General features: G+C 39.6%; 1 protein-coding gene across 1 annotated transcript; it reads left to right on the forward strand.

Annotated features, from left to right (window-relative positions):
* Positions 1 to 105,515: 105,515 nt before the first annotated feature.
* On the forward strand, positions 105,516 to 108,434 carry LOC145167906 (cytochrome b5-like). The gene is made up of 4 exons (XM_079087173.1): positions 105,516 to 105,652; positions 105,793 to 105,899; positions 107,742 to 107,808; positions 107,907 to 108,434. Exons 2-4 carry the CDS (start codon positions 105,813 to 105,815, stop codon positions 108,164 to 108,166), a joined length of 414 nt encoding a protein of 137 aa, XP_078943299.1. The 5' UTR covers positions 105,516 to 105,652; positions 105,793 to 105,812; the 3' UTR covers positions 108,167 to 108,434.
* Positions 108,435 to 144,179: the final 35,745 nt, after the last annotated feature.

The raw sequence follows: 144,179 nt of genomic DNA on the forward strand, positions 1-144,179 counted from the left end.
ATTAGTTTTAGTAGTTAGATAATCTTGAAATTTATAAAATGTAATTGACATTTGATGATAAATAAAAGCTGTTATTTATGAGTAAAGTGTTGCTATCTCTTGTCAATCGTTTACTATTATTTCTTTTTGCATGTTTTGACTTCCAGAATAATTATGTTATGGTTTATATCATATTATTCAAACTCTCCACAGTCGGTCATATGTTGGAAGTAGATATGAATCAAGACTGTCATGGGTTGGCTTGTAGAGGTCTAAGATGTTAGACAAAGCGGGGCTACAGCACTCATGAGTGCTCATAAGTTCTGAGTATTGGATTCAACCCACGCTCACTTGTATCACTTCATGGAATTTATCTCGAGTGATCGTGAGACGGTAATATCATATAAGTCTTCAAACCTATAGATACGATTTGTTGCCTATGAGTTGGTTATGCATTGATTGCACGAAAACGCATTGGTAACTCGATGTTATAAACCGTGCTTTTGTGTGTAATTCAACAAGTAGTAGAGCAAACATATGAGTCGAAGTTTATCTGTTCCTTCTAGAATTAGAAGCGATATCTGGGCCCCTCGATGATTTTGTTTTGACCTATGTACCGGGCCCGGTCAGAACTAAATTGATGTGTTCAGTTAAGTTCTATGTCAAACAAATCGGAAATCGGGAAACAAATGCTGGACAATAAGCAAGACCATGTTCCATGTATTTGTCCGGCTGATATCTACAACAGAGGATTATATGATCACTTATCTAAAATGGCGCTTCATAGTTCAACAGAGTTTTAAGAGCTACGATTGCTGATCGGTTCCTGAAGTCATACTTGCAACTATAGTTATTAAACTTATCCAAGTGGGAGACTGTTGGAGATAGTGTCTAAGTCCATAACTATATTTGGTATGTACTTGACCCGACCCGACATGGTCCATTTGGGTTGCACTTCACCCGAACAATTTACGGATAATCTTTTGAGAATAGTATAAGTTATGATTTATTAATATATTATAAGTTCTAATATATTAATATAAAATCATATTATTTAATTAGTGTTGATCTATAATTAATTTAGAATTAATTTAGAGATCAAAAGTATGACTAATTAAATATGGGCTCTTGTATTTATATAGTGTGGGCTAATGCTTATTTGGAATGGGCTAGGCTTGCATGGAAAGTCCATGGATACTCCATGGAGCTTTAACCCATGGATCTCATGGAAATGAAAAGACATGGGTATTAGGGTTTACATGGATGTAACCCTAATCCACCACACTATATAAAGGAGGCTTTGGTTCTTGAAATAACACTAGTTGATGTGTGTAAACTAAGAGGGCCGATTTCAAGAAGTTTGTGACTATTCTCTCAAGTTTCCAAGTTTGTGGTGATTTGTGACTTCCATTTGAGGCATCCACATTATTGGTGCTAGGCTCTCAAACTCCAAGCAATCAACTACTACTACAAGGTAAGTAATTCTACTAGTTTTATTTGATTCAAGTACCCCATGCCATGCTAGTTAGGATAAGAACCTTGGAAAAATAATTATTTGCATGTATCTTAGTCAAACATAGATCCAAGGTTTCTAGGGTTGCATGTACACCATAGGAGTGTTAGAATGCTCAAAACCCATCACTCTAACCATCATATTCCAATCAAATCGTTCTATCCTCTAATCAGGAATCTGTACATGAAATTCAAAGGCTAATACAATCAGGCATAACCTAAACAGGCTATCCTATCACTGACTGATCAGTACTAGCATGCAAGTCTACAAGCACATACAATAGGCATATAAGGCATCCTTCCTAGATCCTTAGCCCTAATCTAGCATGTAGTTCTCATAATCATATCGTAACATAACATATCATAACATGTATGGGTATCTTGGGGAAAACTTACTTGAGCTCGGCCGATTGCACGCATCACACACTTTGTTCTTTTCAAAGTTCTGGTCTCTTGAGTTCAGACACACCCGAGAGTGTGCCCGAATCCCTCAAGCCAAGGCTCTGATACCAACTTGTAACGTCCCAAAACTCAAGGCCAAAAATTTCATTTTTAAATAAGTTATTACATAAAACCATCAGTATAAAAACATTCATAATAATATCTCGTGTCAAACCAAAGTGTCAGTAATCAAAACATATTATCATAAAACCATATCAGAGTGTAATCCCAAAGATCTCATGTGCGGAAAACATAGTGTGATGCGCTGCTATCAAGCCGGCTCCTTTACTTTGAAAACGAGTACCTGAAACCAAAACTGAAAATTGTAAGCACGAAGCTTAGTAAGTTCCCCCATCATACCACATACCATACAATCATATAACATACATATACTATCAGGCATATATGGGTGCCCGACCTACCCATTCGGTCCTCTCGAACGGATACTGCCTAGCATATCTGGGTGCTGGCCTCCCCTTCGATCCTCTCGACCGGATACTGCCTAGCATATCTGGGTGCTGGCCTCCCCTTCGATCCTCTCGACCGGATACTAGGGACTATTTCACCCCCTACCACTACCACATAAAACCCTAGCATATAAACATAAATCACATACTGCCTAGCATATCTGGGTGCTGGCCTACCCCTTCGGTCCTGTCGACCAGATACTGCCTAGCATATCTGGGTTCTAGCCTCCCCTTCGGTCCTCTCGACCGGATACTGGGGACTATTTCAACCCTCTACTACTACCACGTAACATGTACACATAATCATATTCTATCTAGCATGACTGGGTATGACTACCCCCTTCGGCCCTATCGACCGGAAATCCTGGGGACTATATCCCCTACTGCTACTAGCATATAACATCATATCATACTAGCACATAACATATCAGGTAGTAGCAAACCTAGATGATATCACAAAGACAATAATCCAACATACAACTCCTACTGGTGGGCCGGCATTGTGGCCGTAGACCCACCGCTACTGGAAGGTAACGCACCTCACACTGCTGAAGTCCCGTAGACACAATCCCACACTTCTGAAGTCCCGCAGACTCAACCCCAGCTGCTGGCTGACAGATTCCCAAACTGTCAACACCAAAATAACACCCAATTAATAATTGGGTCCCACTACATAACCATAAGTACATTCTTTGGGTAATTACTACATTACCCCTAGCTTGGCTTATTCAAGCCCAAGGCCCAATCCATAGGCCCAAAGTCAATTAGGAATCAAAGCCCAACACATGGCCCAATTTTCCAAATTGGGCCTAGGCCTATACATGGTCTCATTCTAAGGCCCAACATCATATAATCATTAAGGCCCAAACTATGGCCCATCTATGGCCCAATTTTCCAAATTGGGCCTAAACCCCTTACATGGGCCTTACCCTAGGCCCATTAAATTATTCTAGTTCAATTGCTTGCTCTTGGATGGTCCATTATTATCTCAATCATTTAGGCCCAATATAAAGGCCCAATAATATACCCAAGTGAAATTAGGGTTTCACATAAAATGATGATTAGGGTTAAGTTTCCTACTTAACCCATTAAGGACATAATCCTTTAAGGACTTAATCCATTAAGTCCAATATTGCTTAGATTAATCTTGCCAATGATTATTATTTAATATTTCAAGTTATTAAATAATTTCCCGTGTGTCCCGATTAACTCCCCAAAATTAGGGTTTTGATGGCATTAAGGTTTCCAACCCAAATACTAGCCTATTTATTAATTTGTTGGGATTTTAGGTCAATTAGGGCTTTATTGGGCCTATTAAGCCCACTAGAATATTATTAAGCCCATAAGGGTTTTATTGGGTCCAATAGGGTTTACAAGGCCCATTAGGGTTTCAAGCACCCTAAACGTATCAAATTTGGCGAGGCAAGCACACCGCCACCCGACTCGGCGGCCGGTGGCGGCAGCCACCACCCTACGGTGGTGGTTTGATTTTCCTTTCATTATTCCAATTTTTACAATTACAATGAACTCACGCAATAACACACACACACACACACACTATACTAAAATAAACGCACACACACACACACCGGCGGCACATGGCGGCAGCCACCACCCCACGGTGGTGGCTGTGGTGGCTTTTCTCATAAACTCTGGCCATATAATGAGCAAACGACTTCAGAAACACCCTCATCTACGGATCCAATCCCACATCCACCACCTCACGGCGACTTATGGTGGCAGAAAACGGTTTTAGGGCTACAACCACCATGGTCAGCCGCCATGGTGGGTTTTTCTCTCGATATCCGGCTAGGCTAACACGCACATACAAAACATGAACAGCAACATCGCACGATACATTGAACGAACGCACCCCCCCCCCCATCTGCCGGCGTGCGGCGGTCGGAGGTCGGCAACATAAAAGAATAGTTGCTGGGGCGGCGGAGGCGCGAGATAGTGGGCAGCGGAGGAAGTTTGCGATGGCAGCGGCGGCTCGGTGGTGTTGCTATGATGGCGAAATATCGGTGACAGATGCAGTTTCCATGGTGGCGACGACCGGATGCGATGGGAGGCATAAGGGGAGTGCGGCGCCGGAGAGGCAAGGGTGAAGATGGCGGCTGATGTTCTACTTTAGGGTTAGGGTTCGCATGGTGGAATAAGGTGACGGGTTTAATACCCGTATCCCATCAAACCTTGCGTCCAAATAACGCCTTTGGTCCCTCCTTCCTGTTTTCTTTTCAAGATTAGGCTACGACTTACCATTTAAACCCTGCTCCTTGAAATCCTTTGCAAAATAAGTCCGGATTTTACTAAACAACCCCCAACTTCTAAAATCTTTACAAAACTAATCCAAAATTTACCTTTTAAACCCCCAACTTTCAATTATGACATATTCAGCCTTTCCATCGCATTTCCTTTTAAATTAAATCCAAATAATTACCACGGAGCACCTGACTTCATTAATATTTATAAATTGAGTTCCAAACTCACGCTTTAGCCACCGTCTTCTAAAAATGTTGCAATTAACTCCTCGAACCCAACACCCTGCATATATAATTATTTATTTTAGGCTACCATTCTTTCATTACTTTATTTATTTAACTTAATAAATAAACGCGTGTTACACTTTATGATTCGGTTTGTGCCAGTGTGAGCGAACGGACCTACAGTGATCGCTTCCCAGATTAAATACCCATTGTCTTCAGAACCGATCACATAATCTTCAAAGTGATGTGTCCATACTTTGTAATCCTGAGTATATAGAATGGGAATTCTAGTTGTGGATCCAATGTTGTTGGAGATATTGATAGGGTTTGCGTTGGAATCGTTGAGTGACATGATGATACTGCGAAAAACCTGTTCAAGATCAGACTTCTAAACAGATTCAGGGTAAAATCAAAATCCAAGAATAACGTCAACAATAAGATGACGACTTCTAACAGAGATCAATATTAGCGGAAAACCCTGAAACCTTCTTCGACAGAAGACATGCGTATAGATTACACAGTCTCCTGCTCTGATACCAATTGATGAGTTAAAAACTCTTTAGATCGATAGATCTTTAACAGGTAAATAAGCAAGAACAATAGATAGTGGAACACACAATGAATCAATCCGTATGTCGAATGATTAAAACGTAGTCACACCTCAGCAGAGCTCGATTAAGAACTTCCACTGTAGAGGTGCGCTGGGGTTTACAGTACACTTAATAAAATAATAATGAAAGCGTTAATGATAAGAATGCATGCATGCATCTTATATACTAAACCCTAGAAAGATAATCACGGTTGAACAGGCCCAAACCGAGAATACAAAATGGACCGAACTACAAAGGCCCAATGGCTCAACCCTTTAAACCCAACAATATTAATGAAGTACCCTGCTGCAAAAGGTTTCATTACTTTAACTGTTGTGATCTTCTTGCTACTCCAAGTCAGGTACTATGGTTGAGAGAACTCATGATAGTACTCGAGCAAGTCTTGATCAACCCTCGGGTCAGGAGAAGGAATCGCCACTGTAGACTCAAAGCAATGAAAGATGAAAGCCTTACGAGTGATTGGCATATCGAATTGAGAATCTTTAGAATTCTCAACATCGAATGAAAGAACAGGCTCTAGCCAATGTGAGCTTGGAGCTTCAATAACCTCCTTTCGAAGCCTTTCCAACGACCACAGAGGAAACTTCAATTTCCTTTGTTTAAGCAGATTCGCTTCTCTCGTTTCATTCACCTGATTAATCGCTTTGTTAACTTTTTCTTTAATCTCTTGAACGGTGGGCTTGGCTTTGGGAGGACTTGATTTAGGAGTCGTTTCTTCCATAACATCAACATCGTCCTCATCATCAACATCAATGTCTTTTCCTTTATCTCGTATACCAGAACCCGAAGCTTCTTTCCCCTTCGGTTTAGTAACCACCTTCGGTTGTTGTGGTTTCGGTTGTTCAGGTTTCGGTGGTTGAGATGAAGGCTTCATGACTTCTCCCCCTTGTTTCGGAAGGATAACGGACTCCGGAACACCCTCAATTCGACTTAGAATTTCAAGAGCAGGCCTCAACTTGTAACACCCAAAAAATTTCAACCAATTTAAACTTTTAAAACATTTCAAACAATTAAAAATCATTACAACTTTGTTTTCAAAATGTATAATATCAGAGTTTTCCCAGAAACATAGACAAAACATGAGGAGCTAGACGATCACACCTTCGCCTTGCCGCGATCCCCTGATGTACCTGAAACAATAAACTGAAACTGTAAGCCCGAGAGCTTAGTGAGTTCCCCCAAAATACCCATACCCGCAACAATACACATAGAATCATAACAGCATACTATAGGTCCAATCAACCATCGGGTTGGAATACCCCAGTCCCACAACCAACACGTTGGATTGCCAACACACTATGGGTCTAATCAACCATCAGGTTGGAATACCCCAGGCCCACAACCAACAGGTTGGAATGCCCACATACTTTGAGTCCAATCATCCTCGGGATGGAATACTCACGGCCCACAACCTACAGGTTGGAATGCCCAGGTCTATTGGCAATCGCACCAAGCAGCTAAGCCTCAACCGCCAAACAAACATGTGCACATATAATAGATAATCACATAACAGTCTATAGACAATACTTGATCTAACGGATCTTACCACATAGCACATAACACCATCCTATCTACCAGGATGCCAATCTAACAGATCATACCACATATCATATAATATTATCCTACCCTCTAGGATACCGATCTAACAGATCATACTAGCATAGCATAACCATATAATAATCCAAAGGGACGACCTTGGTGCCTTAGACCCTTGAGTATAGTGAGGAAAACTCACCTCGCAACTGTCGTCTGAAACCAGAAGCTCAACTCCCGGATCACCAACACGAACTCCACCACCTATTGTTACCATAAAACCCTTTTTCGTAAATCTCCAAATTACCATAATACTCTCAGAAGTCAACTGGTCAACTCTTGGTCAAAGTCAAAGTCCCCAGTCATAGTCAACAGTCCATGTTGACTCGAATCGTCGAGTGCAGACCATCGAATCGTCGAGTCCATCCTGAACTCGAGAAGTCGTGAAATCCTTGATTAGCTCATCGAGTTCCCCTTTAGCTCGCCGAGTTCATACGTGTCCAAGAATTGGGAGAAACCCTAGCCGACTCGCCGAGTTCAAGGCAATCTTCAACGGACTCGCCGAGTTTGTTCATCAACTCGACGAGTTCATGACCATTTTCATATGACTCGCCGAGTTGACTATGCAACTCGCCGAGTCCTTGCAAACCTTCATCCATGCAGACACTTTTTAAGCCATGCCAAGGTTCCAGATTACAGATCCAAGCTTCTAAGGCATGTTTATCATGTAAAGTTGCAAACTTTACACACATGCAAGGCCCTAAAGGCTCTAAATGACCAATCTAAGCTTCTAATGGAGCTTTACACCTTGGGAGAGTCTCATCCTTGCAAGAGCTGGAAACTTTATGGACTTAGGACTCAAAAGAGGTTCAGATCTGAAGTTTCAACTTCAGATCTAGCTCCCATACCAAAATCCCTTCATGAATAACTAAAGAAAGCCCTAGTTTTCACATATGAATGATTCTTAGAAGAAAAAGAGGTTAAGGTAACAGTTGGTTACCTCCAAAACGTGCCCAAACTGAAGTAGACTCTGGATCCACACGGAAATCTTGATGCTAGCCTCTTGATCTAGAAATTTCCTTCACAAAAGTCACTCCCCAAAGCTCAAAAACACTCTCCAAGCTCTCACTCACGGCAATTAGGGTTTCTGGGTCTCAAGAGGGTGATAGAGGATAGTGGGAGGCGCTAATGGTCCAATATATAGGGTGCAAAACCCTGAAAATTAGGGTTTCCACTGCCAGGTCCTACTCGTCGAGTCCCCCATGCCGACTCGATGAGTCACTCATTAATTGACGTGTCCTGGCCCGCTGCTACTCGACGAGTCATAGCGCCAACTCGTCGAGTAGACCTTAAACATGAAGTCTAAAAGGAAAAATTAATAATACCTGATAGTTGGATGTTATAATTCTCCCCCACTTGACTTAGACTTCGTCCTCGAAGTAAGCTGTAGCGAATAACTCCGGGTAATGCTCCCGCATCTCAGCCTCCGACTCCCATGTCCACTCGGATCCCCTCCGATGCTCCCATTGTATCTTTACCAACGGAACCTCCTTGTTGCACAGGACTTTCAATTTGCTTTCCAAAATGGCAATCGGCCTCTCAATATAATTCAGGCGCTCATCAACCTGAATGTCATCCAGTGGCACCACTGCCTCCGGGTCCACAATACACTTTCGCAACTGCGAAACGTGGAAAGTACTGTGGATCCGACTAAGCTCCTCCGACAGATCTAGTCTTCAAGCCACCTTGCCAACCCTAGCAATGATCCTGAACGGCCCAATATATCGGGGACCCAATTTTCCCCTATTCCTGAAGCGGATCACACCCTTCCAGGGCGATACCTTCAGGAGTACCATGTCACCGACCTGAAACTCTAATTCGGATCGATGTCGGTCATCGTAACTCTTCTGCCGACTCTGAGCGGTCTGCAACCGCTGTCTAACCTGCTGAATCTTCTCGGTAGTCTGCAAGACCACCTCCGTCCGACCCATCAACCTGTGACCAACCTCACCCCAACAAACCGGGGTGCGGCATCTCCGCCCATACAATAGCTCGAATGGCGGGGCGCCAATGCTAGAATGATAGCTGTTGTTGTAGGCGAACTCTGCAAGCGGTAGGTGGGAATCCTAGCTCCCACCGAAATCGATGACACACGCCCTCAACATATCCTCGAGGGTCGGAATGGTCCACTCGCTCTGACCATCAGTCTGCGGATGGAATGATGTGCTGAAGTGCAACCGTGTGCCCAGCTCCTCGTGAAACTTCTGCCAGAAGTGGGAGGTAAACCTGACATCCCGATCAGAGACAATGAAAATGGGAACCCCATGACGAGACACGATCTCGCGAACGTACACGTCGGCCAATTTCTCGTCCGATGAGCTCTCCCGTATGGCCAATAAATGGGCACTCTTGGTCAATCGATCCACGATGACCCATATAGCATCAAACCCCTTCGCCGTCCTCGGCAACTTGGTAATAAAATCCATCGTGATCTATTCCCATTTCCACATGGGGATCTCTAGGGGCTGCAGCTTGCCATGCGGCCTCTGATGCTCGGCCTTGACCATCCTACAAGTCAAGCACTTCTCGACGTACCAAGCGATTTCTCGCTTCATGTACGGCCACCAATAGCTCAAACTCAAATCCCGGAACATCTTGGTGGTCCCCGGGTGAATAGAGAAATGAGACTTATGAGCCTCCTCCATAACCGTCTGCCTAACCCCGCCAGACATCGGAAACCAAACCCGACCGCATCGGGTCAATAATCCCTGACTATCATGCTCAAACCGGGTATTCTCACCCTTGATCCTCTCCAGCTTCCAATTCTCCGGTCGCATGCCCTCAACCTGGGCATCTCTGATCAGACTCACAAGCGGAGAGTCCACTGCTATCCTCATACATACCGCTGGGGTGGAAGACCCAACTGACTTGTGGCTCAAAGCATCCACAACCACGTTCGCTTTACCAGGGTGGTAAAGGATCTTGCAATCGTAGTCCTTGACTACATCCAGCCACCTGCGCTGCCTCATGTTCAGGTTTGGCTGATCCATGATATGTCTCAAGCTCTTGTGATCCGTGTAAATGGTACAACGGACCCCATAAAGGTAATGTCTCCATATCTTGAGGGCGAATACCACCGCCCCCAACTCCAAGTCATGCGTAGGGTATCTTGTCTCATGCGGCTTCAATTGCCACGACGCATAAGCTATCACTCGTCCTTTCTGCATGAGGATCGCCCCTAACCCTGTGATGGATGCATCACAGAACACCACAAAATCCTCAACTCCCTCCGGGAGTGTCAAGACTGGGGCCTCGCACAACCGCTGTCGGAGGGTCTCAAACGCCCTCTGCTACTCAGGGCCCCACTGGAAATCCACCCCCTTCCTCGTCAGACGAGTGAGGGGTATCGCAATCTTGGAAAAGTTCTGTATGAATCTCCGGTAGTACCCTGCCAATACCAAAAAGCTTCTGATGTCTGAGGGAGATTTCGGAACCTCCCACTGCATAACCGCATCGATTTTGGCCGGATCGACCAAAATCCCCTCTTGGTTAACGAGATGTCCGAGGAACTGGACCTCTCGTAGCCAAAACTCACACTTCGAGAACTTGGCGTACAGCCGGTCTCGTCTCAGAACTCCCAACAACTCCCGCAGATGCTCCTCATGCTGCTCTCGGGTCTTGGAATACACCAAGATATCATCTATAAATACTATGACCGAGCAATCGAGCATCGGTCTACAGACCCGATTCATCAGGTCCATGAACACCGCTGGCGCGTTGGTGAGCCCAAACGGCATCACCACGAACTCGTAATATACGTAAGGAGTTCGGAACGCGGTCTTCTCCACATCCTCCTCTCTGACCCTGACCTGATGATACCCAGACCTCAAGTCTATCTTGGAAAACCAAGATGAACCCTGCAACTGATCGAAGAGATCGTCTATCCTCGGGAGTGCGTAACGGTTCTTCACCGTTAATTTATTCAACTCCCTGTAGTTAATGCACATCCGGTGCGAACCGTCCTTCTTCCGGACAAAAAGAATCGGTGCTCCCCATGGAGAACTGCTCGGATGAATGAACTGCTTGCCTAGCATTTCCTGTAGCTGTGACGACAGCTCCTGCATCTCTGGCGGTGCCAATCGGTACGGCGCCTTAGCGATAGGGGCCGCACCTGGCACCAGGTCGATCCTGAACTCGACCTGCCTCTCCGGAGGTATCCCCGGCAACTCCTCCGGAAACACATCTGCAAACTCCCTGACCACCGGTACATCGGAAACCGAAATCTGATCCCTGACCCGCGTATCTACCACATATGCTAGATAACCCGCACACCCGTGCTGAATGTACTATCGAGCCCTGGCAGCTGAACAAAACCCTGATCCCACTCTGGTGCCCTCACCATATACAGTCAGTTCTCCCCCACTTGGGGTTCGAACTACCACTCGTTGGCCCTCGCAATCAATCATAGCACCGAACCGACTGATCCAATCCATGCCTACAATCACGCACACCTCCCCCATGGGAATCGGAATCAAATCTATCAGAAAGGACACCCCGAAAATCTCCAAATCACACCCTCGATAAACCAAAGAAGCAGAAACTCCGTGTTCGTTGGCGATAGACACTCGCAACGGACACTCTAACTCGCCCACTGGCACACTGAACTCCTTACTAAATGACTGAGATACGAAAGACCGACTCGCCCCCGAGTCAAATAAAACCAAAGCAGGCAAAGAATTCACCAAAAACGTACCTAATCACAGGTACAACAGATAAGCATAACACAATTATAATAAATGAGATAGAGGGGAGAAACATACCGGCAACCACATCTGGCGTTGCCCTGGCCTCCTCTGCGGTCAACTGGAAAGCACGACCCTGAGCCTTCGGAGGCTCTGCCCTGACTGGTCTCTCATCCGTGATCCTCAAGGTAGTCGGCGCTGGAACCAGCGCCGGCTTGGCGGCAAGTAGAGGACATTGGGCCTTCATATGGCCCACCTACTCACAATGATAGCAAAGCCTTACTCCGGAAGTCGGAGTCGGCTGCCTGCAATCCCTGGCCAAATGGCCCTGCTTGCCATATCGGTGGCACCCACTCCCTGTCCGGCACATCCCTGAATGAGCCTTCCCGCACTTCCCATAAGTGCGGCCTGGCTGTCCCCCAGTCCTCGTATCAGCGGTCTTGGACCGCTTTGGCGCCGGCAGTGACTGTGTCGGGGCTGCCGCTGCTCCCTCAACTACAGCTCAATCTCTAACTCACGCCGTCTAGCGGCCTCCTGCAACTCCAGAAGTGTATCACATCGCTGGGTAGACACAAACTGACGGATGTCAGTCTTGAGCATGCTCAGATAACGGGTCATCTGAGGCTGCTCGGAAGCAAACTCCGGGCAAAACATCGCCCTCTCAGTGAACATACGGGTGATCTCCGTCACTGACTCCCCATCCTGTCTCAAACTCAGAATCTCCTGTGCTAAACGCTCTCGCTCGACCCGCAGAATGTAACGGGCGCGGAACATGTCTCTGTACTGCTCCCAAGTAATAGCAGCTCTCTGGTCATCAGTGTACGACCCAGTCGCAAGTCTCCACCAGTCCTTGGCCCCGGACCTTAGCAGGTTCAGAGCACACCTTACCTTCTGGTCAGTAGGACACGAGCAGGTGAAGAAACACCCCTCCACATCCGAGATCCACCTCATAACCTTGATGGGATCCTGCGTCCCATCAAAAGTAGGGGGCTTCGTGTTATCGAAGTCCCTGTACTGAAAAACTCGCCCCGCTCCCCCTCCCGCCGCTGTTACAGCTGCGGTGGCTACAGCGGCAGCTGTCTCAGCGAGGGCTGCATATCTGTCGTCGAAATACTCCATAATAGCGGACTTAATAGTCCCGAACAACTCCGGAATCTGACCCCGGACAATCTCGACCACCTCCTCGCAGATGATCTCCCTGACCCGATCCTCTGTCAACATTGGCCCCTCCTGGCCGATAACCTCAGGTGCCACTGGGGCCTCCTGATCACCCTGTCCTGATCCTGATCCGGACCCCGACATGAAACGCCTCGTAACTGCCATTCTGAAACATAACAGGAAGATAACAGACAATCCGCATAAGTAACTGGGAACCAACTCCCGACTAATCCCTAGGGGTTGTGACTTCCTTGCTACGCGTATGGGTCCTGTGCTTTCAGTAGTACGGGCCCATACTACCTTCCACACCTACCCATATTTGTCTCAAGTATCAACACAACACCCTAACTGTTGGGTTTTGAGCATTCTAACACTCCTATGGTGTACATGCAACCCTATAAACCTTGGATCTATGTTTTCTCTATTATACATGCAAATATTAACTATTCCAAGGTTTCATCCTAACTAGCATATTATGAAGCACCTATACTACAAAGTTCTAGTTAGATGACATACCTTTTGATGTAGCTTGATGTTTTCAAGCTTTAAGAGCTTAGCCCCAATAGTGTGGAAGCCTCAAATGGAATCACAAATCACCAAAACACCTTAGAAGAACTTGAGAGAATATGTATGCACACTAAAATCGGCCCACTCTTATTTTCACACACTTGTGTCAATTTTGTAAGCCAAGGACCCCTTTATATATTATGGAGGATTAGGGTTACATCCATGTAAACCCTAATACCCATGACCTTTCATTTACATAGGATCCATGGGTTAAAAGCTCCATGGACCATCCATGAAAGCTTAGCCCAACCTAAATGAACTTGGCCCATTCCATATATATAAGAGTCCATATTTAATTAGTTCTTTTTGATCACTTAATTAATTCTAAATTAATTCTTGATCAATACTAGTTAAATAATATGATTCCATATTAATATATTAGAACTTATAATATATTAATATAAATCATAAATATACTATTCTCAAAAGACTATCCATATAAATTGTACCGGTGAAGTGCAACCCAAATGGACCATGCCGGGTAGGGTCAAGTACATACCAAATATAGTTATGGACTTAGACATTAATCCAACACTAACAACATACATATCATAGAGAACACTCAATCCTCACTCCTAGAGGAAGGCTAACCGTCTCACAACTGACCTACCGGTCCCCTACAACTCACCCATCCATGAAACTTACACTAACCCCTGCAGCCCTAGTGTATGCTAGTCATACATAACACTAGACCCTATAGACTTTCGAATATCCAATCATACCCTAAGCTTCCAATCAAACAAGAACAGAACATAAGACTAAATCAAACATTCTTAGGCTATAAGATCTTAATTATGTACGGCTGTGATGCATACACTAAGCAACTACAGTAATGATGTCAATTTCATATAAGGGAAACCCTAGGCTATCAGGCATCATACAATCAAGCAATTCTATCATGCAATTCCTCAAGACGCCTAGCCTAGCACTAGCATGCTGTTCTAACATATCACATAATCAAATAACTGTATGGTATTTTGGGGCTACTTACTGGCTCCGGCTGATCGTACATCCTGTATCCTCATTTACTTATTTTGAAAACCATTTTAGAAATCATTTTGAAAACCTTTCCTTGATGTGAGACTGGATTCACACGCATGTTCCTCCAATTCACTCAAACCAAGGCTCTGATACCAACTTGTAACACCCAAAAATTTTCAACCAATTTAAACTTTTAAAACATTTCAAACCATTAAAAATCATTACAACTTTGTTTTCAAAATGTATAATATCAGAGTTTTCCCAGAAACATAGACAAAACATGAGGAGCTGTACGATCACGCCTTCGCCTTGTCGCGATCCCCTGATGTACCTGAAACAATAAACTGAAACTGTAAGCCCGAGAGCTTAGTGAGTTCCCCCAAAATACCCATACCCGCAACAATACACATAGAATCATAAAAGCATACTATGGGTCCAATCAACCATCGGGTTGGAATACCCCAGGCCCACAACCAACAGGTTGGATTGCCAACATACTATGGGTCCAATCAACCATCAGGTTGGAATACCCCAGGCCCACAACCAACAAGTTGGAATGCCCACATACTCTAAGTCCAATCATCCTCGGGATGGAATACTCACGGCCCACAACCTACAGGTTGGAATGCCCAGGTCTATTGGCCTTCGCACCAAGCAAATAAGCCTCAACCGCCAAACAAACATGTGCACATATAATAGATAATCACATAATAGTCTATAGACAATACTTGATCTAACGGATCTTACCACGTAGCACATAACACCATCCTATCTACAAGGATGCCAATCTAACAGATCATACCACATATCATATAATATTATCCTACCCTCTAGGATACCGATCTAACAGACCATACTAGCATAACATAACCATATAATAATCCAAAGGGCCGGCCTTGGTGCCTTAGACCCTTGAGTATAGTTAGGAAAACTCACCTCGCAACTATCGTCTGAAACCAGAAGCTCAACTCCCGGATCACCAACACGAACTCCACCACCTATCGTTACCATAAAACCCTTTTTCGTAAATCTCCAAATTACCATAATACTCTCAGAAGTCAACTGGTCAACTCTTGGTCAAAGTCAAAGTCCCCAGTCATAGTCAACAGTCCATGTTGACTCGACTCGTCGAGTGCAGACCATCGAATCGTCGAGTCCATCCTGAACTCGAGAAGTCGTGAAATCCTTGATTAGCTCATCGAGTTCCCCTTTAGCTCGCCGAGTTCATACGTGTCCAAGAATTGGGAGAAACCCTAGCCGACTCGCCGAGTTCAAGGCAATCTTCAACGGACTCGCCGAGTTTGTTCATCAACTCGACAAGTTCATGACCGTTTTCATATGACTCGCCGAGTTTACTATGCAACTCGCCGAGTCCTTGCAAACCTTCATCCATGCAGACACTTTTTAAGCCATGCCAAGGTTCCAGATTACAGATCTAAGCTTCTAAGGCATGTTTATCATGTAAAGTTGCAAACTTTACACACATGCAAGGCCCTAAAGGCTCTAAATGACCAATCTAAGCTTCTAATGGAGCTTTACACCTTGGGAGAGTCTCATCCTTGCAAGAGCTGGAAACTTTATGGACTTAGGACTCAAAAGAGGTTCAGATCTGAAGTTTCAACTTCAGATCTAGCTCCCATACCAAAATCCCTTCATGAATAACTAAAGAAAGCCCTAGTTTTCACATATGAATGATTCTTAGAAGAAAAAGAGGTTAAGGTAACAGTTGGTTACCTCCAAAACGTGCCAAACTGAAGTAGACTCTGGATCCACACGGAAATCTTGATGCTAGCCTCTTGATCTAGAAATTTCCTTCACAAAAGTCACTCCCCAAAGCTCAAAAACACTCTCCAAGCTCTCACTCACGGCAATTAGGGTTTCTGGGTCTCAAGAGGGTGATAGAGGACAGTGGGAGGCGCTAATGGTCCAATATATAGGGTGCAAAACCCTGAAAATTAGGGTTTCCACTTCCAGCTCCTACTCGTCGAGTCCCCCATGCCGACTCGACGAGTCATTCATTAATTGACGTGTCCTGGCCCGCTGCTACTCGACGAGTCATCGCGCCAACTCGTCGAGTAGACCTTAAACATGAAGTCTAAAAGGAAAAATTAATAATACCTGACGGTTGGGATGTTACACAACTTCTCAGCCAAATGACGTCTAACCCAGATCGTAAGAACGGAATCGTGGGCTTCAAGAAGATGAAGAAGAATCGAGTGTACATCACGAACTGAGCTTTTTACCACAGACCGCTCCGAACGCAGTGCTTCAAGTTCCTTGTCCGCTTGATTGAGCGTCAGAGTCTGGGTTTTGAGTTGAGTGGTTATTAGAGCAAGTTCATCCATCACTCTGCTTTCCAAGGCAAGATCTGCCTGAAGTTTATCCAAACGCTCAGAGACAGATACTTGATGCTTGATGTGATCAGAGGCTAGGTTCTTTCGTAACGCCTCAAAGTGCTCTTTCTCTTGTTGAAGAGATTGAGTTAGAGTCTGAACCGAGGCATTGACTTTGTTGGCATTTTTCTCTACAGCACCCTGTAAAGACTCAAGAAAAAGATTAGCATTAGAAATTAGTTTATCGACTTTTTCGGTCGCTTCGGTGCATACTTTAGTTAAAGCATCAATAGATGAAGTAGCTTTTGTGATTGAAGCTTCGTGTTCCTTAAACCAGGTGGCCATCATGCCTTGAATGGCAGACTCAGAAAGAGAATCCTGAGTAGATGAGGTGGCCATAATCTTGTCTAGCTTTTCATTCAGCTCCTTGAGATGCCGCTTGGTGACAGGGGCATCATCATCATCATCATTGTTTTGCACCCTGTAGGGACTATAATAGAAACAGTCAAATTCGACTTCTTCACCCCCCAAGAAATGTGGCGGTTTCTGTTGATGGTGTAGGAGAGAGAGGTTTTAAGAGAACAAGGGTTTCAGCCACTGAGGTACGAACCCCCGTATCAGATACGTTGGCACGAACCTCAGGTTCGGTAGTGTGGGTAGCAGTGACGGTGGTTGCTTCAGAGAATATTGGAGTAGGAATGGGAATAGTTGTAGTGGGTTGGGAGGTGATAACAGGTGGGATTGGATTTATGGATATTGGGATGGAGATCGGTGGAGGTGAAGGTAGGTGGGAGCGAACTGGTACCTCATACGTAGGCGAAATTGGAGGTGTGCCGCCACGAACTGAACCTTCATCGTTAGAGTCAGAACTTTCGCTTTCGCTTGTTGGAATGTTTAGTTGATGATCTGAGGGAGTGTAGTCTGAATCACTGGAAGAAACACGTCGTGGATTCCTGGCCACTTTCTTAACCTTTTTCTTCTTTGGTTGTAAGGGAGCTGCCTTCTCAGACTTTCGCTTCTTTGGAGTAGTCACCTTGGACACTTGACCCTCATTCTCCTTCTTTTTTCAAATCAGGCCTTTTGCCCCTTTTTGCTGGTTTATCTGCTTCCTCTATGGACTTGATCATCTCCGATGTTAACTCCCTTGGCCCGTTCAATGGAAGTTTCTTGTATTCTTGGAACAGTTTTCTTGCATCAGGCACACAAGCATACATAGAGGCTGGAATAGATCCGTTGAAGGAAAACTTGAGAGGATCGGTGACTATGATCCTAGTCGTGTGAAAAGTAGCAATCAGAGAAAGTAATGAGTCTGCCATAATAGGGACGTGAAACCTTTCCATAGCCCAGTGAGTAACGAGAGTCCAAAACCTTCCACATGAGATTTCAGAATGACGCGAAGCAGAGGAGAGATTGTGCACCAACTGAATCCAAAGAACAGACCCATAATCCAGGTTGATTCCAGTGTAGAGACCATAGATAAGGGTCATGAAAACCTTGCTAGCCCCATCTAAACCGGCAACTCTCTCAGACAGGCCTTTGAACAGCAGAGTGAAGAGGCCATTCCATTGAGGAGGAAGGAAGACTTCTTGACTTTAGTCACAGTCGTGAGAAGCTCTGAATACCCCATATTGTAGAACATTGAAAAGAGATGAGTAATAGTGACGGAGTCAGGGTTGACCATGGATGCGTCATAAGGAAGCCTTAGCAGTGAGCAAAACCGATTCTTGGAAATCGACGTATTTTGATCGAGAATGTCAAAGAAAACCCTCTATTTTGTCTTATCGTATGTTGCAGTAGAGTACACCTGAGAGAGAAAAGACATTGGGACAGATTCAACCTTCGTCAATGTGATAACGAGTGGGGAGTACTTGAGGCATTCCACCATATTAAGCATATATGGATCATACGCAAAAGGTGTGAGATCAATCAGAAGGTTCTGATTCTCCTTGATAGAGAGAAGAGGCGATCGAGCAGAAGTTTCTTGGACTGAAGATGATTCTGCCATTGTTGAAGCACGATGAAGAAGATGATGAACAGTGGAGGAAGAATCGCCGGTATTCGTCTTTGAAAAGAATGAGAGCAGTAAAAGGGTAAAGGTAATTTGAGAAAACCCTTTATACTGTCAATCAGGAGAGAGAAACAAATTGCAATCATATCACAGGCGAGAAAATCTCAAGCAACCCCAGAAGTTCGTGATTGGACAACTATTACACCGAAAACGGTGATGACAGGTGTGACATCAGCGATCGTTTCAAATTCACGACCCTTTCCATGTTTATCTCAACCTTATCGTTCCAGATTCCAGATCCTTCAAATTCATGCTGACTCATCCTTTTGCTTGTAAAAGACTCCATTCCATCATAATGAACCGAAGCTATATTTCTGAAATTAGCTTATTAGAAACCGAACCGGACTTTGGAAAATCAAAGATTTTCGTGCAAGATAGTGTCAAAGATAAAGAAATAAAGCAAATAATTTGTGAGATATATGTGATGTCTAGGAAGACATAAAAACAGTGGATCCTGGGCACGAATCTCTACCTTCAAAGTCAAGAGAGACTTCAAAGTGCTTGTTTGGTTTCCCGTTGAATTACGATCAAATGCCTGTAAAGAGACATTGAAAGGCATCTTTTTATGTAAAGCTATTAGGGTGGCTTTCGCTTCAATCCACACATGGGTACTTGACATAAGACCAAAAATGGAAGAAGTACTTGTGAGACCGGTGTAGCCTGTTAAACAAGTAGGTTTGGATCTATTTCAGTGACTGGGTGTTAAGATGAAATCTCAAAAACAAAAATGAAACTGAATCTTATGGGAAGAAGCGTCTTGGTGTTAGACAATTTCATAAAGATCACGCAAAAATAAAAAGAGATTTCTTGAGATAACAAGTAATAGCTTCAATGTGTACACGATCACCGTCAATTCTTTTAAGGTGTTGGATTTTGGGTTTTACTTAGCACGTGGTAAACGTATCTAAGATCATCAACACAGATGTTGTGGAACCATAAACCTCAGTAGTAATTGCTGAGAGTCTCAAGGGTTACAATTGTGGAGTGAAACGAGATGGAGAAATAAGATAAGGTGGTTAAGGAATTGTAAGTGCCTCTGCTATTTGAGAATGACAAAGCAGAAAACTCTTAACTCAAAATGAGAAGAGTAAGGTAGCTCATGACTTGAGTGAATTTAGCAGCCTAATTGGGAAGAAACGATTGGTGTAGAGCAACCACCAGGTTTTGTGAATGAGAAGTATCCAGATCACTGCTACATTCTGGACAAGGCGGTTTATGGTCTGAAGCAAGCACCAAGAGCATGGTATGAAACATTAACTCGATTTCTAAAAATGTCAAATTTTAAACAAGGTTCGGTTGACCCAACCTTCTTTCGTAAGAAAGAGGGTGGCCACCTTATGATTGTTCAAATTTATGTCGATATATCATCTTCGGCTCCACGAATCCTGGCTTAACAGCAGAATTCAGGAAGTTGATGGAGACTAAATTTGAAATGAGCTCAATGGGTCCAATTAACTTTTTCCTTGGCTTAAATATTAGACAGGGACCCGAAGGCATTTTTATTAATCAAGAGGCTTACACGAAGACCTTGCTTGCCAAGTTTGGAATGATGGGAGACTCAAAAGTGAAGGTTCCTATGGTGTTTGGCACGAAGTTAACACCTTCTCTGGACAAACCGGCTGCTGACATGACCCTCTATCGTCAAATGATAGGGTCCTTGATGTATCTAACAGCAAGTCGACCAGACATAATGTTCTCTGTTTGTTATTGTGCTAGGTTACAAGCTAATCCGCGCGAACCTCACCTGTTGGCTGTGAAGAATATCTTTCGATATTTGAAGCGAACCTCTTCTCTCGGTCTATGGTACCCAGCAAAATCAGGGTTCTTTGTTCAGGCATTCTCTGATGCTGATCGAGGAGGATGTGGACTGGACTGAAAGAGCACTACTGGAGGATGGCAGTTCCTTGATGGCAAACTTGTCAGCTGGCAATCGAAGAAACAAACTTGTGTGTCTCTTTCTACAGCCGAAGCGGAGTATATAGTTGCAGCATCATGTACTTCACAGGTCATTTGGATACAAAGTCAACTTCAAGACTATGGCCTGAATATGAAGAAAAATCCATTATATTGTGACTCTGAAAGTGCAATAAGGATATGTCACAACCCAGTGCAACACTCCAAAACGAAACACATAGCACTGAGGTATCATTTTATTAAGGATCACGTGGAAGACGGTAATGTCGAAATACATTTTGTAAGAACCACTGATCAATTAGCTGACATCTTTACAAAAACCCTTGCCTGAAGCAAGTTTTAATAAAATCTTACAAGGCTTAGGAATGATGGAAACTGAATATGTACCGAAATTACTTTCGTCTCATTAAAAGTTGGAAGTGAAATAGAGCGAACGCTCGGTCTATTTCGGGTCCTGATTTTTCAGGAACCGAAATGAACCGAACGCTCGGTCCGTTTCGCCTCATATACAATGGTGACATTTCGGTTGTATCTTTTGTACACTTTATTTTATCTTAATTTATTTTATGTTTTTCTCTTACTTTTCATAAAATTCAAAAATATTTTATTTTCTGTTTTTATTATGTTTCAGAAAATTTCACAAACTCCAAAAATATTTTATTTTTTTTTATTCTTTTTCAGAAAATTCCAAAACTTCAAAAATATTTTCTTTTTGCGTTTCGTTTTTGTTTCTTTTCTCCTTTAGGTTTGACGGTCACAGAAGCTATATCAATTGGAGCTAGGGTAGGTATGATATTTCTATCTTTGTACTAGTTAAGTGTCCCTAGAAGCATGCTGATGTATGTAGACCGAAGCCTCCAAGACTATGAGTGAAGCCTTAATGATTCGATCGACACCAATCGTTTCTTCCAAAACCGCCTTGTCCAGAATGTAGCAGTGATCTGGATACTTCTAGTTCACAAAACCTGGTGGTTTCTCTACATACACCGTTTCTTCTAATTCTCCATTTAGAAATGCACACTTGACGTCCATTTGATATACTTCAAAGTTCTTGTGAGCAGCATAGGCCAGAAAGATTCTTACTGATTCTAACCTGGCTACTAGAGCAAAGGTCTCTTCGTAGTCTATCCCTTCTTCTTGACAATATCCCTTCACAACCAGCCTTGCTTTGTTACGAATTACATTCCCTTCTTTGTCCATTTTGTTTTCAAATACCCATTTCAGTCCAACTACAGATACATCCTTTGGTGTAGGAATCAGTCTCCATACCTTATTTCGCTCAAACTCGTTGAGTTCGTCTTGCATTGCCTGTACCCAATCTGAGTGATCGAGTGCAGTGTTGACATTCTTCGGTTCAATTTTGGAGACAAACGAATTAAACATGCAAAATTCCACTTGAGAGAATAATGCAGTTTGCTTCGCTTTCAGTTGAGAACGAGTAAGAACTCTTTATGATGAATCACCAATGATTTGGGTTTTTGGATGAGCTTTTTTCCATTTGGTTAGAGGTGGGTAATTTAGATCATAGGAGGGATCCAACTCAGCATTTACTTCTTCTTCGAATTCTGACTAAGTATCATCATCATTTGTATTTGCATTCTCCCTATCAAATGATTAGACAGTTTCGCCTTCAGGCATTGAATTCTCCCCCTCAACTGGACGTTCGGTTGATATGGTAGTTGATGGATTCTCCCCCTGGAATGATAATTCAGGGTTATCGGATGAAGATGAACCCTCCCCCTGAAATGTAGAATTTTCTTTTGGAGGTTCGCTTGGACTAGGCTGTTCGGTAGTTCCCAGTTGTTCTTTTTCCATATCCTTCGCTGCATCATCAATGATTTGCTTCAAGGAATCAATTTTATTGTCAGCAGCCTTTGCTTCAGAGTGAATGGCTTTCTCTGGTTCATCGAACAATGACATATATTGGTCAAATAAATTTTAAATGGAAACAGTTGCTTGACCAGACGTTGGAAAGATTTCCTCCATTGAAGCTTCGGTTGTTCGAAGCTTTTTGACGTAGTTGTCATCGAAGGTGACATAATATGTTTCTTCGATTTTCTTGGAACGTTTGTTCAAAACCCTATATGCCTTGGAGTTTAAGGAGTAGCCAAGAAAAATCCCTTCGTCAGCTTTGACATCAAACTTGTTTCGGTGCTCCTTTGAATTGAAAATAAAGCATCTGGAACCGAACACATGGAAGAACTTGACATTTGGCTTACAATTGTTCAAGATCTCATATAGAGTAATAGAAAAACGCTTGTTGAGAAGAGATCTATTATGTGTGTAGCAGGCAGAAGCAATAGCATCAGCCCAGAAATATAAAGGCAATGAGGCGAAACTAAGCATGGTTCGGGCTGCTTCACACAACGAGCGGTTTTGCCTTTCAACGACACCATTTTGTTGTGGAGTGTAGGGAGCAGAAAACTTGTGAGATACTCCCTTTTCAGCAAGAAAGTCTTCAAATTCATTGTTTTTGAACTCCAGCCCATTGTCACTTTGAATATTTCTTACCAGCTTTCTCAGTTGAAGCTCTATTTGCTTGACAAAAACCTTGAGCTTTGGTGTAGCCTCTGATTTCTGTTTAAGAAAAAATACCCAGGTGAAACGAGAAAAGTCATCTACTATTACTAGTATATATTTGTTACCACCAATGCTTTCAATAGCCGAAGGTCCACATAAATCTATATGCAGAAGCTCAAATGGTTCGATGATTTTCGTGTTGACACGTGTTGGATGACTTTTCCTGCTTTGCTTTCCCATTTCACATGCAGCACACAGATGTTCTTTATCAAACTTGAGTATTGGAAGTCCTTGCACATGATCACCAAGAACTAGCTTCTTGATGTCTTTGAAGTTGAGGTGCGAGAGCCTTCGGTGCCATAACCAACTTTCGTCTGAATGTGCTTTCGTTAGCAGACACACAGCTGGCTTCCCTCGAATGGGATTGAGATTCAGTGGGTATATTTCGCCTTTTCTTTTGGATTTTAATAGAACTGATTTGGTCTTCATCTCTACTATTTCAGATCCTTCATCATCGAACGAAACCTTCAGTCCAGTTTCCACCACCAGTTGTGAAACACTGATGAGATTGTGTTATAAGCCCTCTACGTATGCTACTTTTCTGATCGAGAATTCGCCATTTGTGATCATTCCATAGCCTTTTATTGTGCCAAATGAGTTGTTGCCATATTTGACACATCCACCATCCTTAATAGCTCGAAACTCCAGAAGCTCTTCCTTTCTCCCTGTCATGTGACGTGAGCAGCCACTATCAATGTACCATTCGTCGTCGAACTGCTCGTCACGCATAACCTGCAAAAATCAAGCAGATTTAGGAACCCAAAGTTTCTTGGGTCCATGTGAGCCTTTTACAGAACATGATATAACAATAGAAGAATCAACCAAGTAAGTTCGTTTTATTAGGGTTGTTTCATCTTTTCTTTTGATTGTAAAAACTTTGATTTTATTATCTTTTGACGCTTCAACCTTAGGTCTAGGAATTGAATCTTTATTGTTTTCTAACTTTTGGTTTTGTTTCCTTAGGTTAGTATTCATCTTCTTTTCATCTCCTGAGACGATCTTCCCTTTTCCCTTCACATCTTCTTTAGGATTGTGCTTTGAGTGAGAGGAATCTGTTTTAGAAGCGAAACCTTGCTTTCGGGTCCTTTCGCTTGTGGATGAGGAACCGAAACTGCCCCTTCGGTTTTTGAGTTGAGAGCCAAAACCACTCTTTCGGTTTCTTTTGCTTCTATTTTGGGGACCGAAACTTCCCTTTCGGTTTGCTTGGTTACATGAATCGCATTGAGTACAGGATGTAGCTTGATTCTTTAACACTTCTTTATCCTTAGCGGTTGAACTCTTGTCTGATCGAACGTAATTTGGGTTTTGGGACTGCCAAAACTATTTCCTTTCAGTGAGATTTTTCTTGTATCTCCTGTTACGTTGATGTTTCTTTTCAGACACCTGTTTGGGAGTTTTATGGATGTTGGCCTTCGACTTCGATCTTTTAACGGGAGTTTCGCTCTTTAACGAGGAGGTTTCGCTTGTCACCTTAACTGATTCACTTGGAATCTTTTTGGTATCACTGGTTGATGGCATATCAAAATGTGTAGGCTTGTTAAGTGGTTCTGCCACATATCTGCCTTTAACCCTCCATGATGTTTTCTCATATACACCAATCGTTTCATCAGCATTGTCTATTGGTGTCGACCAGAAAAATTCATCACATCCATCAACATTATCTTCGTTCACTAATGCTGTGAGTTCGGCTGTTTGCTTCTGTATGGCGTCGGTAACTACATAAACTTGATTTGTCGTGGTTTGGACCTTCTGATACACCACAACCTTTTCTTTCATAACTTTGGACTTATTCTGGGACAAACGAGCGAATTCAACCGAGTTTTCAGAAATGAGATTTTTAGTGGGTTCGGGTTCGCTCTTGACAAATTCAGAACAGTCTACCACATCTTCTACAGATATTTCACTCATATCATCATCCTCATCAAATTCAGAAGTATTTTCAGCATTAAAAATGTTTCTGAACTCAACTTGGCATTCAACGAATCAAATTTCTACATAGTTTCAGTTTTAATTTTCAATTTATCATTTTCATCCAATAAATTCTTAAGCATGTCTTTGTGGTCTTTGGACTGGATAAAAGATTCAATTTTGTCAAGACCAATTTTATATCTAGGAGAAACTTCATCAGACGAGACTACAACTTCATAATCATAAACATCAGCATCAATTACGTCCTCCTTTAATTCAAGGAAAGGAAGAAACATATAGTGAATTTTCCTGCCTATTTCACAATCCAGATGCAATTGAGTGATATTAGAATATAAACGTTTAGCAATTAAACAAAAAACATTTCTCTGTTTTAAAAGCTTCAAATTATCCCTTTGCAAATAAATTGTCTCATCCTTAATTTTAATTAACTCTTTCTCCTTTTGCTCAATCCACATTCGCCTATCCTCACTCTTCAAAGACACCCTGTTGAGTTGATCAGTGAGGTTAGAATTTGTGAGGCGATTTTGGGTTAAACTACCACTTAAACTAGAAAATTTAGATTTTAATCCGTTCAATTCCTTTTCATAGTTTGTGACAGGGATTTTTAATGATTCGAGAATAGATTGTACCTTTTTGATCAACTGGTCGCACTCATTGATTTGCTCGCCGACAGGCTTGGCAGTGAAGCACCTGCCTTCTCGTTCCTTTGATTTATTTTCTCCCCCATCAGTGGTGTAACCCCTCATCTGTGACACTCTGGCTATCACCATCAAACACTTTCCTTCAGCAGCATACTCATCTTCCTTTGTCACGAAAGCTCTACCATGTGTAGGCTTTCTCACTTCTTCATCCTCTGAGTCAGTAGACCAGACTTCAACACCACCAAATTCATCATCTGCAACATTTTCCTGCACAATAGGAATATTCATAGTGTTATTTGCAGCAGCTTTCTTCTTCTTAATCTCTTCTAGCTTTCGCAGGTGGTATACTTCATCGTCTTCACTCTTATTCTTCTCAGTCATCTTCCTCAACATACAGTCCTTGGCAAATTGGTTTTTGCCTCCATAAAAATGACAATTAAATCCTGAGTCGCTTGACATCTTGCTCTCCTTCTTCGGTTCTTCTTGCTGGGGAGTGATCTTCGGTTCCTCCTTTGCCTTTTCTGAACTGTAGTTTCCTTGCCAGTTTCGGTTCTTATTGGTGGAAAACCTTTTGCGAATGAACTTCTTTGGGTTTGAAACCATCAAAGCATATTCTTCATTGGTCAGATCAAATTCAGAGAGATCTAAATCTTCTTCTTCTTCAACTGCATTCTTTCCTTTGGAAATTAGGGCAAGAGACCCCATGCTAGAAACCACATTCGTTTCTTTAGTCACTGCACCTTCATGTGGCTTTAGTATACCCTCTAGCTTCGCCAAAGAGTAAGACTTGAATTTTTCATGGGCCTTTACAGTAGACACTACAGCCATCCATTCGGATCTTAGGCCATTCATGAATGTGACCTTCTGCTCAATAACTTTCCTCTCTATGCCATGCTTTATCATTTTGCTAAGAAGATGATTAAAGCGATCAAAGGCTTGGATAAGCTTCTCTTCAGGTTTCTGATTGAAGTCACCAAACTCTGAAAGCAATAGAGTCTGGATCGAATGCTCAAGATCCTTATCGGTAGAATACAGCTCTTTCAACCTGTCCCAAACCTCTTTTGCCGTTGTGCATGAGCTAACCAACCGAAAGGTGTCAGACTGTAGGTCAAATCTGATCATTCTTAGCGCTTTAATATTGCATACAAACTTCTCCTTTTCATCTTGAGGAACATCTTTAACATCAACCACAAGTTGGTTGTACTCCTTTAGAGTCTTTATGATTCGGTTTGTGCCAGTGTGAGCGAACGGACTTACAGTGATCGCTTCCCAGATTAAATACCCACTGTCTTCTGAACCGATCACATAATCTTCAAAGTGATGCGTCCATACTTCGTAATCCTGAGTATATAGAATTGGAATCCTAGTTGTGGATCCAATGATGTTGGAGATATTGATAGGGTTTGCGTTGGAATCGTCGAGTGACATGATGATATTGCGAAAAACTTGTTCAAGATCAGACTTGTAAACAAAGTCAGGGTAAAATCAAAATCCAAGAACTACGTCAACAACAAGATGACGGCTTCTAACAGAGATCAAGATTAGAAGAAAACCCTGAAACCTTCTTCGACAGAAGAGATGCGTATAGATTACACAGTCTCCTGCTCTATTACCAATTGATGAGTTAAAAACTCTTTAGATCGATAGATCTTTAACAGGTAAATAAGCAAGAACAATAAATACTAGAACACACAATGAATCAATCCGTATGTCGAATGATTAAAAATGTAGTCACACCTCAGCAGAGCTTGATTAAGAACTTCCACTGTAGAGGTGCGCTAGGGTTTACAGTACACTTGCTAAAATAATAATGAAAGCGTTGATGATAAGATTGCATGCATGCAACTTATATACTAAACCCTAAAACAAACACACGGCTGGACAGGCCCAAACCGGTGACTAAACTGGACTAACAACCGATCCCAAGACGCAACACAATAGGCTCAACAAGGGTCCTTGATTAATCTTGCGATTGATCCCCGCGGAACCGATTAATCCCTAATCGCTAGTCCACCGATTAGCCGCAGATTAGCGATTTTTGCAACCGTGGTATTTTGTAATCATAAGTGATTATTTTTACTAACTCTATGTGTAACGTCCCCAAAACTCAAAACCAAAAATTATTGCTTTTATATTAAATAAACCATCAACCAAACATGTTAATCAAACCATAAGAAAATCAGAGTGTATCAATAATCATTCAAAAGTACATCAAAGTCGATAGAGCGAAAAATCATGGTTTGTGCAATGTGATCATCCCGAGCTCTTCCCCTTCGAATCGGAAGTACCTGAAACATAAACTGAAAACCATTAGCACAAGCTTAGTGAGTTCCCCAAAATACCCAACAGCATACATGCAATGGGCCATGTCTTCCATCCATTGGGCCCCGCCCGACATCGAGCCCCACCTGATACAGACTTGTCAGTAACATGCAATGGGCCCCACCCGACATACATAAAACACATACAACACATGCAAGGGTCACATAGGCAGCAAGCATACAAATAACAATAATCTATGGGTCGACATTGGTGCCTTCGACCCGCCAAAAATTGCGAGGAGACTCACCTCAATCTGTTTTCAATCAAATAGATGCTCGAACTGCTGATTTGGAAAACCCCCACATTATAAGATCAAATAATACCCTAATTAATAATTAGGTTATAAACTATAACCAAGACTTTAGTTCACTAATCTCGACTCCTAGGGTAAAAGACCATTTTACCTTTCCCTTAAGTGGCCCAGTTAACCGTGGCCCAAACTCAATGGCACTCAAAGCCCAATAATGGCCCAAATCCAAGAGACACTCAAGGATCAAAACCCTAGAGTCAAAAAGTGGCCCAAAATCAAAAGAAGTCCACAAAACAGCATACTGTTACGGACCAAGTTTCTGGAAAATTCCACGATCGTCTAGAGAACTCCGGCATGATCAAGTATACTCGAGAAGTCTCCGGAGATATCAAGAATGCTCTATGAAACCCTGTGTAACATCCCGACTCTCAGGTATATTATTTAATTATATTATATTCATTTTGTCAGGGCAACTCGACGAGTTGGAGGCCCCAACTCACCGAGTAGAGATTGAGATGGCCGCATGATTTTTAGAGTCTACTCGACGAGTTGGGGGGGGACCCGACTCGACGAGTAGGAGCTGAGTGTGAAAACCCTAATTTTCAGGGTTTGCACCCTATTTAAAGGACCTTAAGTCCTTTACCCCGCCTCCCTCACCACCTTAACACGCTGAGAGAAAGCCTAATCGAGCAATTATCATCTGTGAGAGAGAGAGAGAGAAAGAAAGAGTGAGAGAGAGAGAGAGAGAGGCTAAAAGTGTGTGTTTTAGTGCATTCTTGGAAGTAGTTTGAGGAGCAAAAGGCTAGGAACGAGAAGGATCCCTTGGATCCAATATTCTTTCAGTGTTAGCTGCCATTTGGAGGTAAAAAGCTATCACCTTAACCATTTGTTTGTTAGATCTCTTCACTAGGGAGTTTATGGCTATTTCCATCTTCTCTTTGAGTCCTTTAGTTGTTTGAGCATGCCTTGAAGATGAGACTTCAGATCTGGACAGTATGAGGTCCCTTAGGCCAAAAGATTCAAGCTTTGGCCAACTTTCATGCCTTAAACCCTCTATTGAGCTTTGGGTTGGCAAACTTAGCCCTAGATGCCATGCATGAACATAAAGCTTGCAGCTTTACGTGGTATTTCAGCCTTAGAAGGCTAGATCTAGAGTATGGGGCCTTAGTTCTGCTTAAAAACGTCTGAATGAGAGAATGGACTGAAGGGACTCAACGAGTTGGTGAGCCAACTCGACGAGTTGGTTAGGGTTTTCCCCGATATTCTGGACGCGTTATGAACTTGGCGAGTTGGTGAGACAACTCGGCGAGTTGAGTTGGATTTCCCGATTTTTCAGAGAAACGAAGGAACTCGACGAGTCGCATAGATGCACTCGACGAGTTGGGTTAACATGGACTGTTGACTCGAGTGTTGACTTCCGTTGACTTTTAGGGTTTGGTCAAGTTATGGATTATGGAGATCATGGAGGGGTAAAATGGTCTTTCACCCTTTCCGAGAGTTAGAAAAGGGGTTAGCTTAACATCTTTAGAGTTGTTGCTATAAAGTGTTAATTAGAGATGATTATGATATGTAGGCAGAGTCTAGACCGATCGTTGAGTACGAGACCTACTTGCTTACGTACGAGGTGAGTCTTCTCCCTATACTTACCTGAGTGGTAATACTGTATGACCGGAGGGTCTTATTTGAGTTATTGACCGGAAGGTCTTATTTGAGTTACTGGCCGGAGGGTCTTATGTGCATATTCTGAGTTATTTGATATCATGCATTTTATCTTTGTGATTTATGTTGTATATTATTTTGTGGTTTATTGAGTTAGGACCGGAGGGTCCAAACCGAATTGTGAGACCGGAGGATCTTCACTGAGATACCGGACTAGAGGGTCCGATCCGAGCTGTGAGACCGGAGGGTCCTTATTGAGATATAGCCATGAGAGGCTAATTATTTGTGTGTGGTATTTTGGGGAACTCACTAAGCTTCGTGCTTACAATGTTGAGTGAAATGTGTTTCAGGTACCTGTCAGGATCGCGGGAAGGCGCCGACTTGATTGTACACACCAGCTTGAGATTATGTTTTGAGGATTCTGGGATATTGTCAAACATTTTGTTGTCTTGTGTTTTGAACAACTTATACATTTGGGTTTTAGGAAAATAAGATTGTGTTTTATGAGGTTTTAAAAATGAAAATTTTGTTTGAAAATTTAGAGTGTTACAAGTTGGTATCAGAGCCTTGGTTTGAGGGATTCGGATGTACCCTCGGGTATGTCTGGACTCAAACTGAGGATTTGAGAAAATTTTCTAAAAATAAATGATTTTTTTAAAACGAGTAAGAGCTTTTAAGAGAAAACGAGATGAAGCAGTGTGTACAATCAGCCAAAGCCCCAACGGTGATTTCCCAAAATACCATTACTTGTTTATATTATGAGATACTTATGAGATATAAGAGCTGCATGCTAGAGGATAGGCTAGGTATTTCAGGAAATTAGAGCTAGAGTTGCCTGATTCATGATGCCTTAGCCTAGGGGATAGTATTGATTAATATTATCTATTATTTGCTTTGTGTATGTGTTGAGTAAGAGTACCTAGCAGGAATCTTTTAGATAGAGCTTTAAGTCGAGGAGTAATCTAGGAGAGATACCTAGATGTGATGTAACACTTGTTCCAGGTATTATTTAATTTCTCTAATTTTTAGAGTTTTGTGCATGGACTCGGTGAGTTAAGAAGCTCCAACTCGTCGAGTAGAAGTTATTATGAGGACGCGGGACTTCAGATCTACTCGACGAGTCGGAAGGCCCCGACTCGACGAGTAGGCGCTGTAAAGGAAAACCCTAATTTTTAGGGTTTGCACCCTATATAATGGACTTAATCCGCCTCTTGTGGCCTCCTTTACCACTTCGTTACCCAGAGAAGAAACCTTAGCCGTTCTTTGTTGTTTCCTTGAGATTGAGAGGCTAAGAGAGAGTTTTTTGTGCACTTAGTTGATGGAGTTTGAAGATTGAGAAGCTTGGAGCGGGAAGGAGACTGTAGATCCAGCATCTACAACGTTTGGACACCCATTTGAAGGTAACAAGTTGTTACCTTGATCATTCTAGCATTAGATCCCTTTTTCTTGGGTTTTGGGCCATTTCTAGTAAGATTGTGAAGCTTTTCAGGGATTAGGTAAGATCTGGAGTTGCAACTTCAGATCTGGACTCCTCTAAGTCCTTAGAGTTATAAAGTTACAGAAAGCATCAAGCTTTGGCCCTTCTCTTTGGTTTAAACCCCGCCCTTAGCTTGGTATTGGCATTAAGAGATTGCATGCACGTAAAGTTTGCAACTTTACGTGGAAACCATGTCTTAGGAGGCTAGATCTGCAATCTGGAGCTTTGGAGTAGCTCAAAAACGTCTGAACTAAAAAAGGACTGGATGAACTCATCGAGTCCCTTAGTCGACTCGACGAGTTGGGTAGGGTTTACCCGTTTTTAAGATTCTGAATGAGTGTAGTGAAGGATTAGAGTTTTGGTCTGAATGAACTCTTGGTTTTCTGGACATTTGATGAACTTGACGAGTCACTTAGGTGACTCGGCGAGTTGACTTGGGATTCAGTGGAATGGACTCGAGAGGAATTCGAGAAGTTGCTGGATGCACTCGACCATTTGAGGTCAACATGGACTGTTGACCTTAACTTTGACCAGGGTTGAATTTGAGGGTATTTATGGTATTTCGGGCTTGTGACAAGTTAATCACATGATGATTATAGGCAGTTGAGTTGGAATAGTGTGTGGGAATTATCTGATCTTAGCTTGCCAGATCAGTATTCGAGATGTGAGTCTCCTCACCATACCAATGGGTTTAAGGCACCAAGGCCGACCCATTTTGTGATATGTGGTACGTTAGCTGAAGTAGAGATATATGGTATGATAGTTAGCTATATGCTAAGTGGAATGCTAGTGATTATATGATATTTGCAGGGAAGACCATGAGGGAGCCCATGGCACTTGGATATAAGACCATGTGGGGGAGCCCATGGCTTGTTAGTTAAAGACCATGGGGGAGCCCATGGCAGTCGGATGAAAGACCATGTGAGGGAGCCCATGGCTTTTCAGTTAAAGACCATGGGGGGAGCCCATGGAACTTTAGTATAAGACCATATGGGGAGCCCATGGCATCCTTATATGTTTGTATGCATGGCTTATGTGATATATGTAGCTTTTATAGCTAATATGATATGTGTTATGTGGATTGTGTGTGGGGTATGCTCTGGGGAACTCACTAAGCATTAGCTTATAGTTCGTGGATTTGTTTCAGGTACATCTGAGCCCAAGGGTAAGGGGCAAGGATTGATGGTCTGCCGTACACTCTCTCTCAAGCGTTTTGATGGGACACTCTGATGTTTTGAAATAAAATTGTTATTGTTACGAATGTGAAAAGAATTGTATTGAGATTTTAGGGTTTATGGAAAAGTGTTTTGGCTAATTAAAAATGGAAAATTTCTTTTGAAAATTGGGTCGTTACAAGTTGGTATCAGAGCCTTGGTTTGAGGGATTCAGGCACACTCTCGGGTGTGTGAGGACTCAAACTAAGGAAATGGTAAAAATTGTTTTCAAAAAATAAAAGTTAAAAACTTTTTATGAATGGAAAAGAGGAGAGTGCAATGCGCGTGATCGGTCGAGCCAAGTAAGTAGTTCCCTAATATTTTAGCCATGTTATACTGATATTTGAGTTATGATAATCGTATGGATCTTGCTATGTGTATGCTTTTAAAATTGTAGACGGTTAGGAGCTTATAGCCTTAGAATGATTGATTTTGCCTTATTTCCTGTTCCTTGTCTGGTTGTGGTCCTAGGGTAGAATCTCTTATTCGAAAGTCTATTTAATCCTTTTCTGTGTATAATTTGCATGCATAAATACAACATGTTATGATTGGTCTGATTAATGTGGGTAGAGCAAATCTTAGGATAGCCTAGGATTCGAGCTATGTGTTAGCCTAAGATATCCTTTTCTGTGTATAATGCCTGCTTCTTGGGAATACCCCTTAACAACTAGTCACGCCTTGTTTCTTATCACATTTCCCTCTTTGTCTAGCTTGTTACGAAACACCAATTTTAGACCAACAACAGAAGCATCCTTTGGAGTGGGAATAAGTCTCCAAACCTTGTTTCGTTCGAATTCATTGAGCTCCTCCTGCATTGCTTGCACCCACTCAGAGTGATCAAGAGCAATTTAAACATTTTTAGGTTTAATTTTGGAGATAAACGAGTTGAACATGCAATATTCCACTTTAGAGAATAATGTAGTCCGTTTCGCTTTTTGTTGTGCTCTCGGAAGAACTCCTGAAGACGAATCTCCTATTACTTGATTTTGTGGATGATCTCTGGTCGATCAATGGAGGGTAATTTGGATCATATGTTAGATCCAGTTCAACATTTATATCTTCAAACTCCGACTCCACATCCAAATCATCATTCACATTTTCATTCTCCCCCTCGAATGATGTATGTTCTACTTCTTCATTCGGAGTGGAACCCTCCCCCTGGAGTGGTGGTTTGTTGTTGATTTCAGGGATTTCGTTCTCCCCCTGAACAGGTGTATGAGATGAAGAGGTTGAAGTATCTCCCCCTATGGTTTAGCATTCACACCTTTTGATTGATACGGAATTGCAGAGTTTTTCGGAGTGGGGTGCTCGTGTTCCATATCTTTCGCAATATCATCAATGATCTTTTTTAGTTCGTCTTCTTTGTTGTCTGCTGCCTTAGATTCTGAAGAGATCACCTTGTCAGGTTCGTCCAATAGATTCATGAATTCCTTATAAAGGTTGGGCAGAGGAATTGTCATTGGATTTTTCACGGGAAAGATTTCCTCTGATCGGGAGTCGACCTTTTGATACTTCTTAAGATAAGTGTCATCAAATGTGACATAATAGGTCTCTTCGATTCTTTTTGATCTTTTGTTTAGAATTCTATATGCCTTCAACGTTAAAGAATACCCCAAGAAAATTCCTTCGTCAGCTTTCGCATCGAATTTGTTCATTTGTTCCTTAGAGTTAAAGATGAAGCACCTAGAACCAAAGACATGGAAAAACTTGACATTAGGTTTTCTATAACTCAATATATCATAGGGAGTGACAGAGAAAGGCTTATTGAGGATTGATCGATTTTGGGTAAAGCAGGTTGTCCCAATAGCATCCACCCAGAAGTAAAGTGGCAGATTCGCGAATGATAGCATGGTTCTCGCAGCTTCGCACAAAGATCGGTTTCATCTTTCAACGACCCTGTTCTGTTGAGGAAAATAAGGAGCCGAAAAGTTGTGAGTTACTCCTTTTGCAGTCAGAAATTATTCAAATGCTTGGTTTTTGAATTCCAAACCGTTGTCACTACGAATGTTACGAACTAGCTTTCACAGTTGTATTTCAATCTGCTTTATGAAATCCTTGAGCTTAGGAGTGGATTCTGAATTCTTCTTAAGAAAATGCACCCAGGTAAATCTAGAAAAACCATCAACAATTACAAGTATATATTTTTTACCACCAATGCTTTCAATCGCAGAAGGACCACAAAGGTCTATATGCAAGAGTTCGAGTGATTTTATGATTTTCATATTCTCAATTATTGGATGACTCTTCCTGCTCTGCTTCCGCATTTCGTAGGCTGCACAAAGATGTTATTTATCAAACTTCAAGAGAGGAAGCCCTCGCACATGATCACCAAGAACAAGTTTATTGAATTCTTTGAAATTGAGGTGTAGGAGTCTTCGGTGCCACAGCCAACTATTATCTGTAGAAGCTTTCGTAAGTAGGAAGATGGCAGGATTCCCTTTGATGGGGTTCATATTAAGTGGATACATCTCACATTTGCACTTTGACTTTCAGAACACTTTTTTGGTCTCCTTTTCGATAATCTCAGATCCCTCATCATCAAACGAAACTTTCAATCCGGTACCAACAACCAACTGCGAAACACTTATGAGGTTGAGTTGTAATCCTTCCACATATGCGACCTTGCGAATAGAAAATTCTCCATTTGTGATCATCACATAACCCTTTATTTCTCCAAGTGAATTATTTCCAAATTTCACTTTTCCACCATCTTTTAATACCTTGAACTCTCGCAGTTCTTCCTTCCTTCCTGTCATGTGATGCGAGCAGCCACTATCAATATACCATTCATAGTCAAACTGCTCGTCACGAATCACCTACAAAAATCAAAGAGATTTAGGAACCCTAAGTTGTTTGGGTCCATGTGAGGCTTTCACAAAAACAGGAAAAGTAATAGCAACATCAACTAAATAAGATCTTTTAACCAAGGTGGTGCTATCTTTCTTTGTAATTTGAAAACAGTGATCCTATTATCTTTTAAGTTCTTATCCTTTGTGGATATTTTCCTTTGTTTATTTTGGATCTGTTGCTTGACAACTTTCTTCTCAACTTACTTTTCGAACATCTTAAATGGAATTTTAGGCACCGAAATTATTTTTCCTTTGCCTTTAACATCTTTCGATGTCTTGGCTGAATGTGAAGCATTCGTGTTAGGAGAGAAGTGAGACTTTGTCTTCTCCATAGGTTTCACATGATTTGAAAAAGATGGTTTTTGAAAAACTTTTTGTTTGAAACCTGTGGAGACTGAGACTTAGTTCGTGAAAAACTCCTAGGATGCGCATGTGAAGAGACTTTCGCATTTGGATTGGATTTGGATGATTTTTCTTGATAAACGAAGTTCGGATTTTTGGATCTCCATAAATGTTTTCTTTCCTTCAGATTTTTGTTATATCTCGCATTTCTTTTACGTTTTTGAGCTGCAAACTGCTCATAAGATTTCTGAACATTTGCCCTAGATTTTGGCTTCCTAAGAGGAGTTTCGGTCTGTACTGATGATGTATCACTTGGAACATCCTTGGTTCCACTTGGAATCCCTTTTGCGTAGCTTGAGTTGACTTTGTTCACCGATTCTGCTACATATTTGCTCTTCGTCTTCCAAGAGGACATTTCAGAGAGACATTTGGTTTCATTCTGCATTGTCGATAGGAGCTGACCAGAAAAATTCATCACATCCATCTTTATTGTCTTCTTCGACCAGGGACGTTAGTTCTACAGTCTGATTTTTATTCAGTACCTTGGTTGCGAAAACCTGATTATGAATAGTTTGAACCTTTGGAAAAACAGTTGCTTTTTCTTTTAAAACTTTTGATTTAACTTCTGAAAAACGTGCAAACTCAACTGAATTTTCAGAAATTAAGACTTTCGCAGGTTCAGGTTCGCTTTTAACAAATTTTGAGCAATTAACCTCATCCTCCATAGAGATTTCACTCATATCACTATCATCATCGAATTCAGATGTATTTTCAACATCAAGTTTATTTTCTGAACTCAACTTAGTATTTAATGAGTTAAACTTCAGCACAGTATCATATTGAATTTTCTCTTTGTCATTTCATCCAAAAGTTGTTTCAACATATTTTTGTGATCTTTGGACTGTATGTAAGATTCAATTTTGTCCAGTCCTATTCTGTAAGCATCCGAGACTTCGTCAGATAAGACGATGGATGCGCACCTGTAACAATCTGCGTCGATTTCGTCCTCTTTCAATTCAAGAAAGGGCAAAATCATTTTTAAGAATTTTCTTTCCAATTTCACAATCAAGATGTAACTGGGTAATATTAAAATAAAGTCTTTTAGCAATTAAACAAAAATGTTTCGCTGTTTTAAAATCCCCAAATTATCTCTTTGCAAATAAATCAACTCATCCCTAGACCTAGACAAATCCGACTCCAACTTTTCAATCCATGTGCGCCTCTCTTCACTTTTGTTCGAAACCCTGCCGAGTTGATTGGTTAAGTTAGAATTATTCAAACGGGTTCTTTTTAAAGTTCCACTAAAACTAGAGACTTTGTATTTTAGATCATCTAATTCAGTTTCATATTGAGACACATGAATATTTCGAGATTTAAGAATAGTGTGTACCTTCTTTATCAACTTCTCACACTCACTGATCTGCTCAAGGACGGGTTTCGCAGCGAAACAACTGTCGGAGACACGGCTGCCTTCAATAGCATATCCTCTAAGCTCCAAAACTTCATTTGTCACCATCAAGCACCTTGCATTTGACTGTGAAACATCATCTTTCGCCATGAAGGTTCTCCCGTGAGTTAGCCTACGAACTTCTTCGTCTTTAGAGTCAGTCGACCACACTTCGACTCTACCAAAATCATCATCCTGTTTCTGCACAATTAAAGCAAATTTAGCGTCATCATCATTTTTCTTCTTCTTGATTTCCTCCAGCTTTCTGAGGAAATAAGCCTCATCATCTTCCTCTTCCTTTGTGTTATTCATTCGTCGTAGCATGCTGTAACGACCCAAAAATAAAGGGTAAAAATTTCATTTTTAATATAGCTAAAACATTGAGACCATTTATTTCAAACATTTCAAATCATCATTAAGTAAAACATTTATCAGAGTTCATCCCAAAATCATTCATTTCGGAAATCATAGGTGTGTGCACTGCGATCAATCCGAGCTCTTCATTTCCAAATCGATGATACCTGAAACCAAAACTGTAAATCGTAAGCACGAAGCTTAGTAAGTCCCCTAGAGCATACTCCACACACAATCCACATAACACATACCATATTAGCTATAAAGCTACATATATCACATAAGTCATGCATACATAAACCTGTAAGGATGTCATGGGCTACCCCACATGGTCTTTACCTAGGAATGTCATGGGCTACCCCATATGGTCTTACTGTTGGATTAGTGTCTAAGTCCATAACTATATTTGGTATGTACTTGACCCGATTGGCATGGTCGATTTGGGTTGCATGGCATCATGCATTTGGATAGACTAAAATGAGAGAAATAACACTTAAGTTTTATTAATATATTATAAGTTCTAATATATTAATAAGATTATTTAATTAGTATTGATCAAGAATTAATTTGGAATTAATTAAGTGATCAAAAGGAGACTAATTAAATATATGGGTTGATTGTGTAAATCATCCATACTTGTATAGTGGGCTAATGCTCCATGGATTATCAAGTTGGGCTAAAACCCATAGGATGCTCCATGGTGTTTTTGTCCCCATGGATCATGGAAATGAAAGGCCATGACAATTAGGGTTTACATGGTGTAACCCTAATTGTGACACACTATATAAGCATCTTTCTCTTCCCAAAAATCGGCCACTATGAAGGAATGGTGAGGGCTAGCCGATTTCATGAAGTGTCTCATTTCTCTCAAGTTATTCTAAGTGTATTTGGTGTTGTGTGAACCATTTGAGGTGTCACACTTGAGGCACTAGGCTCTTGAGCTCCATGGAATCAAGCTACAACAAGAGGTATGTAATTCTACTAGATTTTATATTGCATGTACCTTATATTATGCTAGTTAGAACAATATCCTGGAAAATTGATATTTGCATGTATAATAGAGAAAACATAGATCCAAGGTATTTAGGGTTGCATGTACACTTAGGAGTGTTAGAATGATCAAAACCCATCAGTGGTATCAGAGCCTAGGCTTGTTTTCAATTATACTTGATGCAAAGTGCTGAAAAATGCTGAAAAAATCAATTTTCGGGCCGTCTGGGCACTGGACTGGCCTTGTCCACTGATGGACTCGTCGAGTCCATGAGGAAAGTCATCCTACTCGTCGAGTAGGTTCATACACTCGACGAGTAGGACCTCCTGACAGCATATTTTCGACTTTTAAGGCTGGAATTGGACTAGAATCATTACCCTAAGCTGTTTTTGAACCTATAAACTTGTTTTTGATGTGGTAATGTTCATTCTAATCCAATTTCAAAGATAATTGTCAATAGATTCATGTTTTGTATTATTTTAATGGTTAGGCTAATTACATGAAAAAGTTTGATTGAATTATCTTGTTCTTATGAGTTGCTTAGATTAATAGAAAAGTTATGTGAAATTGTTGTTTTCAATCCAAATTAATCTAAGAGTTGGTTCTAAAATGTGTTTTTGTACCTTGTCCTCAAGTTATATGAAAAGTCACATTTAAGATTCATAAAACTCATAAATATTTCCATAGGTTATGAATAAAGAAAAGTCATATTCTTTTAATAGTTTAAAGTCTTCCATAACTTGTCCTCGAGTTATGGAACTTGAAGAGTTTTTTGAATTAAAACTACTTTAAACACATAAGTTATGGAATTGAATAGTTTTGAATAGTTTCAAAACTTGTCCTCAAGTTTTGGAATTTGTAAAGTTTTCCCTCATGAATACTTTAATTCTAAATTAAGCCCTTAGAATTTTAAAAGTTAAAATTCAACCCTTATATTTTATAGTATTATAAGTTAATAATATATATATGTATAAAAGCAAGTCAGTCTTACCGTTAGTAGGCCTCATTCACGAAGCCGGTCTATAAGGGGGGTATAAGGTTACTGCCTATAAAATGGCAGTTTAATGGGTGTCCACTCTCACCCACCGCTTCCTTGACTGGTGGAGGGTCGTTAGCGGAACGGGTAGGACAAGGACTAGAATTCTCCCTTCATTAAAAGTATTAATGATAAATACTAAGTAACTAAACTATTATGAATTCCCAATCTTAGTTACTTAGGAAAATGTGAATTTGGTGCTAACCCATGAAATTACACTTTGCACTTTGCTTCAGTCGGTTAGTGGAGCGCGTGTGGTTAACCGGCACACTAGCTTGACTTAACAAGGTAGGCAAAGGGTAACTTAATGGTTATCATAGTATCGATGGAGCGCGTGTGGTTAACCGGCACATCGATTGAGGGGTAAATATTAAGGGTACCAAGTATATTTGCATGGTTATTTACACCTTGTTTTGTGATCCTCAGCATCCCAGTCACAAAATTTGAGAGGGCACAATCGAGATTGAAGCATGCCATTGAAAAGTTCAATGAATCTCAAAAGATCTAGGAGTTTATCTCCAATTAAAACTTAATATTTCTATTTTGTTTTTCATGGTGGAAATTGGTGAATCGTCATTCGCCTACCTTCAAATATTCTATAGCTTGGACTACGGCATCCCTCTTCCAAGTTATAAAATATTGTGTTTGGTCCTAGCCTTAATATTTCATATTGGGTGTTATATTAAGGACTTTAAATCAACTATCTTGAATATCTCCCAAAAGATGTCTGGTTCAGACAATTATGATCTTCCCAAAACTCTTGGAACAAGCTTTCCTAATGAAGATGATGTCCCGAAAATCATTCTTCACTCCCTCCACCTCCTCCAATTATTCTCCCTAACTCACAAGTTCAAGGTCACTCAAGCCCTATTGGCAAGCAAGGTCTATGTGTGCTCACATCTTGGAGATGAAGTCACATATTGACAAGGCGGGAGAGTTGGGTGTCAAAGTCTTGAGAAAGTTGGTTGTTCAATCACTTTCTAAGTCATATGGTGAGTTTCCTTTGGGACTACTATGAAACAGACTATGACATGACCCTTAATGATCTTATCTATTTGCTAGGTGCAGCTAAATCAGCAATGACTTGGAGGACTGGTAAAGCAAATTTGATTAGAAGATCAACTTCCCAAACTTCCATGGACATTGACAATGGTAACATTGAAAATCCAGAAAAGCTTTCTCTTCCCAATGGAAAGGGATCGGCCATAGTCAACTCGGTTGACCAAATGGTAAAGAGAAAGGCTAAGTCTGAGATAGTCTCGTGTAGCATTCCCAAAAGGTACATATGCTTATATTGCCAAAGGAAGGGGCATTGGTAGCAAAGCTGCCCTATTTACTTGAAAGATCATAACGTTGGTCAAAAAGTTTGATTCTACTTCAGGTAAGTCCACTATCTAACTCTATTAAGTTCCTATTTGGAGATTCTTATTACATGATGTGACTGGGTCACATGTTGAAGTTTTAAGAATCAAAGAAAGGAGAGGAAGCTTTAAGAAGAGTGAGCTGATTCTGATCACGAACATGGATTTCGATCGCATGGTTCGGTGATCAGAATTTTTGAGCTACTGCTTAAGAGTTGTGATAGATTGCTTAGGAATAAATAACAACATAGTTTTCATATGCATCTGCATTGTAAGCATAAGTTTTTCCGAAAGTTTTAAAATAAAAGAAAAGTTTTGATTTTATTTATTTTAAGTATCCTTACAATGGCACTTGTGAAAAATTGTTGTTTATATGATTTCATTGATAGCAACATTGGAAAATGAATTTGATTCTATCGTTTGTGGTAGTGTCATAATTTACCAAATAAGGAAAGATTCTCATCAACCAAGTTTCAGTTGGATAGAAACTTGGAATCATGCAAGTTGTATAGTATGGTGAATGAGAATTTTCATCTTTGGAAAATTAAGACTAATACCTTGTTCACATGTATATGTGAGTCAAGTGAAGGACTAAGGGATCGAGTAAACATTCGTGTGCACTGGTCAAGTCGACCACAAAATATCGATAAGACTATTCGTCATGATTTACTAAAGTTTAGTAAATATGATTATACTTACAAGTTTAAGTATAATTCTGAAACATTGGAAAAGTTTCGATGTATGGTATAACGAATGAGAAAAATCAAATTAGGCAGAAAGATATAAGTTTCTCAAATTTGAAAATATGGGAGAGTACTTTAGTATCATGTTTTGTGATCATCTTAATGATTAAAGAACCATATCACAATTGGTCTTCTAAGGACATCTTAGTGCATTCTTATGGCTAAAGAAGAGGATTCATGAATTGTTGAAATGGTTAAATCAAGAAGATGAGTCATACTTCATTCCAAAACAAGTCTTAGAGTCATACTCCAAGATTGTAACTTGAGTGACACATCTTAAAGAAGGTTTATAACACTTGTCAAATGTAAGAGTAAAATGTTTTCTACTCTTGTACATTTGAAATTGGTAAGTTGTGATGTTTTGGATAAAACAAAGACCAACTAAGGCCAATTGTGTGAAGTGTTTTTATTGATAAGAATTCGCACTATCTCTTGAATATTTGGCAAGAGAGTCTTATATGTCAAGAGGACAGTGGGAGTCTAAAAGATCTTGAAAAAGTCTAATCAAGAATAAAAACCTGTAGTTTATCACTAGCACACGAGGTGAGGTTTATAACCTATCGTGTTGACATATTCCTAATTCTGTGCCCATTCCAGTTAAAGTTGGCTTTGCATATGAGTTCTGAGATTTCTCAATTGGTTGCATAACAACTTGGAAGCAATGGCAGACCCTTGTGCTGCCAGGTGGCAAGAAATTAAGATTGAGTTCAGTGCATATGAGTTTGGATTTGTCATTATCCTTCTCTTGTGATTATAGTTTTGACAAATTCACATGGATAAGAACACATACACCATAAAATCTAAGTGTCATAAGGTTTCTCTCCGATTCATGAAAATGATGGTGAGGAAACACTTTCACTTAGTAGATTTTAAGTAGATAACAGTTGTGATATTTTCATTCTCAAAGTCGTTAGTGGAGCGTGTGTGGTTAACCGGCACACTAACATGGACTTGTGAGAAATGGAAAAGGTCTAAACAATTGAGACTATGATTACGGCATCCCTTTTTATAGTTCTAAAAATTTTTTAGACACACATGTGAGCTATCTAAGGAAAGGTGTGTGATTTTGATAAAGTCTTATCAAAACATCTCGTATCAGAAATCTGAACTTTGGTAAGAAAGTCAATAAAGTATTGATTTCTAGAAGGTCAGCTGATTTCTGAGTACATGTCAAAGCTAGTGGGAGAATAAGTGTTATGCTAATAATCATCATGTTAGTGGGATCATGATAATTATGATAAGTGTTGCAAGTTAGCAATGTTAATTATAGAAAACAAAAGTTTCAATTCGTGAAGTTGCAGGGGTTGAAAAGTTGTTTTTCTATAATTAAGGGAGAGGAAATTATACTTCATTTCAATTCTAAAAGCTTAGATTGAGGTTTTAATCATCTTTATTCAAGGATATATATGAATTTTGTGTTGGAATGGCTCAACATAATGAAATTCTATATATGGGTCCATTATTTGCATTCTAAAATTCGATTATGATTACGGCATCCCTTTTCATATTCTGAATTATGAGAACTTGGAAAATAGAAATAGAAATATTATAGCAGAAAGACTGGTCTAGTATCATGTCTTTATGTGAGACATCATAAATCGTGTCCCATATGCTTCGGATATAGGATCGATTGCATGTGCTATAATATTCTTCCTTTCTAAATTTTCCAAATTCTCAGGGCATTAAGACGGGAAAAGTCTAGAATTGGATATGACTAATTTGATTAAGCAATTGTCAAGAACAATCTAAGGTTTACCAAAGATTGGTTGCTCAGGGACAGTTGTAAGTATAGTCAAAATTTTTGGAAAGGACCATTTTGACATATTCTGAAAAGAGGCAACTCTTGTTCAGAAGTGATAGTGAAAATGAGAATATGGAAATATTCCCATAGGTGGAAGTTATTCATTAAATTTGTGTAAGATTAGGAAACTTAATGCAAGAAGGATGTTCAAAGCAATGTACTTTGAATTTGAGACTTTGTTTCCATGGAATGATCTCCATTGGAATACTCTGTAATGTCTGTTGACAAGTCTTTGTGACTTTGTGAATAATCATTACAAGAGGATCAATGCATATAAGTTTAGAATCTAACAGATTTAGGTAAATGGCAGGAATTTGGAATTCTTGCATTTGCGGTAAGGATTTGGGATTGTGAAATGAGTATCATTGGAATTATGTTCAATCGATCTATTTCACAAAGTAAAAGATCATAGACAAACTTAGTGTGCATACTTGGTGTATGGCATAACTAATGTTTGGAAAAACATAGTGTGCATACTTGGTGTATGGCATGACTAGTGTTTAGAAAACATAGTGTACATGCTTGGAGCATGGGACAACTATTGTTTTTAATTCAAGTATAGAGTTGATAGTTTGAAACAGTATACAATGAATAATGTGTAATCAATATGGTGATAAATAAAAGGTGTTTTATTTATATTCATAAATTCTAAGACCATATTGGATTCGATTATTTTTGTGTTTCACTTTGCATGTTTTGACTTCCAGAATAACTAGGTCGTTCCTCCTGAATGACTAAGTTATTCAAACTATCCACAGTCGGTCATATGTTGGAAGTAGATATGAATCAAGATTGTCATGAAGCTGGATTGTAGATGTCCAAGGTATGGGACATAGCAAGTGGTGCTACAACATTCATGAGTACTCATAAGTTATGAGTATTAGATTCAACCCACGCTCATTGGAATCACTTCATAGATTTTATCACGAGTGATCATGAGACGATAATATCTTATATTCTTCAAACCTAGAGATATGACTTGTATCCTATGAGTTGGTTATACATCGATTGCACGAAAACGCATTTGGTAACTCGGTGTTATAAAACGTGCCTTTGTGTATGATTCAACAAGTAGTAGAACAAGCATATGAGTCGAAGTTTATCCATTCCTTTAACCCTTAAAGGGATAAAAGCGATATCTGTGGGCCCCTCGATGATTTAGTGATGACACCCCGAAGTGCTTGGCCAAGCCAGGACTGATTTGATTTGTTCAATTAGTCTGTCGTCATAAATCGGAAATCGGGAAACAACAAATGGACAGAGAGAATGATTTTAATCCATGTCTCAGTCCACATGATATCTAGAATGGAGGACTATATGATCCCTTATCTGATGGACGCGTCATTGATTTGTTCAGAGTTCGACGTCATCAGCTTTTAAGAGCTACGATTGCTAGTCGGGTTTTGAAGTCATACGCAATAATAGTTTTAGACTTATCCAAGTGGGAGACTGTTGGATTAGTGTCTAAGTCCATAACTATATTTGGTATGTACTTGACCCGATTGGCATGGTCCATTTGGGTTGCATGGCATCATGCATTTGGATAGACTAAAATGAGAGAAATAACACTTAAGGTTTATTAATATATTATAAGTTCTAATATATTAATAAGATTATTTAATTAGTATTGATCAAGAATTAATTTGGAATTAATTAAGTGATCAAAAGGAGACTAATTAAATATATGGGTTGATTGTGTAAATCATCCATACTTGTATAGTGGGCTAATGCTCCATGGATTAGCAAGTTGGGCTAAAACCCATAGGATGATCCATGGTGTTTTTGTACCCATGGATCATGGAAATGAAAGGCCATGACAATTAGGGTTTACATGGTGTAACCCTAATTGTAACACACTATATAAGCATCTTATTCTACCCAAAAATCGGCCACTATGAAGGAATGGTGAGGGCTAGCCGATTTCATGAAGTGTCTCATTTCTCTCAAGTTATTCTAAGTGTATTTGGTGTTGTGTGAACCATTTGAGGTGTCACACTTGAGGCACTAGGCTCTTGAGCTCCATGGAATCAAGCTACAACAAGAGGTATGTAATTCTACTAGATTTTATATTACATGTACCTTATATTATGCTAGTTAGAACAATACCTTGGAAAATTGATATTTGCATGTATAATAGAGAAAACATAGATCCAAGGTATTTAGGGTTGCATGTACACTTAGGAGTGTTAGAATGCTCAAAACCCATCACTTACATCCAATGCCATGGGCTACCCCACATGATCTTTTCCTAGGAATGCCATGGGCTACCCCACATGGTCTTACATCCAATGCCATGGGCTACCCCACATGGTCTTTACCTAGGAATGCCATGGGCTACCCCACATGGTCTTACATCCAATGTCACGGGCTCCCCCCGGGGTCTTCCATGCAAGTATCACAAAGACAACTAGCATAACACATAACATATAATCACTAGCATACCACTTAGCATACAGCTAACTATCATACCACATATCTCTACTACAGCTAGTGTACCACATAAGATAAAATGGGCCGACCTTGGTGCCTTAGACCCATTGGTATGGTGAGAAGACTCACCTCGCACTATAGAAGCTTCCCGCATGAATTCCTTGGTTGCTGCCCCGCCAGCTTCCCGAGCTGTCACTGCCTATCAATATATCCAATTAGCAATTGGGTCCCATACCATAATCCTTAATCCATGCATGGGGTAAAATGACCATTTTACCCCTGGCCCAATATGATCCAAAACCAAGACCCAAACCCAAAACAAAAGCCCAACATTATAATGTCCATAAAACCATCAATGGCCTAATTTTCCAAATTGGGCCCGGACCTTTCTAATGGACCTTATACTAAAGCCCAATATCCTCCTTAGTCAATAATCCTGACCCCAACTAGCCCACGAAGGCCCACAACAATCTAATCCAATAATTGGCCCAAACCGAGGCCCACAAATGTGAGGTCCATATCTATATTGGGCCACGAGGCCCAATAGGCCCAACTATTCCAATATAGGCCCAAAGATACATTCAGGCCTGACAATCAGCAAATCCAGGCCCAAAACCAATAGGGCCCAAAGGTCCAAAGTCCACTAAGGCCCAAATCCTCCTGAGAGCGTACGCCCAGCGTACCTCTTCTGTACGCTTAGCGTACTGGGCAAATGGGCTGTACGCGCAGCGTACTACATAGTACGCCCAGCGTACAAACAACTCATCCACAAAATCCATTAAGTGCTTAATACTTAATCCAACAAGTCCAAAACACAGATCTGAGTTATACTTAACGTCTAAACCCATAAATTCACTGACTTGGTGACTTTGCATGCCCCAAACAAACCCAAACTCCAAAAATGGCATTATACTTCCATAAAAGTGACCCTAACTCATGCATGAACCCATTAAGACCGTCAAGATGGCAAATTTCTGTCTTAGGGACCCAAATAGCATCAAGGGTGGCAACCCCAAGACTAAGAATCAAATTTGAACCATAAAGCTTCATCCTTGGGACCAAAAAGGAACCAAAACCCAAAAATGGTAGATCTAAGAGATGAATGGTCAAGTTCAAAGCTTTATACCTTCATCAAGTTGGGAATGAGTCCTAAAAGCCAGATCCATAAGCTCCTCCTTGATTCCCATCTTTGCATCAAACTCCTTCTTCTTGAAAATCGATCAAACACCCCAAAAATGGACTCTATAAGCTCAAAATGCCACCATGCATGATATATGACGATTTCTAGGGTTTAGAGGTGTGGAGGCTGAAAGTATTAGGGTTAGGTTATGAGATAAGGAGTTTAAATAGGGTCCAAGACCCTAAACTAGGGTTCTGATCTGAATGGAGTACGCCCAACATACATATGGTACGCCCAGCGTACTCCCGGGAACATTCGCGACCCTCCTGGTCAGTAAGCCCAACGTACTCCAAGGTACGCCCAGCGTACTACCTTCTTCGCTAGTACGCCCCGCGTACACTTTGTGTACGCCCCGTGTACTCAGCTAAGCCTGAAAACCACAAAACTTCTGAAGGCCATAACTTCTTCATTATAAGCCCGATTCTGACGATCCTTATATCCACGGAAAGGTGATGAGAAACCCTACACTTGTAACAACTCAAACCTTTCTTAAGACCATCCGAACAAAAATCCATTTTCCACAAAAGCCCGAACTGCCACTTTAGCAAAATACCCCTAGGCTTCCAAAACACGAACCGAACACCCGAATCACTTCTAATACATCACCCGCACCCAAATGGGCCTAGATCTTACCTTCCCAAGAGCCATAATCCTTATAATTACCGACCTTCGAGCCACAGCCTCAAACTAGGAGTCAATTCAGAACAGAGCGTTACAACTCTCCCCCACTTAAATTAGATTTCGTCCTCGAAATCATGCATCACCATCCCCGACATACCAGACAACCTGAGCAACACAGCCACAAACCCGAGAACGACAACCTTCCCAAGGCAACTGAAACCAACCCTCGTAGGGTTCTAGAACCCGAAGATGAGCGAATTCCTTGCAACCTGATCACATCTGTTCCATCTGAAAGCTGAAGTTTCGAGATGGTCTGTCTCCCTGACAGACTGCCCACATCGAATCATCATCGAACTGATTCCCCCAAGAAAACCAGCCTAAATAGAATAATTTTCACCCGTAATACCTTGATGCTTCCAAAAGGACAATATCACCGGTCAACTGCGGCTATCGAATTACAAGCAATTCCACACACGGACCCCAAATTATTGAAGTCGCTCCAACTCCTCTTGTTGCCACATAGCTGCTTTCCTAAAGACTAATCGGGACCTCTCTGGTCCCAACTTGACTGCCACAGTCCAAAACATGAGACACCTACCCGATCACTAAGATACAAGCACACGTACAGCAGCCCCACATGATCTCCGAAGGATTGTAAGGGTCGAATTTAGTTGTAATTGAAGGGTTTTGAGCATTCTAACACCCCTAAGTGTACATGCAACCCTAGAAAACCTTGGATCTATGTTTGTCTAAAATACATGCAAAATACTTTTTCCAAGGTGCATAATCCTATCTAGCATACATGGGGAATTTTAAACATAAAAGATGGCTAGAATTACATACCTTGTAGTTGATTTGATTCCTTGAAAAACCTTGAGAGTCTAGCACCCCAAGTGTGACGCCTCAAATGTTTCACACAACACCAAGTGCTTTGGAATGACTTTGAGAGAATGTAGAACAGTTCTAAATTCGGTTTGCCCTCTATTCTTTTTAGTGTAGCCGATTTTTGGTTTCTATAAGTATGCTTATATAGTATGTTGCATTAGGGTTACACCATGTAAACCCTAATGTAACATGGCTCTTCATTTCCATGACCCATGGGTTTGTAACTCCCATGGAGCATCCTATGAACCTTAGCCCAACTTGATAATCCATGGAGCATCTAGCCCACTATACAAGTATGAATGATTTACATAATCAACCCATATATTTAATTAGTCTCTTTTTGATCACTTAATTAATTCTAGATTAATTCTTGATCAATACTAACTAAATAATATTATTAATATATTAGAACTTATAATATATTAATAAACCACAAGTGTTATTTCTCTCATTTAGTCTATCCAAAAGCATGATGCCATGCAACCCAAATGGACCATGCCGGGTCGGGTCAAGTACATACCAGAAATAGTTATGGACTTAGACACCTTATCCAACAGTCTCTCACTTGGATAAGTCTAATAACTATAACTGCAAGTATGACTTCAGGAACCGATCAACAATCGTAGCTCTTTTCAAGGTCTCTCGGAACTGAGAAGATGATGATACGCCATTTAAGATAAGTGATCATATAATCCTCTGTTCTAGATATCAGCCGGACAAATACATGGAACAATGTCTTACTTATTGTCCAGCAGTTTGTTTCTCGATTTCCGATATGTTTGACATAGAACTTAATTGAACACATCAACTTAGTTCTGACCGGGCCCGGTACATAGGTCAAAACAAAATCATCGAGGGGCCCAGATATCGCTTCTAATCCAAGAAGGAGCAGATAAACTTCGAATCATATGCTTGTTCTACTACTTGTTAAATCACACACAAAAGCAAGTTTTATAACATCGAGTTACCAATGCGTTTTCGTACGATCAATGCATAACCAATTCATAGGCAACGAGTCATATCTCTAGGTTTGAAGACTTATACGATATTACCGTCTCATGATCACTCGAGATAAATTCAATGAAGTGATACCAGTGAGCGTGGGTTGAATCCAATACTCAGAACTTATGAGCACTCATGAGTGTTGTAGCATATCTCGCTATGTCTAACCACATAGCACTGTACAAGCCAACTTCATGACAATCTTAATTCATATCTACTTCCAACATATGACCGACTGTGGATAATTTGAATAATATGTAAAACATAACATAAAAATTCTGGAAGTCAAAACATGCAAAAGAAATAATAGTAAACGATCGACACAAGATAGCAACACTTTACTCATAAATAAGCACATCTTTTATTCATCATCAAATGTCAATTACACTTTACAAATTTCAAAATTATCTAACTACTAAATCTAATATCATCCTTCAGCCCTATGCACCTTGCATGCTGGAGATGCTTAGCCCTACTCAGTCCCTTCGTGAGGGGATCTGCCGGGTTCTCATCCGATGATACCCTCTTTGCCACGAGGAGTCCTTCTTCTATTCGATGTCTGATGAAATGGTATTTTCTGTCAATGTGTATGGATCTCCCGTGATCCCTTGGTTCCTTGGCTAAGGCAACTGCACTTTCACTATCACAGAAAATTTCCATAGGATCCTTTATAGTTGGTACTACTCCAAGGTCTCCAATGAAGTTCTTCAGCCATATTGCCTCCTTTGCTGCCTCGCTTGCCGCTATATACTCTGATTCGCAAGTTGAATCAACCACTGTCTCCTGCTTGGAACTTTTCCAAGTAATTGCTCCTCCGTTTAAGGTAAAGACCCAAACCGACTGAGAGCGGAAATTATCCCTATCAGTCTGGAAGCTAGCATCACTATACCCTACAACTCTCAAGTCATCACTCCCACCGAGGGTAAGGACCCAATCCTTAGTCCTCCGCAGGTACTTGAGAATGTTCTTTACCGTAGTCCAGTGAGCCTTTCCAGGGTTCCCCTGATATCTGCTGACCATGCTCAAGGCAAAGGCCACATCAGGACGAGTACAAGTCATAGCATACATGATTGAGCCTACAGCGGAAGCATAAGGCACTCGGCTCATTTCTGCTATCTCAGCCTCAGTACTCGGGCTCTGAGTCTTACTCAATCTGGTGTTACACTGGATAGGTAACTCTCCCTTTTTGGAATCTTACATGCTGAACCTCTTCAGCACCTTATCTAAGTAGGTACTCTGACGAAGTCCAATTAGTATTTTACTCCGGTCTCTCAGAATCCTTATCCCTAAAATATAGGCAGCTTCTCCTAGGTCTTTCATAGTGAAACACTTCCCAAGCCAGGACTTCACTTCCTGCAGGGTTGGGATGTCATTTCCTATGAGTAGTATGTCATCCACATACAGTACCAAAAAGCTAACTATACTCCCACTAGCCTTGACATATAAACAAGATTCATCTTCATTTCTCGAAAAGCCAAACTCTTTGACTTTCTCATCGAAACAAAGATTCCATCTGCGAGGTGCTTGTTTCAATCCATAGATGGATTTCTCAAGCTTACACACTCTATTAGGGTACTCTGTACTGAAAAAACCCTCTGGCTGACACATGTAAACATCGTCAGCCAACTTTCCATTAAGGAAAGCGGTTTTGACATCCATTTGCCATATTTCATAGTCATGAAATGCAGCAATGGCTAACAATACCCTAATAGACTTAATCTTGGCTACTGGTGAAAAGGTCTCATCATAATCAACTCCTGGAGTTTGAGAAAAGCCCTTTGCAACCAGTCGCGCCTTATAAGTGTGTACATTACCATCCATGTCGGTCTTCTTCTTGAAGATCCATTTGCACCCAACTGTCTTACGACCTGGTACATTGTCAACCAAGTTCCAAACTTGATTGTCATACATGGACTGTATCTCACTGTCCATTGCCTCTTTCCATTTAGCAGACTCGGGGCCTGCCATGGCTTCCGCATAGCTGTTAGGTTCATCCAGACTTACCAGTGTCTCATCACTGATAAGTGTCTCACCTTCCGCAGTAATATCGAAACCATAGTAGTGCTCAGGCGCACTCCTAACCCTTGTGGAACGCCTCAAAGGTACAAACTCTTCTGTCGGATCAACAGGAGTTTCCTCCTCGGGTTGATTGCTAGGGTTTGAGGTTCCTTCACCACTTGACTCTTGAATTTCTTCAAGGTCAATTTTCCTCCCACTTTTTCCTTGGCTTATGAACTCTCTCTCTCGAAAGACACCCCTCCTTGCTACATAGACCACATTCTCACTAGGTCTGTAGAAAAGGTAACCAAAGGATTTATGTGGGTAGCCGATGAAAATACACCTCTCACTTCGAGGTTCGAGCTTATCGTGAGTCTCGCGTCCCACGAAAGCTTCGCAACCCCAAATCTTGATGTGGGCTAGATTAGGAACTTTTCCAGTCCACATCTCGTGAGATGTTTTGGCAACCTTCTTTGTAGGGACCAGATTAAGGATATGGGCGGCAGTCTCTAAGGCATACCTCCAGAATGAGATTGGTAGCGAAGCTCGACTCATCATGGAACAAACCATGTCCAACAAGGTTCGATTACGCCTCTCAGCTACACCATTCAACTGTGGTGTCCTGGGAGGTGTCAATTGTGAGACAACCCCACATTCCTTAAGATAGTCGAGGAACTCTGTACTAAGATACTCACCACCACGATCGGATCGAAGCATCTTAATGTTCCTGCCCAATTGATTCTCTACTTCCTGTTTAAACTCTTTAAACCTATCGAAGGTCTCTGACTTATGCTTGATTAAGTAGACATATCCATATCTACTATAATCATCTGTAAAAGTCACATAATAACGATTAGCATCCCTTGTGGCAGTTTTGAAGGGTCCACACACATCTGTGTGTACTAAAGCCAACAAACCTTCACCCCTAGCACAAGAATCTGTGAAGGGTGACTTTGTTATTTTTCCAAGTAAGCATGATTCACAACTATCATCTGACTTTAGGTCAAATGACTCCAATACTCCATCCTTTTGGAGTTGGCCTATACGTTTCTTGCTTACATGTCCAAGACGACAATGCCATAATGATGCTTTATCCAAGTTATTATCATTAGTAGAATCAATACACAACACATTATTTCCTAAGTTATCTACAACAGACACAACTTCATACACACCATCACAAGGTAATGCTTTAAAATACAACACATTATTAAAGAAAGCATTTATTCCACCAACTTCCTTATCAAAAGAAAAGGTAAACCCTTGTTTGTACAAAGCATGAAAGGAAATAATATTTCTTTCCATTTGAGGCGAGTAACAACATTTATTCAAATCTCAAGAAAACCCACTACTTAGCAACAAAGTATAAACTCCAATCTTGTTGACAGGTGAAGCTTTCCTATTCCCCATGATCAAGTTTATCTTTCCATGCTCCACATTCTCACTTCTTCTTAGTCCCTGCAAATCAGAACAAATATGAATACCACAGCCGGTATCAAGGACCCAAGAGTTAGAATAGGGTGAGTTATTAGATAATATGGTGTAAATACCTGCATGGTTGGGTTTTACTTTCCCATCCTTCAAATATTGATGGTACTTTGGGCAGTTCCGCTTCCAATGCGCCTTTTCATGGCAATAGAAGCATTCAGCCTCTTTTGGATAAGAAGAAGGAGTGACGAAACCTTTCTTGGTTCCGGTTGTAGAGGAGCCACCAAGGGTCTTACCCTTGGTACCCTTCGAAGGGTTCTTCCTCTTTTTCCCTCTACCTTTCCCGATTGCCAGGGCAGGTGCGGAGTTTGGAGTAGGAGTAGGAGTGGTAACAACCGACTTACCTTTAAGACCTGATTCTGCGGTCTTTAGGAGTCCTTGAAGTTTGCTGAGGGTAACTTCCTCCTTGTTCATGTGGTATGTCATGCGGAATTGATCATAACACGAAGGTAAGGAGTGCAAAATGATATCTATTGCCAACTCCTCGGGGAAGTTCACATTAAGTTTCAGCAAACGGTCCACATACCTTTGCATTTTCTGCATGTGGCACGTGATGGGTTCACCATCCTTCATCCTGGTCGTTATCATGGAGGAGATGATTTCATATCGCTCTTGACGAGCACTCTGATGGTAGCGGTCCATCAAATCCTGGTGCATCTCAAAAAGATAGTAGTCCTCATAGGACTTTTGGAGCTCGGCTGTCATAGTGGCCATCATGATGCATGCCACTTTGGTAGCATCTCTTTCATGTGCCTCATATTCAGCAAGCTCCTCAGGAGTAGCAGTCAGCTCAGGTACCTTAAGCTCCTTGTCGAGAACATATTCTTTGTTCTCATATCGAGTGACCATCCTGATGTTCCTGATCCAATCTGTAAAGTTGGATCCATCAAAGATGACTCTCCCACAAAGGTTCATGAGAGAGAAGGAGCCGGTAGGGTTTGAGCCAGAAGCAGCATTGTTGGAAGACATCTAAAAAGAAGAAAAGACAAGTTTACTTTAGATATAAAGATAGTCCTTAATAAAACACCCAAATGTAATATTAAGGCTAGGACCCAATCACAATATATTATAACTTAGAAGAGGGATGTCGTAATCTAGACTATAACATATTTGAAAGGTAGGTGAATGACGATTCACCAATTTCCACCATGAAAAACGAAATATATAAATTATTAGGTTTTATTTGGTTTTAGAAACTCCTAGATTCTTTTGAGATTCATTGAAATTTTCAATGGCATGTTTCAATCTCGAGTCTGCCCTTCATGTTTTGTGACTGGGATTCCGAGGATCACAAAACAAGGTGTGAAGTAACCATGCAAATTAAATGGTACCCTTAATGTTTTTCAGTTAATCGATGTGCCGGTTAACCACACGCGCTCCATCGACCTATGAAAAACCTTAAGTCACCCTTTGCCTACCTTGTTAAGTCCAAGTTAGTGTGCCGGTTAACCACACACGCTCCACTAACGACTTAATCAAAGTGCAAAGTGTAATTTCATGGGTTAGCACCTTATTCACATTTTCCTAAATTAACTAAGATTGGGAATTTATAACAACATTTAGTTACTTTATAATAATCATTATACTTTTAATGAGAATTTTAAGTCATTGTTCTACCCGTTCGGCTAACGACCCTCCTCCAGTCAAGGAAGCGGTGGGTGAGAGTGGACACCCATTAAGCTGCCATTTTATAGGCAACAACCTTATACCCCCCCCCCCCACCTTATAGACCGGCTTCATGAATGAGGCCTACTAACGCTAAAATGACTTTGATCTTATATATATATATATATATATATATATATATATTATTAACTTATAATATTATAAAGTATAAGGGTTGAATTTTAACTTTTAAAATTCTAGGGGTTGGAACTAAAGTTTTTAAAGTGACTTTGCATGTTCCAAAACTTGAAGGCAAGTTTTGTAACTTTACAAAACTTTTCAATTCATAACTTATGAGTTATTGTTTATTAAAAATGAAGACTCTTCATTTTTGTAACTTATGTGTTCTTTTAATGGCTTTAATACAAAGAGACTTTTGGTTATCCATAATTTGAGGACAAGTTATGGACTCCATTAAAACACATAAAGATCATGAATTCAGCATTAAACAAGTATTTCCTATGATCTATCAAGAACTCATAAGAACATGAATAATCATATCAAAATTTCAAGAACATATGAACACATATAATCATGTAATTTTGATATTAGCCATTGTAAATGGATTAGAACAATCATTACACCATCTAAAACAAGTTTTAAAACACCAAAACAGTTTAGGGTAATGTTTCTAGTCCATTTCCAGCAGCAAATCTCAAAAACTGCACTCAGGGGATCCTACTCGTCGAGTACAAGAACCTACTCGACGAGTAGGATGAGTTTACTCATGGACTCGTCGAGTCCCCCCATGGACTCGGCGAGTTCATGCATCAGAATGCATAAAAACGAGTTTTTTCACAATTTTGCATCAAGTACCAAACAAACAAGCCTAGGCTCTGATACCACTAAAGGGTTTTGAGCATTCTAACACTCCTAAGTGTACATGCAACCCTAGAAAACCTTGGATCTATGTTTGTCTAAAATACATGCAAAATACTTTTTCCAAGGTTCATAATCCTATCTAGCATACATGGGGAACTTTAAACATAAAAGATGGCTAGAATTACATACCTTGTAGTTGATTTGATTCCTTGAAAAACCTTGAGAGCCTAGCACCCCAAGTGTGATGCCTCAAATGTTTCACACAACACCAAGTGCTTTGGAATGACTTTGAGAGAATGTAGAACACTTCTAAATTCGGCTTGCCCTCTATTCTTTTTAGTTTAGCCGATTTTTGGTTGCTATAAGTATGCTTATATAGTATGTTGCATTAGGGTTACACCATGTAAACCCTAATGTAACATGGCTCTTCATTTCCATGACCCATGGGTTTGTAACTCCCATGGAGCATCCATGGAGCATCCTATGGACCTTAGCCCAACTTGATAATCCATGGAGCATCTAGCGCACTATACAAGTATGGATGATTTACATAATCAAACCATATATTTAATTTGTAACGACCCAATTTTACCAAGAAAATTTTCATTTTTTTTTGTTAACCAAAGCCAATCTCATAAACCATAAAATCCCAAAACATTTGTTTTCAAATCAACATTCATTACATCATTGTTTTCCTTTTTAAAACATCATAGGGTCCCAAACACATCAAAAGAGAGATAGAGTGCACGCCAGGTCATCACGCCTTTCCCTTGCCCTTAGACTCAGAAGTACCTGAAACAAATCAACAACCTGTAAGCGAAATGCTTAGTGAGTTTCCCAGAGCATACCACACACATTCACATACACATATCCTGATAGCTAAATAAGCTATAAACATGCCACAAAAACTATGCAATATGATTCAACAAGAATGCCATGGGCTACCCCACATGGTCTTTACCTAGGACCGCCATGGGCTACCCCACATGGCCTTACATCCAATGTCATGGGCTACCCCACATGGTCTTTACCTAGGACTGTCATGGGCTACCCCACATGGTCTTATATCCAATGCCACAGGCTCCCCCCCCCCCCCCGGGGTCTTCCATACCAACATAATATCACACAACATATCAATTCATAAATGAATAACACACACATAACATGATCACATAATGGGCCGGCCTTGGTGCCGTAGACCCATAGGTATGGTGAGAACACTCACCTCCGTCCGATGAATACAATTACTGCCCTCCCAATAATCCGCAACCTACCAAGCCGAATAATAACAATAATATATAATCAATGATAAGACCTTAAATTACCCAAGGAAAGGCCCAACCTTCAAACTCTACCCCCAAGGCCCAATTACCCCTTTCTTGCAAATTGGGCCCCAAAATCCAAGTCCAATATCCTTAATGGGCCTCTTGGCCCAATAAGGCCCAACCAATAAGTCCTCGGCCTAAACAGATGAAAAGTCCTCAATCTTACAGAATCCAAGCAAGCTCATCAGCCAAATGAGGCCCAAAGGTCCAAAACAGCTTAGGGCCCAACTGAGCTGCGTACGCCCAGCGTACCTCCCTGGTACGTGTAGCATACTGAGGGTCTAGCGACTACGCGCTGCGTATAGACAGTTACGCCCAGCGTACAATCGTATTAAGCACTTTTCCCATTAAGTGCTTAATGCTCGAATCCCTCACGTCCAAAAGCTAGATCTAAGATTGAAAAGATGTCCTAAGGCATAAAGTTGGCAACTTTATGCCCTTGCATGTCTCATACACTCCCAACAACCCCATTAAGACCTTTTCAAGGTCTTTTACCCAAGCATGAGGTCACAACTCTCATCAAGCTTCCATTTTTATACTTCTAAATGACTAGGGGACCTCAGATCTGACTTTCATATCAAAAGGGAAGGCTTAACTCAACAAAAGAGGTCCAAAGTTCATAAAAGGGACAAACCACCAAAACCCTAGCTAGATATAAAGATTAGAAAGGAAAGATGCAAGCTTTTTACCTCCAGAAGCTTTGCAAGATGCTTTTGGTGCAGGATCTTGAAGCACCCTCTTGATCCAAGCTTGCTTGACCACCCCTTCTTCTTGAAATACACACAAAAAGGCCACAAATGCACTCTTTAAGGCCTAAGAATGATCTCACAAGGTTTTCAGGAGTATATGGACGTTCTAAGGCTGTGGAGGCTCTCTAGGGTTTAGTCCAAGGGACTTAAAGTTGTTTAAATAGGCCTCAAGTCCGGAAAACTAGGGTTTTGCGTCCCTGGAGCGTACGCCCCGCGTAACTCAAGGTACGCCCGGCATACCCTGAATTCTCCGCGACCACTTCCATGCAGTACGCTAAGCGTACACTTAAGTACGCCCAACGTACTTAAGGGACCAATTATGCAAAATTATAATTTCTTAGGGTTTCAGGACATACCAGAATTTTGGATGTTATATAATTAGTCTCTTTTTTATCACTTAATTAATTCTAGTTAATTCTTGATCAATACTAACTAAATAATATTATTAATGTATTAGAACTTATAATATATTAATAGAGCACAAGTGTTATTTCTCTCATTTAGTCTATCCAAAAGCATGATGCCATGCAACCAAAATGGACCATGCCGGGTTGGGTCAAGTACATACCAGAAATAGTTATGGACTTAGACACCTTATCCAACAGTAATATGTCGAAGTCTTTTGTACCCTTCGTATGTTTGTTAAGTTTATTTACTAAGGTGTATTTCGTACGAAGCTTAAGTGTCAATGCCTTAGTATTTTTTGTATGCTTTCACTGTTCCTATAAATATGGAACTTTACTAGAGTTAAATAAGTGTCTTTTACAAAATCTGTCTATTTTTCTCTGTAAATGTTGAAAGCATAAATGAGCAGAAACCAGATCTTATTTACATCGTTTGTTCAATCTGCATTCGTTTGACTCTGATTTTGATTAATACTTGATTCCACGATTCTTCAATTGGTATCAGAGCAGGAATCATGATCTGAGATCTAATTTTCACTCTGTTTCAAAAGGTTTTTGAATCAAAATTCTGGTTCAAAAAGTTCCGCATCTTTTGACATGAAAAAGCTTTCTAGATCTTAAGTTGTGATTTGATTCTGCAACAGATTTGTTGAATCGAGTATTCTACTTTGTTTTTCTGATCAATTCAGCAATTTGCTCTCAAATTGTCTTTGATTTCTTAAAAATTCTCAAAAAATTTCTTCCGTACATCAATGGCGAACTTCAATCTCAACTCGATGACTTCATACTCTTATCTGCTAGGATCTTCAACTAAGATTCCTATGCTCATTCCTTAATACTATGATCAGTGGTCTGATCGTATGCAGGATTACTTGAATGGAATCGATGAAGAGCTTTGGTCTTGCATCTCAGGGAATGTTACTCTTCCAACGAACCTTAAACCAATTGGATCTTCATCTAGTACTACGAGTGTGGAAAATCAAACTGATCGTATGAAGAAACTTGAAAAACGATGCATAAGGGAGTTGTGTGGTGCATTGCCTCCAGTGGTGTATAACCATGTCAGAAGTTGTACAACTGCAAAGGAAATCTGGAATAATCTCAAAGAAAAGTTTCAAGGCAGCGAGAAGACGAAAATCAGTTCAGTTAAGCAATGTTTGATTGAATTGAAGGATTTCAAGCAAAAAGATGCTGAAACGATTGAAAGTTACTATGATAGGCTGAACGAGCTGATTTACAAATGCAATCGTTATGGAATCACGAGGTCTGCCATGGAATTCAATCTCACCTTTGTTATGGGACTCCGTAAAGAATGGAGAAGTGTTAGCAAGATGGGTAAAATCAATAATTTTCTTGGCTTAAACATATGTCAAAACAGAGAAGGCATATTCATCAATCAAGAGAAATATACAAGGAATTTGCTCAAAAAGTTTGGATTGACAAATAGCACGAAGTTAAGAGTACCAATGGCAGTTGGCACAAGGCTAACACCTTCGTTAGAAACGCCTGCGGTTGATCTTACTTTATACAGGAGCATGATAAGATCATTGCTTTATCTTACTGCAAGTAGACATGATATCATGTTTTCTGTATGTAATTGTGCTAGGTATCAAGCAAATCCTCGAGAACCACATTTAACAGCTGTGAAGAATATCTTTCGTTATCTCAAGGGAACAATTTTGTTAGGATTGTGGTATCCTTTGAAAACAAGATTTTTCATTCAGGCATTTTCAGATGCAGATCTAGGAGGGTGTACCTTGGATCGAAAAAGTACAAGTGGTGGTTGTCAATTTTTGGATGGAAAGTTGGTTAGTTGGCAGTCGAAGAAGCAAACATGTGTTTCGATTTCTACTGCTGAAGCTGAATATGTAGCAGCTGCTGCTTGTACATCACAAATTATTCGGATTCAAAGTCAGTTGAGAGATTATGCTGTGAATATGAAAAATATTACATTGTACTGTGATTCTCAAAGTGCTATACGCATTTGTCATAATCCAGTACAACATTTGAAAACAAAACATATAGCTCTTCGTTATCACTTTATCAAAGATCATGTGGAAGATGGAAACATTGAAGTTCATTTTGTAAAAATAACTGATCAGCTTGCTGATATTTTTACAAAAGCTTTGGATGAAAAAAATCATTTTTTCGAATTTTGACAGATTTGGGAATGATTGAAGCGAGTTCTGTTCCAAGAAGGATTTCGAATGTATAGCAAAGGAGTGCTATATAAATGTGTCGATTCAGACGCAATAAGACGTCATTCAGCGGTTACTGTTCATAGTCAACGCTTCGACACACTTCGAATTCGACAATTTGCATGTTGGTTAAGTGGTACAAAATTTTCGTTAGTTTGTCAAATTCTCGTAAGGTTGTCCAATTTTCGTTAGTTTGCCAAATTTTCGTAAGAATGGCAATTGTAGCTTGTTTACAAATTTTCGTTTGTTTGTAAAAATGTTTTTCGTAAGTTTGTATCTTAGTTTTATTTTCGAAAATTCAAAAACTCCAAAAAGATTTTATTTTCGTTTTGTTTTTATCTTTTCGAAAAATCAAAAACTCTAAAAAGATTTTATTTTTATTTTTATCTTTTCGAAAAATCAAAAATACCAAAAAGATTTTCTTTTGTTAATTGTTTTATTTTTCGAAAAATTTACAAAAACACAAAAATATTTTCTTTCTGTTAGAAAAATCAAAAATATCAAAAAGATTTTTGTTATTTTCTTTGTTTCTTTTTCTTTGTGCAGATAACATGAAAATTTTTCAAGGGTCATGCTTCTGTTTCTATGGGAAGGTATACTTTCAACAACTATGTACTAGTTAGACTGTCCCTAGAAGCATGTTGCAGCATGTTGACCCAAGCCTCTGTAGACTCAATGTGTGTTTACGAAAGCCTTAATGAAATTTTTCATACGAAAATTTCTTCCTAAGTCAGGCTTATATTCACATTAGTCGATTGAGCTACCTTACTCTTCTCACATGAGTTAAGAGTTATCTGTTTTGTCCGAAAATAACAGAGGTACACTTCGTTACTCAAAATCAATCTTTTTCATCACCAAATTTCTTACACTTGCACACACGAAGACATATGTCCAAGAGATCTTTGATTCGACCCATCAAGATTTAGATATATCAAAATTTTGTGTTAATGATCTGACATCATGAGGCCGTGATGAAAGTGAAACCCAACTTTCTATCTTCGTAAGGAATTGACGGGGAACTATGTTCCAGATTTGACGAAACATTTGTTTCAGTACCATTTTTCGAAACTCAAAATCATATTTCATTCTCATGAGTGATCTTGATCAAACTATCGAAGCCCACGATGTTTGTTACCCAACAGGATCCAGAACAAATATTTTTTTATGAATATGATTTCTGTATGAGTTTCATTTGCTTTCAAAGTTAATATCAACATACTTCAAAGCATACTTGTCACTAACTACACTGGTCAAACAAGTAGTTTCTGTTACAATTACTCACCTTATGTTTAGGATGATATGTAACGAAATTATAAACCACCCAATAAGCCTAACAAAAGAAGCCCTTCGATACTTCTCTATAAGTATTCGATTGTAATTCACGGGAGCATACACAAGCAATTGATTATCTCTCTTGATAGTTAATGAAGCAACCTTTGTCCGGGGTTTCTCTGCTTTTGTGTCGAAATTTTTTTTTGACATCACAGATCCAAATTTTCGTTAATTTGTTTCTTATCTTTTCTTTGGCACACTGCACACACGAAATCCTTGAGGTTCTGAGTAATACCAACTCAGGCTGATGATTTCGACAGTCTAGCAAATGACTTCGTCTCTAAACCCAAAGACGAAAGAGCTTAACCTCCATCCGAAGGTCGATGACGGTTACTATTCCTTGAGGTGACACGAACAGACTGTCTGACGAGACGTTTTGTATTTAGTCCTGGTTTCAAGGAGGTGTGACAGTTACTTTTTGACGCATGGCAACTTTATTGGCAGACTGGTGCGACTTTCAAGGTGTCACGTCAGATCTCAATTAATGCTTATCCTGCGTTCAATTCAAATTCACGGTTACATATAAAAAGGGTATTTACGGGTTCTTTGTCTCTTTACGCTCACAACAGAAAAAATACCCAAATTCTCTCTGTTCTTCAAAGCTTCAAAACCCTAATCATGGCTGGTGTTGATTCTGCTTCTCGAACAACTAAATACATTACTTCTCAACCCATAATGAAGATTCAAAGCACCAATTATTAAGTGGAAGGGGATGTGTCTCTATCTCCTGAAGAGTTGAAGATGTTAATCGTCGCATTGAAGAGTTTTGTTCTTTCGAAGGCGATGTTCAACTTGTTTGCAGTTCGTCTCTCATGACTTTCACAGGCAGGATCCACTGCTACGTATAGCAAAGCAATGGATATCATCACCTTTCAACTGGTGAATGACAAGAAAATTTGTTTGTCTAAGAAGATCTTTTTCCAGATTCTGGATATTCCCAATTCTCAACTTGTTACTGTTCTCACTTATGCACAAGTTGTTCATATGTTTAATGAGATGGGTCATCAACCCCCACTCACGAAGATTAGTTATTTCAAGAAGTCAGCTCTTCCAACTGTTTGGAATTTCTTGTTCGGAATTTTTCTTCGATGCTTGACTGGTCGAAGTGTTGGATTAGACAAAGGTCGCATGGAGGTTTATACGATGGTGGCAGGATTGTACTATGATCTTTCCGTCGACTACTCTACACAACTATGGAAGGAATTCCAAAAGAGTGTCGAAAACACGAATGTGGTTCAAGGCATTTCGTGTGCTAGGTATTAGAGTTTGATACTTGGTTATTTCTATGAAAAAGAAGGAATTATTGTACCTGCTGATGAGAAAAGAATTGAGTTTATGAAGTATCACTTCCCAAAGGAAGTTTCGGATGATATGGAAGTATCCACACACATTGCCAGGATTCCTGATGCAATGTTAAAGAGGGTTGAGCCAACAAATTCGGTGTTGGTTGAGTACTTGAAAACAATCAATCCTGATGTTGAGACTGGAAAGTTATTGTCAAAAGAAGAGGCTGGTCCTTCAAAGAAATCAAAACGTTCTAAGAAGGATGCAAAGGCTACACCTGAGAAGCCAGTGCACGAAACTAAGAAGTCTCCTGAAAAGCATGTGCACTAATCCAAGTTGTCCCCAAAGAAGCCTGAGAAGTCAGAAGTGAATGTTTCGACTTTTGTCATCAAACCAGTGGAACCTGTTGATGATACTATAGTTACAGAGAAAATTCCTTCAAAATCTGGTGTTTTTCGAAGATTAAAGAAGAGGACTAGGGGTTCACGAAAATCTTCAGAGGGTTTGTTAAAATCTTCTCCTTCAAATGTTCGTAAACCACAACTTTCTCATCAAGGAGTCATTTTTCGTGAGGCTCCAGCTCCAGTTTCGCCTTTGTCAAAGAAACGTAGAGCTGAAGATGTGGCTAAACACATTTCGAAGAAGAAGAAAAGGCAACGGAAGTTGGTTATACAAGAGGAGTCTTCCGAAGAAGAGATAGTTCCTGAAACACCAGAAACAATTATTTTTCAATCTCTATCTACTCCTGAGAAGACTACTGTCATACCACCCGAAGTTTCGTTAACTGAATCACATACTGAGGAGGTTCGAACTTCAGGCATTTTTACACACGTATCTGATACGGATGTAAATGTCAATATGGGTGAGGGAGAGTCTAACAAAGAAGTTGGTGCTACAACTCAAGGTATTCCTACATCTTCGATAACGGATACTTTCGTGTTATTACCTCCTTTTATTGTTCTGAATACTACTAATTCACCTACCTTTGAAAACATTATCCATCAACCTTTTACACCTCTTTTTCCATCTCAATCCACTGATCCACCCAAAAGCGATTCACCTGTTAAAAGTTCACCTGTTGTTGAAGTTGATACTGACAACGAAGGTTTTGGAGGCATGTTTGAAGATTTGCAGTTTGATGATGAAGAAGATAACTTTCCTGATCATATGTTGATGACAATGAAACAATTCAAGATTCTCAACAAGAAATTAAATTCTATTCTTCAATCTCAAGCAGATTTGGGGAGTAGTTCGTATGTGTCCAGTATGGAAGTTGATCGTTTGTTGAAAACCTTCGAAGCAAAGGTGGTGAGTAAAGTTTCTGGAATGGTTCGAGACTCAGAGACTAGACTCTTGGAGAAGGTTGATCACAATGATCAGAATGATGAGTTAAGAGTGAATTCTCTAACTTCGATGTTTAGAGGGGAGGTGAAAGAATTCAAGAATTTGGTGAAGGAACGACATGTGTTATTCGTTCAGGATGTAAAGAAAGTTAGGGAGGATGTGAATTCTCAAATTCGGGAGCTTCGTCAGGATATGCAAAAGGAGATTACAATTGTGCAAAGGGATTATGCTTCGATCAATCAAAAAGTTGACATTATTTGTGATGCTGTTACCAAATATGTCAAGTTGTACGAAGATTTGAGTCCTCAACTTACTCAACTTTCTACAACGGAAAATCAAAGTTTTATGGAAATGCTCAAGCTGCTGAAGGAGTTAAAAGATTTAACTGTTAAATCAGTTTCATCTTCGTTGATTACTCCGGAATTTTTGTCTCAGAAGTTCATTCAATTTGAAGCCATTTTACACAAGCAATTAGCTCCTCTTTCTCACATTTCGAGCCTTCTTCCAACGAATGCCCCACCTGTTTTCACAGGGGTGCAAGGGGGAGAGAAGAATGTTGGTGGTACGAAGGCTGGTGGTGAAGATTTGCATGCAGATGCAAAGGTTATTGGAACGGTGTTTTCTTCGAAGATTCCAATAACAAAACCAATCATGTCAACAGCTGGGCGCGTTACTTCGATAGTTGTGACAACAATGCCAATTTCAACGAAGCCAATTTCAAGACCAATTTCCAAAGGAATTGTGATATGGGAAGGTGGCAGCAGTTCGAAGCCTAAGGAAGTTGTTGATAATTCCTCAGTTAAAGACAAAGGTAAAACAATTGTGGTTGAAAAGTCAAAGGAGGAAAAGAAAGTTGAAGCAGAGGCTGAGGTTGAGGTTGAAAAGCTACGAATTGTGCAAAGCATAATGCAACTTCGTGCGAACGATCCACCTGGAATGAACAAGGGTGATCCTTCAAAGCATTATAACTATGAAACGAAAGAGTCGAAAGTTGCATATAATCATATGTATGCTTTTGAAAAGAAGCTGAAGCAGAGCTATGTTGTTCTCAACACAGACATGAATCAACTGGATTTTCCTGTTAATGAGACGATGTTTATTATGGCTCAATACAAAATAGTTGAGAAGTTTGACAATGATGATGAGTACACATACATGAAGATCAGATTTCATGTTGTACTTGGAAAGCTTCTGTAACGTCCCAAAAATACAGGCCAAAAATTTCATTTTTAAATCAATACCTTGGAAAACATTTGTGAATAAACATCATCCAATCATATCATTTCATAAAAACATATCTCGTGTCTGAAAGCCAAATCATAAAAATATAATAATGTCAGAGTACAATCCCAGAACATCTCATAATGCGGAAAACCAATGCGTGTGTGTATGATGTGCCGCTACCGCGCCAGCTCTTTCCCCTTCGCTGAAGAGGTACCTGAAAACAAAACTATAAACCGTAAGCACAAAGCTTAGTGAGTTCCCCCATCGTCCACATACCATACAATCATATAGCATACATACTGCCAGGCATTTCTGGGGTGCCCGACCTACCCGGTACGGCCATTCTGGGGTGCCGACCTACCCATACGGCCATTCTGGGGTGCCGTCCTACCCGTGTCAAGCCATTCTGGGGTGCTGACATACCCATGTCGAGCCTTTCTAGGGTGCTGACTACCCTTCGGTCCTAACAACCGAACCTCGGGGACTATTTCACCCCCTACTACTACTGTTACATATATCATAGCATAATCTACTGTCAGACATATCTGGGGTGTCCGACCTACCCTTCGGTCCTAACAACCGAATCTCGGGGACTATTCCCCCTCCTACTACCTCTATCTCAAATAACATATCATGCTAGCAGCTAAACATATCATATCATACTGTTAAGCATATCTGGGGTGCCTAACCTACCCTTCGGTCCTAACAACCGAACTCTATCACTATCACATATCATATCACGCTAGCATATAACATAACAGGTAGTAGTAACACAGATGAATATCACAAAGACAAACATCTATCATACGATCCCTACTGGTGGGCCGGCATTGTGGCCGTAGACCCACCGCTACTGGAAGGTAACTCACCTCGTACAAGTAGTCGGTGATAATCTATGCGGGAAACCTCCGTCCGCTGCTGCTCCGGAAATCCTCCGGCTACAACCCCACAATACTCAGTTAGGAACTGATCTCTATACTTAGGGTAAAATGACCATTTTACCCCCAACCAAGTCAAGTCAAAGTCAAAGTCAACTTCCAGTTGACCCGACTCGCCGAGTTGGGCCTTCAACTCATCGAGTCCCCCACTCTCTACTCGTCCTCATCCGTGCACCTACTCGTCGAGTTGAGCCGTCAACTCGACGAGTTCCTCTCCCATTCGAACTCCACATGAAAACTCATCCGACACGCCGAGTTGATGAACAACTCGTCGTGTTCACCTTCATCTGATGAACAACTTCTGTCCTCAACTCGCCGAGTTGATGAACAACTCACCGAGTTCTAAGGAGATTGCCTTGGACTCGCCGAGTCCGTTCATGCACTCGCCGAGTTCCATGAACTTCTAGAATAATGGCTTAGTCCAGAACGTTGGGTCACTCCCTGGGACCCCTTTAAAACCTTTCACACTCAATTGGGTTCTTTTGACCCTCAACAGAAAGGGCAAAACCCTTAGACTCGCCGAGTCCAATAATGGACTCGCCGAGTTGGTCACGTCCATACCCTAAATCTTTACTTTCTGATGTACATCCTTTGATCAAAAGATAGATCCAAGCTTCTACAATCGATCTAGCACGTAAAGTTACAACCTTTACGTGCTTGCATGGGAATTTGAGCTCAAAAGGACATAAAACAAGCTCATATGGCACATGGAACCTTTCATGGGTGCAAAAGCAACCCAAATCTGCCTAGTGGCTCCTTTCATGATGTGATTCAGAAGCTTAAACCCCCAACCACGTTTGCAAACATGGTTGGCTACCAAAATGGCTCATAAAAGCCCTAAATCTTCCCAAAGAGGGATCTAACAAATGAAAGAGCAAGGTATAGACTTTATACCTTCTGAAGGCTGCAAATGATGGTCACAACTGAATCCCTCAAGCCTCCTCTTGATCCTTCAAGCTTTTCCTTCTTCCTTGAACCACAAAATCACCAAGATCCTCCAAATGCCTTAAAATTACTCAATAACGGCTAGGGTTTGCTATGGGGGTCTTCTGGGAGTAAATGGGACGAAGGAGGCCGAGTTAAGTTGTTTAAATAGGGTGCACACCCCTGGATTAGGGTTTTTGTTCAAACAGGGTCTACTTGCCGAGTCCAGGAACCGACTCAGCGAGTCCATCACTTAAGACCCGCGATCTTTCTCGCTTCTACTCGGCGAGTTAATCCTTCAACTCGCCGAGTTCAAGGCCAAAAATGCAAATTATTAAAAGATTAAATGAAAGGATACATACCAAGAACCAGGTGCTACAAATCTCCCCCACTTATTTTAGACTTCGTCCTCGAAGTCTGCTGCTTGCTCCTGAAACAGCTCGGGGTAATGCATCATCATCTCATCCATCGGCTCCCAAGTCCACTCCGACCCCTTCCGGTGCTGCCATTGCACCTTCACGAGTTCCACTCTCTTGTTCCTCAGATCCTTCGACTTCCGGTCGAGGATCGCTACAGGCCGCTCGATGTAATTCAGGCTGTCATCAACCTGAATGTCCTCCAAAGGTACCACTGCGGTGTCGTCCACCAGGCACTTCCTTAGTTGCGAAACATGGAAAGTGATGTGTATCTGACTGAGCTCAGCTGGCAAATCCAACTTATATGCCACCTTGACCACCCGGGCTAGTACCCTGAACGGTCCAATGTATTTGGGGCCTAACTTGCCCCGCTTCCTGAATCGGATGACACCTTTCCAAGGCGACACTTTCAGGAGAACCATATCCCCGACCTGGAACTCCAGGTCAGATCGAAGCTTGTCGGCATAACTTTTCTACCGACTCTGAGCAGTCTGAAGCCTGCTCCGGACCTGCTGAATCCTCTCGGTCGTCTTGAGCACCAATTCGGTGCTCCCCATGACCCTCTGGCCTACCTCACCCCAACATATCGGGGTCCTGCACCTCCTCCCGTACAACATCTCGAAGGGAGGATGGTCAATACTCGCGTGGTAGCTGTTGTTATATGAAAACTCAGCTAGAGGAAGATAGGTATCCCAGCTACCACCGAAGTCTAGCACGCATGCCTGCAACATATCCTCCAGAGTCTGGATGGTCCGCTCACTCTGACCATCGGTCTGCGGGTGAAAAGCGGTGATAAAATGCAGACGAGTATCCAGCTCGTCATGGAACTTCTTCCAAAACCTGGAAGTAAACCGTACATCCCTGTCTGAAATCACGGAGACTGGCACTCCGTGCCGCGCCACTACCTCTCGGATGTAGATATCGGCCAACTTCTCTGCCGAGATACTCTCCTGGATCGGTATGAAGTGGGCGCTCTTGGTCAACCGATCCACGATGACCCATATAGAATCCACTCCCCGTGCGGTCCTGGGAAGCTTGGTGATAAAATCCATCGTGATGTCTTCCCATTTCCACAGCGGGATATCCAACGGCTGCATCTTGCCGTGTGGCCTCTGGTGCTCGGCCTTGACCTTCCTGCAGGTCAAGCACCGCTCAACGTACCATGCTACATCCTGCTTCATGCAGGGCCACCAATAGTCCAGACGAAGATCCCTATACATCTTTGTTGCCCCTGGATGAATGGAGAATCGGGATTTGTGCGCCTCCTCCATCAGAACCTGGCGCACGCCTCCGAGGAATGGAACCCACACCCTGCGGTGTAATGTCAATAATCCCCTGCTGTCATAGTCGAAGGAGGAAACCTGACCCACTATACGCTCACTCTTCCGATGTTCCTCCTTCATGGCCTCCTGCTGGGCCTCCCGAATCCGCTCCAAAAGCGGAGTCACCACTGTCATCCGCATGCAGATACCTCTGATCGGCGCCGCCTTGCGGCTAAGCGCATCGACCACCACGTTGGCCTTCCCCGAATGGTAAAGGATCTCGCAGTCATAATCCTTTACCACATCAAGCCACCGACGCTGCCTCATGTTCAGATTTGGCTGGTCCATGAGGTACCTCAAGCTCTTGTGGTCCGTGTAAATCGTACAACGAACCCCATAGAGGTAATGTCGCCAAATCTTGAGGGCGAACACAACAGCCCCCAATTCCAAATCATGAGTCGGGTAGTTCGCCTCGTGAGGCTTCAGCTGCCTCGACGCGTAGGCGATGACGTGCCCTCTCTGCATCAATACTGCGCCCAAACCTGAAATGGACGCGTCACTATATACTACAAAATCCTCTACGCCCTCTGGCAGGGCTAAGATTGGTGCTTCGCACAATCTCTGTCTCAAAGCCTCAAACGCTGCCTGCTGCTCAGGCCCCCAACGAAAGACCACGACCTTCCTCGTTAGCCTGGTCAGGGGCAATGCTATCTTGGAGAAATCCTGGATGAATCTCCGATAGTAGCCAGCTAATCCCAGGAAACTCCGAATCTCAGATGGAGACTTCGGAACCTCCCATCTCATCACGGCCTCCACCTTGGCCGGATCCACCGAAATCCCGTTCTGGTTGACAAGGTGCCTAAGAAACTACACCTCGCGCAACCAGAACTCACACTTGGAGAACTTGGCATACAAGTTCTCCCTCCTCAAGGTCTCTAGAACCTCTCGCAGATGCTCCTCGTGCTCCTCCTGCGTCTTGGAGTAAACCAAGATATCATCAATAAACACTATCACAGACCGGTCTAACATCAGTCTACACACGCGGTTCATGAGGTCCATGAACGCGGCAGGAGCATTGGTGAGCCCGAAAGGCATCACCACGAACTCATAGTGGCCATAACGCGTCCGAAACGCCGTCTTCTGTACATCCTCCTCTCTGACCCTCATCTGATGATACCCTGAACGCAAATCAATCTTGGAGAACCAAGATGCCCCCAGTAGCTGGTCAAAGAGGTCGTCAATCCTCAGGAGTGGGTAACGGTTCTTCACCGTTACCTTATTCAGCTCCCTATAGTCTATACACATTCGATGCGACCCGTCCTTCTTCTTCACGAACAGAATCGGGGGTCCCCAAGGTGAACTGCTCGGTCTAATAAAACCCTTGTCTAACAGCTCCTGCAGCTGTGTAGACAACTCCTGCATCTCAGGAGGAGCCAACCGATATGGTGCCTTGGCTATCGGAGCCGCACCAGGAACTAGGTCGATCCTGAACTCTACCTGTCGCTCCGGAGGTATCCCTGGCAACTCCTCGGGGAATACATCGGCGAACTCTCGCACTACGGGCACATCGCCCACCGTCGCTCTACCAGCCTCCCGGGTATCCATAACATAAGCGACATAACCTGCGCAACCATGATGGAGGTAATGCCTAGCTCTCGCTGCTGAACATAAAGCTGGTCCTCGTTGTGGCCTCTCGCCCTGAACCACCAGCTCTCCCCCACTTGCGGTCCTGATCCGCACCAACTGTTGCGCACAGTCAATCACTGCCCCATTGGGGCTCAGCCAATCCATGCCTATGATCACCTTATTCCCTCTCAATGGAATAGGAACCAGGTCTACCAGATAACGCTCCTCAAATAATCTCAGCACACAATCTCGGAAGACCTCAGATGCTCGCACTGACCGGTCATCCGTAATCTCGACCTCTAGAGGGCAATCCAACATGCCTGAAGACTCAGAAAACTTCTTGCTAAGCGCCAGAGAAACGAATGATCGAGTAGCGCCCGAATCAAACAACACCTGAACCGGGATGCCGTTCACATTGAACGATCCTAAACCGAGCACATATCAATAACATAGACACCATAAAAATAAATCAGAGGGAAAGAATCATACTCGCCACCACATCGGGTGCAGCGCGTGCCTCCTCGGTAGTCAGCTGAAATACCCGACTCCTCACCACTAGAGCCTCTGCCTTGCCCTGCCGGCCATCGGTAATCCGCAGGGTCGCTGGAGCTGGCGCCCTCACTGGCGCTGCTGCTGTCAACTGGGGGCAATTGGCCTTCTTGTGGCCCCTCTGGTTGCAGTGGAAACACAACAACTCTGACGTCTGTAACACAGGTGCAGGGGCGGTACAATCCCTGCTGAAGTGCCCCATTTTGCCGCACTTGTAGCAGCCTGGTGATCCCACTCTACATGCCCCCTCATGCGCCTTGCCGCATTTCCTACAGCGGCCTCGGCTCTGTTGGCCTTTCGGCCCAGCATCTGATCCCTTGGGCTTCTTCCCCGAAGCCCCCGTAACCTGCCCCTCTTCTGCCTTCCTCTTCCGGATATGCTCCAGATCAATCTCCCTCTCCCTTGCCCTGGCAATCATGGAATCCAGAGTAGGACAAGCTGAAAAGCTAACATGCTCACGAATGTCAGCTCGTAGCATATCATGATAGCGGGTCCTCCTCATGTCCTCGTCGCCCGCATACTGGGGCACCAGTAACGCCCTCTCCCGGAACTTGGCGGTGATCTCCGCCACAGCCTCCGTCGTCTGTCTCATGTCCAAAAACTCTCTGGCTAACTGTTGGAGCTCCACTACAGGTGCGAACTCCGCTCTGAACCGTGTCACAAAGTCTGACCATGTCATAGCCTCAAAAGCCGAGGCTCCCAGAGAGTCACCAACCGACTCCCACCAATCCCTAGCCCGGTCCCTCAGACATCCTGCTGCAAATCGTACCTTCGACCCCTCAGGGCAGAAGCTGGTCAGCTGTGCAGACTCAATGTCTGCAATCCATCGTCTGGCAGCAATGGGGTCCTTCGCCCCATGGAAATATGGCGCACCACTGCCCCTGAAGTCCTTAAAGGACAGTGTGCGAGATCCTGACTGGCCAGATGCCATGTCACTCCTGAACGCCCTGAGGCGGTCCTCCATCAACTCAGCTATCCCTTCCTTGATCGACCCGAAGATGATGGGGGTCGACTCAAGGATGCCTCTGGTGATCTCTGACGCGATGAACTCGCGTAGCCTCTCATCCACTGGTTCGGAACCTGAACCTGAACCCGATCCCTCTCCCGAACTGCCAACTGCTGGCCTCGAACGTAGTACCACCATTCTGTAATACATAACGACAACTGTTAGTGGTGCTGACGCACCTTAGAGGGATTACATCTACTGCAAGGTTCCTGGTCTTGCCTTAACCTTTCTCAATTCAAGTACGGATCCTCTGCTTTCAGTAGTACGGGCCCATACTACCTTCCACATCTATCCGTACTTTCCTCAAGAACTGCCTCGACTCTACCAAGTCCCTTCTACTACTGCTACTGATCTCATGCTACTCTCGTCCTGGGCTTGCCCTTAGGAAATCGCCATCCCACTCTCTACCATCAGCTGCGTAAGAAGTCCCTGCTTTCTTACCCTAACTAGCTCGCGAATACTATTACATATTACTCAGATTAGATAATTCTTCGAATGAGAGGTCCTACCCTACAACGGTTGGACTCAAACAAGAGCTGCGAAATAGGGCTAGACCCAACCTTCTGAAATTATTTAGTCCTTGTGATATGTAACTTAACATATTTGTTTACTAGTTAGTGAAAGACAACTAGAACTCCTAAAACCACATAGCAAGCAGCATTCGGGAATTGAGTCCACATAATCAAGTATATACTACTCTGGCTATCATACTGACTGATCTGTACTAGCATACAATGCTAAGCTTATACTATCAGGCATAACCTAAACAGGCTATCCTACTACTGTCTACTCAGTACTAGCATGCAATTCTCATAAAGCTGGAACACATAAAGCAGGCACATAAGGCATCATTCCTAGATCCTTAGTCCTATTCTAGCATGTTGTTCTACTGAAACTGAAACTGATAATCATAACATAAACTTGTATGGGTACTTTGGGGAAAACTTACTTGAGCTCGGCCGGTCGCGCACATCACACACTTCGTTCTTTCTCAAAACTCTTTTACTTATCCTTTAGAAATTCATTTCTTTATAAAAATCTTTTAATCCCTCGATTTGAGTCCAGACACCCCCGAAGGTGTGTCCGAATCCCTCAAACTAGGGCTCTGATACCAACTTGTAACGTCCCAAAAATACAGGCCAAGAGTTTCATTTTTAAATCAATACCTTGGAAAACATTTGTGAATAAACATCATCCAATCATATCATTTCATAAAAACATATCTCGTGTCTGAAAGCCAAATCATAAAAATATAATAATGTCAGAGTACAATCCCAGAACATCTCATAATGCGGAAAACCAATGCGTGTGTGTATGATGTGCCGCTACCGCGCCAGCTCTTTCCCCTTCGCTGAAGAGGTACCTGAAAACAAAACTGTAAACCGTAAGCACAAAGGTTAGTGAGTTCCCCCATCGTCCACATACCATACAATCATATAGCATACATACTGCCAGGCATTTCTGGGGTGCCCGACCTACCTGGTACGGCCATTCTGGGGTGCCGACCTACCCATACGGCCATTCTGGGGTGCCGTCCTACCCGTGTCAAGCCATTCTGGGGTGCTGACCTACCCATGTCGAGCATTTCTGGGGTGCTGACTACCCTTCGGTCCTAACAACCGAACCTCGGGGACTATTTCACCCCCTACTACTACTGTTACATATATCATAGCATAATCTACTGTCAGACATATCTGGGGTGTCCGACCTACCCTTTGGTCCTAACAACCGAATCTCGGGGACTATTCCCCCTCCTACTACCTCTATCTCAAATAACATATCATGCTAGCAGCTAAACATATCATATCATACTGTTAGGCATATCTGGGGTGCCTAACCTACCCTTCGGTCCTAACAACCGAACTCTATCACTATCACATATCATATCACGCTAGCATATAACATAACAGGTAGTAGTAACACAGATGAATATCACAAAGACAAACATCTATCATACGATCCCTACTGGTGGGCCGGCATTGTGGCCGTAGACCCACCGCTACTGGAAGGTAACTCACCTCGTACAAGTAGTCGCTGATAATCAGTGCGGGAAACCTCCGTCCGCTGCTGCTCCGGAAATCCTCCGGCTACAACCCCATAATACTCAGTTAGGAACTGATCTCTATACTTAGGGTAAAATGACCATTTTACCCCCAACCAAGTCAAGTCAAAGTCAAAGTCAAAGTCAAAGTCAAAGTCAACTTCCAGTTGACCCGACTCGCCGAGTTGGGCCGTCAACTCGTCGAGTCCCCCACTCTCTACCCGTCCTCATCCGTGCACCTACTCGTCGAGTTGAGCCGTCAACTCGACGAGTTCCTCTCCCATTCGAACTCCACATGAAAACTCATCCGACACGCCGAGTTGATGAACAACTCGTCGTGTTCACCTTCATCTGATGAACAACTTCTGTCCTCAACTCGCCGAGTTGATGAACAACTCGCCGAGTTCTAAGGAGATTGCCTTGGACTTGCCGAGTCCGTTCATGCACTCGCTGAGTTCCATGAACTTCTAGAATAATGGCTTAGTCCAGAACGTTGGGTCACTCCCTGGGACCCCATTAAAACCTTTCACACTCAACTGGGTTCTTTTGACCCTCAACAGAAAGGGCAAAACCCTTAGACTCGTCGAGTCCAATAATGGACTCGTCGAGTTGGTCACCTCCATACCCTAAATCTTTGCTTTCTGATGTACATCCTTTGATCAAAAGATAGATCCAAGCTTCTACAATCGATCTAGCACGTAAAGTTACAACCTTTACGTGCTTGCATGGGACTTTGAGCTCAAAAGGACATAAAACAAGCTCATATGGCACATGGAACCTTTCATGAGTGCAAAAGCAACCCAAATCTGCCTAGTGACTCCTTTCATGATGTGATTCAGAAGCTTAAACCCCCAACCACGTTTGCAAACATGGTTGGCTACCAAAATGGCTCATAAAAGCCCTAAATCTTCCCAAAGAGGGATCTAACAAATGAAAGAGCAAGGTATAGACTTTATACCTTCTGAAGGCTGCAAATGATGGTCACAACTGAATCCCTCAAGCCTCCTCTTGATCCTTCAAGCTTTTCCTTCTTCCTTGAACCACAAAATCACCAAGATCACTCCAAATGCCTTAAAATTCCTCAATAACGGCTAGGGTTTGCTATGGGGGTCTTCTGGGAGTAAATGGGACGAAGGAGGCCGAGTTAAGTTGTTTAAATAGGGTGCACACCCCTGGATTAGGGTTTTTGTTCAAACAGGGTCTACTCGTCGAGTCCAGGAACCGACTCGGCGAGTCCATCACTTAAGACCCGCGATCTTTCTCGCTTCTACTCGGCGAGTTAATCCTTCGACTCGCCGAGTTCAAGGCCAAAAATGCAAATTATTAAAAGATTAAATGAAAGGATACGTACCAAGAACCAGGTGCTACAGCTTCCAGAGGAAATTTGGTCACTTGTGAAGATAAAGAAGGTGATAAGCATAAAGCAAGATGTGTTGTTCGAAAATATGATGCAGAATCTTCGCTTTGTTGTTTCGAGGGCAAATGGGCAAGTTTGTGATTTCTCAGTGGCGGATTTTCCTTTGATGAACTTGTATGATCTGATATAAGTTGCATTGTTGTTAAAGGATAAAGATGCTTCATATCTTCGAGAAACTGATCCTGAAGTTTTTCGACTTGGGCTGGCTCACATCAAGATTTTTATTGACAACTATTATGAGTGTTTAGCACTTACTGATGTTGAGTTAGCTACTACAAAGGGATTGACAGTAAAAGTGCCAATGGAACTTCCTTTAACTCAACCTGAGTTAAAGAAGTATGTCGATGGGGAAATTTGTTTGAAGCCGTTTGTCTTAGTTTTTGCTGGGAAGGATAAAAATGGGAAGGCTAAAAGATTCTTATTTCAAGCTTCCGAAGTGGAAAGATACACAACATCCCAATATACGAATTTCATTGTTCGTATGAATAGCTGCAAGAAGAATAACGAAGGAGATAAGAAGGAGCTGAAGAAGATTATCTCATGGTACACTGAGATTTGAAGGGTTATGTTGTATGCTATACATATACTCTTGAACTGACGAAGGTCCACATTATTACAAAGGGGGAGATTGTAAGGGTCGAATTTAGTTGTAATATGTCGAAGTCTTTTGTACCCTTCGTATGTTTGTTAAGTTTTTTTACTAAGGTGTATTTCGTACGAAGCTTAAGTGTCAATGCCTTAGTATTTTTTGTATGCTTTCACTGTTCCTATAAATATGGAACTTTACTAGAGTTAGATAAGTGTCTTTTACAGAATTTGTCTATTTTTCTCTGTAAATGTTGAAAGCATAAATGAGCATAAACCAGATCTTATTTACATCGTTTGTTCAATCTGCATTCGTTTGACTCTGATTTTGATTAATACTTGATTCCACGATTCTTCAAGGATACCTCGTCTGACAATAACTGCCCTATCTATACAGCCACTCGTGGCTCCTTCCATCCATTTGATCCATGTGATCATGATAGGCTGACAACCTGTCGCCACTGAATCCAAGGCAACAGGTGAATGCTACCAGAATAACTGTAGTATTACATCATACCCGGTCTCATTGAACCTACCGGTTCCTGATTCCAATTATGTTGTGACCTACTCACAACCTTGCGAACTGGCCCACCCTGGCCTAAATCACCTGAATGAATCTGTGAATGTTACGGCTACACCTGAAGACTTACAACACTTCCCACAGTATCTGGCTGCTAGTGAATGCTACGGAACCCCCGTAGTCTTACAATACTTCCCGCCCTAACATCAACACAACCCAAAACCCTTACCCCTAACCTATCAATTCGAATTGCATATAGAGTCGAGCACGCACTCGACTGAACACCCCAACTGAACTCAATCCATGACCGGAACCCCAACTTGATTCCCCAAATTCTGCTATCAAGCATCGTTGAGACGCGACTCATATGCTGGGAAATTTTACCGAACTTCAAACTCACACAACCCTCAAACCAAATAGCCACTTGGGCCGCCATTTTTCCTCGATGAGGATGAGAAACCCATCCCGGTCTCATACCTACCCCTGTCCTGCACACCTGCGTGATTCTCCCTCACTTAGATTCGACTAAGTCCGCTTGGTTCATGAAAATTGAACGATTCTCAATTCTTCTTACATTCCAATAATCAATCTGCTGACGACCGGTGCTTACCAAACTAGTGCACCATAAGTAACCCTTCCCAAAACGACACAACTCCTGAAAACCCGCTAACACTTCTTGTATCCCAACAACATCAATGACTTCAAACGCTTAAAAACGATCTTACGCTCAGATCTCGGAGTCCAATGAACAAATATTCTAACCAAAACCTCAGCAACAACTCTCTCTTCCCTCGACAATCTCGATGGCTCTTCCAAACATAATTACTAAGGCTACTGAAAACTAGCCACAACTCCCTCGTTCAAGCCCTTGAACCAACCCCGAAAATGACTGGAGCAGGTGCACTCACTGTTGGGTTTTGAGCATTCTAACACTCCTATGGTGTACATGCAACCCTATAAACCTTGGATCTATGTTTTCTCTATTATACATGCAAATATTAAATATTCCAAGGTTTCATCCTAACTAGCATATTATGAAGCACCTATACTACAAAGTTCTAGTTAGATGACATACCTTTTGATGTAGCTTGATGTCTTCAAGCTTTAAGAGCTTAGCCCCAATAGTGTGGAAGCCTCAAGTGGAATCACAAATCACCAAAACACCTTGGAAAACCTTTAGAGAATATGGATACTTGGCTCACACTATGAAATCGGTTATTGCCCTCTTTAGTGTATCCACACTAGCCACTAGCATAATTTCATGAACCATAAGACCCTTTATATAGTGTGGAGAATTAGGGTTAAACCCTAATACCCATGACCTTTCATTTTCTAGGATCCATGGGTTAAAGCTCCATGGACTATCCATGAAGACTTAGCCCAACCTAAATGAACTTGGCCCACTACACATATATATATCTAAGAGTCCATATTTAATTAGTTCATTTTGATCACTTAATTAATTATAAATTAATTCTTCATCAATACTAATTAAATAATATGATTATATATTAATATATTAGAACTTATAATATATTAATATAAATCATAAATATACTATTCTCAAAAGACTATCCATATAAATTGTGTCGGTGAAGTGCAACCCAAATGGACCATGCCGGGTCGGGTCAAGTACATACCAAATATAGTTATGGACTTAGACATTAATCCAACAGTCTCCCACTTGGATAAGTCTAAAACTATTATTGAGTATGACTTCAAAAACCAACTGGCAATCGTAGCTCTTAAAGTCGCTGTCGAACTCTGATCTTGTCAATGAACTCTGACCTTTGTCAATGACTTGTCCATTAGATAAGGGATCATATATTCCTCCATTCTAGATATCATATGGACTGAGACATGGATTATAATCATTCTCTCTGTCCATTTGTTGTTTCCCGATTTTCGATTTATGATGACTGACTGATTGAACAAATCAAATCAGTCCTGGCTTGGCCAAGCACTCACATGTGTCATCGCTAAATCATCGAGGGGCCCACAGATATCGCTTTTATCCCGAAGATAAAAGGAATGGATAAACTTCGACTCATATGGCTTGTTCTACTACTTGTTGAATCATACACAAAGGAACGTTTTATAACATGGAGTTACCAATGCGTTTTCGTGCAATCAATGTATAACCAACTCATAGTAACAACTCATATCTCTAGGTTTGAAGAATATAAGATATTATCGTATCATGATCACTCGTGATAAAATCCATGAAGTGATTCAAATGAGCGCGGGTTGAATCCAATACTCAGAACTTATGAGCACTCATGAGTGTTGTAGCACCACTTTGTCCACCAACTTGGACCTCTACAAACCAACCCATGACAGTCTTGATTCATATCTACTTCCAACATATGACCGACTGTGGATGGTTTGAATAACTTAATCATTCAGGAAGAGTGACTTAGTTATTCTGGAAGTCAAAACATGCAAAGTGAAACACAAGAATAAATGAATCAAATATGGTATCAAACCCTATGAATATAAATAAACACTTTTATTTATCACCATACTGATTACTCATTATTCATTGTTTCGATTTTATCAACTTTATAATTGAATTAAAAACACTAGTTGTCCCATGCTCCAAGCATGTACACTATGTTTTTCTTAAACAATAGCTTTGCCATACACCAAGTGTGCACTCTATGTTTGTCTATGATCCTTACTTTGTGAAATAAACCAATTGAACATAATTTCAAGGATTCTAATTTCACACTCCCAAATCCTTATCGAAAAATGTGAGAATTTCAAATTCCTATCATTTATCGAAATCTGTTTAGATTTTAAACTTATATACACTGACCCTCCTGTAATGAATATGTACAAAGTCACAAAGACTTGTCAACAGTCATTATAAGGTATTCCAATGGAGATCAACTCCATGGAAACTAAGTCTCATATTTAAAGTACATTGCTTTGGACATGCTTCTTGCATTAAGTTTTCTAATCTTACACAGATAACTTCCACCTATGGAGACAACTCCATATTCTCATTTTGACTATCACTTCTGAATAAGAGATGCCTCTTTTCAGAATATGTCAATATGGTCCTTCCAAAATTAGCACTATACTTCCAACTGTCCCTGAGCAACCAATCTTTGGTAAACCTCAGATTGTCCTCGATAATTGGTTAATCATTTTAGTCATATCCAATTCTAGACCTTTTCCCTTCTTAATGCCTCTGGGCATTTGGAAAAATTTAGAAATGACAAATATTATAGCACATGCAATCGATCCTGTACCCAAAGCAAATGGTACACGATTCATGATGTCTCACATAAATACATGATTCTAGACCAGTCTTTTGCTACAATATTTTTATTTGCCATGTTTTCAAAATTTGACTATGAAGAGGGATGTCGTAATCATAATCTAATTTTGAGAATGCAATATATAAAATTTCCTTAAGTTGAACCAATCCAACATGAAATTCATATATATATATTCTTGACTAAGGATGATTAAGGTCTCAATCTAAGCCTTTAGAATTGAAATGAAGTATATCCTCTCCCTTAATTATAGCAAAACAACTTTTTCAATCCCTGCAGCCTCACGAATTGAAACTTTTGTTTTCTATAATTAACATTGCTAACTTGCAACACTAACAATAATTATCATGCTCCCACTAACATGATGATTATTAACATAACACTTATGCTCCCACTAGCTTTGACATGTACTCAGAAATCAGCTGGACTTCTAGAAATCAATACTTTATTGACTTTCTTACCAAAGTTCAGATTTCTGATACGAGATGTTTTGATAAAACTTTATCAAAATCATACACCTTTCCTTAGATAGCATGCATGTGTGTCTAAACAATTTCAGAACTATGAAAAGGGATGCCGTAATCATAGTCTCAATTGTTTAGACCTTTTGCCATCTGCTTCAAATCTACTTGGTGGAAGTGTTTCCTCACCATCATTTTCATGAATCGGAGAGAAACCTTATGACCCTTAGATTTTATGGTGTATGTGTTCTTATCCATGTTAATCGTCAAAACCATAGTCACAAGACAAGGATAATGACAAATCCAAACTCATATGGACTGAACTTATGCAATCTTAACTTCTTGCCACCTGGCAGTACAGGGCCTGCCATTGCTTCCAAGTTGTTATGCAACCAATTGAGAACTTTCAGAACTCCTATGCAAAGCCAACTTTAACTGGAATGGGCACAGAATATGTCAACACGATAGGTTATAAACCTCAAGTCGTGTGCTAGTGAAGAACCTCAGGTTTTATTCTTGATTAGTTCTTGAAATTCTTTTTAGGATCTTTAAGACTCCCACTATCCTCTTGACATATAAGACTATCTTGCCAAATATTCAAGAGATAGTGTGGATTCTTTATCAAGACAAACACTTCACACAATTGGCCTTAGTTGGTCTTTGTTTTATCCAAAACATCACAACTTACCAATTTCAAATGTACAAGAGTAGGACACTTTTACTCTTACATTTGACAAGTGTTTTAAACCTTTCTTTAAGATATGTCACTCAAGTTACAATCTTGGAGTATGACTCTAAGAATTGTTTTGGAACGAAGTATGACTCATCTTCCTGATCTAACCATTTCAACAATTCATGACTCCTCTTCTTAGTCATAATAATGCACTAAGATGACCTTTAGAGGACTAATTGTGATATGATTTCTAAATCATTAAGATGATCACAAACATGATACTAAAGTACTCTCCCGTCTTTTCAGATTTGAGAAACTTTTATCTTTCTGCCTAATTTGATTCTTCCCATTCGTTCTGCCATACATTGAGACTTTTCCAATGTTTCAGAATTATACTTAAACTTGTAAGTATAACCATATTTACTAAACTTTAGTAAATCAAATAGTCTTAACGAGCTTTGTGGTGGACATGACCAGTGCACAAGAATGAGTACTCGATCCCTTTAGTCCTTCACTTGACTCACACATCCATGTGAACAAGTAATTAGTCTTGATTTTCCAATGCTTGAAAGTTCTCATTCATCATACTATTCAACTTGCATGATTCCAAGTTTCGGTCCAATTGAAACTTGGGTGATGAGGAACTTTCCTGATTTGGTAAATTTAGACACTACCACAAATGAAAGAATCAAATCCATTTTCCAATATTGCTGTCAGTGGAATCATATAAGCAACAATTTTCCACAAATGTCATTGTAAGGATACTTCAAATAAACAAAATTAAACAATTTTCTTTTATTTTAAAACTTAGCGGAAAAACTTATCCTTACAATCCAATGGAAAATTGTTGTTATCTATTCCTTAGCAATATTTCATAACTTCTTAAGCAACTGCTCAAAATTCTGATGCGATCGAAATCCACCTTCGCGATCAGAATCAGCATATACTTCCTTTAAGATTTCTCTCTATTCTTTGATTCTTAAAACATCAACATGTGACCCAGTCACATCATGTAATGAGGATCTCAGAATAGAACTTAACAGAGTTAGATAATCGGCTCTACCTGATGCAGAGTCAAACTTATTGACTTTAACATCCTTAGGTAAATTTGGCAACTTTGCAATCAACACCCCTTCCTTTGGCAAAATAAACATATGGACCCTTTGGTAATGGGACTATCTCAGACTTAGCCTTTCTCTTTACCATTTGGTCAACCGGTTTGACTATGGCCAATCCCTTTCCATTGGGAAGAGAATGCTTTTTCTGGATTTCCAGTGTCACCATTGTCACTGTCCATAAAGTTTTTGGGAAGTTGATCTTCTAATCAAATTTGCTTCACTATCGTTCCAAATCATTGCTGATTCAGCAGCACCAAGCAAATAGATATGATCATTAAGGTTCATGGCATAGTCTGTTTCATAGTAGTCCCAAATGAACTCACTATGTGACTTAGAAAGTGATTGAACATCCAACTTTCTCAAGACTTTGACACCCAACTCTCACGGCTTGTCAATATGTGACTTCATCTCTAAGATGTGATCACACATAGACCTTGCTTTCCATTAGGGCTTGAGTGACCTTGAACTTATGGGTTAGGGAGAATAATTGGAGGAGGTGGAGGAAGAGAAGTATGACTTCCATGAGCCAAACTCGGGAAGCCATATTCATTAGGAAAGCTTGGTTTGGGAAGATCATTGTTGTCTAAACCAGACATCAACAATGGGAGAAATTCACGTAAAGTTGATTTAAGTCTTTAATATAACACCCAATATGATATATTAAGGCTAGGACCCAACAAACTATTTTATAACTTGGAAGAGGGATGCCGTAATCCAAGCTATAAAATATTTGAAGGTAGGCGAATGACGATTCACCAATTTCCACCAAGATAAACGAAATGTATTATTAGGTTTTAATTGGTTTTGAAACTCCTAGATTCTTTTGAGATTCATTGAACTTTTCAATGGCATGTTTCAATCTCGAGTGTGCCCTTCAGGTTTTGTGACTGGGATGCCGAGGATCACAAAACAAGGTGTGAAGTAACCATGCAAATATACTTAGTACCCTTAATATTTACCCCTCAATCGATGTGCCGGTTAACCACACACGCTCCAACGATACTATGATAAACATTAAGTTACCCTTTGCCTACCTTGTTAAGTCCAGGTTAGTGTGCCGGTTAACCACACACGATCCACTAACAGCTTAAACAAAATGCAAAGTGTAATTTCATGGATTAGCACCTTATTCACATTTTCCTAAGTAACTAAGATTGGGAATTTATAAAAGGTTTAGTTACTTAGTATTTATCATTAATACTTTTAATGAAGGGAGAATTATAGTCCTTGTCCTACCTGTTCGGCTAACGACCCTCCACCAGTCAAGGAAGCGGTGGGTGAGAGTGGACACCCATTAAACTGTCATTTTATAGGCAGTAACCTTATACCCCCCCTTATAGACCGGCTTCGTGAATGAGGCCTACTAATGGTAAGACGACTTGCTCTTATACATATAGTATATTAAACTTTTAATATTATAATAGTATAAGGGTGTATTTTAGACATTTAAAATACTTGGTGGTTTAATCTATTAATTAAACTATACTCTTAATTTAATTAAATTTAAACGATGTCATTATGGAATTATTAATTCTCTTTTAATTAAACACTTTAATTATCTATTAATAAAGTCCATAAGAGTTAATTGAATTATTCAATAAAAACATCATAATTCCAATTATTAAATTCAAAATTAAAACCATTTAATTAATTGTTTAAGTTATGAACCCAAGAGTTTTAGAATTCAATTCTTTTTTTTTTATCATAAAAAAAACTTTTTCCAAATTCCAAAACTTGAGGGCAAGTTTTGTAACTCTTGAAAACTTTTGGATTCCATAACTTATGGAGTTAAATACTTGTTTTATGATGAAACTTTTCATGTTCCATAACTTAAGAACAAGTTATGGAATTCTTTAAAACATTAAAACTAAGTTTTGTAACTCCATAAAAAACTTTGAATCAATTTTTTTAAAAACCTTTTCATATCCATAACTTATGGAGGTTTCAAAAAACTCTTTAGATCAAACTTTTAAAACTAATAAAATAATCATATCATTTTATCTTTTACTAAATTTGACCTAATTCAACTCATATAGCAAATGATTCAAATTTTACAAATAATTAGTTTTTCACAAAAACAAGTAATTATCTTAAAATTTGACAAACGTCATGTTTTTTTTTCCTTTTTTTTCCAACTTTGAAAATAAAACATTTGCATCAATATAACAGAAAACAACCCATGGCTCTGATACCACTGTTGGGTTTTGAGCATTCTAAAACTCCTATGGTGTACATGCAACCCTATAAACCTTGGATCTATGTTTTCTCTATTATACATGCAAATATTAAATATTCCAAGGTTTCATCCTAACTAGCATATTATGAAGCACCTATACTACAAAGTTCTAGTTAGATGATATACCTTTTGATGTAGCTTGATGTCTTCAAGCTTTAAGAGCTTAGCCCCAATAGTGTGGAAGCCTCAAGTGGAATCACAAATCACCAAAACACCTTGGAAAACCTTAGAGAATATGGATACTTGGCTCACACTATGAAATCGGTTATTGCCCTCTTTAGTGTATCCACACTAGCCACTAGCATAATTTCATGAACCATAAGACCTTTTATATAGTGTGGAGGATTAGGGTTAAACCCTAATACCCATGACCTTTCATTTTCTAGGATCCATGGGTTAAAGCTCCACGGACTATCCATGAAGACTTAGCCCAACCTAAATGAACTTGGCCCACTACACATATATATATCTAAGAGTCCATATTTAATTAGTTCATTTTGATCACTTAATTAATTATAAATTAATTCTTCATCAATACTAATTAAATAATATGATTATATATTAATATATTAGAACTTATAATATATTAATATAAATCATAAATATACTATTCTCAAAAGACTATCCATATAAATTGTGTCGGTGAAGTGCAACCCAAATGGACCATGTCGGGTCGAGTCAAGTACATACCAAATATAATTATGGACTTAGACATTAATCCAACACTCACTGCTCCTCCCTGATCGTCAGACAGTCGACCTCCTTGTCGTCCACCTGAACATAACGAAAATATAACGGGCTTGCTCACTATGGGAAATCCCTGAAGACGTGGCCAAACCTCCTACACCCGTAGCAACCCATATCACTAAACAGATTCCGACAATGACTCTGAGCAATCACGGTACACGCGGAATCCGCTCCGCGAGATACATCTGTCTAAAAATCTCTCAAAGATTCCTCGACCATCTTGAGAACATAATGTAACACCTTATTCCGATCCCGATGACAATCCAAACCCTTGGAACAAAACTTCCTCGCGCAGTTTCTGCAAGCGTTGCACTGGATCCGACCCTGCTGGTCTCTCAAAAGCTGATCCAAACTCTTGGGTCTCCGCCCGAGACCCTCCAATAAATTCACCTGACCTGAACCTCTCTCATTGAGGTGCTCCTAATCAATCTTCCGACCTCGGCTCTGAGATCCATATCATTCAGGGTCTCGCACCCTGACACCCTCACCACCTCAATCGCTAACGGCTGAACTACAGTATCTGGAGCAACCTCTGCTCTAAACCGACTATAAACTATTCCCAAGACATAGTTTCAAATCCCAAAGCGTAATAAATCGCACAATCAACCCTTGCCGCCTGATAAAGAGATCTAAGGCGAACTCGAAATCATGGCTGCCCTTCCGCTAACTGGCTCACCACCGGAGCCGGGACCAAACCCTAGTCCTTCCCATACGTGCTCATCCTCATTCTGCAAAGCAGCTATTCCCACGATCAAGGCAAAACCAAGATATCTCCTTCCCGTAAGCTTCTCAGATTCTCCAAGACTCTCACCGATTCGAGTATGTATCTTGTGCTTTCAGTAGTACAGGCCCAATACTACCTTCCACACCTGTCCACACTTTCCTCAACAATCCTCCCGAATCCTCTAAGTCACTTACTCCACTGGTATACTAAATGTTTGCTAAACAACAAGACGATCTCTACCGTAGCACCTCCTAGGATCCCCCTAGGTTCCCAACTTCACCGAACCGCCCCACTAACCTCTGGAGCATATCCTAGCCTTTCCTAGGTTCCCAACCTCACCCTGCCCTCAGCTGCTGAAAGATTCCCATTAATGTCGACCAACTACCTCATGAATATAGTCACATACAACAGAGGTCAGATAATCCTTCGAGTAAAATATTCAACCCTAGAACGGTTGGACTCAAACAAGAGCCGCGCAATAGGGTCAAATCCATCCCTCTTAGATTATTTAACATGTATTGTATGTGACTTAACATATTCACTTAGTAGTTGATCCACATCACTAGGAATCCCACAAAGCACAAAGCAAGCAGCATTCAGGTAACGGTAAATCTAACCAGCATACACTAGACAAAGTCAGTCTATCCACACATACAATCCGCAAGCAGGTAACACATGTCACTAACCTCATCCTAGGGCATTCTCCGACCCACAAACTATCATAGAACATTCGGCCCATATACCACAACCCATGCTGTCCACATCCACCCTCGCTGTCGGCTGCCTTATGAATGCAAATTATACACAGAACAGGATTTAATAGACTGTCGAATAATAGACTCTACCCTAAGACCACAGGAAATAAGGTCAAATCAGCTATTCTAAGGCTATAAGATCCTAACCGTATACAATTTTCAAAACATACACATTGCAGTTACAAATACCATTTATCATTCTCATTCCAGCATGACATCCAATATCCTCATGGCTATAAGCACCACATATCAGGCCAACCTATTGCTGACTACTCGGCACTAGCATGCGAGTCTACCAACTCATACAACATATAAAGGCATATCTCCTAGCCCTAACTAGCATGCGTTACACAGATTCATAAGCAAATCATAACATATAACAAATGTGGGTATTCTGGGGAAGCTTACTTGAGCTCGGTTGATTGCATGCACCACACCCTTTCTTGTCTTAGAAAACCTTTTCCTTGAAATCATTTTCTTTTGAAATTTTTTGAAAACTTTGTAGATCCTCAGTTTGAGTTCAGACACACCCGAAGGTATCCCCGAATCCATCAAACCAAGGATCTGATACCAACTTGTAACGACCCAAAAATCAAGGGTAAAAATTTCATTTTTAATATAGCTAAAACATTGATACCGTTTATTTCAAACATTTCAAATCATCATTAAGTAAAACATTTATCAGAGTTCATCCCAAAATCATTCATTGCGGAAATCATAGGTGTGTGCACTGCGATCAATCCGAGCTCTTCATTTCCAAATCGATGATACCTGAAACCAAAACTATAAATCGTAAGCACGAAGCTTACTGAGTCCCTCAGAGCATACCCCACACACAATCCACATAACACATACCATATTAGCTATAAAGCTACATGTATCACATAAGTCATGCATACATAAACCTGTAAGGATGCCATGGGCTACCCCATATGGTCTTTACCTAGGAATGTCATGGGCTACCCCACATGGTCTTACATCCAATGCCATGGGCTACCCCACATGGTCTTTACCTAGGAATGCCATGGGCTACCGCACATGGTCTTACATCTAATGACATGGGCTACCCCACATGGTCTTTACCTAGGAATGTCATGGGCTACCCCACATGGTCTTTACCTAGGAATGTCATGGGCTACCCCACATGGTCTTACATCCAATGCCATGGGCTACCCCACATGGTCTTTACCTAGGAATGCCATGGGCTACCCCACATGGTCTTACATCTAATGTCATGGGCTACCCCACATGGTCTTTACCTAGGAATGACATGGGCTACCCAACAGCTAACTTGTTGGGTTTTGAGCATTCTAACACTTCCTAAGTGTACATGCAACCCTATTAAACCTTGGATCTATGTTTGTCTAAGATACATGCAAAATATTATTTTCCAAGGTTTATAACCTATCTAGCATGGCATGGGGTACTTTTAACCATAAAAGAACTAGATGAATTACATACCTTTTGTTGATTGTTGATTCCTTGGAGTTTGAGAGCCAAACACCAATAATGTGAATGCCTCAAATGGAAATCACAAATCACCACAAACTTGGAAAATGTATGAGAGAGTATACTAACTCTTGATTTTGGCCACCACACTTACACACACCTTAGTGTTTTTTCATGCAACATAAGCTTGTTTATATAGTGTACATGGTTAGGGTGAAACCCTAATAACCCACGTCTTTTCCTCTTCCAAGGATCCATGGGTAAAAGCTCCATGGATCATCCATGGACTTCCATATAAGCTTAGCCCATTCCCAAATGAGTGTTAGCCCACACTATATAAATACAATAGCCCATGATTTAATTAGTCTTTCTTTTAATCACTAAATTAATTCATAATTAATTCAAGATTAAAACTAATTAAGTAACATGACTTTATATTAATATATTATAACTTATAATATATTAATAAATCGTAAGTATACAACTCTCATAAAATTATCCATAACTAGTTTGGGTGAAGTGCAACCCAAATGGACCATGCCGGGTCGGGTCAAGTATATACCAAATAAGTTATGGACTTAGACATCTTATCCAACAGACTCCCACTTGGATAAGTCTAATAACTGTATTTGCCTATATTACTTCAAGAACCAACCGGCAATCGTAGCTCTCGAAAACTCTTGTGAACTATGAAGCGCCATTTTAGATAAGTGATCATATAATCCTCTGCTCTCATGATATCAGCCGGACAAATACAAGGAACAATGTCTTACTTATTGTCTAGCAGTTGTTTCTCGATTTCCGATTTGTTTGACAAAGAACTTAACTGAACACATCAATTTAGTTCTGACCGGGCCCGGTACATGGGTCAACACAAAATCATCGAGGGGCCCAGATATCGCTTCTATTTCTAGAAGGAACAGATAAACTTCGACTCATATGCTTGTTCTACTACTTATTGAATTGCACACAAAGGCACGTTTTATAACATCAAGTTACTGATGCGTTTACGTGCAATCAATGCACAACCAACTCATAGGTAACAACTCATATCTCTAGGTTTGAAGACTTATATGATATTACCGTCTCACGATCACTCGAGATAAATTCCATGAAGTGATACAAGTGAGTGTGGGTTTATTCCAATACTCATAACTTATGAGTACTCATGAATGTTGTAGTAACCATTGCTATGGCTAAACACCTTTAGTCATCTACAATCCCAATTCACGACAGTCTTGATTCATACCTACTTCCGACATATGACCGACTGTGGAGAGTTTGAATAAATTAATTATTCTGGAAGTCAAAACATGCAAAACTGAAACAATAGTAAATAATTGACAATGATAGCAACACTTTACTCATAAATAAATCACAAATTTTATTCATCATCAAACGTCGATTACATTTTACAAGTTTCAGAAAAAGGCTATCTAATCTATAAAACTAATATAGTCCCTCAGCCCGATGCGCCTCGCATGCTGCAAATGCTTCACCCTCGTCAGTCCCTTCGTAAGGGGATCCGTAGGGTTCTCATCTGACGATACCCTCTTTGCCACGAGGAGTCCCTCTTCTATCTTGTGTCTTATGAAGTGATATTTTCTGTCAATGTGTCGGGATCTGCCATGATCTCTTGGTTCCTTGGCTAAGGCAACCGCACTATTGTTGTCACAGAAAATCTCCATAGGCTCCTTAATAGCTGGTACAACTCCAAGGTCTCCGATGAAGTTCCTCAGCCATATCGCCTCCTTTGCCGCTTCACTCGTTGCTATGTACTCTGATTCACAAGTCGAATCAGCTACAGTCTCCTGTTTGGAACTCTTCCAAGTGATTGCCCCTCCATTTAAGGTAAAGACCCAGCCCGACTGAGAGCGGAAGTTATCCCTATCAGTCTGAAAGCTAGCATCACTATACCCTACTACTCTCAAGTCATCACTCCCACCAAGGGTAAGGATCCAATCCTTAGTCCTCCGCAGGTACTTGAGAATATTCTTTACCGCAGTCCAATGAGCCTTGCCAGGGTTCCCCTGATATCTGCTGACCATGCTTAAAGCGAAGGCCACATCAGGACGAGTACAAGTCATAGCATACATGATCGAACCAACAGCGGAAGCATAAGGTAATCGACTCATCTCAGCTATCTCATCTTCTGTACTCGGGCTCTGAGCCTTGCTCAGTTTGGCATTGCTTTGGATCGGTAATTCTCCTTTCTTGGAATTCTGCATGTTGAACCTTTTCAACACCTTATCCAAGTAGATACTCTGACTAAGTCCAATTAGTCTTTTACTCATTTCTCTTAATATCCTTATCCATAGGATATAGGTAGCTTCTCCAAGGTCCTTCATAGCAAAGCACTTCCCAAGCCAGGACTTAACCTCCTGCAAGGTTGGGATGTCATTTCCTATGAGTAGTATGTCATCCACATACAGTACCAAAAAACTAACTATACTCCCACTAGCTCTGACATACACGCAGGACTCATCTTCACTTCTTGAGAAACCAAACTCTTTGACCTTCTCATCGAAAAAAAGATTCCAACTTCGAGATGCTTGTTTCAATCCATAAATGGATTTCTCAAGCTTGCACACTCTATTGGGGTACTCTGCACTGACAAAACCTTCTGGCTGATTCATGTAAACATCCTCAGCCAACTTTCCGTTAAGGAAAGCGGTTTTGACATCCATTTGCCATATTTCATAATCATGAAATGCAGCAATGGCTAGCATAACCCTAATAGACTTAATTTGTGCTACTGGTGAAAAGGTTTCATCATAATCAATTCCCTGAGTCTGAGTAAACCCCTTCGCAACCAGTCGAGCCTTATAAGTGTGCACCTTCCCATCCATGTCGGTCTTTTTCTTGAAGATCCATTTGCACCCGACTGTCTTACGGCCTGGTACATTGTCAACCAAGTTCCAAACTTGATTGTCATACATGGACTGTATCTCGCTGTCCATAGCCTCCTTCCATTTAGCAGACTCTGGGCCTGCCATGGCTTCCTTAACACTGTTAGGTTCATCCAGATTTACTAGTGTACTATCACTGATAAATGTATCACCTTCCGTAGTAATATGAAATCCATAATAAAACTCAGGTGTGTTCCTAACCCTTGTGGAACGCCTCGGAAGTATAGACTCGTCAGCTGGATCAACAGGAATTTCCTCCTCAAGTTGATTGCTAGTGTCTAAGGTTCCTTCACCAATCGAGTCTTGAATTTCTTCAAGGTCAATTTGCCTCCCACTGTCTCCTTGGCTTATAAATTCTCTCTCTCGAAAGACCCCTCTCCTAGCCACAAAGACCACATTCTCACTGGGTCTGTAGAAGAGGTAACCAAAGTATTTTTGTGGGTAGCCGATGAAAATACACCTTTCACTTCGAGGTTCGAGCTTGTCATGAGTCTCGCGCCTCACGAAAGCCTCGCAACCCCAAATCTTGATGTGGTCCAAATTGGGAACTTTCCTAGTCCACATCTCATGAGGTGTTTTGGCAACCTTCTTTGTAGGGACTAGATTAAGGATGTGGGCGGCAGACTCTAAGGCATACCCCCAAAAAGAGATTGGTAGCGAAGCTCGACTCATCATAGAGCGAACCATGTCCAACAAAGTTCGATTGCGCCTCTCAGCTACACCATTGAGCTGTGGTGTCCTGGGAGGTGTCAATTGTGAGACAATCCCACACTCCTTAAGATAGTCGAGGAACTCAGTACTAAGATACTCACCACCTCGATCGGATCGAAGCATCTTAATGTTCCTGCCCAATTGATTTTCTACTTCCTGTTTAAACTCTTTAAACCTTTCAAAAGTTTCTGACTTATGTTTGATTAAGTAGACATAACCATATCTACTAAAATCATCAATAAAAGTCACATAATAGCGATTAGCATCCCTTGTGGCGGTTTTGAATGGTCCACATACATCAGTATGTATAAGGTCCAACAAACCCTCATCCCTTGCACAAGTACCAGTGAAGGGTGATTTTGTCATTTTTCCAAGTAGACAAGACTCACAACTATCATCCGACTTGAGGTCGAACGACTCCAAGACTCCATCCTTTTGGAGCTGGCCTATGCGTTTCTTGCTTACATGTCCAAGACGACAATGCCACAAAGATGCTTTATCCAAGCTAGTAGAAGAATCAATACATAATACATTATTTCCTAAATTATCTACAACCGATACAACTTCATACACACCATCACAAGGTAATGCTTTAAAATAAAGAACATTATTAAAGAAAGCATTAATACTACCAACTTCATTATCAAAAGAAAAGGTAAAACCTTGTTTGTACAAAGCATGAAAGGAAATAATATTCCTCGCCATTTCAGACGAGTACACACATTTATTCAAATCTAACTTTAACCCACTATCTAGCAACAAAGTATAAACTCCAATCTTGGTAACAGGTGCAACCTTCTTGTTCCCCATGATTAAGTTTATCTTTCCGTGCTCCACATCCTCACTTCTTCTTAGGCCCTGCAAGTCAAAACAGATGTGAATACCACAACCTGTATCAAGAACCCAAGAATTAGAATATGGTGAGTTATTAGACAATATAGTGTAAATACCTGTATGGGATGGTTTCACTTTCCCATCCTTGACATCCTGCAAGTACTTTGGGCAGTTTCGCTTCCAGTGCCCCTTATTTTGACAGTAGAAGCATTCAGCATCCTTAGGGATGGCAGAAGGAGTGATAGAACCACCTTTGGTTCCAGATGAGGAGCCTTCAAGGGACTTTCCCTTGGTACCCTTCGAAGGGTGCTTCCTCTTTTTCCCTTTTCCTTGCCCGATAGCCAAAACAGGGGTAGTAGTAGGAGTAGGAGTAGCAACCGACTTACTCTTAAGACCACTTTCGGCAGTCTTCAGAAGTCCTTGAAGCTTACTGAGTGTGACTTCCTCCTTGTTCATGTGGTATGTCATATGAAATTGATCATAACACGATGGCAAGGAGTGCAAAATGATATCAATTGCCAACTCCTCAGGGATGTTCACAATCAGTTTCATTAGACGGTCCACATACCTTTGCATTTTCTGCATGTGGCTCGTGATTGGTTCGCTATCCTTCATACGGGTAGTGATCATGGAGGAGATTATTTCATACCGCTCTTGACGAGCACTCTGATGGTACCTTTCCATCAGATCCTGATGCATCTCAAAAGGGTAATAGTCCTCATAGGACTTTTGGAGTTCAGCTGTCATGGTGGCCATCATGATGCATGCCACCTTGGTGGCATCTCTTTCATGTGCCTGATACTCAGCGACCTCCTCAGGAGTAGCAGTGGACTCATCAAGCTCCTTTAGCTCCTTATCGAGGACATATTCCTTGTCCTCGTAACAAGTAACCATCCTGATGTTCCGGATCCAATCCATGAAGTTGGAACCATCAAAGATGACCTCCCACAAAGGTTCATGAGGGAAAAGGAGCCAGTAGGGTTAGAGCCCGAAGCTTTGTTGTTGGAAGACATCTGAAAAGAAGAAAACAAGTTTAGATTAGATATATCGAATCCTTAATAATACACCCAAATGTAATATTAAGGCTAGGATCCAACACAATATATTATAACTTAGAAGAGGGATGCCGTAATCTAAGCTATAATATATTTGAAGGTAGGTGAATGACGATTCACCAATTTCCACCATGAAAACGAAATGAATTATTAGGTTTAATTGGTTTTGAAATTCCTAGATTCCTTTGAGATTCATTGAACTTTTCAATGGCATGTTTCAATCTCGATTGTGCCCTTCAAGTTTTGTGATTGGGATGCCGAGGATCACAAAACAAGGTGTGAATAACCACGCAAATTCACTTGGTACCCTTAATATTATCACCTAATCAATGTGCCGGTTAACCACACACGCTCCACCGATCTATGATAAACATTAAGTCACCCTTCGTGATCCTTACTACTCCAAGTTAGTGTGCCAGTTAACCACACACGCTCCACCAACGACTTGGTAAGGTACAAAGTGTGAATTTCATGGGTTAGCACCATATTCACATTTTCCTAAAGTAACTAAGATTGGGAATTTATAAAAGGTTTAGTTACTTTATAATATTCATCATACTTTTAATGAGAATTTATAAGTCCTTGTCCTACCCGTTCGGCTAACGACCCTCCACCAGTCAAGCAAGCGGTGGGTGAGAGTGGACACCCATTAAGTTGCCATTTTATAGGCAACAACCTTACACCCACCTTATAGACTGGCTTCGTGAATGAGGCGTACTAGCGGTAAGACGACTTTGATCTTATACATATATATAATAATTAACCATTAATGTTATAAATAGTATAAGGGTTGAATTTTAACTTTTAAAACTCTAAGGGTTTGGAATTAAAGTATATTAAAGTGTGTGTAACTTTACAAATTCCAAAACTTGAGGACAAGTTTTGAAACTATTCAAAATTTTTCATTTCATAACTTATGAATTAAAGGTTCATAAAAATGAAGACTCTTCATTTCCATGTAACTTATGTGTTTTAAGTGTGTGTTTAAAAGAAGTGACCTTTGGATATCCATAACTTGAGGACAAATTATGGACTCCATTAAAACACATAAATGATCAAGAATTAATCCTAAACAATTCAGCAAATAATTCCTCTCATCTTCTAAATTCATAAGAACATGAACATGATCATCAAAGTTTCAAGAATTATATGAACACATACAAAGCATGAAATTTTGATATAAGCTATTGTAAATGGATTAGAACAACCATTACACCAACTAAAACAAGTTTTAAAACACCAAAACATTTTAGGGTAATGTTTCTAGTCCATTTCCAGCAGCAAAATTCGAAAATCTGCATTCTGAGGCTCCTACTCGCCGAGTGCACGAACCTACTCGGCGAGTAGGATGAGTTTACACATGAACTCGGCGAGTCCCCCCATGGACTCGGCGAGTTCATCAGTCAGACAGCAAAAAAATGACTTTTTATCACTATTTTGCATCAAGTATCAAACAAACAAGCCTAGGCTCTGATACCACTGTTGGGTTTTGAGCATTCTAACACTTCCTAAGTGTACATGCAACCCTATTAAACCTTGGATCTATGTTTGTCTAAGATACATGCAAAATATTATTTTCCAAGGTTTATAACCTATCTAGCATGGCATGGGGTACTTTTAACCATAAAAGAACTAGATGAATTACATACCTTTTGTTGATTGTTGATTCCTTGGAGTTTGAGAGCCAAGCACCAATAATGTGAATGCCTCAAATGGAAATCACAAATCACCACAAACTTGGAAAATGTATGAGAGAGTATACTAACTCTTGATTTTGGCCACCACACTTACACACACCTTAGTGTTTTTTCATGCAACATAAGCTTGTTTATATAGTGTACATGGTTAGGGTGAAACCCTAATAACCCATGTCTTTTCCTCTTCCAAGGATCCATGGGTAAAAGCTCCATGGATCATCCATGGACTTCCATATAAGCTTAGCCCATTCCCAAATGAGTGTTAGCCCACACTATATAAATATAATAGCCCGTGATTTAATTAGTCTTCCTTTTAATCACTAAATTAATTCATAATTAATTCAAGATTAAAACTAATTAAGTAACATGACTTTATATTAATATATTATAACTTATAATATATTAATAAATCGTAAGTATACAACTCTCATAAAATTATCCATAACTAGTTTGGGTGAAGTGCAACCCAAATGGACCATGCCGGGTCGGGTCAAGTATATACCAAATAAGTTATGGACTTAGACATCTTATCCAACATAACTATCATACCACATATCTCTACTACATCTAGTGTACTACATAACATAAAATGGGCCGGCCTTGGTGCCTTAGACCCATTGGTATGGTGAGAAGACTCACCTCGCACTGCAGAAGCTTCCCGCATGAATTCCTTAGCTGCTGCCCCGCCAGCTTCCCGAGCTGTCACTACCTTCCAATATACCCAATTAGCAATTGGGTCCCATACCATAATCCTTAATCCATGCATGGGGTAAAACGACTGTAACATCCCAAAATTCAAGACCAAAAATTTCGTTTTAATTAAGTTATTATGTAAAACCATCAGTATAAAAACATTCATATTAATATCTCATGTCCAAAACCAAAGTGTCAGTAATCAAAACATGTTATCATAAAATAATATCAGAGTGTGATCCCAAAGATCTCATGTGCGGAAAACATAGTGTGATGCGCTGCGATCAAGCTGACTTCTTTCCTTTGAAAACGAGTATCTGAAACCAAAACTGTAAACCGTAAGCACGAAGCTTAGTGAGTTCCCCCATCATACTACATACCATACAATCACATATTGCCAGGCATATATGGGTGCCCGACCTACCCTGCTGAGCATACCGGGGTGCTCAACCTACCCCACTGTCAGGCATACTAGGGTTCCCAACCTACCCCATGTCAGGCATATCTGGGTGCCCGACCTACCCCTTCGGTATCTTTCAACCGGTAACCGGGAGCTTGCCTCCCCTTCGGTATCTTTCAACCGATAACCGGGGACTATTTCACCCCTACCACTACCACATAAAAGCATAACATAAACACATAAATCACATACTGCCTAGCATATCTGGGTGCTGGCCTACCCCTTCGGTCCTGTCGACCGGTAACTAGGGACTATTTCACCCCCTACTACTACCACATAATATCATATCGCATATATCATAATCTGGCTAGCATGGCTGGGTACTAAACTACCCATTCGGTCCTATCGACCGGTAACCGGGGACTATTTCACCCCTACTACCACTATCACATAACATCATAACATGCTAGCAAATAAAACATAACAGGTAGCAGCAAACCTAGATGAATATCACAAAGACAATCATCTAACATACAACTCCTACTAGTGGGCCGGCATTGTGGCCGTAGACCCACCGCTACTGGAAGGTAACTCACCTCACACTGCTGAAGTCCCGTAGACACAATCCCACATTGCTGAAGTCCCGCAGACTCAACCCCAGCTGCTGGATGACAGATTCCCGAACTGTCAACACCAAAATAACACCCAATTAATAATTGGGTTCCACTACATAACCATGAGTCCATGCTTGGGGGTAAAAGGCTACTCTACCCCTAACTTGGCTTGATTCATGCCCGAGGCCCAATCCAAAGGCCCAAAAGTCCAACTATGGCTCAAAGCCCAACATATGGCCCAATTTTCCAAATTGGGCCCAAGCCTTTACATGGTATTATTCTAAGGCCCAACATCATATAATCATTAAGGCCCAAACTATGGCCCATCTATGGCCCAATTTTCCAAATTGGGCCCAAACCCCTTACATGGGCCTTACCCTAGGCCCATTAAATTATTCTAGTCCAATTGCTTGACTTTGGATGGTCCATTAATAACCCAATCATCAAGGCCCAATAAAGAGGCCCAACAATAAACCCAAGTGAAATTAGGGTTTCATGTAAAATGACGATTAGGGTTAAGTGTTTCTCACTCAACCCATTAAGGACTTAATCCATTAAGTCCAATATTGCTTAGATTAATCTTTGCCAATGATTATTATTTAATATCTCAAGTTATTAAATAATTCCCGTGTGTCCCGGTTAATTCCCTAAATTAGGGTTTTATTGACATTAGGGTTTTCTAAACCCTAATTAGGGTTTCCGATCCAAATATTAGCCCATTTATCAATTTGTTGGGCTTTTAGGTCAATTAGGGCATTATTGGGCCTATTAGGCCCACTAGAATATTATTAAGCCCATTAGGGTTTTATTTGGGTCAGTTAGGGTCCATTAGGGCTTACAAGGCCCATTAGGGTTTCAAGCACCCTAAACGAATCGAACTCAACGAGGCAAGCACACCGCCACCCGACACGGCGGCCGGTGGCGGCAGGAGGCCGCAGCCACCACCCTACGGTGGTGGTTTGATTTTCGTTTCATTATTCCAATTTTTACAATTACAATGAACTCACGAAATAAACACACACACATACTATACTAAAATAAACACACACACACACTGGCAGCACATGGCGGCAGTCACCACCTCACGGTGGTGGCGGTGGCTTCCATGGTTTTCCAGCTAGACAAAACAAACACACACACGCGCATTAAAAGCAAAATCATACACCCACACACCCTTGCTCGGAAATTTGGATGCAACCATTCGCTTAGTGGTGCACTGTGACGGCAGCAGCGGCCACATCGGTGGCTAACGGCGGCGGATGTCAGTTTCTTGCTGTGGAGAGGAAACAGGAGAAAAAGGCAACCGGAACAGCGCCGACAGCTGCCTTACGTGGCTAAGAACAGTGGCAGAATAAGTAGAAGGAGAATGGCGACTTAGAATAGCAGCAACAGTCGCGGTATTGATCATGTTCATCGTCGGAGCCTCAAGAGGTCGTCGGTGGTCTTGCCGGTCGGAACACGAGTGTGAAGAGGTGGTGGTTCCACCGGAAATAGCGACCACGATGCTCCAAGGTGGGTTTCTTCCGATCTCTCGCTGCCACGGCATCAAATGGAGGTCTCCGTCTTCAATGGGGTGGCACAGCGGCGGCTCGGTGGTCAGATGTAGCAGCGGCGCCGGAGATTGAAGAGGTGAATGGTGGCGGCTGTAAACGGGAGGTATAAGGGGTGACGGCTGGAGGGTTTTCTTTTAGGGTTAGGGTTTCATAACCCTTTATACCCGATCCCACTTATAAGTTTGTCATAATGACAAGATAGGTCCCTCCCATCCGAGTTCCTTTCAATATTAGGCCATAATTTACAAAGCAGCCCCCCAGCATCCAAAATCCTTTCACAATCAGTCCATAAGTTACCATTTGAACCCCACCATCTAAAACCCTTTACAAATTAGGTCCGAATGATCAAACTTCATCCATGTTAACATTTTTAGTCCCTCCTCCTCACATTCTTTTCAACTTAAGTTCCAATAATTACCACGGAGCCCCTGACTTCAAAAATTCTTTATAACTAATCCGGAAATTATATTTTTAACCACCCCTAAACTTTCAATTATTTATTTTAGGGATACTATTCGTTCATTACTTTATTTATTTATCTAATAAATAAACAGGGTGTTACAATGACCATTTTACCCCTGGCCCAGTATGATCCAAAACCAAGACCCAAACCCAAAACAAAAGCCCAACATTATAATGTCCATAAAACCATCAATGGCCCAATTTTCCAAATTGGTCCCAGACCTTTCTAATGGACCTTATACTAAAGCCTAATATTCTCTTTAGTCAATAATTCTGACCCCAATTGGCCCACGAAGGCCCACAACAACCTAATCCAAGAATTGGCCCAAACTGAGGCCCACAAATGTGAAGTCCATATCTATATTGGGCCACGAGGCCTAATAGGCCCAACTATTCCAATATAGGCCCAAAGATACATTCAGGCTTGACAATCAGCAAATCCAGGCCCAAAACCATTAGGGCCCAAAGGTCCGAAGTCCACTAAGGCCTAAATCCTCCTAAGAGCGTACGCCCAACGTACCTCTTCTGTACGTTTAGCCTACTGGGCAAATGGGTTGTACGCGCAGCGTACTACATAGTACGTCCAACGTACAAACACCTCATGCACAAAATCCATTAAGTGCTTAATATTTAATCCAACAAGTCCAAAACACAGATCTGAGCTATACTTAACGTCTAAACCCATAAAGTCACTGACTTGGTGACTTTGCATGCCCCAAACAAACCCAAACTCCAAAAATGGCATTATACTTCCATAAAAGTGACCCTAACTCATGCATGAACCCATTAAGACCTTCAAGATGGCAACTTTCTGTCTTAGGGACTCAAATAGCATCAAGGGTGGCAACCCCAAGACTAAGAATCGAATTTGAACCATAAAGCTTCATCCTTGGGACCAAAAAGGAACCAAAACCCAAAAATGGTAGATCTAAGAGATGAATAATCAAGTTCAAAGATTTATACCTTCACAAGCTGGGAATGAGTCCTAAAAGCCAGATCCATAAGCTCCTCTTTGATTCCCATCTTTGCATCAAACTCCTTCTTCTTGAAAATGGATCAAACACCCCAAAAATGGACTCCATAAGCTCAAAATGCCACCAAGATGATATATGACGATATATAGGGTTTAGAGGGGTGGAGGCTGAAGGTATTAGGGTTAGGTTGTGAGATAAGGAGTTTAAATAGGGTCAAAGACCCTAAAATAGGGTTCTGATCTGAATGGAGTACGCCCACCGTACATATGGTACGCCCAACGTACTCCCGGGAACATTCGCAACCCTCCTGGTCAGTACGCCCAACATACTCCAAGGTACGCCCAACGTACTACCTTCTTCGCTGGTATGCCCCGCGTACACTTTGTGTACGCCCCGTGTACTCAGCTAAGCCTGAAAACCACGAAACTTCTGAAGGCCATAACTTCTTCGTTATAAGCCCGATTACGACGATCCTTATATCCACGGAAAGGTGACGAGAAGCCGAACACTTCTAACAACTCAAACCTTTCTTAAGACCTTCCGAACAAAAATCCATTTTCCACAAAAGCCCGAACTGCCACTTTACCGAAATACCCTTTAGCTTCCAAAACACGAACCGAACACCCAAATCATTTCTAATACATCACCCGCACCCAAATAGGCCTAGATCTTACCTTCCCAAGAGCCATAATCCTTATAATTACCGACCTTCGAACCACAGCCTCAGACTAGGAGTTAATTCGGAACAGAGCGTTACACATGCACTCCTTTGCTAGATGATTTTTTCCATGACAATAATTACAGTCATAGCCGGAGTCACCTACAAGCTTCTTTTCTTTCTTCGTTTATTCCTTTTGGGAGTTGTTCGCACTCTCATTCTTCACTTTCTCAGAACTGTAACTCCCATGCAAGTTTCGGTTTTTGTTGCGACCAAAATTCTTCTTTGCGAACCTCTTAGGGTTGGACACCATCATAGCATAATCTTCCTTTGAGAGTTCATAATCGGAGAGATCTGACTCCTAACCATCATTAGCAATATTCTTACCCTTGGCTACAAGAGCCAAAAAACCCATTCCATAAACAACCTTTCCCTCACTTGTCACTTCGTCCTCATGTGACCTCAGAATACCAACGAGCTTTTCCAAGGAGTAATTTTTGAATTGCTCGTTTGCTTTACTCGTCGACACCACAGCTTTCCACTCAGATATTAACCCGTTCATGAACGTGACCTTCTGCTCTATCAGTTCACGTTTGATCTTGTGCTTCACCATCCTGCTCAATAGATGGTTGTAACGGTTGAACGTTTGGACTAGCTTCTCCCCAGGCTTCTGAACGAAGGCTCCAAACTCCGAAAGTAACAGAGTCTGGATGGAATGTTCAAGATCAGCGTCACTTGAGTATAGTTCTCTAAGCCTATCTCATATTTCTTTTGCAGTTTCGTAGGAGCTTACTAAGCGAAACGTGTCGGCTGGAAAAGCAAATCGAATGATCCTCATAGCCTTGACATTGCTGATTAGCTTGTCTTTTTCATCTTTGGATGTATCATCAACTTCGAGAAGAAGATCGTTGTACTCTGCTTGAGTCTTGATAATTCTTTTTATACCTGTGTGAGCAAACGTCTCCTTGGTTATTGCATCCCATATCAATGAACCATTGTCTTCAAGCCCTAGCACGTAATCTTCAAAGTGCAGTTCCCACACTTCATAATCGTTTGGAAATAGAATAGGGATCCTTGTTGTAGATCCAATACCGCTTGAGAGATTAATTAAGTTAACGTGAGAATCGCCAGGCTGCATGTTGTCGATTTGAGAAAAACCTGTATGAACCAGATGTGTAAACCTAAAATCGAGTTTAGGGTAAAATAAAGATCAAGATTCAACGTCTGTAATCGATGAAATCGAAGAAGACGACAGACTCCAGATCCTGTTAAAGCGGAAACCCTAATAGCTCTTTTAACAGAAGAGTTGCGTATGGATTACACAGTCTCCTGCTCTTATACCAATTGTTAAGTATAAAACTTGAATGATCGTATAGATTCAAATAGGTAAAGAATCAAAAACACAGAAAAGAAGATCAAGTTGTGTCGAATGATTAATAAGCACAGCCTTAGAAGAGCTCGATGAAGAACTGCTACTGTAAAGGCTGTTTAGGGTTTACAAGATAGACAATTAGACTATTACAAGATACGGTGCATGCATGTACTTTAAATAGTAAAACCCTAATAATAAATAACCGGGTGGACAGGCCCAACCCGTTATACAAAAATGGACTAAACAATAAACACAATGACACAACACATAAACGACCCAACATGAATCGACCTTGTGGTTTGCAAAAATTACAGGTTTGGTCCCCAACGTTTTTTTTGCAATCGGACGGTCCCTAGAATTTGATTTTATTTTGTGTTTGGTCCCTTGCAAACATGAAAAGACCATGTTGCCCTTATACTTCTTTTTTAGTTTTTTTTAATTTGTTTTGATATCGATTTCACTATCTGGAATGCATGTTTGTTGTTTAATATTTGATTTTGGTGGTTTGGTTTGTTTATGATTATGGTGTTTGATTGTTTCTAAAATTCAAAATACGAACACATGTGGTGGGTTCCGAAAGTGAAGGGTGGTGATTGACGGAGGTAAAAAGGGTGGTGGTTACCAGTTTCTTTAGCGTGATAGTGGTGGTGGTAGTGGATCTCACTTATACATAAATCACTTAATTTATTTTCAGTATTTAATAAATAATAAACAAATTAAAAATAACTAAAAGAAGTATGATGACAACATGGTCTTTTTATGTCTATAAGGGACAAACACGCAATAAAATCAAAACTTAGGGACCGTCTGAGTACAAAAAAAACATTAGGGATCAAACATATAATTTTTGCAAATCATAAGGATGATTTAAGTAATTTGTTCTATAAAAATATAATGGGAAATCTCCAGAAAAGTCCTAAAATTTTGGATTAGTTTATGATCTAGTCCTAAATTAAATATTTTGGATTAGTTTATGATCTAGTCCTAAATTAAATTTGATTAATGAAAAAGGACAGAAAACTGACTATTGTAATTGCTTTTACCCTTTTCGGCAGGTTACTTGATGACTTGGCCTGCCAAATGGACTTTTGGGCTGACGTGACATCTTAGGTGGCATGCTCTTCCTTTACAAGGAAAAAAGGATCAGATTTTTAGGGGAAAATAGGGGGAGAGGGACTCGAACCCTTCACCTCCCACTCACAAATCAAACACCTTACCATGTGAACTAAAAGCATTTATTGATATTGTTTCTTCAAATGTGTATATAAAGTCTTAGCAAATTATTAAATGATTCTCATTATTCCCCTAACCTTTCTTCTTCCATTCGTCTGTCTGCAACCTCTGAATTTCTCAACAATTGTATCGATAACTCCGACAACCACCATTATATCTTCACCATCGGAAAATTCGTTATGGTTCCAAGTTCGACCACCTGACCACCATTAACCATTAGCATCAAACCTTAAACTCAAAACAAAAAAGAAGAACGAGTGCAGATGACGTCAATGGAAGTAGAGATAAATGTCGATAACAACGACAATGGAGGCAGAGATAAACGACGATAACATCGATGAAAGTAGACGACGCAAATCCGACGTCGATGGAGGCAGAGATAAACAACGAAGAATGTAGAATCTTCGATTGATGTAAGGAATTGTCGGAGGAAGAAGGTGACGGGGAAGACAATAGGTTATCCGGCGGCTGTCTCTTTCAAGGTTCCCAATGAATTATGGTTTTAGGTGACTTAGGTGCTGTTTGTTTTTTTGAAGCAAAAATTTATGAAGTCTGCGGACCACCTCTGCAACCCTCTACAATAGAAGATGTGGACCAAACGGCTGCAGACTGTAATAAGAAGCGTGTTTATTTTTTTAACATCTGCATGTTGCTGCAGATATTAAAAAATTAAAATAAACCGATTTTATAAACCGAAAATACTTTTTAATACCGAAAATTTAATAATGTATGTCATTTCAGCAATAGTTTATGATATTTCAGCAAAAAATAATGATATTTCAACAAAAAATAAATATATTTTAGCAAAAAATAATGACATTTCATCAAGAAATTATCATTATTCAATATTAAAAAAACAAAAAAAAATCAACAAGAATAAAAAAAAAAAAACTAAAATAAGATTTCAGCAATATATAATCAAGATTTCAACAAGAAAAAAGAAGAAGAAGAGATCGGAAGAGATAATACAAGTGATGTGCCAAATAGAACACATGCAAATGTTTTTTACTCTGAAGACTTCTAAAAATAAACAACTGTGAGATTAAAAATGATGCGTATGTGCTGCGCCGCGCAACAATAAGAGAATTGAATAGGGTTTTTTTTGTTTTTTTTTTTTTTTACAAAATACAAACTGCACCTTAGAGATGAAAGAGTGAGGATATAAGATTTAATGTGTGGGGGATTTAAGATTTTATAAATACATTTAAAGAATTAATATCAATAGATGTTTCTAGTTCAAATGGTAAGTTGTTTGATTTGTTAGTGAAAGGTCAAGGGTTGGAGCCCCCTCCCTTTACCCTAAAAATCTGATTTTTTTTTACTTTACAAAGGGAATGCCAACTAAGATGTCACGTCAGCCCATCAGTCTATTTGGACGACACCTCGGCTTTTTACTTTACAAAGGGAATGCCAACTAAGATGTCACGTCAGCCCATCAGTCTATTTGGACGACACCTCGGCAGTAACCTGTTGAAAAGGTAAAAAAAAGGGTCAAAGTGATTACAACGGCATGTTTTCTGTCATTTTCCATTAATAAAAATTAATTTAGGACTAGATCATAACTTGTTTAAATTTTTAGGATTTTTCTGCAGATTTCCCAAATATAAATGTTAAAATGAAATAAAAATATCCACCATCACTTGGATTTAAGATATATAGAAACGTGTGATGTTAAAAAACTTAACAACCAAAATAGATTTGAGGTAATAGTGATAAATTATAAACAAATAATTGATAATTGATTTTAGAGAACCCAATATAGCTCCAAAAAGCTTTTAGTTGAGTAAAATTGAAAAAATAAAATAATTGATTTAATCGTTGTATATATTAGTATATTGCAACGACGCGACCCAAATATATTAACTATGTGAAAGTTAATGGGCCGGATCCGAGATGGCTGAAAAGTATATCGCTATCGCTATATTGTATTTATATTGAGTTTTTGGTAACCACTTGAATTTCGCAAAAGGTTGGCTGCTCCGCTGCTCCAGAGCAAACAATTCATATTCTGAATCTGGTACCTATTTTTTCACGCATCATTAGATTTCTCACTGAATATACTGAATCGAATTAACGATTTCGATCTTTAGGTTTGTTTTATTTTTACTTCTAATCTAACGATTTTCATCTTTCTCCTAAATTTTTGATGGATCGTAGTTGGTAGCGGCAGATCAGAAATGGGTTCAGAGGCCAAAGTTCTTTCACTTGAAGAGGTTTCAAAGCACGCTACGAAAGAGGATTGTTGGCTTGTTATTTCAGGAAAGGTTAGATCTTTTCACAAATCGTTTTCTACTTCTTTGGGAAACTCAGTAACTTGCTCTAATATCCGATCATGCTTGTTTGTGACTATTTAGTACTCTTACATCCCAATTGCATGTGATAATCAGATATGGCTCAACATTGACTTTTGTTTCTGAAATTGAAATCACGTTTCTTATTTTTTTGGCGTTTATAATTATTTAAATGCATGTATTTCTGGGCAAAAACTTGATTAGGGATTCACATATTTAGCATGATAGCATTATGTTGGTCGTGATTAGAAGGGGGCAATTTCAACTCAATTGAGAAATTTTTTATTGGTAACAAGTCAGATTTATACAATTAAGGATTAGCTTTATAGAAAACGGGTCAAATCATACCTCAATATTCTCTACTGTTTACAAACTCCTAAATCGGACTATCATTCTAATAATGAGGTTTCTAATCATGTTAAATTATTAATTTTTTATGAATATAAAATTATTTTATATTGAAAAACGAAGGTCATAGTTGAAATTCCTCTTTGCCCCTGCCTTATTTCAAGAGTGGTAGTGGATTTAAAAGCTTTTGAATCATGTTATGTTTCAGTTCTAGTCGTCTACTTTTTCTCAAAAACTTGTCTAGCTATTCATGTTGAATATTAAAAAAAAAAAGGTTTTGAAGGAGTTCGTCAATTGGCATGATAGAAATATGGTGGGGGAATCCTAGGAATCAGAAAACAAGGGAGCAAATTACTTAATGGTTCTGTTTATTCTTGCAATCTTGATGTTAAGGTTAACAAGTTGAAGCTAGCGTGTTTCTATCCATAATCTTTGTTGTAAATTGTAATATTTAAATATTTTACTAATAAGTAATAACCTTATAATAAAATAGAATACATTGCCCAAATTCGTAGTGGGGATCAGTAAAAATACTTTTGAAGAAAAACAAAAAAGTATTTTGTGTTTGTTGGATGAGAATTTCTATCCATCCATCGATTTTGTGTATGTGAATATATTTTAACCTTTTACAGTCATATAAAAAATTAGTTTTTGGTCTTAGATTTTATGTTTTTAAATGTTAAACCTAGATTAGTAACAAAGTTTTCAATAAAATTTGGATTATTGACAAATACAAATTTTAAGAAAATAAACAAATACGGCAATTTAAAATGCAGACTAATAACAAATTCATATATAATACAAAGCAACAATTTTTCTTTCGTGTAATCTAAACAAAGAAAGGCATTTTTTTTTATAATCATTTTAATGGGGTAAAAGTTACCCATATCATATTTTGAGGGTTTCCAACACCCTAAATTGTTTTATTTAAAATAATTGGATCATTATTTTCAAAAATATATTTGTAGTTACAATTAATATATATGTAATTAGTGATTATAAGAATACCTCAACCAGGTTATACTTCATCTCGATAGTTCTTTTATGGAAACAACGCATGATAACCAAAAATGACCAACAAAACAAAAGAATGAGGGAGTAAAAAGAAATCATTTTGCCATAACTAAAAATGTTCACTCTTGGAATACTTTCATATAATCGATGCAATAAGCACCATACTCCATAACTGACATCAAACAATGATTCAAATATATTGGTCTAAAAACATTACTTTATATAAAGAAGGTGTGTGAAGAAATGATGAATTGACAGCGTCTTAACATTTGATAAATGTTAGATATAGTATAATGTGTCTGGATTATGTTCATCAATGTTAGTTAGTTAGTTTGTCCTTAACATGGACCAAATAAAATGACTTGTTCAATACCATAATAAAAGATACGGAGAATTGGTAGAATATGATTGACATTTTTTATTTTTACTTTTGTCTTTTGTATTGTGACGTAGGTGTATGACATTACACCTTTTCTAGATGATCATCCTGGAGGTGATGAAGTCCTAGTGTTAGCCACCAGTAAGAAGACACTTAACAACAAATTCCTTTCTCTTTTATCTCTTAATAAATATATCATAATAACATTTTATTTAAAAAAAAAAATAATAATTTTGTAGGGAAAGATGCAACGGAGGAATTTGAAGATGTGGGGCACAGTCAAAATGCGCGGGACATGTTGAAAGATTACTACGTGGGTGATATCGATGTCAACACTTTGCCACAGAAAGGACAGTACTACAAGCCGCCTTCAGCTTCTGGTTCAAAGCAAGCTTCTGCTGCTGGATCATCCAACAACACTATTTTAATGCTACTTCTACCTATAATCATCATGCTCTTGGCATATGCTCTTTATTTTTATGCCAAAAAAGATGCTTGAATCTTTCATGTCAACTCAACTCAAGTCTTTTGTAATTGAATCAGGACGTCTCTATCTCTTTCTAGTATGGAATTTGGGATTTGTGTTTTCTTTATCAACTAGGTTGTTCTTTTGAGAGTATAAAACCGATTGTTGCTTTGGGCATAATGGCATATATGTATAATGTTGTATTCGATCAGGACATATCTCTAAAACAGATGCTTTATGAAGCAACAAATGTCGTATTTCGCGTTGAGGCTTCTATAACATGAATAAGATTCTTGAACAATATAGTCTTTGCTGTTTGGGATTTGTTTATTTAACATGCTTCTTAGTTTACAACATTTTTGAGTGTTTGGAGTTTGGATTGTGCAATTTTGATTATGCTTATTGCGCTTTGATATCGGTGATAATTGTTTTTTTTTTAATTAGTTGTTTCATTCTAATTTATTAAAAAATGCTTAATAAAGGTGGAAACCAAATTACATTTTTACCTTTGTTTTAAACCCTAATAAAGTCCCATTCTCTGTAAATAAATGAACCTCCCCATGAATTTTTTTTTTCATGTATGTGTTTGAGAAAGATTTCTTAGGTATCTATCAGGTTTTGGTTTCTCGATGTCTAACAATTGTAATCTCGCCGTGTACATAATTGAAATTATTTTCAGATTTAGTGGTGAGTTTAGCTTTAGCTGTATAAGTATATTGAAATTAGTTTGAGATTTAGTAACGAGTGTAATATTAGGGGTTGTTTGGTAAATCGTGTTGAACGTTGAACTGAATGGTTTCAACATCTTAATGGTTAAGAGAATGTAAGATTGTTTAACCGTTCATAAGCAGTTTCAAGGCGTTTGATTTGTTCGGAGGTCATTTAGAGGCTGTAACAAACACGATTTATATATAACATCTAATTTATTCAGAGGTTACCAAACAACCTCCCGTATGCTTAGTTAAGAGTGGCCAAAAACATAAAAGGGTTAAATGGTTATGTTTTGATTTTTTTTCCATATATAAATAAATTTGGTTTGTCGATAGAGTATTAATGGAGTTGTATGATCTTCTAAATAAATGGTTCTATTTGTTGTAGTACCTCAAAGGAGTCCTCATTTACAGTATGTTTGGCAACAAGTGTTTGAAAGTTTTTAGGAACTTTTCGTTTTAAAAAAAGACTTTCCTAAATGAACTTGAAACTTATTTTAAAACAAAAAACCCATAATCTAAAAGTATTTCAAGTAACATTTAAGGAAAAGATTCATAACTATTATAACAAAATTATTATGTTGCCCTTAAAGAAAAACTAATGCTCCTATTCTGAAGTTATTTTATGTAATTTTACATATTTCAAAAAAGCTTACATATACTTTTGTCAAACATCTCTATACAAATAGATACTACTAATTCCAGCTCCAAATAAAAGTTGCAATTTCCAATGCCGTCCATCGGTTTATTTTTCAACCAGACGTTTTGGGGGTGTTTGGTTCATAGATTTCAAAAGAATTTTGAGGAATTTAAATGTAAATTCCAGTAAAAATTTGTGTTTGGTTGACAAAATCAAAGGAATTAGAATTCTTTAAGTTTCATTAAATTATGTGTCCGAAGGAATTTGTTATTCTGTGGCTAAGGGCACAGATTTTAGATTTTATCCCTTATGTGTTATCATAAAAACAAAAGTACTTTGTCGCCTCTTTATTTTAGCCATGATTCATCAAATCAAAAAATATTATCATCATCTCTCCCCCAACTCATTCATCCACCTACCCACCCCATCCTCATACCTATATGCTCATGCAACCCCACCTTATCGCCTCCATCATACCCTAACAATCACACCCATATACACACCCTGCTTCACCCCACCTTACCCACCCTGACTCCAACCCACTCCCACACCCAACCACCTAACCATACCCCCACGCCTACACCCACACCCACACTTATATGTACACACCCATACAACAAATACACACCCATGCTTACCCCTACACCCAAACCTACACCCACACATCTATGACAACAACTTGATGTTGATGCCCACCCTTACATATATACCCACACCCATTCGTTTACGCCTACGCTAGCAAGGCCACATAGGTTTACGCGGATACCAATTTAATTAATGAAAGCTTCATCATTTTATTAGAAATATAATAAGTTTAAAAAGTTCAATAAAATGGTATTTTGGTTATATTACATAATTTACTTTCTAATTACTTTGACAATTTTGAAAAACCAAATAGAAAATAAATTTGATTTCATGTCAATCAAACACATAAGAGATTTCAACTCCTTTAAATTCTAATTGTAACATCCGGTTTCGAGAAGCTTCCTATTTCGGGATTTATGAGTATTAAATGGATCAAGTTAGGACCTTGGAATTCAAAGGGTTTGGGTTTTAGACCCAATTAGGTGTGGATTATATAGGTTGTGTGATCCAAGCTTTCGGTTTGTGCTTTGGAGTCCAAGGGTATAATGGTAAAAGTGATGCTTCAGACCTTTTCTTAAATTAAGGATTTTAGTTTAGAAGGTTTTAAGTCAAAGGAAATTAGATGGGATTGTAGGGCTTTTCATTACCTTTCCAAGCATATAAGGAACACTAAAAACGGAGTTGGGACACATAAGTTATGGCCTTTGGAAGTTAGAATGGGAAAGGGATTTGGCTAGTACGATGGGCGTGTAAGATATGTATACTGGGTGTACTTGGCTTAAGTGATCACGATGGTTCACCCCAGTACGTTGGGCGTACGCAAGTCAGAGTCAAACCCTAATTTTTGGGTTTTGGACCCTATTTAAGCACCTTATTCCCCAAGGTTTCTCTCATTACGAGCCTCCATTGTCCCTAAAGCATTATCTCGAAACCCTAATCCCTTTTTAGAGAAATTTGAGCCTTTCGTGTGTTTTGGTGTGTGTTTTGTTGCATCTTGAAGAAGAAGAGCTCATTGGAGGAGGATTAGTTTTCTTGAAGCTTGAAGACCCAGAACTCTTTTAACCTTTACAAGATTCTGGAGGTATAAAGCTTCAAACTTTATGACTCCTTAGCTTAGATCTAGATTTGGGATTATGTTTGGTATGTTTTGGTCCCTTGGTTTGGTTCTTGTGAGTAGAAGTTACTCCAAAATTTGTATTGGTCATTTCTTGGTATTTTCGGTGTTGTAGAATCATAAAACTGGCATCTTGATGGGTTAAGCTCAACCATGCATGAGTTGATGGTCTTAATATGAAGTTAGAGTGTTAAAAATGCATGTTGGGCCTCTTTGAACCATGCAAAGGTATCAAGTTGATGACTTTATCATTTAAGACATTTCCCATGAGCAAGATCTTTGTTTTGGACATTTAGACTAAGTATTAAGTGCTTAATATGAGTTTTGGCATTCTGAGGAGTACGTGGGGAGTACAAAGGCGTACACTCAGTGTAGCATGTTTGAACCTGATTTCCCTTATGCTGTATAAGCTTGTAGGCGGGGCATAATTGGTGGTAAGCGGGGCGTACTCACCAGAACCCTTCTTGGGCCATTTCTTGGGCTTTAGGTCGTTTGGACTTAGGTCATGGCTTGTTGGGCCTAGGGTAGGAAGGGTAAAATAGTCTTTTACCCTTTATGAGATGGTTGTGATGGGACTTTAGTTGTGTTTATTACCCTGATTATTTATTAGAGTTAGTTTGAATGTGTTTAGTTGAAGATCCATCGTAGCAGCAGCCTGTGAGTGTATGTCTATTCATCGTTTAATTGAGACGAGTCTTCTCACAAGTCTTTGGCGGGTCGAAGGCACCAATGCCACCCGATTCATTATTGTTATAGGATGCTAGTTGTCTGTGTGACTCTTGCATGTATTGTATGTGTTTGTATATATACCAGGCGGGGCCCGATGTCAGGTGAGGCCTGATAAATGTGTTTGTGGGGCCTATTACGTGTTACTGACGGATCTGTATTGGGTAAGGCCTAAAGGATGTCGGGCTAGGCCCACTATATTTATGGTATGTGGTATTTTGGGAAACTCACTAAGCTTTGTGCTTACAGTTTTATGGTTATGGGTTCAGGTACTTCCAGTTCGAAAGGGAAGGGCCTGACATGACTGTACAACATCCCCCAAAGTTTTATTTCGTAGTATCTATTTATGGTTTTACTATGATGTTTAAATAATCACTTCGATTGGTTTTGGAACAACTCATTGCATGGATTTAGGCGTTATTAAAATGAAAATTTTACTCTGAATTTTTGGGACGTTACAAGTTGGTATCAGAGCCTTGGTTTGAGGGATTCATGCACACTCTCGGGTGTGTATGAACTCAAACTGAGGAATTGGTAATCTTTTCAAAAGAAAATAAGTTTTCAAAAAATAAAAGACATCTCTTAAAGAAAAAGGGTGTGTGATTCGTGCAATCAGCCGAGCTCAAGCAAGTGATTCCCAGAATACCCATACATGATGTTATGTTATATGTGTTGGATAAGGTGTCTAAGTCCATAACTTATTTGGTATATACTTGACCCGACCCGGCATGGTCCATTTGGGTTGCACTTCACCCGAACTATTTATATGGATAATATTATGAGAAGAGTATATTTGCGGCCTATTAATATATTATAAGTTATAATATATTAATATGAAATTGTATTATTTAATTAGTATTGATCTTAAATTAATTATGAATTAATTTAGTGATCAAAAGGTGACTAATTAAATAATGGGCTGTTGTATTTATATGGTGTGGGTTAACACTCATTAGGAAATGGGCTAAGCTTAAATGGGAGTCCATGGATGATCCATGGAGCTTTTTACCCATGGATCCTTGGAATAGGAAAAGACATGGGTTATTAAGGTTTGCATGGTTCATAACCCTAATCATCTACACTATATAAAGAGGCTTTTGGTGCTTGAAAAGACACTATGTGTGTGTGCATAAGGGTGGCCGATTTCTAGAGTGGTTGTGTACTCTCTCATAAGTTTTCCAAGTTTGTGGTGATTTATGATTTCCATTTGAGGCATTCACAATATTGGTGTTAGGCAGTCAAACTCCTAAGGAATCAACTCACTAACAAAGGTATGTAATTCTTCTAGTATCTTTTATGTTTAAAAGTACCCCATGCATGCTAGATAAGTTATGAACCTTGGAAAATTATTTTGCATGTATTTTAGACAAACATAGATCCAAGGTTTCTAGGGTTGCATGAACACCTTAGGAGTGTTAGTTTGCTCAAAACCCAACAATATGTTATGAGAATTGCATGCTAGATTAGAGCTAACCGGCTAAGGATCTGCTCATGATTGCATGATAGAATGCTAGGAGAGATGCCTTTATATGCATGTTGGTTGAGCTTTTAGAAGCACATGCTAGAATGTATTTCTGATCAATTTCATATCACATACCACATGAACAAGGAGGAAGTCACACTCAGTAAGCTTCAAGGACTTCTGAAGACCGCCGAAAGTGGTCTTAAAGGTAAGTCGGTTGCTAATCCTACTCCTACTACTACACCTGTTTTGGCTATCGGGCAAGGCAAAGGGAAGAAGAGGAAGCACCCTTCGAAGGGTACCAAGGGAAAGTCTCTTGAAGGGTCCTCATCTGGAACCAAAAGTGGTTCTATCACTCCTTCTGCCATCCCTAAGGATGTTGAATGCTTCTACTGTCAGAATAAGGGGCACTGGAAGCGAAACTGCCCAAAGTACTTGCAGGATGTCAAGGATGGGAAAGTGAAACCATCCCATGCAGTTATTTACAATATATTGTCTAATAACTCACCATATTCTAACTCTTGGGTGCTTGATACAGGATGTGGTATTCACATATGTTCTGATTTGCAGGGCCTAAGAAGAAGTGAGGATGTGGAGCACGGGAAGATAAACTTAATCATGAGGAATAGGAAGATTTCACCTGTTACCAAGATTGGAGTTTATACGTTGTTGCTAGAGAGTGGGTTAAAATTAGATTTGAATAAATGTGTTTACTCGTCAGAAATGGTGAGGAATATTATTTCCTTTCATGCTTTGTATAAACAAGGTTTTACCTTTTCTTTTGATAATGAAGTTGGTAGTATTAATGCTTTCTTTAATAATGTTCTTTATTTTAAAGCATTACCTTGTGATGGTGTGTATGAAGTTGTATCGGTTGTAGATAATTTAGGAAATAATGTATTATGTATTGATTCTTCTACTAGCTTGGATAAAGCATCTTTGTGGCATTGTCGTCTTGGACATGTAAGCAAGAAACGCATAGGCCAGCTCCAAAAGGATGGAGTCTTGGAGTCATTCGACCTTAAGTCGGATGATATTTGTGAATCTTGTCTACTTGGAAAAATGACAAAATCACCCTTCACTGGCACTTGTGCAAGGGGTGAGGGTTTGTTGGACCTTATACATACTGATGTATGTGGACCATTCAAAACCGCCACAAGGGATGCTAATCGCTATTATGTGACTTTTATTGATGATTTTAGTAGATATGGTTATGTCTACTTAATCAAACATAAGTTAGAAACTTTTGAAAGGTTTAAAGAGTTTAAACAGGAAGTAGAAAATCAATTGGGCAGGAACATTAAGATGCTTCGATTCGATCGAGGTGGTGAGTATCTTAGCACTGAGTTCCTCGACTATCTTAAGAAGTGTGGGATTGTCTCACAATTGACACCTCCCAGGACACCTCAGCTGAATGGTGTGGCTGAGAGGCGTAATCGAACCTTGTTGGACATGGTTCGCTCTATGATGAGTCGAGCTTCGCTACCAATCTCTTTTTGGGGGTATGCCTTAGAGACTGCCGCCCACATCCTTAATCTAGTCCCTACAAAGAAGGTTGCCAAAACACCTCATGAGATGTGGACTGGGAAAGTTCCCAATTTGGACCACATCAAGATTTGGGGTTGCGAGGCTTTCGTGAGGCGCGAGACTCATGATAAGCTCGAACCTCGAAGTGAAAGGTGTGTTTTCATCGGCTACCCACAAAAATCTTTTGGTTACCTCTTCTATAGACCCAGTGAGAATGTGGTCTTTGTGGCAAGGAGAGGGGTCTTTCGAGAGAGAGAATTTATAAGCCAAGGAGACAGTGGGAGGCAAATTGATCGTGAAGAAATTCAAGAATCAATTGGTGAAGGAACCTCAGACACTAGCAATCAACCTGAGGAGGAAACTCCTGTTGATCCGACTGACGTATCTGTACCTCCGAGGCGTTCCACAAGGGTTAGGAACACACCTGAGTTTTATTATGGATTTCATATTACTACGGAAGGTGATACATTTATCAGTGATAGTACACTGGTAAATCTGGATGAACCTAACAGTGTTAAGGAAGCCATGGAAGGCCCGGAGTCTGCTAAATGGAAGGAGGCTATGGACAACGAGATACAGTCCATGTATGACAATCAAGTTTGGAACTTGGTTGACAATGCACCAGGCTGTAAGACAGTCGGGTACAAATGGATCTTCAAGAAGAAGACCGACATGGATGGGAAGGTGCACACTTATAAAGCGCGACTTGTCGCGAAGGGTTTTACTCAAACTCAGGGTATTGATTATGATAAAACCTTTTCACCAGTAGCGAAGATTAAGTCTATTAGGGTTATGCTAGCCATTGCTGCATTTCATGATTATGAAATATGGCAAATGGATGTCAAAACCGCTTTCCTTAACGGAAAGTTGGCTGAGGATGTTTACATGAATCAGCCAGAGGGTTTTGTCAGTGCAGAGTACCCTAATAGAGTGTGCAAGCTTGAGAAATCCATTTATGGATTGAAACAAGCATCTCGAAGCTGGAATCTTTGTTTCGATGAGAAGGTCAAAGAGTTTGGTTTCTCAAGAAGTGAAGATGAGTCTTGCGTTATGTCAGAGCTAGTGGGAGTATAGTTAGTTTTTTGGTACTGTATGTAGATGACATACTACTCATAGGAAATGACATCCCAACCTTGCAGGAGGTTAAGTCCTGGCTTGGGAAGTGCTTTGCTATGAAGGACCTTGGGGAAGCTGCCTATATCCTAGGGATAAGGATATTAAGAGAAAGGAGTAAAAGACTAATTGGACTTAGTCAGAGTACCTACTTGGATAAAGTGTTGAAAAGGTTCAACATGCAGAATTCCAAGAAAGGAGAATTACCAATCCAAAGCAATACCAAACTGAGCAAGGCTCAGAGCCCGAGTACAGAGGCTGAGATGAGTCGATTACCTTATGTTTCCGCTGTTGGCTCGATCATGTATGCTATGACTTGTACCCGTCCTGATGTGGCCTTCGCTTTGAGCATGGTCAGCAGATATCAGGGGAACCCTGGCAAGGCTCATTGGACTGCGGTGAAGAATATTCTCAAGTACCTGCGGAGGACTAAGGATTGGATCCTTACCCTTGGTGGGAGTGATGACTTGAGAGTAGTAGGGTATAGAGATGCTAGTTTTCAGACTGACAGGGATAACTTCCGCTCTCATTCGGGCTGGGTCTTTACCCTAAATGGAGGGGCAATCACTTGGAAGAGTTCCAAACAGGAGACGGTAGCTGATTCGGCTTGTGAATCAGAGTACATAGCAGCGAGTGAAGCGGCAAAGGAGGCGATATGGCTGAAGAACTTCATCGGAGACCTTGGAGTTGTACCAGCTATTAAGGAGCCTATGGAGATTTTCCGTGACAGCAATAGTGCGGTTGCCTTAGCCAAGGAACCAAGAGATCATGGCAGATCCCGACACATTGACAGAAAATATCACTTCATAAGACACAAGATAGAAGAAGGACTCCTCGTGGAAAAGAGGGTATAGTCGGATGAGAACCCTGCAGACCCCCTTACGAAGGGACTGATGAGGGTTAGGCATTTGCAGCATGCGAGGCGCATCGGGCTGAGGGACGATATTAGTTTTACGGATTAGATAGTTGCTACTGAAACTTGTAAAATGTAATCGACGTTTGATGATGAATAAAAGTTGTGATTTATTTATGAGTAAGGTGTTGCTATCATTGTCAATTATTTACTATTGTTTCAGCTTTGCATGTTTTGACTTCCAGAATAATAAATTTATTCAAAATTCTCCACAGTCGGTCATATGTCGGAAGTAGGTATGAATCAAGACTGTCATGAATTGGGATTGTAGATGACTAAAGGTGTTTAGCCATAGCAATGGTTGTTACAACATTCATGAGTGCTCATAAGTTATGAGTATTGGAATAAACCCACGCTCACTTGTATCACTTCATGGAATTTATCTCGAGTGATCGTGAGACGGTAATATCATATAAGTCTTCAAACCTAGAGATATGAGTTGTTTCCTATGAGTTGGGTGTGCATTGATTGCACGTAAACGCATCAGTAACTTGATGTTATAAAACGTGCCTTTGTGTACAATTCAACAAGTAGTAGAACAAGCATATGAGTCGAAGTTTATCTGTTACTTCTTGGATTAGAAGCGATATCTGGGCCCCTCGATGATTTTGTTTTGACCTAGGTACCGGGCCCGGTCAGAACTAAATTGATGTGTTCGATTAAGTTCTTTGTAAAACAAATCGGAAATCGGGAAACAAACTGCTGGACAATAAGTAAGACATGGTTCCATGTATTTGTCCGGCTGATATCATGAGAGCAGAGGATTATATGATCACTTATCTAAAATGGTGCTTCATAGTTCAACAGAGTTTTCGAGAGCTACGATTACCGGTTGGTTCCTGAAGCTATATAGGCAAATACAGTTATCAGACTTATCCAAGTGGGAGACTGTTGGATAAGGTGTCTAAGTCCATAACTTATTTGGTATATACTTGACCCGACCCGACATGGTCCATTTGGGTTGCACTTCACCCGAACTATTTATATGGATAATATTATGAGAAGAGTATATTTGCGACCTATTAATATATTATAAGTTATAATATATTAATATGAAATTGTATTATTTAATTAGTATTGATCTTAAATTAATTATGAATTAATTTAGTGATCAAAAGGTGAGTAATTAAATAATGGGCTATTGTATTTATATGGTGTGGGCTAACACTCATTAGGAAATGGGCTAAGCTTAAATGGGAGTCCATGGATGATCCATGGAGCTTTTTACCCATGGATCCTTGGAATAGGAAAAGACATGGGTTATTAGGGTTTGCTTGGTTAATAACCCTAATCATCTACACTATATAAAGAGGCTTTTGGTGCTTGAAAAGACACTATGTGTGTGTGCATAAGGGTGGCCGATTTCTAGAGTGGTTGTTTACTCTCTCATAAGTTTTCCAAGTTTGTGGTGATTTGTGATTTCCATTTGAGGCATTCACATTATTGGTGCTAGGCTCTCAAACTCCTAAGGAATCAACTCACTAACAAAGGTATGTAATTCTTCTAGTATCTTTTATGTTTAAAAGTACCCCATGCATGGTATATAAGTTATGAACCTTGGAAAATTATTTTGCATGTATTTTAGACAAACATAGATACATGGTTTCTAGGGTTGCATGAACACCTTAGGAGTGTTAGTTTGCTCAAAACCCAACAATATGTTATGAGAATTGCATGCTAGATTAGGGCTAACCGGCTAACGATCTGCTCATGATTACATGATAGAATGCTAGGAGAGATGCCTTTATATGCCTGTTGGTTGAGCTTTTAGAAGCACATGCTAGAATGTATTTTTGATGTTAGATAGATTGGCCTGATATGTGATGCATTGTAGCGTAAGAGGAGTTGGATGTTATGTTAGATTTGGAATGTTTAATGGTAGAAAGTGAGCTTGAGATGTCCTCTGTTTGGTTTGTGGCTTAGAGTGTTACTGCACAAATGTTGCTTGCTTTGTGCTTTGTGGGACTCTTGATGATGTGAATTAACTATGAAGTGAATATGTTAAGTCACATGCTACATAGGTTAAATAATTTAATAGTGATTGGTTTGATGTAACAACCCGTTATTTCAAGTCAATGTAAGTCAAACATATAAAAGTCTAAACTGTAACCGTATACAAGTGAATAACATTACTACAATGAGAACTTTGGATGCCAAGAATATATACTTATATATTGAAAACCATGCATACATATGTTTATATATGTTGATATGGTTATATATACTACATACTAGGATGAAATAAGATAATAGGAGTCAACATAAGTCAAAAGGTGAAGTTAAAAATCAAAATTTTATACATTACATTGGAGATTTCGGTATTGAGAATCTTGGAACAATTGTGATATCAATTTTAAGCATCTAGAATCAAGAGCTTTGCGGTTTTGAGCATCTTGGACCACTTTGTGTTTTCGGTTTGGTATCCTCCACTAAGGCCGAAATCTCTCAATTGTGGGACAACCAAGGTGATTTCGGTCATGCTAGGACCGAAATCAACCTTATCTTGGTCGAAATCCCTCCATAATATCTAGATATTTTACATATTTAACTTCTCAATGTGATATGATCCAATTACTAACGTAAACATCACCTCAACCGCCTATCTTTTCCTTCCTATGTAGGATACAAAATTGATGGGTTTTGAGCACTACAACATTCCTATGGTGTACATGCAAACCATAAAGCTTTGGATCTAGTTTGTCTAATGAACATGCAATAATCATCCAAAGCCATAAACCCTAGATCTAGCATGTGATAATCAAATAACATATGAATTAGGGTTTAGATCTTACCTTGATTGTTATGTAGCAATAACAATCTCAATTCCTTCTTGTAATTGGATTCTGAAAGCTTAGTGTCACAAGTGTCACGCCTCTAATGGAGTCACAAACACCATAAGCAATAAGGATGAAGAAGGAGGAGAGAGAAGACACCAAAAACGTCTAGAAACCCTAAGGAATCAGTTCCACACGTTTTTGGTGCTCTAGGGGTCATTATATATGTGAGGCTATTAGGGTTTTGAACTAGGAAACCCTAATCTGACTGCTTAAGCCCTAAGCAGCCTATGGACTCCCTTTAGAACATCCCTTAGACGAATTCCTTATGGGCTACCCATATAATTCGTCCAACCTATGTTCCAAGGTGATCCATAGCCCAAATGCAATTATCTTATAATTACAATTCCAGTCCCCTAAGTTTAATTAATGTCTTTTAGCCACAAAATTAATTATTATTAATTCTTGACTAATATTAATTAAACAATATGATTTCTATTTTAATATATAGTTCATATAATATATTAATAAATCATAATTAATTTCTTTCTCCACAAATCATCCTATCAAGTTGCTTTGGTGAAGGCAACCTAAAAGGACCATGCTCGCAATCGGGTCAAGTACATACCAAAATAGTTATGGGCTTAGACACTAATCCAACAGTCTCCCACTTGGATAAGTCTAATAACTATTTTGCGTATGACTTCTGATCCTGATCAGCAATCGTAGCTTTCAAAAGCCGCTGTCAACTCTGATCTTATCAGATACGCGTCCTTTAGATAAGGGATCATATATTCCTCCATTTTAGATATCGTATAGACGTGAGACATGGATTGAAATCATTCTCTCAGTCTATGTGTTGTTTCCCGATTTCTGATTTATGACGACTGACTAATTGAACAAATCAAATCAGTCCTGGCCTGGCCGAGCACTTTCCTTTGTCATCACTAAATCATCGAGGGGCCCACAGATATCGCTTTTATCCTACATTGGGTAAAAGGAACGGATAAACTTCGACTCAATGCTCGCTTGTACTTACTCACCGAATCACACACAACAATACATTTTATAACACCAAGTTACTGGTGTGTTTACATATTATCAATGTGCAACCGACTCGCAAGATGCAACTCACAGATCTCGGTTTCAAGAATACAAGATATTATCGTCTCACCAATCACTCGTGATAAAATCCATGAAGCGATCCAAGTGAGTGTGGGTTTAATCCAATGCTCAAATCATATTCATAAGCACTCATGAACGTTGCAGCAAACATTTGTTATGTCTAATACACTTTAGACGATCTACAACCAATTCATGACAATCTTCTTTCATACCTACTTCCAAAGTATGAGCGACTGTGGATCGTTCGAATAATCTTATTATTCAGGAAGTCAAAACATGCAAATTGAAACACAAGAATAATACTAATCTTATATGGCCCCAAACTTTTGAGTATAAATAAAACACTTTTATTTAATCACCATATTGATTACTCATTATTTGTTGTTTCGGGTAATCAACTTCTTACTTGAATTATAACGACAATTATCCCATGCTCTTGGCATGCACACTATGTTTACTTATGGTTCTTACTCTGTGAAATAGTATAATTGAATAACATTTTCAATCACACTCATTTCACAATTCCCCATCCTTACCACAAGTGTAAGAATACCAAATTCTTGCCACTTATAGAATATGTTAGATTCTAACACTTTATGCAACGGTCCTTTCGTAATGTCACGACACAAAAGTCACCAAGACTCGGCCAATGAAATTACAAAATGCTCTATTGGAGATTGTTACAAGACAATTCCATAGATGTGAAGTCTCACATTCAAAATACATTCCTTTGAACATCCTTCTTGCATAAAAGTTTCTAATCTAGACATAAACTCTTAACGTCCAACTCCCAATATGGAAACATTTCCATATTTTCCATATGACAACTCATTTTAAATAGAATCTTATCTATTCATAATAATGTCAATATGGTCCATCCATGACTATACTTTTAACTGTCCACAAGTGACTAATCCTTGGCGAACCTTAGATTATCCTTGATAGTTGTTTAACTAATTCAGTCAAATCCAATTCTATTCCTCTTTCCCTCTTAATGCCCTAGGCATTTGGAAAATTTTAGAACGGTCGAATATTACAACAACATGATACTTTACCTGTCTTTTGCTATAATATTTCTATTTCTATTTGCCATGTTCTCACAATTCGAACTATGAAGAGGGATTCTGTAATCATATTCGAGTGTGAGAACGCAACAAATACTTCCATATATAGAATTCTATTACGTTGAATCCTTTCAACATAACATTCATATATCTTTTTGACTAAATTTAATTAAAATTTCTCGATCTAAACCTTTAGATTTGAAACGAAGTATAATATTCTCTCCCTTAATTATAGCAAAACAACTTTTCAACCTATGCAACTTTGCAAAGTGAAACTTTTGTTTTCTATAATTAATATTGCTAACTTGCAATAATAATCATGCTCCCACTAACATGATGATTATATCCATAGCAGCATAACATTTATGCTCCCACTAGCTTTGACACGTATTTAGAAAACAGTTGGACTTTCTAGAAATCAATACTTGTTGACTTCCAAAGTTCATATTTCTAATACGATATGCTTCGATAAGCCTTTATCTAAGCTTCTCAAATTCAAACACTTTTCCTTTAGATAGCTCACATGTGTGTCTAAACTATTTCAGAACTTATATTACTAAGTACTAAATGTTCAGACTAACTGCCAAATCTCACAATTCGAACTATGAAGAGGGATGTCGTAATCATAATCGAATTTGAGAATGCAATTTACATAATCGCCATCTTCTTAAAATCTCTCTTAGTGAAAGCGTTTCCTCACAATCATTTTCATGAAGGAGAGAAACCTTATGACACTTAGATTATATGGTGCATGTGTTCTTATCCATGCAAATTTGTCATAAGCATAATCGTAAGATAATGTTTGTGACAAATTCAACCTCTTATGGACAGAACTTGTTCATTCTTAATTTCTTGCCATCAAGGGTCCCACCATTGCTTCCAAGTTATTTAGCAACTCACCTATGCCAGTCAATGTACTTTCATTGATCAAGGTGTTTGCCCTTATGCATTCAATTGAGAACTCGTAGAACTCATATGCATAATCACTCAACTGGATTGGCATAGAAATAAAATTTTGTCAACACGTTAGGTTACAATCCTCAAGTCGTGTGCTAGTGTTTAATAGGTTTACTTCTTGATTTGTTCTTGAAATTTTTCAAGATCTTTAGACTCCCACTAACCTCTTGACATATAAGATTCTCTTGTCAAGAAACATTTCTTGACAAACAAATACTCAAGAGTTAGTGAGTGTCATTATCAAGACAAACCTACACACAATTTGGTATTATTTGGTCTTTGTCTTATCCAAGACATCACAACTTACCAATTTCAAATGTGCAAGAGTAAGAAAACATTTTCCTACTTCACATTTGATGAGTGTGTTAAATTTCTTAAGATGATGTCACTTAAATCACAATTTTGGAGTATGACTCTAAAACTTGATTTTGGAACGAAGTACGATTCATCTTATTTACTTAACCCATTTTGACAATTCCCAACTCCTCTTCTTAGCCATACTAGTGCACTAAGATGTCCTTAGAGGATGAATTGTAATATGGTTCTTAAGACGATCATAAAACATGATACAAAAGTACTCTCCCTTCTTCTTAGATTAGAGAAACTTTTTATCTTTCTTGCCTAATTTATTCTTCTTATTCGTTCTGCCATTTATTGAAATCTTTCAATGATTCAGAATCATACTTAATCTTTTAAGTATAATCATGTTTACTAATCTTTTAGCAAATCATGACGAACATTTTATCGTTCTTTGTAGTGGACTTGACTAGTGCACAACATTGTGTACCAGATCTCATTATCCTTCACTTGACTCGCATTCTTATGTGAATAAGGAATTAGTCTCAATTTTCCAAATACGAAGGTTCTCATTCGTCACACAATACCAGTTGCATGATTCCAAGTTTCTGTCCAATTGATTCTTGGGTGATGAGAATCTTTCCTCATTTGGTAAATTTCTGACATTACCACAAATAACATAACTAAGAATCAAATCCATTCACAATATTGCTAATAACAGAACCATTCAAACACCAATTTTCATAAAATCCATCGTAAGGAAACATAAATAAGATAAATCAAAATTTATTTTATGGCGGAAAAATATTGTTCTTACAATGCGTTTACAAATGAAAACTATGTAAATATTACTTAGCAATTTATCCTAACTCTAAAATAGTAGCTTAAATATCCGATCCTTGAATCATGCGATCAAAATCCATTTCTTCGCGATCAGACTCAACTTTCTCCTTCCTTCAAGCTTCCTTTCCTTTCTTTGATCCTTCAAAACATCGAAATGTAATCTTATCACATCGTGTATTAAGAATCTCCAAATAAGAACTTAATGGAGTTAGATAGTGGATATTTCCTGAAGCAGAGTCATACATCTTGACTCTCCCATCTCTTAGATCTCTCAGGTAGTCAGGGCAACTTCGTAACTAATGCCCGTTCTTTTGGCAGTAGAAACACATGGATTCTTATGGAATGGTACACAGGACTATCTCAGACTCAGCCTTTCTCTTGCGTAGAGAAAACTTTTCTGGACTTCCAATGTTACCATTGCCCATAGAGGGTAGAGAAAATCATTTCTGATTCAGCAGCAATAAGCAAATAAGTCAAATCAATAAGGGTCATGTCATGGTCCATCATATAATACTCTCTAACGAACTTACCATATGATTCGGGAAGTGACTGAAGAACCAAGTCAACAACCAACTTCCTTGAGACATCGACACCCAACATCCTTAACCTGTCAATGTGTGACTTCATCTTTAAGACGTGTGCACACACAGACTTTCCATCTTTGTGTCTTATTGCCAACAGAGCATGAGTGACCTTGAACTTTTCAAGTCTTCGAACACGTGGGTCAGGGAGAATTATTGGAGGAGGTGGAGGAAATGAAGCATGATTTCCATTTCCACAATACAATCGTGGAACATCATCTTCACGTGGAAAACTTTTTTCCAACGGATTTAGGAAGACCATAGTTGTCAGACTTTGACATCTATAAAACAGGAGAAAATTCAAGTTAGTTGATTGAGCCCTTAATAAAACACCCAAATGAGATATTAAGGCTAGGACCCAACACAATATCCTACAAATTGGAAGAGGATGCCGTAATCCAAGTCGCAGAACATTTGAAGGTAGGTAAATGATGATTTACCAATTTCCACCATGAAAAACGAAAAGAAGGTTAAGTTTTAAATGAATTGAAACTCCTAGATCTTTTGAGATTCATTGAACTTTTCAATGTCATGTTTAATCTCGATTATGACCTTCATTTGTGACTCGAATGCCGAGGATCACAAATAAGGTGTGAATAACCATGTGAATGTACGTGGTGCCCTCAATGTTACAGTCATCTAATCGACGTGCCGGTTAACCACACACGCTCCATCGATCTATGACAAACATCGAGTCACCCTTCGCTACCAATGCCAAACCCAACTTAGTGTGCCGGTTAACCACACACGCTCCACTAATTGTCTCGACAAGGGTACAAAGTGTAATTCCATGGAATTGCATCGATTTCACTTTTTCCTAAAGTAACTAAGATTTGGGAATTTTGAAAAAACATTTAGTTACTTTATTCATTATACTTTTAATGAGGAGAGGGTTTGCCCTATCCTACCCGTTCGGCTAACGACCCTCCACCAATCAAGGAAGCGGTGGGTGAGAGTGGACACCCATTAAACGACCATTTTATAGGCCATAACCTTATACCCCCCTTATAGATCGGCTTCGTGAATGAGGCCTACTAACGGTAAGACTAGCAGTTTAAGTTATACATATATAATATTAGACTTTTAATGTTATATATCATATAGGGTGTATTTTACACTTTTAAAATACTATATGGGTTAATTTAATAAATTATACCTTTAATTTAATTAAACATAAACCATGTCATTATGAATTTATTAACTATCTTTTAATTATACTTTTAATTAAATTAATAAAACCATAAGGGTGTAATTCAAACTTTTCAAAAACTAGGATTTTAGAATTTAAAATTTCAAAAATTAAACTTTTAATCAAAAATTTAAATTCCAAAACTTGAGGGCAAGTTTTGAAACATTTCAAAACATTTGGGTTTAGAATTTAAATATTTCCAAATTAACCTTTTAATTAAAAATTTAAATTCCAAAACTTGAGGACAAATTTTGAAACCTTTCAAAAATATTAGGGTTTAACAATTTAAATTTCAAAACCAAAACTTTTAAAGTTCAAATTTAAACTATAAAACCTATGGGGTGAAAATTGAAACTTTTCCAAACTTTATCAAGAACATTCTAGATCAACAATTCAAATAAGGCAATTAACAATTAATTTGTGGTTATCTAATTTTGACCTAGTCCAATTACTTGCAATATAATTCACCAAATAACTTAAATAATTAAACATTATCTTATAAGACAACAATTATTTGATTAAATGACAATTATCTACTATTTTGGCAAGTATATTCACCCAAAATCAATAAAAATCGGATTTTACTAATTAAAAACGTTATGGTAAGTATCCAGAGCCAAAACAGCAAGAAAATCGCGAAAATACGCTGCCAGACCATTTGACTCGTCGAGTATGGCCTGGACTCGTCGAGTTCAGTCGACTCGACGAGTTCACCATATGACTCGGCGAGTCTGCCAGTCAGAACCCCAAAAAAATAATATTTTTTGCATAATATTATGTGTTAAATATTATTAGGATACGTTTGTTAACACGTGTTCTAACCCGGGAATCATCACTACCACATCGTAACCAACGAAGAACACACACTCGAGGTAAGTTCATACCCCTACGTTTTCATGATTTTTCACTGTTTTAAGGGGTGGGGATACAAGTATAACACAAGAAATCTTGTGTTAATATCTAAATGATTTCAAATATTGTCAGTCATTGTCGTTATTAAAATATATATATATATATATATATATATATATATATATATATATATATATATATATATATATATATTATAATTTAGATTCAACAGGCTTATAATTGATGATTTTTCTCTATTTCTTGTTCCTTGTTTGGTTGTGGGCTTAGGGTAGAATTATTTATTCGTCCGCCTTTTTAATCGTAATTATATAATTATTATATTTATATAAGTATAAAACTATTTAAACATGTTAAACAAAAACAATATTTTTGCAGTCTATTTTAGTACCATTTGGACATAAATGTTAAATTTCACGGAACATCTTTATCACGGATTTTACGATTTAAACTTGCAGAATCTTTAACAATAGAAAGGTTTTTCATTTCAGTAGAGCACATACATATAAACTATAATAGGTATAGTTTATGGATCATATGCACTATATTACCAAGTTTAGAATACAATACGGAAAACAAACATATAAACTATAATAAATATAGTTTATGAGATACATACACTTATTTATTACAAAAAGGACTTTTCATTATTCTACACGTAACCGTCAATATAGCTTTGTGAGATACACTTCACGTACTTATCTAAGTACCAACTAAAGCCCTGAAATTATAACCAGAGTCTCCTGGAGGGAGAGCGTGACACTTGTGTATAGATCTATACGGGACTGACAATCCCGCACCTTAATTGTTAGCTACAGTTAGGCCGATAGGCTTGGGGTGACAAATGTCGTACCGATTCCGACGCCTGAAGAACGTCGTGTTCAGTCGATCTTAGGTTATCAAGCATGGTTATGATAACTCACAATTGGGTATTGAACAATACGATTAGTGTATGAATAAGTAAACAACTTAACATAGTTTTATTAAATATTATGTGACATCCCCAAATTTTCAGAACCGAAAAAAAAATCTTTACGCTTTAAAAATCATTATATCTTTTATTGCGGAAATTCCCAGTATATTAAAACAATTTGAGTACAAAATATTGTCTCAAAATAATACAACTCTAGGGATGTCATAACTGATACACAACATATGTTACAGCGTAAAGACCTAACGGTCTTAAACTCTATTGCAGGTCTTCTCTCAGCATCATACTTGAGTCTTCAGTAGTCTTACATTGCTACCTGTGATGCATATAAATTGAGTGGGTCAAGTTGGGAAACCTAGTGAGATACATAGGGTTTTCAATCCCATAATGTGATAATAATGTATATTTCAAACCTGCAAAACCACTATTATCATTAACACAAATATATCATATCTCCAAAACAATATATCCCATCCCGTCGATCCCCACATACTGATCATATACAATGATCTTACAAGATCTAGCCTAAAGGATTAATATGAACAACAAACTGACGATGCTGCTTCGGAAATTCCTTGGCAGCAAACGAGGATCAATAAAGACATAAAATGAGGGGAATAGGATAAGTTTTAGCACGAACCTCCGTTCGTAAAACCCACAAGACAGTTAAGTCAGGGGTAGTTATCTAGATAACTGTGCCTAGCAGTGGTCTGACACCATGTGGTATTTTACCCCCAGACTCACCCTATCCGGCAATACAACCTCAGACATACCTGGTAGTGGTCTATTACTGAAACACTTTATTAGGCAGTCTAGGAAGTTCCCTCAATTACTTCGTGAAAGGAAACACTGACACATGAAGCTCGTCCGATCACTTCATAAAAGAAACGATGACTCCAAAGCTCTTCAAAATAAAGTATGGGAAAATACTAATAGAGTACTCCCGTACGCTCCCGTAACTGACACACAATAGTGTCAAAAAAAGACTTTGTACATGATAGTACTTCTGGCACATTATAGTACCCTGGTATGAGTAGGACTCATAACCCAAAACATAAAAATACCCCGACACAAGTAGCACCTGTGACAAAGAGCTTTCAAAAAGACTTCGTACGTAAGATGTACTTCTGTACGTAGGACGTACTCCACCGATCATCAATCTCAGCACACACACACTCTTAATAAGAGGCTACCCAATGTCCAAACTTAATTGAACTAAACATCCCCTTTTAAGTCTTATCCAATCACTAGGCAAAACTACAATGCTTATAATCAATTTTCAATACCATCTCTGTTTAGGCAACGCTAACTAGTGTATACTTAACATAGAGTTTTAGGTATTAGTTTACGTTAGAAATAATACTTCTATTATTATTATTATTATCACGTACTAATATCATATATAAACATCTTAACACATATAGAACCATAACTGGTTCGCAAATCGTATATCATCAAATATATATCTAACATATATTTCAGGCAATAAGCATATAATTGACATATAAAATTTCAACAAATATTTTATATTTTAATTAATACTTGTATTAAAATCATGTTCATGAAAGTAACTATGCACTCACCTGACTAGTTAGTGGAAACTAACTACTATCGTGACTCCAACCTCAACACTGATTGCCAACTTATTATCTTGCCGAAACCTTAATCTTTGGTTCTATAATTCAAAATCTTCATTATGATATTTATTTATTTGTTTCATTGAAGATGTTGATCGAAATTTTGATTCATATGCTTATTTATACTTAAAATATTTGAATAAGGTTCAAAGAATATGTACCGTATAAAAAATGCCAGTCATGTTAAAATTTAACACGTACGCTCCCTAATTAATTGAAATTGTGCGTGAACTTGCCACGTATTCTAAAAATTTGACACCTACTTCACATACTTCTAAATTTTGACAGCAAATAGAAAGGTAAAGATAGTTTACTATCCAATCTAACACGTATGCATATGATCTATCAAATTACATTTTACGTATATGACCCTCAATAATATATATGTGTACACTTATTAAAATTTAACTTTAAATATGTTTATTGTATATAAAACATCACGTATATTTATATATATTATTATGTAATAACACTCTAAAATCTCTTATTTACATATATCAACTTTTATTTCATAATAAATATATTATTTATTTTATCCATCGTATATAAAACAACTAGTTTGATTATTATATTTTACGATATATTAATGCCAATCACTGATTATTAATGTCATAAAATATATATGGATAATTATCGTTGAAAACAGGTGTAACAAAAAAATATAATTTAAATATTTGGGTTCATTGTTGAATGTATTTAGACCAAATACATCTTACAACATATACAGTGAGATTTTAGGTCGTTACAACATTCGTTAAGATTATTTATCATAAATAATCTTTTTATTTTTAAACGTAACTCGTTAAATTTATAATAAGGTTTTATATAACTATTATAAGCCCATAATTTGTACATAAAACATGTACGCAATATATAACTATCATTTGTATAACTCGTATCGCGTACGGAGGATTATTATTTATATACGATTTACTTATTCAATGATGTTTTTTAATTATTAAATAAAATGAATAGTCGCAACTAAATCCCTTAAACGTCTAGCCCTAACTCATGGGCGTTACAATTCTCCCCCACTTAGGATGATTTTATCCCCAAAATCACAAACTCAGTGAATACATGTGATCCCGCCACTTGCTTTTTTTCGAAGTCCTTGACATCAATACCGAAGTCGAGTTGCGTTTTGCACTTTTAGCTCAATGGTTGGTTCTCCTTACTTGGGTATGAACTCTCATTTGTTGCTACTCACAACCGATCAAAGCCCTAACTGGCTCTGCGTATATGATTTGTAGTTCCCTTTCTTCTTGGAATAAATTGTTGATTGTCAAATCAATGACCTTAACATTCCCAATGTAGTATCACTGATTGTGCCCACAATGTGTGATCTTCTTGCATAATGCGAACATAGATTGATAAAGATCACACCTAGCATGTGGTTTTCTACTGATGTATACGTATACAAAGTAGTATAAGAGGGTGTTACTAACGTATTAGAAATAATTAGCAACAACTACGGTTGTGAACTCAATATTATCCCCACCTCTTCTTTGGAACAATTAATCTTATCGCGTTCCAACTGGTCCTCTTGACCATATCTGAAGTATTTAGACAAAGACGCACAATAATCATCCTTATGCGTCTTTTCACCCTCTCCTCAAAAGTGCAACTCATATGACTTGTTAAACAAACTCTTCCACTTCTTTGTTGATGGCGGTGCTCAAACTTGCACCCGCTCTTCATTCTCTATTGCACCTTCGTTCCTAATCTCCGAGTTAAAGAAACTCAATTCTCATGGCAGACTCCAACTCCTTAAATTTGGGTCATGGACTCATCCCAATATAAGGTCTTTACTTTGGGTACATCAACAACTCGAGTGGCCATATTTTAATGACCTTCTAATACATAACGCAACAGATGCACAACGAACTAGACTCTTACCTATAAGAGGAAAATACTATCATGGAAGAAACCTTCCTTCATGTTCTAATGTAATATAATCTCTTCATAGCCGGTAGTATTTCTAGCTACAGGCACCTCAGTCTTAATGAAGATTGCAATTCTTCTGTTGATCACATCAGTTATCTTCTCCTTTAATCTTTCGACTAAAGTTGGTCACTACACATGACATGGTTCTATGAACCAATCAACTCACTTCGTAGATTTATATTAGTCATATTTGATTCGTTATGACTATTAGGGTCTAAATGAAAATCATCTTCTTAGTCATCACCGAAACGAAGGTAATGACAAAAACAGACAAAACAAAATCAACTACGAGTGCCTTAGTAACCTTGTGACTCTTCCTGATGTAAGTGCGAGTCCTGTGCTTCGGGTAGTATAGGCCTCTACTACCTTTCACACCTACTCATACTCGTCCCAAGAATTGTCACGCAGTCCCCAAGTCACCATACCAAAAATCACAAAGCAACTTATCACACATGAGTGTGTTCAAACAAGCACATACAAACATTTCTCCTAGACTCAACTAGGGATTTCGCGTCTCTATCAAGCACATCTTGGCTTTCCTAGAATCGCCTTCTAGGACCCTTCTCACGTATATGCTTGATTTAGCATATTCTCATACTTTTCATAGGTCGCTAGGAATTTCACTTCCAAACTCTCAGGTAGTGTCCAGTCTACAAGACACACTAAACAATAATGTACTCTAGTGGTATGGAGACAAATGCTCTCCATGTACTTGTATTGTTTTCAAACTCATGCAAGTCACCATGGACTTATTCCATTTCTTCATTTTATCATCCTTCCATGACATCATCATTCCTTTATATGAGTTAATATTAGAAAGTTTGTTTCTCATTGGTATATCATTTAAGTCTACTTCATAGGAGTCAATCCTAGGAAGTCTTCATTTTAGCTGCACCTCAGCATGTTCTACTAGCTTCAACTTGGCTCTCTGTCATTCCTGACAACAACATCTCTTCTCGTGCAATACTATGGGTGTATTGCTTCTCTAGCTAAGCATTCTACCTTACTTAGAGAAGTAAGTCACTCAGCCTTTCACCACCCTAATCATGTATGTTAAAGTTGGCTTAACACATTATAGAAAATTCATAAGGATGTGATAGAATTGTCATTCAGTATTATAAAATACCAAGTTTGAGCATCCTGTATAGGGTACAAATCAGCTCTTACCATACAACTCGAACTGCATACTACATCACAACGTTAGACAAGGTCTTGGCCTATTGAGTCTAAAAACTCTGTTAGCCTTTCCCTTAATCTTCATTGAATTCTTCTAGAACTTGCACAACATCAACTTCGATATTGTCGAAGTATTCATCACCATTTATAGTTCTTCTGAATCCGTAACCAATCCGCTTCAATCTAGTCGGCGGTGGAATCACGAAGCGGTGGGACGACTTCATGGATTACACTAAAGTTTTATCATCCCGCCAGTTGAAAGTGTACTTCACGTGTACAATACTCCTCCAATGTTACTCTCATCAAACGTACTCTAAAGGTACGATACCGCTCTATAGGTATTAATATACTATTTAGGGTATCACTTGATAGGTATTGTTTTGTGATATCACTCGATGGGTTTACTTACAAAGTTATCGATGTCAACTATCGTAAGTCTCCTTATCACCTCGAAAAGTTACATGTCAGTTCTAATACAATACTTAAACGTTTAGAATCCTGAACACATAAAATTTCCTCTTCCAAACCAAGGTCGGCAACAAACCTTAAACTTCCTCAAGTAATAGCAATATAGGTAAGAAACCTAAAGCATGCTATATTATTTATCATTCAGCACATATTAGCATATAAGGCATCTCTCCTAAAGTATGCTAGTGCACACTATAGCAAGTAAGGTATTCAACCTAAAGCAAGCTATAAAACGATTCTATTAGCACATAATATTAATTAAGGCATATATCCTCAAATATTTTAGTGCTTGTGTCTAGTTAATATTAATTTAGGTATTCAACCTAAGGTATACTAGACACACACCTCACCATCATCACTTAGCAATCTAAGTTTAAGTCTAGAAATCCTCACAATTCCTAGTTCGCTTAAACTAATGCTCTGATACCAACTGTGACATCCCCAAATTTTCAGAACCGAAAAAAAAAATTTCTTTACGCTTTAAAAATCATTATATCTTTTATTGCGGAAATTCCCAGTATATTAAAACAATTTGAGTACAAAATATTGTCTCAAAATAATACAACTCTAGGGATGTCATAACTGATACACAACATATGTTACAGTGTAAAGACATAGCGGTCCTGAACTCTATTGCAGGTCTTCTCTCAGCATCATACTTGAGTCTTCAGTAGTCTTACATTGCTACCTGTGACGCATATAAATTGAGTGGGTCGGGTTGGGAAACCTGGTGAGATACATCGGGTTTTCAATCCCACAATGTGATAATAATGTATATTTCAAACCTGCAAAACCACTATTATCATTAACACAAATATATCATATCTCCAAAACAATATATCCCATCCCGTCGATCCCCACATACTGATCATATACAATGATCTTACGAGATCTAGCCTAAAGGATTAATATGAACAACAAACTGACGATGCTGCTTCGGAAATTCCCTGGCAGCAAACGAGGATCAATAAAGACATCAAATGAGGGGAATGGAATAAGTTTCACCACGAACCTCCGTTCATAAAACCCACAAGACAGTTAAGTCAGGGGTAGTTATCTAGATAACTGTGCCTAGCAATGGTCTGACACCATGGGGTATTTTACCCCCAGACTCACCCTATCCGGCAATACAACCTCAGACATACCTGGTAGTGGTCTATTACTGACACACTTTATTAGGCAGTCTAGGAAGTTCCCTCAATTACTTCGTGAAAGGAAACACCGACACATGAAGCTCGTCCGATCACTTCATAAAAGAAACGATGACTCCAAAGCTCTTCAAAATAAAGTATGAGAAAATACTAATAGAGTACTCCCGTACGCTCCCGTAACTGACACACAATAGTGTCAAAAAAAGACTTTGTGCATGATAGTACTTCTGGCACATTATAGTACCCTGGTATGAGTAGGACTCGTACCCCAAAACATAATAATACCCCGACACAAGTAGCAACTATGACAAAGAGCTTTCAAAAAGACTTCGTACATAAGATGTACTTCTGTACGTAGGACGTACTCCACCGATCATCAATCTCAACACACACGCACTCTTAATAAGAGGCAACCCAATGTCCAAACTTAATTGAAGTAAACATCCCCTTTTAAGTCTTATCCAATCACTAGGCAAAACTACAATGCTTATAATCAAATTTCAATACCATCTCCGTTTAGGCAACGCTAACTAGTGTATACTTAACATAGAGTTTTAGGTATTAGTTTACGTTAGAAATAATACTTCTATTATTATTATTATTATCACGTAGTAATATCATATATAAACATCTTAACACATATAGAACCATAACTGGTTCGCAAATCGTATATCATCAAATATATATCTAACACATATTTCAGGCAATAAGCATATAATTGACATATAAAATTTCAACAAATATTTTATATTTTAATTAATACTTGTATTAAAATCATGTTCATGAAAGTAACTATGCACTCACCTGACTAGTTAGTGGAAACTAACTACTATCGTGACTCCAACCTCAACACTGATTGCCAACTTATTATCTTGCCGAAACCTTAATCTTTGGTTCTATAATTCAAAATATTCATAAAGATATTTATTTATTTGTTTCATTGAAGATGTTGATCGAAATTTTGATTCATATGCCTATTTATACTTAAAATCTTTGAATAAGGTTCAAAGAATATGTACCGTATCAAAAATGTCAGTGATGCTCAAAGAATATGTACCCTAATTAATTGAAATTGTGCGTGAACTTGCCACGTATTCTAGAAATTTGATACCTACTTCACGTACTTCTAAATTTTGACAGCAAATAGAAAGGTAAAGATAGTTTACCATCCAATGTATGCATATGATCTATCAAATTACATTTTACATATATATGACCCTCAATAAATTATATGTGTACACTTTTTAAAATTTAACTTTAAATATGTTTATTGTATATAAAACATCACATATATTTATATATATTATTATGTAATAACACTATAAAATCTCTTATTTACATATATCAACTTTTATTTCATAATAAATATATTATTTATTTTATCCATCATATATAAAACAACTAGTTTGATTATTATATTTTACGATATATTAATGCAAATCACCGATTATTAATGTCATAAAATATATATGGATAATTATCGTTGAAAAAAAGGTGTAACAAAAAAATATAATTTAAATATTTGGGTTCATTGTTGAATGTATTTAGACCAAATACATCTTACAACATATATAGTGAGATTTTAGGTCGTTACAACATTCGTTAAGATTATTTATCATAAATAATCTTTTTATTTTTAAACGTAACTCGTTAAATTTATAATAAGGTTTTATATAACTATTATAAGCCCATAATTTGTACATAAAACATGTACGCAATATATAACTATCATTTGTATAACTCGTATCGCGTACAGAGGATTATTATTTATATACAATTTACTTATTCAATGATGTTTTTTAATTATTAAATAAATGAATAGTCGCAACTAAATCCCTTAAACGTCTAGCCCTAACTCATGGGCGTTACATATTAAAACTACAATACAATATTTTACAGTACAGCTGGTGGATCCAGGCACATACACTCACAAAATTTCATACAAGTACAACTACAGTATACTAATTTCTTAATACAGAGAAACTTACATTTCAGGAAACATTCATTTTATGGTTTTATGTGAATTAAAACTACATCATATAATTTCAGAGTACAACAATATTTTTACGTTTTGGTCTTAGGGTATTAAGACTACAACACATTTACAACAGAAAAGATAGGATTTTCTGGAAGAACATACTTACACTTTCAAGGAACAAATAACAGATTTCAATTACAAACATGCTTATGAACTCACCAACTTAATTGTTGACACTCTTTTCAAAACTACTTGTATTATCAGGGAATCAGTAATCAGATACTCACAGGTTTTGAGAAGACGGAGCTTCATAGTGTCACGTCTTTTAGTTTTTGATATACATTTTGGTGTCAAGTATACATTGATTTGAACACAAATGTAAAACAATACTTTATCAATGTAATGGTTGTTGTACTTTGATTACTATTATGCAATTGTTGTGATACTGAACATGACGTCATCCGCCCCCGAACGTTTCTGCCGTTCCGGTTTGGGGGTGTGACAGATTGGTATCAGAGCATTGTTTATAGTGAATGAAGTATATCGAACCACAAAAGATATACAACTATAAATACAATGGGGCTGAAACGCTCTGACTAAAAGTATACTTTTAAAATACAAGTATTTTTGTAAAAGTATACGAACATGCATACATACCAGAAATAGTATCACAGTGAGAACTACATAAAAGTATTTAGACGTTGGACACTACAGATAAACCTAGACAGTTATGTAATCGTATCTGGGATAAATATAGCATGATCAACTATATTTATTTGAGATATGACCAACATGTGTTTGGGAGTGATCGTGGTGTTGCAAAAAGTCTAAAACTTACCAACTCTATACACAATAGGAACTCTAGAACCAAACACGAATCTAAAATACTATAGGAGTATTTTATGGCACTATAACACTAGAGTGATGAGAGAACAAATAGATCTGATGCGCTGGGACAAGGTTTGAAAACTCAAAACTTGAGTGAATGCTTAAGATCAATGTCTGCTTGCTAATAAATGTTCTAGTCAAGCCTGGATAAACCAGTCAAGTCTGAGTTAATATATTCAAAAAATGATCAAGTCATAAATGAAGAATGAAAATAAAAGATCAAAGTAAAGTTAATAAATGAAGAACAAGAAGAATGTTTGAAAGTGAATTGAAGTAACTTAGTAAATGCCAAAATGACTGAAAGATCTGTCTCTTAACATTGAATTGAAAGCTCCTTTAAATAGGAGTGAGTGAAGCATGGTACAAACCAGTAAACATACATAGGACCGGATAAAAGGAATAATTCTTACATGCTGATTGTCCAAGTTGACAAACATACTAAGTCCTATGAAATGTCTAATCATGCAATGAGACAAAAGTAATTAATACACAAAGAGACAAAAACAGCGAATCCGGATCAACACACATTCCGGACATAATGTCCATTCCGGAATGTCTTCATTCCTGAACTTCTCATCTTCTTCTCTCCAAGTCCTGATAGATTCCGGACTACTATTCACTTCAGAACTCTTGTTGACTTCGGAATTGACGTTGGACTTATGATTGCTAGAGGTTCACTTTCAGGTTCCAAAAATCTCCCCCTAAGTGAACTTAGCAATCCAGTCAACTTAGATGGCTTCTTCCTTGATGAAGGTGTAGGCTCTGAACAACCATTCTCTGACTTCAATGTACCATGTCAGTTGACTTACAAACTTTGCTTTGACCGGTTCCAGAGCTTTAGACTTGGATGCACGAGAAATGAACTTTCGAAGGGCTTTGGTAAGAAGTAGGTGTTTATCAAGGACTCGGAAAAAGTCCTTCTTGTTTGTCTTCCTGGTTGTGTAGACAAACCCTAGAACCGGGTCATCGATTGGACCATCTGCAAGCAATTTAGCTTCCGGAAGAACAAAGTTGATTTTCGCAACAAAGTCTTTAGTTCCGTATAAGTGGGCCAACTCATAGTCGCATCTGAAAAACTCCGCAACATAGTCCTTGAGGAAACTCAGAGCAGCATGGTAAGCACCCATGCTGATATCATTGTTTTGAATTCCTCGGAAGTGAGCAACCAATATAAGAACGTCATTCGGAATCATCGAAGGGAAATCAGCGTCAGTGATGGTCCGGTAAGTTGGTTTGTTACGGAAGACGTGGAATCGAAATAATGGGCAGGTGAGTTCGAACTTCACTAAGATTTTTCTTGCAAATCCATGGACTTTGGTAATTCTTTTCCTCGTCCACACTTCCTTAAGAGGTTGTGCATTCTTGGAGTAGAATGTTTCAAGTCTTTCACGCTCAGTCCGGAGGATCACTTCCGGATCGTCATTGGGGTGAAGAGGAGCGAACTTGATGTAGTATTTGCTGTATGGAGAGAGAGGAAGATCGAGCCGTTTGGAGTCATTTGTTGGAACATCATAATACATGAAAGGAATGATTTCATGATCACGGAGAATGCCTTCACGACATAGAGGAGATATTCCACGCATTGTGTCAGGATTATCCTTAAGAGCTTGGATCCGGATGCTGTCCTCTAATGCCTTGTTAATTTCCTCCTGAGACCATCCTTGTTTTTGCTTTAGAGGAGGTCCAGAGTGGAAGGCTTGTTGTTCGACTGTCATAGGCGTTTTTCCTTTGTCTCTCTTTAATGCAGACATGATGAACTACATGTTCTCATCAACAACAAATTCTGGAGTAGGGTTTGGAAGAGGTTCTTCCGGAATGTCATCAGGGATCCGGAGTGGAGAACCCTGGTCTATAGGAGCAATCTTTGGAGCCGGAATAGGAGGAAGCATTGAAGGAGTGGCTCGGAAGGATTGGACAGTGAGGAGTGATTTTGCTTTGTCCATTTGAATAGCCCTTTGGAGAACGTCAGGGAAAGAGTATGGCCAAGAGACTCCAAACCATATTATCTTTTCTTCCTCTGTCATCACCTTTGGAAAGAGATTGTTTGGAGCTTCGAGACCAAGAACTCCATTCGTAACATACTTCTCTTCATCACTGTCTTTATCATCAGAGTTGTTTTCTAGAAGTCCGGAAACAACATGGACTTCATCATCGGAATTAAGATCTTCATCTCGGAGTTGAAAAACCGAGGAAGGCTTCCATGGTTGGCTGGGACCTTCTCCCCCTCTTGCATCAGTGGCTTTCGGAACCGGTGCAAGCAGTAAGGAGTCCTTCATATCATCAAACTTGGTGAAAACTTTTTGAAGGCCCGTTTTGAGTTGACGAGTAAGCGCATCATATGCTTCGGAAGTGGGAGCTTGAGCAGCGAGATGATCGAACAGGTGTCCAAGAACGTCTAACATCTCATAAAACTTTCGATTCGGAACGTCAACAATGTTCCAAGTGAATCGAATGAGTTTGATGAGGACTTGTTGAATTATGAGATTCATCTCATCCTTCTTCTTGATTTCCTTCTCTAGTCTCAGGATCTGCTTGATAAGATCATTGGTAGTAGAAACCAAGTCATCATGGACCTTGAGCATTGTGGTGATCGTATCAAGGTAGTGATGAACCGAAGCATCATACTTAGCTTCAACTTCTTCTATGGAGCGCTTGATCCGGAGTGAGATGAGTTGATCTAACTGGGCTTCTCTTTCAGCAATTGAAGATCCGGACTGATTGGATAATGACTGAATGATGGCATCGAGCTTGGAATCTAGTCCGGAAACCTTTTGATCCATTTTGGTGTTGAGCTCTGTTACGGAAGTTTCGATTGAGGAGACTTTCTTCATGGTATCAGACACATTTGTTTGAATCTCAAGGAGAGCAAACAGATCGATATATTCACCAGCTGAGGATCCGGTGTCGGAATTTGAATGCAGAGGCTTTTCCTTGTGAGGCATGGGATTCGTAGAAGGACCGGGATGAGTTGCAACATCATCATGAAGCTTGTGTGTTGATTCAGAATCATGCTGAGTAGAGGAGGAGGATCCGAAATCAAATTCTGACTTTGATGAAGATGGCTTCAAGTGAAGTTGAACTGAGGAAACCATGGTGGCATCAGAAACATTAGCAACATCGGTGGTCAGCAGCACTTCTTCGGAAATCTCATCGTCCGAAGCTGGAGGATTGGAAGCTTGAGGAGGAGGCTTTGGAGTTTCTACGGATGTGAACTCTAGATCAACCAACTCATTAGTAGGAGAGACATAGGGCAAGTTGCTTAGCATAGCTCTCTTCTTCATGGAAATGAGGGTTGATTCCACTTGTGATCTTGTGAGCTCCGGATGCCTAGTGTGTGCCCTGTTCACATAATCTTCCCACAACAGATCGTTAACTCTTGGTCGTCCTGTACCCTTTCCGGATATCAGACCAGTTGCGACATCGGAGGTAGGAGGGACAACTCCAACCTCGGAATGCTTGGGGTTCGGAACAGGGGTTCCGGAGTGTGTGCGTGTAGAAACAAGAGGGATATCAAAAGTGACACGTGGGTGTGTTCCAGGGGGTGCAAGGAACTATGGTCAACACCGACATCACCTTTTTGAGAAGGTAAGGGTGGATTATGTGGAGACTCCCTGTGTATGTGTGTGCTTGTGATCTTGAAACACTGAGCGGTACCTCAGATGAGTGGGCAGGAGGGGTGTTCGGATGGCCAGATTCAGCCGGAATGTCATGAGCATCTTCTTGTGGAGAGGAAGAGCCGACTTTGGTTCTCTTTTGTAGCTTTGACTTAGTACGAGAAGTTTTCCACTTGGCGGACTTCTTGGTCTTCCTTGGTCCGGAAGATGTTGGCTTGGCCACTTCCGGAATAGGCTCAATGGAGACTTGGGTAGACTGTGTTGGGTCGAACACAGTCGAAATCTCCAAATGTTTTGTAAATGAACAGAATCGGAAGGGATGATGTCCAACATGTGTTGAGGTAACCTCCGGATAGGACCAAAAGAAGATTGGTCCGGAATTCTATATGATTTAACAGTCTTGAAAGAGATGCATACCTCCGGAGGAATCTTAGCACAAGGAAGAGGTTTGGAAAGCTCCTTGAAGAGTTGCTGAATAGTCATAGCCCAGAACCTAGGGCTTGATATCTCATTCTTCTTTTTCTTGATGGCAAACTTGCAGAAGTCTTGCCATAGCACTTCCGGAAGGTCAACCGCATTATCGCGTCCGGAATAGATGATATATACTACATACAGCCAGTCCTTGTTGCGAGTATCCATACCGCCGTGCTTTCCGGATAGACCTCGAATGATAAGATGCATCAGCACGGTCCAGAGTCCTTAAACGGCTGATTTCTTGAACTCTTTTTCATTGTAGTCCTGGTTGTACCCAATGTGATTCAAGAACAATTGAAACTCTTCTGCAGTTGGTTCTTGAACTTTGAAACCCCTGGGGTTTTCTTTTACACCGATCGCTTTAAGGAATGTGGATTTGTAGATGGGTACAATTCTGTCGCCAATGATTTTTGTTTCCAATACACCGTCTTCTTGTTTGATTCTTGTGAAGGCTCTGTGAAGATGATGAAGTGGAAGAGGTGGTTCAGGGACTTTAGTGAGAGGGATGGAGATGGGATAGTTTGCTATGAACTCGATCATGACTCTAATGGATTCATCGTAATCCATAAGGTTTAGCGAAAACAAATGTGTTGTATCCCTGAGAAAGGGTTCAGGCGATGTAGACGATGATGATCTCTTGGAGGGTTTCTTCTTTGCAATCAATTTCTTGGGAGTGGAGGCAGTTGGTGCGTCTTTTGGTGAAGAGGATTGGGAAGCCATTGTTGCAAAGGGATGAATGCTCGAAGAACACGATGAACACAGAGATAATTTGAAGTTTTGGAGGGTTGGAGCACGTAAGGAGGAAAAAGGGGGGTTTTGATGGGTATATATAGGAAAGGGAAACAGGTCGGGTTAAGGATGGTAATGATGAGGGTCCGAATTTGAACCGGGTTGCATTTAATGAAAAAAGACTTTTGGGGGTTGAGTTGACTTGGGAAGGGAAAGGTAGGGTTGTTTGAAGCTTGAAATAGAAAACCCAAACTGCGATTGGATGGTTGCTTTTGGAGACGTTTAGTCGTGGCACGAAAATCAAGTAAGATTGGATAAGGATCCTCACAAAGTAACCGTTGCAACAGAAAACGTTTCGCCTTATAAACCTTTGGTATTCCAGATGAGCGATTCCGGACAGGGTAAGATCCGGAGGATAAAGAGTTGAGCTTCGGACCATGGTCTTTTGAAAAATGGTCCGGAATGGGAAATAATCCGGAGAGAGTTTCAGAAAAAAATTCGATTCTGGAGTCAAAAATTGATTGCGATTCCAAAAAAGTTTATGATTCCGGAGCAAAATTCCGAAGTAATGATTTTTAGAGAATTTCCGGAAGGGATTTGAAGAAGTTTCCGGAAAATGATTTGTAAGACATTCCGGAATAAGATTTGAGAAAACTTCCGGAGTGAATTTTGAAAGTTCCGAAGTGCAGAATGCAATACCTTTCCAGAGTGGAATTTCGGGATGCCATTATGAAGTATATTCCGAGATGCAAAATGTGATCGAGATGACTATGTGGACTTTGAACAACAAATAATCAGGATGAACTGTACAACTTAAACTCAGGTGATGGTCAGAAATAAAGACAAGTAAAATGATCCTATGTATTCCGAGAGAAAGTAGTTCCGAGGTGAAAAATGCTTTTCAAGATCGGAACTAATTTTCTTTCGAATACTTCCATCAAAGAGAACAAATCTATTGAAAGAACTGAGGATCTGGCATCATCATACCCATCTTGTTCAGAAAACCATTGAATTTGGTTTCGTCTAATGCCTTAGTAAAGACATCAGCAATCTCATCATCAGATGGAACAAAAATGAGTTCATTGTTACCATTTAAAACATGATCTTTTATAAAATGGTACCTTATATCAATGTGCTTAGTCATGGAGTGCTGAATTGGATTGTGTGAAATCGCAATGGCACTTTGAGAATCGCAATAGATAGGAATGCATTGAAAGCGGTAACCCTAATCCAGAAGTTGAGATTTCATCCATAGAACCTGAGATGTACAGCTGGAACAACAATGTATTCGGCTTCGGCTGTGGAGAGTGCAATACAGTTCTGTTTCTTGGATGACCAACTGACCAAACGACCACCTAAGAACTGACAGCCACCTGATGTGCTTTTTCTATCAAGTTGAAGACCACCATACGGCCGTAAACCCCTTTGGTCATTGAACAATTTCCATTTTGTAACTTTCCTGTTTTATTTTGTTTGTTAATTCAACTTAAAAATAACAAAAAAACAATGGACTCTCACCACGAACTTGATTCCGTTATGGGCACAACTATGCGCATCCCACGCTTGCTATCTGCTGAGGGTTTCCCAGAATGGAAATATCGCATGGAAAAGTATATCAAAATGAAAGATTTCAATATTTGGAGATGTATCTTGAAAGGAACTATCAGAATCACCACAACACTCGAAAATGGAACAATTGTTGACAAAGAATTTGAAGAGTACACTGATGAAGAATTTGATAAAATTGAACAGCAAGAGAAAGCACTTGCCACACTCACTATGGCTCTATCACCAGAGATTGCCCAGGGTTTTCGAGAATATACTTCTGCAAAAGCTCTATGGGAGGAACTGATTGAGGTTTATGAAGGAAACGAGGACATGAAGCAAAGTTGCCAGGATATGCTCAAGAAAAAGTTCAACATGTTTAATCATGTTCTGGGAGAATCCCTAGAGGCTCAATTGTAGAGGTTCATCACTCCTACAACCGAGATGAGTTCTGCAGGTAGCTTGGTCACCAGGTCCGAAATCACCAAGAAGTTGCTAAACTCATTGCCAAAGTCATGGGATATGAACGTTTCTGTGATCAAGAAGACGAAGGACCTCAACCGTCTAAGTATCGTTGAAACCATGGCAATTATCAAAGCTTGCGACATGGATGACAAGCAGAGGGAGATTAATCACGTGAATTCATACTCAACTGCCAACCTCAGGATTCAATCCAACAATGCATTCTCATCCTTCACTACCCTACAAGTTCAACCTTTTCTTGCTCCTCAACCACCATCTTATGCCACTCCTGTTGGATAAGGTGTCTAAGTCCATAACTATTTCTGGTATGTACTTGACCCGACCCGGCATGGTCCATTTGGGTTGCATGGCACCATGCAATTGGATAAACTAAAATGAGAGAAATAACACTTATGGTTTATTAATATATTATAAGTTCTAATATATTAATAATATTATTTAATTAGTTTGATCAAGAATTAATTTAGAATTAATTAAGTGATAAAAAGATAACTAATTAAATATATGGGTAGATTATGTAAATCTTCCATATATTATA

This window comes from Lactuca virosa, chromosome 3, assembly GCF_052849685.1.
Source record: "Lactuca virosa cultivar CGN04683 chromosome 3, Lactuca_virosa_CGN04683_v6, whole genome shotgun sequence".
Classification (NCBI taxonomy): Eukaryota; Viridiplantae; Streptophyta; class Magnoliopsida; order Asterales; family Asteraceae; genus Lactuca; species Lactuca virosa.

Excerpts from the sequence above, each read along its gene's own strand:
- LOC145167906 (XM_079087173.1), top strand. The coding sequence starts at position 105,813 with ATGGGTTCAGAGGCCAAAGTTCTTTCACTTGAAGAGGTTTCAAAGCAC. Across the intron at positions 105,900-107,741 it reads GGCTTGTTATTTCAGGAAAG|GTGTATGACATTACACCTTT; the intron begins GTTAGATCTTTT and ends ATTGTGACGTAG. Across the intron at positions 107,809-107,906 it reads AGTCCTAGTGTTAGCCACCA|GGAAAGATGCAACGGAGGAA; the intron begins GTAAGAAGACAC and ends ATAATTTTGTAG.